The sequence below is a fragment of the Rhinoraja longicauda genome, chromosome 1, assembly GCF_053455715.1.
Source record: "Rhinoraja longicauda isolate Sanriku21f chromosome 1, sRhiLon1.1, whole genome shotgun sequence".
Taxonomy (NCBI): Eukaryota; Metazoa; Chordata; class Chondrichthyes; order Rajiformes; family Arhynchobatidae; genus Rhinoraja; species Rhinoraja longicauda.
In genome coordinates this window covers 8,905,773-9,049,951 of record NC_135953.1, presented here as the reverse complement: position 1 = coordinate 9,049,951, position 144,179 = coordinate 8,905,773, and the positions used below count along the sequence as shown (strand labels likewise).

At 43.9% G+C, this 144,179-nt stretch overlaps 1 protein-coding gene across 2 annotated transcripts; it reads left to right on the top strand.

Moving 5' to 3' along the window:
- Positions 1-27,460: 27,460 nt before the first annotated feature.
- Positions 27,461-141,870, top strand: dnaaf9 (dynein axonemal assembly factor 9). 2 transcript variants are annotated; one of them, XM_078406413.1, is made up of 38 exons: positions 27,461-27,949; positions 35,018-35,097; positions 43,458-43,577; positions 44,265-44,389; positions 50,448-50,544; positions 55,917-56,023; positions 57,404-57,481; positions 57,588-57,689; positions 58,081-58,197; positions 59,514-59,569; positions 60,720-60,867; positions 64,778-64,859; positions 64,944-64,980; positions 66,639-66,723; positions 78,079-78,155; positions 80,829-80,873; positions 82,340-82,385; positions 82,857-82,968; positions 89,956-90,026; positions 93,535-93,585; positions 94,682-94,769; positions 96,240-96,343; positions 97,028-97,174; positions 100,631-100,719; positions 104,177-104,278; positions 107,571-107,688; positions 114,950-115,038; positions 118,257-118,415; positions 119,463-119,588; positions 122,419-122,456; positions 123,448-123,583; positions 124,017-124,103; positions 124,372-124,478; positions 126,478-126,552; positions 128,358-128,560; positions 133,530-133,595; positions 135,084-135,177; positions 136,463-141,870. In XM_078406413.1, exons 1-38 carry the CDS (start codon positions 27,846-27,848, stop codon positions 136,567-136,569), a joined length of 3,675 nt encoding a protein of 1,224 aa, XP_078262539.1. In that variant the 5' UTR covers positions 27,461-27,845; the 3' UTR covers positions 136,570-141,870. The 2 variants fall into 2 exon arrangements, with proteins under 2 accessions (XP_078262539.1, XP_078262629.1); XM_078406503.1 differs by lacking the exon at positions 58,081-58,197.
- Positions 141,871-144,179: the final 2,309 nt, after the last annotated feature.

Here is a 144,179-nt window from a genome sequence, read left to right as displayed (position 1 = left end):
TTTGGTCTCGCCGATGTAGAGAAGTTGACATTTAGAGCAGCGGATACAATAGATGAGGTTGGAGGAGGTGCAGGTGAACGTCTGTCTCACCTGGAAAGACTGTTTGGGTCCTTGGATGGAGTTGAGGGGGGAGGTAAAGGGACAGGTGTTGCATCGCCTGCGGTTGCAGGGGAAAGTGCCCGGGGAGGTGGTGGTTTGGGTAAGAAGGGACGAGTGGACCAGGAAGTTACGGAGGGAACGGTCTCTGTGGAACGCCGCAAGGGGTGGAGATGGGAAGATATGGCCAGTAGTGGGATCCCGTTGGAGGTGACGGAAATGTTGGAAGATGATTTGTTGGATACGCTGGCTGATGGGGTGGAAGGTGAGGACGAGGGGGATTCTGTCCTTAAGAATGGGGGAGGGGGAGCAAGAGCGGAGCTGCGGGATATAGAGGAGGCTCTAGTAAGAGCCTCATCTATAATGGAAGAGGGGAAGCCCCGTTTCCTGAAGAATGAGGACATCTCTGATGCCCTAGGGTGAAACACCTCATCCCGGGCGCAGATGTGGCGTAGACGGAGGAATTGGGAGTAGGGGATAGACTTTTTGCAGGAGACAGAGTGGGAAGAAGTGTAGTCCAGATAGCTGTGCGAGTCAGTGGGTTTGTAGTAGATGTCAGTTACTAGTCTGTCTCCTGTGATGGAGATGGTGAGATCCAGAAACGGTAGGGAGACGTCGGAGATAGTCCAGGTATATTTAAGAGCAGGATAGAAATTGGTAGTGAAATGTATGAAGTCAGTGAGTTCTGCATGGGTACAAGAGGTAGCACCAATGCAGTCGTCGATGTAGCGGAGGTAGAGTTTGGGGATGGGGCCGGTGTACGTCTGGAACAGGGATTGTTCGACGTACCTGACAAAGAGGCAGGCGTAGCTAGGGCCCATGCGAGTGCCCATAGCTATTCCTCTGGTTTGGAGGAAGTGGGAGGAGTCAAAGGAGAAGTTGTTAAGGGTAAGAACCAGCTCTGCTAGGCGGAGGAGAGTTTTAGTAGATGGGGATTGGCTGGTTCTACGGTCGAGGAAGAAACGGAGGGCTTTGAGACCATCCTTGTGGGGGATGGAAGTGTAGAGTGACTGGACATGCATGGTAACGATGAGGGAGTGGGGGCCTGGAAAGCGGAGGTTATCAAGGAGACGGAGAGCATGTGAGGTGTCTTGGACGTAGGTAGGGAGGGATTTGACCAGGGGGGATAGGATGGAGTTGATGTTGATGGAAATAAGTTTGGTGGGACATGAACAGGCAGAAACAATGGGTCTGCCAGGACAGTTCTGTTTATGGATTTTAGGTAGAAGGTAAAATCGGGCCGTGCGGGGCTGGGGAACGATAAGGTTGGAGGCATTAGAGGGTAGAGTGCTGTGATACCTTCGATTTGTACCAGCATCTGCATTTGTACCTACATAACCTACACTCCTGTACGTCTTTGGAGTGTGGACTCACCTATCCATGTTTTCCAGCGATGCTGCCTGATCTGCCGAGTTACTCCAGAACTTTGTGTCTTTTGTTAGAAACCAGCATCTGCAGTTCTTTGTTTCTGCATTGAACCCCTTGGGTTACTGCATCATGTGTTCCTTGTCTACATCAATAAAATCGATTATCTGGTTCTTAGTTTAGAGATACAACGTGGAAACAGGCCCTTCGGCCCACCGAGTCCCCGCTGACCACAGATAACCCGTACACTAGTTCTATCCAACCCACAGAGGCCAAATAAGCTAACAACCTGCATTGGAATATGGGAAGAAATTGATGCACCCAGAGAAAACCCACATGGTCACAGGGAGAAGGTGCAAACTCCGTACAGACAGCATCCGAAGTCAGGATCAAACCCGGTTCTCTGGTGCTGTAAGGCAGCAACTCTACCGCTGCGCCGCTGTGCCATTCTTAAGGCAGTTCTTGCAAACTTGCTGCTTTCTGATTACCTTAAATTGGCTGCAGAGCTGTTTAGGAAACATATAACCAGAGAGGCAACTTTTTCACTCAGAGGGTGGTGGGTATATGGAATGAGCTGCCACAAGAGGTAGTTGAGGCAAGTACCGTAATAGCATGTAAAAGAATGTAAAAGATATGGATACTGGTACATGGATAGGAAAAGTGCAGAGGGATATGGGCCAAACATGGGCAAATGGGGCCAGCTTACATGGAGTATGGACTAGATGGACAGAAGAACATGTTTCCATGATGTATGACACTATTTTCTTAGGTTCAGGCAATCACAATAAAAATCAGCTCTGGGTATGAATTCGGAAGACTTTCTGCATTATTAATTATCTTGTAATCATTATTTGGAGAAACAGATGAACTAATTAACGTTCACACACACACACTTTTCCAAACTTTTGACCTGCTACCGTTTAGATTTAAATAAGTTTTATTTAATGTCCTTCATACTCCAAGTTAATTTTGAACACACGTTACAGTGAATTAGTAAACCCTCGTGTGGCATCCCTATTACTACTGCATTTGCAGGTACTATTGCAACATTTTAAAGAAATGTTTTAATGTCTAAATGGATAGGTTTAGAGGGATATGGGCCAAATGCACGTAGGTGAGACTAGCGTAGATGGAACATGTTGGCCGTTGTGGGCAGGTTGGGCCGAAGGGCCTGTTTCCACACTGTAACTACCTATCTTTGACTTTTATAATTGCAATCTATAATTGCTCACTGGGCTGTTCTAAATTTCTTTGTCCCCCCAATCATCAAGAGGTATTTGATAAAATCCACATCTGTCATTTTCAATTGACCCCAAGACCCCACAACCTTTATTGGGGGGGGGTAGAACGAGCTCTTGATTTCCAGCGCCCTTTTATTCTGAAGCATTCTTTCCTGACATCACTTCAGAATATCCTGGCTGCAATATTGAGGGCTGGCCCTCATCATCTTGGTTTCCAATAGTTAAACTCTCTGCACCACACCTGACCCTTTAATCATCTCAAACATAATAATCATCTCGGTGAGATAACCTCTTTATCCTCATTCCTCAACAGACTAAATTTAGCGTCTAAACATCAGGATTTTAACCTTTTTAGCCCAATTAGCAACATTAACTTTCATTGCTTTGTGATTTTTTTGGGAAAAATTAATCTGGAAGAGTTTGCCTCTGACAATAAGAAAGAGCAGACTAAATCCACATTAACTCTGGCTATTAATCAAGGGTGCCTTTTTAACCTGTTACCTTAATTGGTAAGGTAACAGGTTACTAATTGGCTATTGATTAATTTAACTGGGAATAACTGGAGATTTACCTCTATTCTGTATGCGTTTGTGCCTTTGATTCTTGTCAAATCCCTGGACGCAGCTCATATTAAAGAAAATGTTTAAAAAGATGCAAAGTTCTGGAGTAACTCAATGGATCGGGAACCCTTCTTAATTCTGATTGTGGTGGTGAGGGGTAGAAAGCTGGAATAGAGGAGGGGCAGGATAAAGCCTGGTAAGTGATAGGTGGGAGATTTTGACAAAGGCCTGAGATGAAAAGACAAAAGGTGTGAGATGAAGACAGAAGAGGTACAAATTGTGAATCCAGTGGAAGGAATATTGGGGGAAAGATGAGAAATGGGTGTGTCTAGGTGGGGCACACCCGACAGAAGATGTGTAAAAGGTTTGTAAGTTAGTTACGTCAATTTGGAGAATTCAACGTTAATTCCCTTAGGTTCGACTTGGTTCTGTGACGAACATAGCGTTGTTGTTCTGTTTTGGACGAGGGAGTTAGAATGAACCTTATGAACTCCTTCTCTATTGTATGATCTTGTGAACCAACAGGCGCCATGGTTTATACAATGCATTACCAAAGAGTGAAATAGTGCCTTTAACTGTAGCAGCCACTTTTGTTCATTTTCTGCGAGATAGGATTGGAATTTCCTGCAGTCTGACAGTCCTCCTGAAACAGTCTATCACTGTGACAGGAAGATTTATTTTTAGGCTGCAGAATAGCAGTGGGCGGAGCCTTGGATAATGTGGCTGTTTTTTCCTGCAGCATTCTGTAGGTTTATTTTTAGTATTCTGGCAATGGGTATCCAAGCCACGGAATGTTCTGCCATTCCTTCATGTAGCACCACTTGGACTCTGTCAGAGGCAACTTCAATTATTAGCTCCAGCTAATGTACCATTTAATCCAAATATATCACTCATTACTATTTGGCAACAATAGGAATTTTAATAGGAATCCAAGGGGTAACTTTTTTCACACAAAGGGTGGTGGGTGTATGGGACAAGCTGCCAAAGGAGGTAGTTGAGGCTGGGACTATCCCATCGTTTAAGAAACATGGATAGGTAAATGGATAGGACAGGTTTGGAGGGATATGGACCAAGCGCAGGCAAGTGAGACGAGTTTAGCTGGGACATTGTTGGCTGGTGTGGGCAAGTTGGGCTTGTTTCCATACTGTATCACTCTATGACTCTATAAACAACAACATCTGTACTTTGATATAGAAACAAGGAACTGCAGATGCTGGTTTACCAAGGAAAGACACAAAATGCTGGCGTAACTCGGCAGGTCAGGCAACATCCTTGGAGAACATGGATAGGTTGCATTTCAAGTCTGAATGACCCAGGATGAGCTTTTTGTTTAGTTTAAGATAGAGACAAAATGTTGGAGTAACTCAGCTGAACAGTTTAGTTTAGTTTAGTTTAGACTAGTGATACAGCAAAAACAGGCTCTTCGGCTCATCAAGACTGCGCCGACCAGCGATCCCCGTACACTAGCACTATCCTACACATTAGAGACAATTTACAATTTTTACTGAAGCCAAATAACCTACAAACCTGTACATCTTTGGAGTGTGGAAGGAAACCGAAGCACCCAGGGAAAACCCACATGGTTACGGGGAAAACGTACAAACTCTGTATAGACAGCACCCGTTGTCGGGATTGAACCCGGGTCTCCGGCTCTGTAAGGCAGCAAGTTTACCACCGTGCCGCCGAATCATGCAGCACCTCTGGAGAAAATGGAATGGTAACATTTTGGGTCGGTACCGTTCTTCAGACTTACCAAAGATGGACAGAAAATGCTGGAGTTTAGTTTATTTAGGATTTTTTAAAAATCTGCAATTGGTAATGGTTACTGCAGCTCCACAACTAAAATAACAGTGCTGATATCAATCTATTTGCCTTACTGTAAACACTAACACTGTGATTATATGATTTATTTGTCTGTTGAAATGAGCTAACCCAGCACTAACCTCCAACTATTTACTTTACTACATGAGCAGTGACGTAATACTGACATCAAAACATTTCCCTTAATGCTGGAGTTACTTTAAAAAGAGAATTGAAAATTACCTTAGATATGTAAAGGGGGTAAAAAGCCTCTATTTAAACTATGGGTCATAAGATTTTAATGGCTTTCTTTCATTTGAAATTTGAATGCAGTTATTGTTACAGCTCTGTTAACCTATTTGCTTACTTTAGAATGAACAAATTCAGGCCTTTTCTGGACAATAGAGGCATAAGTTCATAAATGATTGGACCATAATTAGCCCATTTGGCCCATCAAGTCTACTTCGCCATTCAATCATGGCTGATCTATCTGACCCTCCTAAGCCCATTCTCCTGCCTTCTCAATTTCCCTCCTGGGATAAATAAAGTTTGATCGTATCGTATCATATCTCCCATAACTCCCGACACCTGTATTAATCAAGAATCTATCTATCTCTGCCTTAAAAATATCCATTTACGACCTCCATAGCCTTCTGTGGACTAAAGAAATTCCTCCTCTTCAAGTGTAACGAAATGTGTAAAAGAATGTAAAACATTTAGAAAATGATTGAGGTAAAACAGTGTAGGATGTTTGGATCTGAGTTAAAGGAGAGGTTGAGCAGGCTGGGACTGTTCCTTGGAGTGCAGGAGGCTGCTGAGTGATCTTGTGGAGATGCGCAAAATCATGAGGGGGATGGAGGGGTGAGCGCACAGAGTATTTTACCCAGAATGGGGGCATCAGGAACCAGAGGATCTAGGTTTAAGGTGAGAGAGGAGGGATTTGATGGGAATTTAAGGGGTAACCTTTTCACACGGAGGATGGTGGATATATGGAACGAGTTGCCAGAGGAAGTAGTTGAACCAGGTACGATAATAACATTTAAAATACATTTGGGCAGCTGCATGAATTGAAAAGGTTTGAGTGATATGGGCCAAACCCAGGCTGGTGGAAATGTAGAAACACAGAAATGCCGATGTCAATTAATACACGAAAGGACACAAATGGTGGAGTAACTCAGCAGGTCAGGCAGCATCGCTGGAGAACATGGATAAGCGATGTTAGTGCTAAGAGAAGTCATTGTATGGAGTTCGAGCTAAAACTGATTGTGTTTGCGATTAAATGTGTAGGAAAGAACTGCAGATGCTGATTTACACCAAAGGTAGACGCAAAATGCTGCAGTAACTCAGAGGGTTAGGTAGCATCTGTGGAGAAAAAGAATGGTTGACCTTTTGGATCGGAACCCTTCTGACCCTTCACATGGATGCTGCCTTATCCGCTGAGTTACTCCAGCATTTTGTGTCTATTTACACTTGAGATTAGTTAAGTACAGAGCTGATTTCTTTTCTATAAATAATTAATGATTAATAGAATTTTACATTGTATGTAAATAGTTAATCAATAGAAAAATATTTGTAAATAGTTGATGTTGTTAAACTTTTTTCTAGGGAAAAAAATCTGTAGGCATTGAGTCCCTGATGAGAGATCATCACCGGACCCAAGTGCTGATCTATTGTGTATTCCTAATATTTTTTTTCTAAGACACATCAGCATCTACACGATTAGTTTTTATGTGCTTGTTAACATGTAGATAGCTTATTATTGTATACGGAGTTAGTCATTATCCTACAGCATAAGTGTGTATAAGTAGTTCAGATACGACTTTGGCTTTTAGCTTCATTGAGCACTTATCCTGATGTGAGAGCACGTACTTTGTGTTTTCATAGTAATTTTAGTGATGGATCCTGCGGTTTGGTCTCAAGCAACCTCCTTGCTTATCCATTCCGATTATTGATCACCTGGTGTGTAATCAAATGCCTCTCACTGTCAAATTATATTTACTCTTCATGGAAATCAGCTTCTTGCCTTGCTGCTCAGGCATCTCCCGAAGCACTCAATCAAATTGCCCAACATGAACCCCTGCACAATTTATGTTTAATTTCCAACCCACCACAAAGCCATTTTCAAGACGAGGGTAACGCTGCATTTGAGGTATTGTGTTCAGTTTTGGTCACCCGACTATAGGAAGGATGTCATTAAGCTGGAAAGAGTGCAGAAAATATTTACAAGGATGTGGCCAGAACTGAGGGCCTGTGCTGCAGGGGGAGGTTGGGCAACCTAGGACTTCATTCCTTGGAGCGCAGGAGTTTAAGGGGTGATCTTATAGAGGTGTATAAAATCATGAGGGGAATTGATAGAATGAATACACGGAGTCTTTTACTTAGGGTAGGGGAATCAAGTACCAGAGGACAAAGGTTTAGGGTGAGAGTGGAAAGATTTAATATGAACCTGAAGGGACAACTTTTTCACCCAGAGGGTGAAATTTTGGCCCACCAAGTCTACTCCACCATTCAATCATGGCTGATTTATCTTCCCCCTCTCAACTCCATTTTCCTGCCTTCATCCCATAACCCAACACCCTTGGGAAGGGATGGGAGAAGGGATGAAGGGGATGGGGGAGTGGGTGGGGGGGAGGGGGAAAGGGGGGAGAGAGGGGAGGAAGGGGCGAAGAGGATGGGGAGGAGGGGGTGCTGCACCAATGCAGGAGAGGTTTGGACCCAACGGGTCCACTTGGTCTAGTTACCTTTAATTTTTCAGACACGAATCAAGGAAACGATAAAATATCTCACCAACAAAACATTAAAGACCATTTTTGGTTGAAAAGCAATTGGAAATGTCCTCAATGTACTTAGTTGATTCTTAGGAATATAGTATTGAAAATGAATGCATTCGTGTTTGATCTGTCATTATTAGAGGCTCGGCTGAAGGAGGTGGTACTGGCTACTGTTCTGGTGCCTAAGGGACGCAAGAGCGGTAGTGGCATTAGGGGAACCACAAGCAGCTTTTACAAGGACAACATCAGTATAGAATAATTATGACGAGCAGGTAACTTTCAATACGTTGGAGCTTCTTACTTTATCAGCTATTGAGGGAGTGCAGCGTAGGTTCAGCAGGTTAATTCCTGGAGTGGCGGGAATGACATATGATGAAAGAATGGGTCGACTGGGCTTGTATTCACTGGAATTTAGAAGGATGAGAGGGGATCTTATAGAAATATATAAAACTCTTAAAGGATTAGACAGGCTAGATGCAGGAAAAATGTTCCCGATGCTGGGGGATTCCAGAACCAATGGTCACAGTTTAAGAATAAGAGGTAGGCCATTTAGGACTGAGACGAGGAAAATCTTCTTCACCCAGAGAGTTGTGAATCTATGGAATTCTTTGTCACAGAGGCCAATCCACTGGATGTTTTCAAGAGTTAAAGGAATCAACAGATATGGAGAAAAAGCAGGAACGGGGTTCTGATTTTAGATGATCAGCCATGATCATATTGAATAGCGATGCTGGCTTAAAGGACCGAATGGCCTGCTCCTGCACCTGTTTCTATGTTGGAGACCAAGAGCTCCATAGAGGTCTTAATGGCAATGATAGGGCTGGGTTTGCTGAGATGTTTGCTAATAAATCCTACAGCAAAATAAACAAGCATTTCTATTGTCAGCAAGTCGATTTGTTAGCACAAGAAATAGTTGAGGCATAATGCTTTCAGATGAAAAACACAAGAACAGACCAAAAAATATGTTGAAGGTTCAGATTAGGTAGGATGGAAGGAAACATAACTAATATTATGGTTCAATGGCATTTTATTATCACTTATACCCTAGTAGTGATGTTTAAAAATATACATTTCAGTGACCATACATTAGTCACAATCATACCAGTATTAGACTGCAAGATAAGAGAACAAACTGGAGTCAGTACATAAGAGTCACCACATTGTAGGCATCAGTCACCACATTTTAGGCACCATCTTGAGCCCTTCAGGTCTGAAATTTAAAAAAAAGTCTTAACTTAGCCATAAAGGCTTGTTAGTCCTGGCAGCGGCACTGGGTCAGAGTTGTGGGGATCGGCTAGGTCAGGCGATGTGCCTCTTCAGCCAGTCTATCATTCCATGCTGCTGCAGGAGACATCCGTTCGACGTTCTTGGTCACAGAGCGGCATCCGATCTAATGGAGCCCTGAAACACACCATCCTTTGTCTCCGATGGCCATTGCTCAGGTCCACTGCCCCAGAACCCCTCCTGCAGCCAGCCCAAAGCACATCTGAGGGTGCAAGAGGCAAGACCCCAGTCCATTCACTGGCATCAATCTTTCCTTCTGTCCGTCCGTCGCCATCTGGTAGGATTAATGACTGGCTGGGCTGAATTTAGATTTTTTAGAGATACAGCGCAGAAACAGGCCCTTTGGCCCACCGAGTCCACGCCGCCCAGCGATCCCCGCACATTAACACTATCCTACACACATTAAGGACAATTTTTTTACATTTTACCCAGTCAATTAACCTACATACCTGTATGTCTTTGGAGTGTGGGACAAAACCGAAGATCTCGGAGAAAACCCACGCAGGTCACGGGGAGAACGTACAAACTCTGTACAGACGGCGCCCGTAGTCAGGATCGAACCTGAGTCTCTGGCACTGCATTCGCTGTAAGGCAGCAACTCTAACGCTGCGCCACCGTGCCACTTTTACCTGTCCTAGCACTGTACATCAATGGAAATAGGCTTGTATTCACTGGAGTTTAGAAGGATGAGAGCGGATCTTATACAAACATAAAATTATAAAAGGACTGGACAAGCTAGATGCAGGAAAAATGTTCCCAATGTTGGGCGAGTCCAGAACCAGGGGCCACAGTCTTAGAATAAAGGGGAGGCCATTTAAAACTGAGGTGAGAAGAAACTTTTTCACCCAGAGAGTTGTGAATTTGTGGAATTCTCTGCCATAGAGAGCAGTGGAAGCCAAATCACTGGATGGATTTAAGAGAGAGTTAGATAGAGCTCTAGGGGCTAGTGGAATCAAGGGATATGGGGAGAAGGCAGGCACGGGGTATTGATTGGGGACGATCACAATGAATGGTGGTGCTGGCTCAATGGGCCGAATGGCCCCCTCCTGCACCGATTTTCTATGTTTCTATGAAATCCATGAAACATGCTCTTTAAAACACCATTGTGGAAACCCTCAGGTCCTGGAGAATGAATGACATTATTTTTTTAAATAATATTATTTTCTTACCTACAATAACTTCAGTATGAGCTAGGCCAGGAAATGCCAGGTGCATCTTCTTTTCCACTGTGAAAACTGAAACAAGATTATTATAAAGTTTGCCAATTCCATGTGAATTTTCTTTAAACATTTTAGCAGAGTGCTTTTAAAATGAGATAACTGACAGCTAGGATAGAATTGGAGTTATTCAATGTCAGATCAACTCATCTATGAGTCTGTTGGAATTTCATTCACTAAAGGGCTTTACTTCCCCTATTTGGGCTGGAGGTTTTCAGAATCAACCATTCATGTGATCTGGAAGACAGTGACAAATCGGTTGGATGTTAGAGTTACAGTTTAGTTTATTGTCACGTGTACCGAGGTACAATGAAAAGCTTTGTTGTGTGCTATCCAGTCAGCAGAAAGACAATACATGATTATAATCAGGCCATTTACATAGATACATGATGAGGGAATTACGTTTAGTGCAAGGTAAAGCCAGCAAAGTCCGATCAAGGAAAGTCCGAGGGTCACCAAAGAGGTAGATAGTAGTTCGTGGTAGGATGGTTCATTGCTTGATAACAGCTGGGAAGAAACTGTCCCTGAAATCTGGAGGTGTGCGTTTTCACACTTCTAAACCTTTTGCCTGATGGGAGAGGGGAGATAAGGGAGTGGCCTGGGTGCAACTCGTCCTGGATTATGCTGCTGGCCTTGCAGAGACAGTGCAAGGTATGAATGGAGTCAATAGAAGGGAGGTTGGTTTGTGTGATGGTCTGGACTGCGTTCACAATTCAATGCAATTTCTTGCAGTCTTGGATGAGGCTTTTCCCAAACCAATGGGATGGTATTGATATGAACTGGGATCAATGGGTTGGTTCTAACAGCCTTCAGTTCTATTCTTTAACCAATTAGAACAGGAAAACACATTAGTCATGAAAAGAACTTCTCTGGCTCTCTGGATTTTTTTCTGCCCATAAGCACAAGGCATGAAACTTTTGAATGAGTTTATCAGAATCACAGATTTAATGCTGCATTCCTGTTCAAACAATGAGAGTACAGCTACCTTGCGTTTTACATGTTTTTAAAAAAGAGGTACATTTTGGTAATAAGAATAAAGGCGTAGATTATTTTCTAAATGGAGAGAGAATCTAGGAATCAGAGGTGCAAAGGGAGTTGGGAGTGCTGGTGCATGACTCCCAAAAAGTTAATTTGCAAGTCGAATCGGTAGTATGGAAGGCAAATTCAATGCTAGCATTTATCTCAAGGGGACTGGAATACAAAACCAGAGATGTAATGCTGAGGCTCTATAAGGCGCTGGTCAGGCCACATTTTGAGTACTGTGAGCAAATTTGGGCCCTATTTCTGAGGAAGGATATGGTGGCTCTGGAGAGGGTTCAGAGGACGTTTACAATAATTATTCCAGGAATGAATGGGTTATCATGAAGAGCACTGGGCCTCTACTCGCTGGAGTTTAGAAGGTTGAGAGGGAGGCCTCATTGAAACTTTCAGAATAATGAAAGGCATAGATATTCAGGCTATGACCTCTAGTCCTGAACTCTCCCACTAGTGGAAACATCCTCTCAACATCCACTCTATCCAAGCCTTTCACTATTCTATGGTCCCCCATTATTCTTCTAAACTGCAGTGAATATAGGCCCAGTGCTGCAAAACGTTCATCAAAGCTTAACCTACTCATTCTTGGGATCACTCTTGTAAATATCCTCTGGACCCTCTCCAGAGCCAGCACATCTGTCCTTAGATATAGTGCCCAAAATTGCTCATAATATTCCAAATGCGGCCTTACCAGTGCCTCAACATTACATCCCTGATTTGTATACGAGCCCTCTTGAAATAAATGCTAGCATTGAGTTTGCTTTCTTTACTACCGATTCGACCCGCAGATGAATTATTTGGGAATCCTGCACCAGCACTCCCAAGTCCCTTTCGCACCTAAGATTTCTGGATTCTCTCCCCATTTAGAAAATAGTCTATGCCCTTATTCCTACTACCAAAATGCATGACTTTGCTGCACTATATTCCATCTGCCACTTCTCCGCCCACTCTCCCAACATGTCCAAGTCCTTCTGCAGAGTCCCTGCTTTCTCTACACCACCTGCCCCTCCACCTATTTTCATATCATCCGCAAACTTGGCCACAAAGCCCTCAATCCCCTCGTCCAAATCATTAATATCCAACGTGTAGAGTAGCGGCTCCATCACCGACCCTTGCGGAACGCCTCTAGTCACTGGCAGCCCACCAGAAAAGCCCCCTTTATTGTCACTCTTTGTCTTCTGCCATCCAGCCAACCTGCTATCCATGCTCGTATCTGCTCTTTGCTACCGTGGGCTCTCATCTTCCTTAACAGCCTAACATGTGGCACCTCGTCAAAGGCTTTCTGAAAATCTAAGAAGACAGCATCCACTGACTTTCCTTTGCCTGTCCTGCTATTTACTTCCTCAAAGAATTCCAACAAATTTGTCAAGCAAGACCTCCCCTGTACTCCTATAACTTGTGAAGTTTGGAAACATGCCCTTCGGCCCACTGAGCCGACCAACAATCACCCGTATAGTGCGCACTAGGGACAATTTACAGAAACCAATTAACCTACAAAGCTGCATGTCTTTGGGATGTGGCAGGAAACCGGAACACCCGGAGAAAATCCACAGTTACAGAGAGAACATGCAAACTCTGTACAGACAGCACCTGTTATCAGGATCGAACCCAGGCGTCTGGCGCTGTAAGACAGCAGCTCTATCGCTGTGTCACTGTGCTGCCCCGCCATTTGAACTGGGATTAATTGATCAGCCTCCAGTTCTTTTCTTTAACCATTTAGACCAGGAAAATCCATTGATCTTGAATACACCTTTCACGGCTCTCAGGATTTTCTCTGCATACAAGCACAAAGCATGAAACATCTGAATAAGTTTATCAGAGTCACAGATTTAATGCTTCATTCCCGTTCAAATAGTGAGAGTCCAGCCACCTCGCCTTTTACATGCTTGATTTATGAGCTTTTGGAATAATGCGCTTGTTTAATCAAAATCAAAATGTTTGAAATAACAGCCAAATTTACACGGTAGCAAAGTCGTGTGCAATGCCTGGCAAGGCAACAGTGATGTTATGCAGCGAGCAGCTGCTTAAATTAGATATTAAATAAACAATTATTTAAGATGTCTTTTCCTGTTTCTAAAAGCAAACTGCATTTTAACAATGCATAGATAAGACTATGTGAAAATTCTCTTGCATGATTGCATTAATGAGTTTTACATGATCATTGTCAATAATGCAGCACCTGGAAATGAATAGCGTTGGAGCAGTGTTATGGAGTCAAAAGTCAAGAGTGTTTCTTTGTCATGTGCCCTGGAACAATGAGATCCTTACTAGCTGTAGCTTTACAGTACATCAGAGATGTTGGCCCACATCAGCCACAGATTTTAAATTAACCCTTTATTAATCAGATTTTTATTCTCCCCTATCCATTCCCACACGGACCATGTCCTGAGCCTCTTCCATTGCCTGAGTGAGGCTACATGCAAACTGGAGAAACAGCATCCCTGAAGAGGGTCTCAACCCAAAACTTCACCTGGTCCTTTTCCCCAGAAATGCTGCCTGATCTGCTGAGTTACTGCAGCATTTTGTGTCTATCGTTTGCGTAAGCCAGCATCTGCAATTCCTTCCTACCCCCTCCGCCTATATTCCCTCCTCTGGTTTTACAATTCTCTCCCCTTCTATCCTCATAACACAATTTTTGCCTTTTCATCTCTGGCCTTCATTCAACCATCTGCCTATCAACCACACCCTCCTTTATCCACCAATCACTCGCCAGGCTTTGTCCAATTCCCTTCTCTCTCCCAGCTTTCTCATACAGCCACCACAAATATTCTGAAGGGCTCCAACTTATGTCACCTGTCCATGTTCTCCAGAGATGTTGCCTGATCTGCTGAGTTACTCCAGCACTTTGTGACATTTTTGTAAACCTGCACCTTCAGTTCCTTGTGTCTATTTGCTGAGGTTTGTGTAAAGCATCGTTCAAGAGCCTGATGGTTGTGGGGAAGAAGCTGTTCTTAAACCTGGTCACCAATGCACTAGTGCAATTTACAGTGGCTAATTAACACACAAACCTGCAGATCTTTGTGATCTTGGAAGAGACCAGACCTCCCGGAGAAAACCCATGCAGACACAGGGAACATATGCAATCATTGTATCGCCCTTAGAGATAATAAATCAAATCAAACAAGTTCCTGTTTGATTGGATGTATTGTCCACTAAGCCTGCAGATGCAGCAGGCAGTGAAGAAAGCTGATGGCATGTTGGTCTTCATTGCAAGAGGATTTGACTTTAGGAGCAAAGAGGTCCTGCTGCATTTGTATAGGGCCCTGGTGAGACCACACCTGGAGTATTGTGTGAAATTTTGGTCTCCTAATATGAGGAAGGATATTATTGGTATTGAGGGCGTGCAGCATAGGTTCACCAGGTTAATTCCCCAGATGGCGGGACTGACATATGATGAAAGAATGGGTCGACTGGGCTTGTATTCACTGGAATTTACAAGGATGGGAGGGGATCTTATAGAAACATATAAAATTCTTAAAGGCTAGATGCTGGAAAAATATTCCCAATGTTGGGGGAGTCCAGAACCAGGGGTCACAGTTTAAGAATAAGGAGTAGGCCATTTAGGACTGAGATGAGGAAAAATGTCTTCACCTAGAGAGTTGTGAATCTGTGGAATTCGCTGCCACAGAAGGCAGAGGAGGCCAATTCACTGGATGTTTTCAAGAGAGAGTTAGATTTAGCTCTTAGGGCTAAAGGAATCAAGGGATACTGAGCAGGAACGGGGGTACTGATTTTAAATGATCAGCCGTAATCATATTGAATGGCGGTGCTGGCTCGGAGGGCCGAAAAGCCTACTCCTGTACCTATTATGTTTTCAGGGAGTGGTAAACAGTTATAATTACTGTAAGAAGATAAAGTAAAAGTAAAACAAAATCACTGATGCTAGAAACTCTCAACAGCGCAGGCAGCAACTGTGGAGAGCAAAATATTTAACATTTCGGGTCCTTCCCCTTCACAAGAATAAAAAACATTATTTGGTCCCAACAATCACATTCCTAGATAGTAATTTTAAAATGCCTGTATCCGCAAACTATTTACGAGTACAACAAAATGTTTGCTTGATTTATTTTCTATATTACAAAATCACTACACATTTAGTGCTTGAAGCCTGAAGTTGTGCCAAACAGTGATTGATGCCAACTAGCACTTCCGTGAAAGAGAATGGAAAGTTCAGGTTTAAGTTAATGGATAATTAATGAGTGATTTTGTTTATACACAACTCAGTTTGTATCACAGGCAGAAATGAAAATGCAAAGAAACAATGGACTGCAGAAGCTGGTTTACAAAGAAAGGCAAAATGTTGGAGTAACTGGCAGCATCCCTGGAGAACATGGACAGCTGATGTTTCCGGTTGGGACCCTTCAGATATGTCAATATAGGAGGTCTAACAAGCACTTCTGCATATGACACAAGAGTTGTTTTGATAGCAAGAAAGGTTTTCGAAAGCTAAGTTTGCATGCTAAGGCACATTCCTTGTATGTGTACATACTTGACCAATAAACTTATTCAATTCAATTTTTATCAGATCTAAAGTTGGGCAGAGCAGATGGAATTTTATCCTGACAATTAGGAGGTTATGCATTTTGGGAAGTAAAATAGGGGTAGAACAAATTCAGTATGAAGGGCCGAATGGCCTCCTCCTGCACCTATTTTCTATGTAAGTACGGATGTCAGGGATTATGTGGAGAAGGCAGGAGAATGGGGTTAGGAGGGAGAGATAGATCAGCCATGACTGAATGGCGGAGTAGACTTGATGGGCCAAATGGCCTAATTCTGCTTCCATCACTTACGACCTTAAACATATCCATTGACGAGGCTTCCACAGCAGTCTGTGCCAATTAATTCCACAGATTCACCACCCTCTGACCAAAGAAATTCCTCCTCATCTCTTTTCCTAAAGGTACGTCCTTTAGGACGGCACGGTGGCGCAGCGGTAGAGTTGCTGCCTTGTAGCGAATGCAGCGCCGGAGACTCAGGTTCGATCCTGACTATGGGCACCGTCTGTCCGGAGTTTGTACGTTCTCCCCATGACCTGCGTGGATTTTCTCCGAGATCTTCGGTTTCCTCCCACACTCCAAAGACGGACAGGTATGTAGGTTAATTGACTGGGTAAATGTAAAAATTGTCCCTAGTGTGTAGGATAGTGCTAATGTGCGGGGAATGCTGGGCGGTGCGGACTCGGTGGGCCGAAGGGCCTGTTTCCGCGCTGCATCTCTAGATTCTCTCCCACTGGTGGAAACGTCCTCTCCACATCCACTCCACCCAGGCCAATAAACCTAAAACTACAATTATTAAGAGATTGGACAGGCTAGATGCGGGAAACATGTTCCCGATGTTAGGGGAGTCCAGAACCAGGGGCCACAGTTTAAGAATAAGGGGTAGGCCATTTAGATAATAGACAATAGACAATAGGTGCAGGAGTAGGCCATTCGGCCCTTCGAGCCAGCACCGCCATTCAATGTGATCATGGCTGATCATTCTCAATCAGTACCCCATTCCTGCTTTCTCCCCATACCCCCTGACTCCGCTATCTTTAAGAGCTCTATCTAGCTCTCTCTTGAATGTATTCAGAGAATTGGCCTCCACTGCCCTCTGAGGCAGAGAATTCCACAGATTCACAACTCTCTGACTGAAAAAGTTTTTCCTCATCTCTGTTCTAAATGGCCTACCCCTTATTCTTAAACTGTGGCCCCTGGTTCTGGACTCCCCCAACATTGAGAACATGTTTCCTGCCTCTAATGTGTCCAACCCCTTAATCTATCTATCTATCTATCTATCTATCTATCTATCTATCTATCTATCTATCTATCTATCTATATACTACTAAAACTCAGATCTTGTAGGTTTGTATATATATTCCACTGATGTCGGCTGAATACGCGCCACGATTTTTGTACCGCCTTAATCAGCATGCGGTTCGCTGCTGCAAAATGATATTTTTATTTAATTCGGACGCATATTTTGTAAGTTACAGAGGTCTAAAGGCGCTGCCCCCCCTCATTTATCGAAGTTTTGACAGAAGGGGGGCGCTGCGGTCCGGCAGTGCTCAGTACGCATGCGCGGAATCTCCACACTCAGTACTCAACACGCATGCGCGGAATATCCTCGCACGCACAAAAACAATGGACGCCGTTAGCGGAGCAAGCCCGCCATCACCGGCACACCTCTCCTCTCTCCCCTTGCTTCTCTCCTCTCTCCAAAAACCGGGAGAACATCTCCCCGCAAACCACCCCCCCCTCCCAACTCACTCTCTCCCCCCTCAACAAATACCGCAACATCTGTCATCACAAAACGGGTAAGAGTAGGGCTGGGGGAGGAGAGAATGGGGGGAGTGGGGACGGGCCCAAAGGGCCCGCTTCCAACGGGCACACTTGTTCTAGTATACTACTAAAACTCAGATGTTGTGTATATATATATATATTCCACTGATGTCGGCTGAATACGGCAATTCCGGCAAAACGGTGAACCGTAGCGCCACGATTTTTGTACCGCCTTAATCAGCATGCGGTTCGCTGCTGGAAAATGATATTTTTATTTAATTCGGACGCATATTTTTTAAGTTACAGAGGTTTAAAAGTGCTGCCCCCCCTGATTTATCGAAGTTTTGACAGAAGGGGGGCGCTGCGGTGCGGATTGTGATGTCACAATGCCCCTGTGAGATGGACTCGAGCTGACCCCCCTTCCCCCCCACCCCAGCGGTATTCAGCGTGTGACGTCACAATGCCCCTGTGCTACATTGTTGCGAAGAGCTGTCAAGTCAAGTCCATTTTATTTGTACAGCACATTTAAAAACAACCCACGTTGACCAAAGTGCTGTACATCTGATTAGGTACTAAGGAAAAAAATGAAACATACAGTAGCACGCAAACAGTTCACAGCGCCTCCTCAATGAGCCTCAAACGCTAGGGAGTAGAAATAGGTTTTGAGCATGGACTTAAAGGAGTCGATGGAGGGGGCAGTTCTGATGGGGAGAGGGATGCTCTTTCCACCCTCCCCCTCTCTCCCTCCCCCCTTTCCCCCCTCCCCCCCTTTCCGCCCTCCCCTTCCCCCCCTCCCTCCCCTCCTCCCTCCTCCCTCCCTCCCCCCCCCTCCTCCCGGTTACAATGGAATCCCTACGAGGACGGGCCCAACGGGGAAAGAGGGGTACTGGGAAAAGGGGAGAGCCCCCTCCCTTCCCCCTCCCCCCTACCCCCCCTCCCCTCTCCCCCTCCCTCCCCCTCCCTCCCCCTACCCCCTCACTCCCCCCTTCCCCCCTCCCCTCCCCCCCTCCCTCCCCCCTCCTCCCTCCCTCCCCCTTCCCTCCCTCCCCTCCTCCCGGTTACAATGGAAACCCTACGAGGACGGGCCCAACGGGGAAAGAGGGGTACTGGGTAAAGGGGAGGTCCCCCTCCTCCCCCTTCCCCTCCCCCTCCCTCCCCCTACCCCCCTCCCTCCCTCCCCTCTCCCTCCCCCTACCCCCTCCCCTCCCCCCTCCTTCCCCATCTCCCTCCACACCTCCCTCCTCCCTCCACACCTCCCTCCTCCCTCCCTCACCCTTCCCTCCCTCCCGTCCTCCCGGTTACAATGAAACCCTACGAGGACAGGCCCAACGGGGAAAGAGGGGAACTGGGAAAAGGGGAGGTCCCCCTCCTTCCCCCCTTCCCCCCTCCTCCCAAACAGTTCACAGTACCTCCTCAATTAGCCTCAAAAGCTAGGGAGTAGAAATAGGTTTTGAGCCTGGACTTAAAGGAGTCGATGGAGGAGGCAGTCCTGATGGGGAGAGGGATGCTCTTTCAACCCTCCCCCTCTCTCCCTCCCCCCCCTCCCCCCTTTCCGCCCTCCCCTTCCCCCCCTCCCTCCCCTCCTCCCTCCCTCCCCTCCTCCCGGTTACAATGGAAACCCTACAAGGACGGGCACAACGGGGAAAGAGGGGTACTGGGAAAAGGGGAGGTCCTCCTCCCTCCCCCCCTTCCCTCTCCCCTTCCCCCCTCCCCTCCCACCCCTTCCCCCTCCCCTCCCCCCCCTCCATCCCCCTCCCCCTTCCCTCCCCGCCTCCCAGTTACAATGGAAACCTTACGGGGACGGGCCCAACGGGGAAAGAGGGGTACTGGGAAAAGGGGAGGTCCCCCTCCCTCCCCCTATCCCCCTCCCTCCCCTCCCTCCCCCCCTTCCCTCTCCCCTTCCCCCCTCCCCCTTCCCCTCCCTCCCTCCCCCCTCCCTCCCCCCTACCCCCTCCCCCCTCCCTCCCCCCTCCCATCCCACAACGGGTAAAGAGGGGTACTGGGAAAACAGGTGGTCCCCCTCCCCCTCCCTCCCCGCCTCCCGGTTACAATGGAAACCCTACGAGGACGGGCCCAACGGGCCCACTTGGTCTAGTATACTATTAAAACTCAGATCTTGTTTATATATTTTTTTTGGGTTTGACCTGAATATTTGATATGTTCGCGCGTAACAGCGATTGCGGCAAAACGGTGAACCGTAGCGCGACGGTTTTCGCACCGACTTAATCGCCAACCTCCCAAACGACCGGCCGTGATATTTTCCATTTGATTTAGTCGCATGTTTTTTAAGTTACAGAGTTTTTAAAGCGCTGCCCCCCCCCCCCCTTTTCAGGGGGGCGCTGCGGTGCGGATTTAGTCTTCAGCTTGTGATGTCACAATGCCCCTGTGAGATGAGCTCGAGCTGACCCCCCTCCCCCCCCCTTCAGCGTGTGATGTCACAATGGACAAGCAGCTGCTATTGGGTGTCTACTCTTTACAAATTTACATTTTTTTATGAGAAGCACTTGGTCAAGTCAAGTCAATTATATTTGTATAGCACATTTAAAAACAACCCACGTTGACCAAAGTGCTGTACATCTGAATAGGTACTAAGGAAAAAAATGAGACATACAGTGGCACGCAAACAGTTCACAGCACCTCCTCAATGAGCCTCAAACGCTAGGGAGTAGAAATAGATTTTGAGCCTGGACTTAAAGGAGTGGATGGAGGGGGCAGTTCTGATGGGGAGAGGGATGCTGTTCCACAGTCTAGGAGCTGCAACCGCAAAAGCTCGGTCACCCCTGAGCTCGGTCCCCCATCCACGAAGGGGGACTGGGGAGGGGGACAACAGGGGTCGTTGCGGAGGGGGCTTGGTGGTGGGGGAAAGAGGGGTACTGGGAAAAGGGGAGGTCCCCCTTCCCCCCTCAACCCCTTCATCCCCCCTCCTTCCCACCTCCATCCCCACTCCCTCCCCCCCTCCTCCCCAACTCCCTCCCTCACCCCTCCCCCCTAACTCCCCCCCTCCCTCCATCCCTCCCTCCCCCCTCCCTCCACCCTTCCATCCCTATCCCCCTCCCCCCCTCCTTCCACCCTCCCTCCCCCCTCCCGGTTACAATGGAAATCCTACGGGGACGGGCCCAACGGGGAAAGAGGGGTACTGGGAAAAGGGGAGGTCCCCCTCCCTCCCTCCCCCCCACCCCTCTCCCTCCCCCCTCCCTCCCCTCCCCCTCCCCTCCTCCCTCCACACCTCCCTCCCTCCCTCCCTCCCCCTTCCCATCCTCCCGGTTACAATGGAAACCCTACGAGGACGGGCCCAACGGGGAAAGTGGGGTACTGGGAAAAGGTGAGGTCCCCCTCCCTCCCCTCCCCTCCTCCCTCCCTCCCCCTTCTCCCGGTTACAATGGAAACCCTACGAGGACGGGCCCAACGGAGAGAGGGGTACTGGGAAAAGGGGAGGTCCCCTTCCCTCCCCCCTTCTCCCCTCCCTCCCCTCTCCCTCCCCTTCCCCCCTCCCTCCCCCCTCCCTCCCCTCCTCCCGGTTACAATGGAAACCCTCCGAGGACGGGCCCAACGGGGAAAGAGGGGTACTGGGAAAAGGGGAGGTCCCCCTCCCTCCCTCCCTCCCCCCTCCACACCTCTCCCTCCCTCCCTCCCCGCCTCCCGGTTACAATGGAAACCCTACGAGGACGGGCCCAACGGGGAAAGAGGGGTACTGGGAAAAGGGGAGGTCCCCCCTCCCTCCCCCCTTCCCTCCTCCCCTCTCCCTCCCCCCTCCCTTCCTCCCTCCCTCCCCTTCCCTCCCCCCCACCCCCCTCCCGGTTACAATGGAAACCCTACGAGGACGGGCCCAACGGGCACACTTGTGCAAGTAATCTTATACGTTTCGATAAGATCCCCTCTCATCCTTCTAAATTCCAGTGTATACAAGCCTAGTCGCTCCAGTCTTTCAACATATGACAGTCCCACCATTCTGGGAATTAACCTAGTAAACCTACGCTGCAAGCCCTCAATAGCAAGAATATCCTTCCTCAAATTTGGAGACCAAAACTGCACACAGTACTCCAGGTGCGGTCTCACTAGGGCCCTGTACAACTGCAGAAGGACCTCTTTGCTCCTATACTCAACTCCTCTTGTTATGAAGGCCAACATTCCATTGGCTTTCTTCACTGCCTGCTGTACCTGCATGCTTCCTTTCAGTGACTGATGCACTAGGACACCCAGATCACATTGTACGTCCCCTTTTCCTAACTTGACACCATTCAAATAATAATCTGCCTTCCTATTCCTACCGCCAAAGTGGATAACCTCACACTTATCCACATTAAACTGCATCTGCCATGCATCCGCCCACTCACCCAACCTGTCCAAGTCACCCTGCAACCTCATAGTATCTTCCTCACAGTTCACACTGCCACCTAGCTTTGTATCATCGGCAAATTTGCTTATGGTACTTTTAATCCCTTCATCCAAGTCATTGATGTATATTGTAAATAGCTGCGGTCCCAACACCGAGCCTTGTGGTACCCCACTAGTCACTGCCTGCCATTCTGAAAGGGACCCATTTATCCCCACTCTTTGCTTTCTGTCTGTCAACCAACTTTCTATCCATGTCAGTACCCTACCTCCAATACCATGTGCTCTAATTTTGCCCACCAATCTCCTATGTGGGACCTTGTCGAGATGAGGAAAAACTTTTAGGACTGAAATGAGGAAAAACTTTTTCACCCAGAGTTGGGAATTTGTGGAATTCTCTGCCACAAAAGGCAGTGGAGGCCAATTCACTGGATGCATTCAAAAGAGATTTAGATAGATCTCTTAAAGTTAGCGGAATCAAGGGATATGGAAAAAAGGCAAAAAACAGGTTACTGATTGCGGATGATCAGCCATGATCACAGTGAATGGTGGTGCTGGCTCGAAGAGCCGAATGGCCTGCTCCTGCACCTATTGTCTATGTTTCTATGTATGTATCTAACAAATACAAATTCTCGACCCGAAAAAACACGCATTCCTTCATTCCTTCTCTCCAGACGCTGCCTGTCCCGCTGAGTTTCCAAATACACAGGACAAGATGTTAGAAATCCAAAGTGCCAAATGTCAACTTGCTTCCGGTGGTGATGGGAGGCTTATGCACTCACCTATGCTCCTCCGATGTTGAGAAAGGCTAGGCAGACACGTCATTGGGGTTATCAAGTAGGCACCTACTTTCATCGATGTTTCGCTGATTGGACCTACGACGTCTCCAGTAGGCTCAGCAGTGCATTCTGGCGTCCCAGAACCACCCCCCTCTGCATCTGCCTAGCCGGCTTATTTGGGAGACCAGATGGGGTCTTTCCTCTTCAGCCAGAGCCACTGGCTACTCCGCTCTGCCACCCCAATGTTTCCTTGATAGCCTGGCGTAGGGCTTGTCCGCTGATCCCCAGGTCCTTCATCAGTCTTACGGTAGATGTTGCCACAAATCCTCGACATCCAACTTCTACCGGGCAGATCTTTGCTCTCCAGCCCCGCTATTCTGCCTCCGCTGCAAGCTCTGTATATCGCAGATTCTTTCTTTCGAAGGCTTCCTGCACAGCATCCTCCCAAGGGACTGTGAGCTCCACAAAATTCACCATGCGCTGAGAGTTCGACCAGAGGACAAGATCAGGCCTCAAGTTGGTGATGGCTATCTCTGATGGAACTGTAAGCCGTTGGTCCACATCCACCAGCATCTGCCAATCCCGGGCTGCCTCCAGCTGTCCAAACCTTGTCCTTGGTGGAATTTTCCATTGCTTTTGTTCCCCCTCCCGAACAAAGGCAATTGGCATAACTGGGTTGGTTGTTCTGGGCGGCAGGGCATTGTTGGTTGTTCTCCTGCTTTCCAGAGTCGCTGCCAGGCATTTGAGCACTTGATTATGTCTCCAGGTGTACCGTCCTTGGGAGAGGCTTTCTATCGCGGCTTTTTTGTGTCTAATCTTCTGGAAGATTTATTGAAAATGATAATGTAACTGATGCAGCTGTTTCGCTTGATGCTGCATGTGAAGACATTTCAAAAGATATTGAAAAATGTGATCTCCCAGACTGTTGGACACAAGAAATGTACTTAAACAAAAAGAAAGGATATCCCTGGCTAATTGTTCAAAACAGAAAACTAGGATGTAGTGTGTGCAGCAAGTGTCATCTTGGACTTGAACGAACACAAGGAATTCATTTGCCTCGTGAGTGGTGCAGTGTTAATGTAGTAGGAGTGAGTGATAACAAAGCAAAACAGTTAATGAGTTTAAGAAAAAAGATTTTTAAGCACAAAAATAGTGAAGCTCATATCAGATGCCAAAAAATCAATGAAACAGCTGGAATTTTTTTTCGAAAATGTAGTGTATATGTCACTGAAAAAGGACGAAGCAAAAACAGGTCGAGTTTTTAGAACTGTATATAATATTGTACACAAAGGTAGGCTCTACATAGATATGTCTTGATATTAAACTGCAAGAAAGAAACGGCATCGACTTAGGATACTCCCGTAAGTCATGTGCAGATGTTTCTCACCACATAGGGAACAAGATGCGAAAGACAGTGGTGGAAAATATAATTTCAAAACAATGTCTATTATGATTGATGAATCTACTACAATTAATGGGAAAACTGTTCTAGTAGTCTGCTTGAGAGCAGCAGTTGGTGAATCTTCCCAACTTATATCGTTCTATTTTGACTTAGAACATATGAAACATGGTGCAAATGCAAAATCTATATATGATGGGCTTCTAAGTTGCTTACAAAGAGGTGGTTTTTCAATGCAGTACCTAAAAGAAAATGTGATATCACTTGTGTATTAGTAATGTTAGGACGAAATGCAGGGATTGCAAAACTATTTCTTGATGATTTCCCTAATGCAAATGTTTGGCACTGTGCCAGTCACAAGCTTGAACTCAGTGTAGGGGATGCTATAAATGAAGTTGCAGGTTTGAATCATTTTCAGATATTTTGTGATAAATTGTATTCCTTATATCATAGGTCTCCTAAGAATCAGGATGAGTTAACTGCATGTGCTGAGGCTCTTCACTGCCAACTGTTGAAAATTGGTCGTGTTTTCAGTGTGAGATGGGTTGCTTCGTCTTACCGAACTGTAAAGGCAATGTATAAAGCTATTTGGGAGCATTTTGGAAAAGCACGCTGTGATGCTTCAAGATCTAGTGCAGAGAGAGCAAAGTACGAAGGGCTGAAAAAAGTATTAGAGTCATCAGCTTTCGTAAATAATTTGGGCGTGTTGATGGACAGTTTGCTAGAGTTGTCTGAACTGTCACTTGAACTGCAGAACCGAAATTGTACACTTAGTAAAGCACATGAGGAAATTAAACGAGCTATCAAGGTTCTTGAATGTCAAATAGAGAAGCCAGGAAAATTTTATACTCAAGTAGAGAAAGCAACAAGCCAGATGATATTTAATGGAATAAATTTGAGAGCTGGTAAAGTACCTACTATACACAGACAACAGTTTTTGAGGAGTTTGGTCTTTTAAATGAAATCCAGGCTGCTTGAATCTACAACAGCTTCCAATGATAAATGTAAAAAGTTAATTAATAAGTCAATATATTTAGATATTAACAATATTCCAGAAGATTCGCTTTTTACCTTTGGGGATAATGATGTAGAAGAAATGGCAGAACAATTTGGCTTAAATGGTTGGCTTTGTGTCAGAGCCTTCAGAGAATTCAAGGAATCTAAAGGGAAGATAGTTTTTGCAGATTTTCAGCAGCTAGTAACGGCTGTAAATACAATTCCGGTATCAACAGCAGAATGTGAAAGAAGCTACAGTGGCATGAATTTCTGCATGTCACCACAACGTACAAGACTTCAAACTGATTATCTCTCAACTCTTCTATTTATTAGTGTAAGAAGATAACTGGAGATGCTGGTACAAATCGAAGGTATTTATTCACAAAATGCTGGAATCTCAGGAGAGAAGGAATGGGTGACGTTTCGGGTCAAGACCCTTCTTCAGACCCTTCTTCTATTTATTAAGTTGGTGGGACCTCCTCTGTCAAAATTCAACCCCGAAGAATATGTGAGGACATGGCTTCTTAGTGGCAGAAGGCATGCAGAAAGAAAGAGGTGACAGAAAAAAATGGAGATTATATACCATTATGGAACATTTTGTAATGTAAACAGAGTGAGAGATGCCAGAAAGCAGCTATGACATATAATACACAATAAACTATATTATAAATACACAATAAACAATAAACAAGTTATGCATTCTTGTACTCTTACATGGGTATGACCGCACATAACCCCCCCCCCCACCCTCCTTCCCAACCTCAGTCAAGTCAAGTCAAGTTTATTTGTCACATACACATACACATACACAATGTTCAGTGAAATGAAAGTGGCAATGCGTGCGGATTGTGCAATTTTTTTTACAATTACAGCCTGATGGCCTGTGGGAAGAAACTCTGTCTCATCCTTTCCGTTTTCACAGCGTGACAGCGGAGGCGTTTGCCTGACCGTAGCAGATGGAACAGTCTGTTGCTGGGGTGGTTACATAGAAAACATAGACATAGAAAATAGGTGCAGGAGTAGGCCATTCGGCCCTTCGAGCCTGCACCGCCATTCAAAATGATCATGGCTGATCATCCAACTCAGTATCCCGTACCTGCCTTCTCTCTATATCCCCCTGATCCCTTTAGCCACAAGGGCCACATCTAACTCCCTCTTAAATTTAGCCAATGAACAGGCCTCAACTACCTTCTATGGCAGAGAATTCCACAGATTCACCACTCTCTTGTGTGAAAAAAAACGTTCTCATCTCGATCCTAAAAGACTTCCCCCTTATCCTTAAACTGTGACCCCTTGTTCTGGACTTCCCCAACATCGGGAACAATCTTCCCGCATCTAGCCTGTCCAACCCCTTAAGAATTTTGTAAGTTTCTATAAGATCCCCCCTCAATCTTCTAAATTCCAGCGAGTACAAGCCGAGTCTATCCAGTCTTTCTTCATATGAATGTCCTGCCATCCCAGGAATCACTCTGGTGAACCTTCTCTGTACTCCCTCTATGGCAAGAATGTCTTTCCTCAGATTAGGAGACCAAAACTGTACGCAATACTCCACGTGTGGTCTCACCAATGCCCTGTACAACTGCAGCAGAACTTCCCTGCTCCTGTACTCAAATCCCCTCGCTATGAATGCCAACATACCATTCGCTTTCTTCACTGCCTGCTGCACCTGCATGCCTACTTTCAATGACTGGTGCACCACGACACCCAGGTCTCGTTGCATCTCCCCCTCTCCTAATAGGCCACCATTCAGATAATAGTCTGCTTTCCTGTTCTTGCCACCAAAGTGGATAACCTCACATTTATCCACATTATACTGCATCTGTCATGCATTTGCCCGCTCACCTAACCTATCCAAGTCACCTTGCAGCCTCCTAGCATCCTCCTCACAGCTAACACTGCCCCCCAGCTTTGTGTCATCCGCACCTTAGAGTACCCCTAGTTCCTCACGGACCTTAGAGTACCCCAAAACCCATTTCCATCACTGACATGGATCATCTCGCCAAACTTGCCCACGTAAAAATCTAAATAACCTTTTTTGCAACCAGTACCCACGCCATCTGCGAAACCTGCTGTACACGAGATGGTCCAGCTGTTGGCAGTTGTGCAGCAGAAAGAGAATCTGCACTGCAGTCCCTTCCTGACACAATTAAATAAATGTCTCCCGCCCGCCCCACTGCTCAGCGCCGCCCGCTCAGCGCCGCCAACCACAAGATCAACTTTGCAGACACACGCAGCGACGGCGGGAAAGTACCACGGCCGCGGGGACGGAGGGGTGGCGGGAACACGGTGCGCCACCGCACCAACCTCAAACGCAGAGCGGAGAGCGAGGCAGATCATGGCAACGGCAAGCAAGCTCCGTTGCGGTGTCCATTTTCGGGGCTGGGAGAGGGGAGGGCACACGTAACCCGAGGTTCAGACAGAGGGGGGAGGCGTTGACAGCAGTTCCCCCACCCCTCGCCCCTTTTCTCCTCGGCTCTCCGAGCCCAGTTGGCTCCGTGTCCCCGCCCGCCCGCTATACGTGAGGAGGAGGAGGATGGCGCCGCGCTGAGGGGAGGCTCGCTCACTGACTGACTGACTTACACTCCTCCTCCCTTCACAGACGCCGCACAAAGAAAACACCCCACCCGCATTCCGTGAAGAGAAAAGCAGCGGTTTTTCCTCAGCAAGATACACTTACACGGTGGAAGAGAGGGAGGGGGAGGAAGGGAGGATGCTGTCGATGCTGCAGGAAGCCTCGGCCGGGAGGGAGCGCCGGTCGGCGGGCGCCTGGCGGAGCAGCAGCGCGAGGTTCCAGTCCTTCAGCGCGAGCCTGAGGTGCGCCGGGGGGGGGGAGGGGACGGCAGTTGGTGGGGGGGGGCGGTTGGTGGGGGAGCGAGCGCGGTTCAAATATTCAAAGGATGGGGGCGGGTGTATCGCGCGGGGGTTCGTGGTCGGAGGGGGAGGGGATGGCAGCGGCATGAGCCGAGGTGCGCGGGGGAGGGGGGAGAGCTCGGTTCAAATGTTCAAAGGATGGGGGCGGGTGTATCGCGTGCGGGTGCGGCGGTTGGTGCTGGGGGGGAGGTAACGCGGTTCAAATGTTCAAAGGAGGGGGGCGGGTGTATCGCTTGGGGGTCGGTGGGGAGGGGAAGGGTCGGTTGGGAGGGGTCGGTGGGGAGGGGAGGGGGCGGTTAGGGGGATGCGCGGTTCCAATGTCATAGGAGGGGGGCGGGGCGCGATGGGTGTTGAGGTAATGGAGAGGCGGGTTGGGGGTAACGGGGAGGGGGGTTGGGGGTTGAGGTAACGGGGTTGGGGGTTGAGGTAATGGGGAGGGGGGTTGGGGGTAACGGGGAGGGGGGTTGGGGGTTGAGGTAATGGGGAGGGGGGTTGGGGGTAACGGGGAGAGGGTTGGGGGTAATGGGGGGGGTTGAGGTAACGTGGAGGGGGGTTGAGGTAACGGGGAGGGAGTTGAGGTAATGAGGGGGGTTGGGGTAACGGGGAGGGGGTTAAGGTAATGAGGGGGGTTCAGGTAACGGGGAGGGGGTTGAGGTAATGAGGGGGGTTGGGGTAATGAGGGGGGTTGGGGTAACGGGGAGGGGGTTGAGGTAATGAGGGGTTTGGGGTAACGGCGAGGGGGTTGAGGTAATGAGGGGGTTGGGGTAATGGGGAGGGCGGTTGGGGGTTGAGGTAACGGGGTTGGGGGTTGAGGTAATGGGGAGGGGGGTTGGGGGTAACGGGGAGGGGGTTGGGGGTAATGGGGGGGTTGAGGTAACGTGGAGGGGGTTGAGGTAACGTGGAGGGGGGTTGAGGTAACGGGGAGGGGGTTGGGGTAATGAGGGGGGTTGGGGTAACGGGGAGGGGGGTTAAGGTAACAGAGAGGGGGGTTGGGGTAACGGGGAGGGAGTTGGGGGTAATGGGGAGGGGGAGATGGAATGGCTGGATCGGGTGGGGAGCGATAGAGTTGCCAGATACGGTGGGGGGAGATGGAGCGGCTAGATTGGGAGGGGAGACATGGAGCGGCCGGATTGGGTGGGGGGAGATAGACAATAGGTGCAGGAGGAGGCCATTTGGCCCTTCGAGCCAGCACCGCCATTCAATGTGATCATGGCTGATCATTCTCAATCAGTACCCCGTTCCTGCCTTCTCCCCATACCCCCTGACTCCGCTATCCTTAAGAGCTCGCTCTTGAATGCATTCAGAGAATTGGCCTCTGCCTTCTGAGACAGAGAATTCCACAGATTTACAACTCTCTGACTGAAAAAGTTTTTTCTCATCTCAGTTCTAAATGGCCTACCCCATATTCTTAAAACTGTGGCCCCTTCTTCTGGACTCCCCCAACATTGGGAACATGTTTCCTGCCTCTAACGTGTCCAACCCCTTAATAATCTTGTACGTTTCGATAAGATCTCCTCTCATCCTTCTAAATTCCAATGTATACAAGCCTAGTCGCTCCAGTCTTTCAACATATGATAGTCCCGCCATTCCGGGAATTAACCTAGTAAACCTACGCTGCACGCCCTCAATAGCAAGAATATCCGTCCTCAAATTTGTAGACCAAAACTGCACACAGTACTCCAGGTGCGGTCTCACTAGGGCCCTGTACAACTGCAGAAGGACCTCTTTGCTCCTATAGTCAACTCCTCTTGTTATGAAGGCCAACTTTCTTCACTGCCTGCTGTACCTGCGTGCTTCCTTTCAGTGACTGATGCACTAGGACACCCAGATTTCGTTGTACGTCCCCTGTTCCTAACTTCAATTATCCATTCAGATAATACTCTGCCTTCCTATTCTTACCACCAAAGTGGATAACGCCACACTTATCCACATTAAACTGCATCTGCCATGCATCCGCCCACTCACACAACCTGTCCAAGTCACCCTGCAACCTCAGAGCATCTTCCTCACAATTCACACTACCACCCAGCTTTGTATCATCTGCAAATTTGCTAATGGTACTTTTAATCCCTTCATCCAAGTCATTAATGTATATTGTAAATAGCTGCGGTCCCAGCACCGAGCCTTGCGGTACCCCACTAGTTACTGCCTGCCATTCTGAAAGGGACCCATTTATCCCCACTCTTTGCTTTCTGTCTGTCAACCAATTTTCTATCCATGTCAGTACCCTACCTCCAATACCATGTGCTCTAATTTTGCCCACTAATCTCCTTGTCAAAGGCTTTCTGAAAGTCAAGGTACACCACATCCACCGGCTCTCCCCTGTCAATTTTCCTAGTTACATCCTCAAAGAATTCCAGAAGATTAATCAAGCGTGATTTCCCCTTCGTAAATCTATGCTGACTCGGAACAATCCTGTTACTACTAACCAAATGCTCCGCAATTTCGTCTTTTATAATTGACTCCAGCATCATCCCCACCACTGATGTCAGACTAACTGGTCTATAATTTCCTGTTTTCTCTCTCCCTCCATTCTTAAAAAGTGGGACAACATTAGCTACCCTGCAATCCACAGGAACTGAACATGGAGTGGCTAGATTGGGTGGGGGGAGATGGAGCGGCTGGATTCGGTGGGGGTAGTTGGAGCGGCTGGATTGGGTGGGAGGGGAGATGGAGAGGCTGGATGGGGGGGGGGGGATTGCAGCGACTGTTCCTCTTCTGATCGCTCACCCGCCGCCGTGGTGAGGTCGCTGCCTCATTTTATTCATCGTACCGGAAGAAATCAGATATAAATAATTCATGATTATATTTCCATTCCTCTTCGAATTCGTCCGTTGACGGTCCACTCACCGAGCCTTTGTCCTCGGCATCACTTTCTTCTCCATGATCAGTGTTGACAGTTCAATTGTTGCAACCCATGTTTAGAAACATAGAAAATAGGTGCAGGAGTGGACCATTCAGCCCTTCGAACCAGCACCACTATTCAATATGATCATAATAATGCATTTTTGATCATGGCTGATCATCCAAAATCAGTACCCTGCTCCTGCGTTCTCCCCATATCCCTTGATTCCATTAGCCCTATGAGCTATAACTAACTCTCTTGAATACATCCAGTAAATTGGCCGCCACTGCCTTCTGTGGCAGAGAATTCTACAGATTCACAACTCCTCATCTCAGTCCTAAATGGTCTACCCAATATTCTTAAACTGACCCCTGCTTCTGGATTCCCCCAACATCGGTAATGTTTTTCCTGCATCTAGTCTGTCCAATCCTTTAAGAATTTTATATGTTTCTATAAGATCCCCTCTCATCCTTCTAAATTCCAGTGAATACAAGCCCAGTCGTCCCATCCAGTTCTGCCATCCCGGGAATTAACCTGGTGAACCTAAGCTGCACTCCCTCAAGAGCAATAATGTCCTTCCTCAAATTAAGAGACCAGAATTGCACACAATACTCCAGGTTCCGTCTCACCAGGGCCCTGTAGAACTACAGTAGGACCCCCTTGTCCTCAACTCAAATCCTCTCGCAATGAAGGCCAACATGCCATTAGCTTTCTTCACTCGTACTTACCTTCAGTGACATGTGCAAGCACACCCAGGTCTCGTTACACCACTCCTTTTCCTAATCTGACACCATTCAGATAAGGTGAAGATAACCAGTCTGAAGGAAGGTCTCGACCTGAAACGACACCCATTCCTTCTCTCCAGAGATGCTGCCTGACCCGCTGAGTTACTCCAGCATTTTGTGTCTACCATTCAGATAATAATCTGCCTTCCTGTTCTTGCCACCAAAGTGGATTACCTCACATTCATCCTCATTATACTGTATCTGTCATGCATCTGCCCACTCACCCAATCTATCCAAGTCACCCTGCAGCCTCATAGCATCCTCATTGCAGCTCACACTGTCACCCAGCTTTGTGTCATCCGCAAACTTGGAGATGAACACATTTAATTCCCTTGTCTAAATCGTTAATATATACTAGACCAAGTGGACCTATTGGGCCCAAACCTCTCCTGCATTGGTGCAGCACCCTCTCCTCCCCCCCCCTCTTCTTCCCCCCCCATTCCCCTTCCCCCTCCCTCCCTTGCCCTTCCCCTCCATGCCCCTCAACCCCCCTTATCCTCCACCCCCTCCCTCCCTCCCTAGCAGATAGATTTAAACTTTAAAATGCGAATAACTTTTAAAATATAACACCGATTTCAATGAAACTTCTTCCATTAGCACCAAAAGGGACGATGGTGAGTAAGATGGGCCTAAAATTGTCACACTATCGGGTACCGTTTTGGCTGTAGTTCAGGAACAAACAAACAAGTTTTAGTATATAGATTGTAAATAACTGGGGTACCAGTACCGAGCTTTGCTGCACCCCACTAGTCACTGCCTGCCATTCTGAATGGCCTGTCTGAAAAACCATTTACCGCTCCTCTGCTTTTCACCATGAAGCCAATTCTGTATCCAATTAGATAGCTCTCCTTGGATCCCATGCAGTCCTCTACAGATGTGCAGTAGAAGGTGCTTTGCGGAATGCATCACACCCTGGTTGGGGAACAGCTGCATCCAAATTGAATAAATTGAAGACAGTTGTGGACGTAGTCCAGAACCATCAAAAAACACCAACCTCCCTTTCAGTGATTCAATCTACACTTCAAGGCCACCAGCATAATCAAGGACGAATCTCACCCTGGTCACTTCCTCTTTTCCCCTCTCCCATCAGGCAAGAAGTACACAAGTTCAAAAACGGATACCTCCAGATTCAGGGACAGTTTCTTCACATCGGTCCTCTCATCCGCTAGATTAGAGTAGGGTCCTGACCCCCCATCTACCTCATTGGAGTCCTTAGAACTGTATTTAATCGGACTGTATATCTTCCCGTTATCCTTTATCTGTGCACTGTGTTCTATTAGATTGTAGTGCAGTTTTTTCTTAGACTTGATAGCACGCAAACAAAATCTTTTCACTGTGCCTTGGTACAGTAACAATAAATGAAACTAAAAAATCTAACCTTCCAAAGCAGGCTAACATGCAAAACCTCATCAAAGGCCTTGCTAAAGTCCATATAGCTTAACAACATCTATGACCCTGCCCTCATCAACCTTTTTGGTTACTTCTTCAAACATCTCAATCCAAGCTGTGCTGATATAACCAAGTCTTTCTAAATGCACATATAGGTGATTTTGCTATAATACAATAGTTTTATTTCTAAAAAAATCCTTGTAATGTAAACATTTGTGTTATTAAAAACAATTGTGTCAATGAGAAAAGAGCCAGAACCTAGAGAGTTCCAGACTTGCAATAACAAATATAATTTTCCCTGTGGGATTTTCAAAACAAAAAGTATTTTTGCTAACTATAATTTTTGTTACTGCAAGCTAAAAACACTAAAGGTTGTATGTTGCACATGTGTCAATGAAGGATCGCTTGTCAATTTCTATGGTCACCTTGTATCAGCTGTGTTCTTCGGAGACAGTGATGTCTGACTACTTACTGTGTGCAGGCTACATGGAATCTTTTTTTCTAAAGACAGCTTATTTTCTGCTTGTCAATTTCCAACTTAACTTTTAAGTGGTTCTCTATTTCTAAAAACTATTTTTAAAAACAAATTATAAAAACAGAAGAGAAATATTCATTGAGGACATTGTTCATCTCCTGAGGCTCCACACTTTGTCCACATTTGTCTTTGAGGGTGCCCTTTACGCTTTTCCCTTAATATACATATGAATCTATTTGATTCTCCTTAATCTCTGCCTAAGCCATCTCATGCACCCTTTTTGCTCCCCATATTTCCTTCTTAAATATCATCCTGTATCACCTGCATGCATCCAGGATTCCTTATTTCTGCCAACTTTGCTCCTCACTCTAACCATCTCTTACATACAGACTTTGAACACTTGCTATCTCACTTGTAAAAGCCACTCACTTGTCGGATGTTCCTTTGCCTGTACATAACCTCCCCCAATCAACTTTTGCAAGCTCCTATCTAATGCCATCAAAAATTGGCCATGTCCCAGTTTAGAACTTTAACATGTGGACTGATTCTGCTTTATTCCATAAAGATGTCAATAGAACTATGGTCACGGGTCCCAAAACATTCCCCACTGACACCTTAGTCACCTGCCCTACCCTACTTCCCAAGAGTAGGTCTTGGGTTAAGCTTAACCCTTTCCTTTAGTAGGGTCTTCAATATATTGCCTGAGGAAACTGTCCTGGACACGCTCAACAAATTACCAAGGAAAGATACAAAGTGCTGAAGTAATACAATGGGTCAGGGAGCATTCCTAGAAAATATAATCCTTTTCTGTTCCTCGGACAGCTATTTGACCTGAAATTTTAGCGCTTTCAATACAGATGGTGTGTGATTGGCAGTGCTTTCAGCTTTTTCCATTTTTATTGTGGATTTCTAGCATTTGCACATTTTTTTTTTCATTGTTAACGATGTGTTTCCTTAGCCAATTTTCTATCTGCATAGTTGCAGATGCTTTTATTCCACTGTTTAATCATTTGGGAGTCCATGTGTACCATCTCAAGTGCCATTCCTTCATTGAACTTCTTTGCTTACCTTGTTGAGTTGGATATATAATCCATGCAAGTCAAAACATACTAGAAAATAATTGTTTTGTTTGCACATGTTTATGTTGCCATGGTGGAAGTTGAAGCATCTATCTTTCATTTCCATTTCAGGATGTCATTTAATATTTAACTTTTCATAATCTCACAATGGCCACATTGAATTAACTCATTGTATGTTATCATATAGTTGAATTATTCAGAGGATAGAATCTGTGATTCAATTTCACGTAATACTGCACTATTAGTTTGGTTTAGAGGTGCAGATGGGAAACTGGCCATTTGGCCCACTGAGTCCATGCTGGCCATCATTCATCTGCCCTGCCTTCATTGATCACTTCGTCACCTCCTAAAAAAAATTGATTTTGTTTTCTTCTGATTTTTGCAGCATAGGTCTACATTTTAATGGGCAGTTATTTCAGATATGCATTTTTGTTTTAGTTGCAGCCGTCTTCGGCGAGTGCAAGCCCTCCTGAATTACAGCAACAAGCAGAAATCTGATGGAATTCTCTGCATTCTGGGTATGATTCAGCCTTTTTGTTTGTGAGCTTCCACTACAAATTGCTTAATTATTTATTGCTACAACGTACAATGTTTTTGTTGCTACAATGTTCACTTTGTTTGGTAGATAATACAAGACGTTCAAGTGAAAAAAAGATACAAAGTGCTGGAATAAGTCAGCGAGTCAGGTCATGTCTGCAGAACATGGATAAGTTATGTTTTGGATTGGGACCCTTCTTCAGACTGATAGTAGTGGGAAAGAGGGGTCAGGGTGGGACAAAGCCAGGCAAGTGATAAGTGGAATAAGAAAATAACTGCAGATGCTGGTACAAATCGATTTATTCACAAAATGCTGGAGTAACTCAGCAGGTCAGGTAGCATCTCGGGAGAGAAGGAATGGGTTCACAAAATGCTGGAGTAACTCAGCAGGTCAGGCAGCATCTCGGGAGAGAAGGAATGGGTAGAAGAAAGAAGGAATGAGAAGGAAGGACCCATTCTTTCTCTCCCGAGATGCTGCCTGACCTGCTGAGTTACTCCAGCATTTTGTGAATAAAGTGATAAGTGGATACAGGTGAGGTGGAGTAATTGATTGGCAGAGAGTTGGACAAGGGGTAAAGATAAAACGACAAAAAGTGTGAGATAAGGAGTTAAGTAGAGAAGAGGCTCGGAATGTGAAGCTAGAGGAAGGAGGGGAACAGGTGGAAGGGGAAAGGGAGCAATGGGTACATGTCCAGGGAAGAGAGGGGAGAAAAGGGGATGGGTGATTGTAGGTTAGTTAGCTAAAATTGAAGAATTCAGCGTTCATACCAATAGGCTGTAAGCTACCTAAATGGAACATGAGATGCTGTTCCTCCGGTTTGCACGTGGCCTCACTCTGAATGGAGGAGGCCCAGGACAGATAGGTTAGTATGGGCATGGGAAGGGACCAGGAGTAAATGCCCATACTAAATGGTTAGCAACCAGGAGATTTATCCAACCATCTGCAAATTAATAACCCCCCTCACCTATTACTAGGGAGAAGGTGCTTGGGAAGCTGAAAGGGCTGAAGGTGGATAAGTCACTGGGACCGGATGGACTGCACCCTAGGGTTCTAAAAGATGTGGCTGTAGAGATCATGGAGGCATTGATGGTGATATTTAATGAATCACTAGAGTCAGGAGTAAGTCAAGAGTGGCAATAAAGGGTGTTTATTCAGGTTGGCTGCTGGTGAGTAGTGGAGTTCCGCAATGGTCGGTGTTACGGCCACTAATCTTCACGTTGTAGATTAATGATTTGGACAAGTGGATTGAAGGCTTTGTGGCAAAGTTTGCAGATTATACAAAAATAGGTGGAGTGGCAGATAGTGTGGAGAAAGCAGGGACTGCAGAATGACTTGGACAGGTTGGGAGAGTGGGCAGAGAAGTGGCAGATGGAATACAGTGTAGCAAATTGTGGGGTTATGCATTGTGGTAGTAGGAATAAAGGCATAGACTATTTTCTAAATGGGGTGAGAATCCAGAAATCGGAGTTGTAAAGGGACCTGGGAGTGCTGGTGCTGATTCCCAAAAAGTTAATTTGCAAGTCGAATCAGTAGTAAAGAAAATAAACTCAATGCTCGCGGGCTTGTATTCAAAAACAGGGATGTAATGTTGAGGCTCTATAAGTTCACATTTGGAATATAGTGAGTAAATTTTGGGACCCATATCTGAGGAATGATGTGCTGGCTCCTGACAGGGTCCAGAGGAGGTTTACAAGAATGATCCCAGGAATGAATAGGTCAACCTACGATGAGCATTTGTTGGCACTGGGCCTGTACTCACTGGAGTTTAGAAGAATGAGAGGGGACCTAATTGAAACAGAATAGTGAAAGGCTTGGATAGAATGGATGTGGAGAGGTTTTTTTCCACTAGTGAGAGAGTCAAGGACTAGAGGCCTTAGCCTCAGAATTAAAGGACGTTCTTTTAGGAATGAGATGTGGAGAAATTTCTTTAGTTGGAGGATGGTGAATCTGTGGCATTCGTTGCCACAGAAGGCTGTGGAGGCGGTCAATAGATATTTTTAAGGCAGAGATAGATGGATTCTTGATTAGTAGAGGTGTCAGAGGTTATGGGGAGAAGGCAGGAGAATGGGGTCAGGAGATAGATCAGCCATGATTGAATGGCAGAGTAGACTTGGTGGGCCGAATGGCCTAATTCTACTGTCCCTTATGACCTGTATCCAACTATCATTTACCTGACAGTGTCCCACCCCCACCTCTCTTCCAGCAAATTCCTCCCTTCTACAATCAATCTGAAGAAAGGTTCTTGACATGAAACGTAGCACGTCCATGTTCTCCAGAGCTGCTGCTCAACCTGCTGAGTTACTCCAGGTAGACACAAAATGCTGGAGTAAGTCAGCGGGGACAGGCAGCATCTCTGGAGAGAAGGAATGGGTGACATTTCGGGTCAAGACCCTTCTTCAGACAAGTCAGGGGAAGGGAAACGAGATATATATAGAGTGATGTAGAGAGATATAGAACAAATGAATGAAAGATATGCAAAAAAGTAACGATGATAAAGGAAACAGACCATTGTTAGCTGTTTGTAAGATGAGAACGGGAACCCGGTGCGTTTTGGGTGTGGGAGGGATGGAGAGAGAGAGGGGGAGTGCAGGGGTTACTTTAAGTTAGAGAAATCAATATTCATATCACTCGCTACTCCCTCTCCTATCTACTCCAGATCTTTGTTTATTTTTTGTAAACCAGCATTTGCGTTCCTTGTATTTTCAAGTCAGGTCGAGTTTATTTTCATATGCACACTAGTACAGGTACAGTGAAGATCTTGCTTGCAACAAGGCAGCATTGCAGGCACATAGACTCAGACAATACAAAATAAATTAAACTTAAATTATAAATAAATTCTTCAAGACAGATGAATATAAAAAGACGGCACAATTAGAAAACAAGTTTGCTGTCTTGCAAGAGTTTGTCCTTCATGTTCAGTTGCTTAGAAACATAGACAATAGGTGCAGGAGTAGGCCATTCGGCCCTTTGAGCCAGCACCGCCATTCCAATGTGATCATGGCTGAGCATCCACAATCAGTACCCTGTTCCTGCCTTCTCCCCACACCCCGTGATTCCGTTAGCCCTAAGAGCTCTATCTAACTCTCTTTGCAATGCATCCAGTGAATCGGCCTCCACTGCCTTCTGAGGCAGAGAATTCCACAAATTCACAACTCTCTTTTTCCTCATCTCAGTTCTAAATGGCCTACGCCTTATTCTTAAACTGTGGGCGCTGGTTCTGGACTCCCCCAACATCGGGAACATGCTTCGTGCATCTAGCATGTCCAATCCCTTAATAATTTTATATGTTTCTATAAGATCCCCTCTCATCCTTCTAAATTCCAGTGAATACAAGCGCAGTTGCTCCATTCTTTCATCATATGACAGTCCCGCCATTCTGGGTATTAACCTTGTGAACTTACACTGCACTCACTCAATAGCAAGAATGTCCTTCCTCAAATTAGGAGAACAAAACTGCATACAATACAGGTGTTTTCTTCACAAAATGCTGGAGTAACTCAGCAGGTCAGGCAGCATCTCGGGAGAGAAGGAATGGGTGACCCGAAACGTCACCCATTCCTTCTCTCCCGAGATGCTGCCTGACCTGCTGAGTTACTCCAGCATTTTGTGAAGAAATCGATTTGTACCAGCATCTGCAGTTATTTTCTTATATTATCTTACAATACAGGTGTGGTCTCACCAGGGCCCAGTACAACTGCAGGACGTCTTTGCTCCCATAATCAACTCCACTTGTTATGAAGGCCATCATGCCATTAGGTTTCTTCACAGCCTGTTGTACCTGCATGCTTACTTTCAGTAACTGATGTACAAGGTCACCCAGGTCTCGTTGTACTTCCCCTTTTCCTAACCTGACTGCATTCAGATAATAATCTGCCTTTCCGCTCTTGCTGAAGTAGGATTATGGTGTCGCAGGTGGGGCAGAGTCTCACAAAGATGCTTTTGATGTTGCGAAGGGTTGTGCCTGTGATGGGCTGGGCTGCAGCGCACCATACTCTGCAAACTCTTGCATTCCTATGCTCTTGCATTCCTATGCATTAGAATTGCCACACTAGTCGATGATGTAACCAGTCAGTGTACTATCTACAGTGTGTCTATGTACTGGGACCAAGATAGGTTATCCAACACGTTAGCTCCCAGGAATTTGAAGCTACTAACTCAGTCCACCGCCAACCCATTAATTGGGCTGGCATGTGTTCTCCCAACTTCCCCTTTCTGAAGTCAACGACTGCAGTGTGGTTTTGTTGTCATTGCACAAGAAATTGTTGTTGTGGCATCACTCAACCAGGTGATCTATTTATGTCTTATACATTGACTCATCACCACCTGTGATTTGGCCAACCGAAGGCTTTGGGCGCAACAGAGATATAGCAAAATGCTTCAAAAAATTAGGGACTTGAGTTACGTTGGTAGTTTGTGTTATTCTTGCTATACAAGTCATGAATTTGTATGACAGATGGAGAGAAACAATAGACAATAGGTGCAGGAGTAGGCCATTCGGCCCTTTGAGCCAGCACCGCCATTCAATGTGATCATGGCTGATCGTTCACAATCAGTACCCCGTTCCTGCCTTCTCCCCATACCCCCTGACTCTGCTATCTTTAAGAGCTCTATCTAACTCTCTCTTGAAAGCATCCAGAGAATTGGCCTCCACTGCCTTCTGAGGCAGAGAATTCCACAGATTTACAACTCTGAGTGAAAATGTTTTTCCTCATCTCTGTTCTAAATGGCCTACCCCTAATTCTTAAACTGTGGCCCCTGGTTCTGGACTCCCCCAACATTGGGAACATGTTTCCTGCCTCTAACATGTCCAACCCCTTAATAATCTTATATGTTTCAATAAGATCCCCTCTCATCCTTCTAAATTTCAGCATATACAAGCCTAGTCACTCCAGTCTTTCAACATACGACATTCCGGGAATTAACCTAGCGAACCTACGCTGCACGCCCTCAATAGCAAGAATGTCCTTCCTCAAATTTGGAGACCAAAACTGCACACAGTACTCCAGGTGCGGTCTCACTAGGGCCCTGTACAACTGCAGAAGGACCTCTTTCCCCATGGCAAGAGTATCTAAAATAGAAAGCTAAGGGGTAAGGCGATTGGAGTGAATCTGAGGAAGAATTTCCACCAAGTGTGCTGGAATCCGGCATGCATTGTGTAAGTGGTCAAGGCAGGTACTATCACAATATTTAATTATTGAGATGAGCACTTCAATCGCAAAGGCAATTTACAGTGGTAAGAAAGTCTTGGGCCGCATGGGAGCACTGTCCCTCACCGTCACATAGAAACATAGAAAATAGGTGCAGGAGTAGGCCATTCGGCCCTTCGAGCCTGCACCGCCATTCAATATGATCATGGCTGATCATCCAACTCAGTATCCCGTACCTGCCTTCTCTCCATACCTCCTGATCCCTTTAGCCACTAGGGCCACATCTAACTCCCTCTTAAATATATCCAATGAACTGGCCTCAACTACCTTCTGTGGCAGAGAATTCCACAGACTCACCACTCTGTGTGTGAAGAAATGTTTTCTCATCTCGTCTCAGCACATGTGCGATGACACTGGCTATCTCAAACTTGTCATATAGTCACACAGTGTGGAAACAGGCCCTTTGGCCCAGCATCTTAGTTCTGGTCTTTGAAGGAGGAGGCATGGCAATCTCAGGCTTCTTCCTGCAGTTCACCCTTGCCTCACGAGGAGATGCTGACAGTACAGATTTTTTCCTGGCAGCTGACCTTTGGACTTGAAGAGGCAATGCTGACAGTCTCTAGATTATCCTGGCAGCTCAGTCTTTGCCTCTGTGTGTGTGTTTGAGCGGGCATAGTCCCTCATTGTCAGTGGGAAGAAGAGGTTCTGGCATCTCAAGCTTGCCTTGGCCACTCAATCTTAGCAGAGGTGCTGGGTGTATAGAGCTTCTTTCCTCGCAGCACAGTCTTGACTACACAGTGGCACTGGCGGTCTCAGGTTTGTCCTAGTGGCTCAGTCTTCCTACAACAGGGAAACACAGCTCGCAAGGAGGTGCTCTCTCTCTCATCTGTCCCTCTCACGGATTTCTCCCATGGATAACAACTAAAGTATTGTTCATTGCTCATGGTCTATGTCCAACTAGTTGACCTAGCAAAGGGAAACCAGAATGAGCAGCTTCAAATACATGTTTCTTCTGATTTGTTTATTTTTTATATTTAATGTTTGCTCCTTGCAAACTCCTGTGTGGTTTTTAAATGTTTGAAGATAAATTAGGAGTGGCGAGGTGGCGCAGTGGTAGTGTTGCTGTCTTAAAGCGTTAGAGACCCGGGTTCCATCCTGACTACGGGTGCTATCCGAACAGAATTTGTATGTTCTCCCCCACACTCCAAAGACGTACAGGTTTGTAGGTAAATTGGCCTCAGTAGAAATTGTAAATTGTCCCTAGCGTGTAGGATGGTGCTAGTATACGGGGATCGCTGGTCGGCACAGACTCGGTGGGCCAAAGGGCTTTTCTCAGCACTGTATCTCTTAACTAAACTAAAAATCAAAACTAATTGTGAGAGTGTATTTCATACTTGGTGATTGTTAACTCTGTGGTACGTCCTTATAAGAACAATACATGATTAATTTCACTCCTCACTCCATTGTATTTATATAATTTTCCCCTCTGGGAGGTAGAGTCAGGGCTGGATTAAGATAGTGCGGGGCCCGTAGCATATGTTATAAAGGGGCCTTAAATACGGGACAAGGTCACGTCACTGCCCCGCGCCCCACGTGACCTCACCCAGCCAGTGGCCATGTGCTCCCGCTCCACCAATGACGGCTGCCCGGGCCGGGAGGCGGGTTGCAACCTCTGTTCGGCGAACACACGAGGGCCAATTTTACAAATCCACCAAGCCAATTAACCTACAAACCTGTACATCTTTGGCGTGTGGGAGGAAACCGAAGATCTCAGAAAAAAAACCATGGTGTCACGGGGAGAACGTACAAACTCCGTACAGACAGCACCCATGGTTGGGATGGAACCCGGGTCTCCGGTGCTGCAAGCACTGTAAGGCAGTAACTCTACCACTGCACCACCGTGGGGAGAATGACGGAGGATTGCGAGAAGAGGGCTGGAGGAGTGGGAGCTGAGGGTGCCAGAGAAGTAGAGACAGGGAGGGCTGGAGAAATGTGGAAAAGGTAGGGTCGGAGGAGTGAATAGAGGTGGGACTGGAGGTATAGGAGTGAGAGGGACGGAGTACGGGTAGGGAGTGCTGGAGCAGTGGATGCCGAGCGGCATGCAAGGTGTGGGTAGAGGAGGTGGTAGAAGAGTGGAGGAGGAGATAGGGCCCGGGAAGTGAGGAGAGAAGGCCGGGGGATTGGTGAGAAAGAGGGCCCGAGCTTTTGGGATGGGTGATAGTAGGATTTTGGGAGTATGGGCCAGAAGAGTAGAGAAAGAGAGAGAGAGAGATATGGACGGGTAGGAACTGAGGAAAGGCTGAACGTGTGAGGGAAAGTACCTATAGAAATGGAAAGTAAAGGCCGGGGGGGGTGGGGGGGAAGGGGCATGGTGGGAGGTGTGGGGGAAAGAGATTTGGACAAGGCCAATATTCGACAAGAGAGGTCCGGTGGAGTGAGGTGTTTGGGTGAGGCCAGAATCTGTGTGGAGTAAGAGGGCCAGAGAATGAGCGGTTGGGCAGTGACGCACCGGCTGCCCATTGGTCCGCGCAGTCCCGCCAACACATTCAAACCGCAGTGGTTGGGTAGCGGCGTGCGATTCACAGCGCCCCTCAGTGGGATGCCGATTCCAAGCATTTAGCTTGCAAGCATTTATTGCTTGCAAGCTAAATGTTTGGAATCGGTATCCCACTTTAGTTTAGTAGCAAATGCTACTTTTGCTACTATGTTAATCCGGCACTGGGTAGAGTGTTCTCTTCCTTCATTTTCCTTTTGGTAAAGCATTCTGTGTCGAAAGGAACATCCCAGCCAAGTTATTGGCCTGAGTTTCTAAAATTAGTTGCTGCCTGACACTCTGGGTGTCTCATGATTTTCTTTGTTTTTATCAACGTCCTCATTCTGGCAAGTATTTGAGCATACTCCAGGCTGTTTCTTTGGAGTTGTAATGCTCTAAAAATGTTCTTATTTTTCCCTTCCAAAAGTATCACTTTGTACTTTATTACCTTAAATTTTGCGTGACCATTTAAACAACTCAGTCTTTCTGAACTGTTATATTCTCCTCACTCCTAAGTACATTTCCAACTTTTGTCTGCTGCTAATTTTGAAATTCATTTCTACATTCCCTAACGTATTCCAATTGCAATTATTAAAGTTTAACTGTTTTGAAGCATATTGACAAATTTTCATTGGAGTAACTTGTTATTTTCTTTTGCAGGTATCGATAGCCGATATAACGAGGGCTGTAGAGAATTGGCAAATTATCTGCTCTTTGATCTGTATAATCTGACAAACATTGATTCTGATGTTACTGATTTGCCTGAAGAGGTGCTTGATGGTAAATGTATAATCCTTATCTTAACTTGCACATACACAGAAGACAATTTTTTCCAATAGGATGCTTATTTCGGCAAGAGAGTGGGAGTTGTGAAGGCTTGGGTTGGTATCATTGAAGGGGAATATTATTTTCTGATTTCACTACCCTCCCATCTTCAGCCATAAGTTAGCATTGCTGCTTGAACCATTAGAGATATAATGATACAAAAAAACCTTGGCCATCAGAATTTTAAAAAAAGTCTGAATACAATAGTGGTTCAAAACAAATATACGTTTTCTCTCAAAATATGTGTTCTCACGATGTCCAATTTCAATTAATGCTGTGGTCAAATTTATGTCCTTTCATTATAGTAACTGCATGGTCCCATCTGGCATTTTCCCCATGCTGAATCTATATTTCTGTCAGATGATATTAGCTGCTGCGATGTTGTTTGCATGCAATGAACTTTGTTATGCCATGTATTTTATATTGCAAAAAGACTATATTTCAGGATATTTTGGACTATAAAATGTATAACGTTTTCTGTATTGCTATACAAAGAAGATCCCTCAATTCTGTATCGTTGATATTACGGTGTAATTATATAATTAATAACTTTGTCAATTAGCAAATCTTGGATTCTTTTGTAGAATCACATGAAATACAAATTGTTAAAAATACGATAATTAATTTCCCTTTCTGTTTCAGATGTAATCATACTGATAAAGTCTGAGAGTGTTCATCTGTATTGCAACCCGATAAATTATAATTATCTTCTGCCTTATGTGGCATACTGGAAAAATCTGCATTTGCACTGTTTGACAGTAAAAGAAGTAAGTAACAATGATACAGTATCAGAAAATAATGCCAAGTTCACAATATCACAGCAGTCTTATTGAGAGATTAACCTTTTAGTGATACGGCAATTGCGCAGTTGGGGTCCGTTGATATTGAGGGAGGATGGAGTGGGTGAGTGGGGGTGGGTGGGGGGAGGAGTGAAGGTGGGAAGGGGGGAGGAGGGGGGTGCTAGACGAATGCAGGAGAGGTTTGGGGGGGTTGAAGAGGGATGGAGTGCGTGAGGGAGGGGGGGATAAGGGGGGTTGAGGGATGGAGTGGGTGAGGGGGGTGGAGTGGGGGAGGGGGACGAAGGTGGATTCAGGGGGGATGGAGTGGGACGAGGGGGATGGAGTGGGTGAATGGAGGGGGAGTGGGGGAGGAGAGGGTGCTGCACCAATGCAGGAGAGGTTTGGACCCAATGGGTCCACTTGGTCTGGTTGATAATAAAATCATACGATATTATTACTGCCTGCTTGCACATTGATTGAGACACTTTCTTTGCTGTTGTCCATAAATATTTTGCGAGACATGGTGTACCCTGCTCCTCAGTTTTGCCTTTCCTTTTGCTGATTATTGAAATGATGTTAAGCATTCTTATAAGTGAATGGATGCAACAAAAACTGAGTCATGTCCAAGTGAATTAATTAAGAGAATTTATTAATCTTAGTCTGGAGAAGGGTCCCGACCCGAAACGTCATCTATCTATTTTCTCCAGAGATGCTGCCTGATCGTCTGAGTTATTCAAGCATTTTGTGTCTATGGTATAGACCAGCAGCTGCAGTTCATTTTTATTACAAAGGGAATTTATCAAGTTGTTTAAAAAGGAAAAGAGATGAGCTGATTAATTAAAGGCTTGTTTAAGTTTCGTAGTGGGCTGATTATCAGATTCAATTTTAAGGGACCGGATGAACCTAGTATATATAATGTATAATAAGTATATATAATATAATGTATATTTACGATATACATTAATGACTTAGATGAAGGGATTAAAAGTACCATTAGCAAATTTGCAGATGATACTAAGCTGGGGGGTAGTGTGAATTGTGAGGAAGATGCAATAAGGCTGCAGGGTGACTTGGATAGGTTGTGTGAGTGGGCGGATACATGGCAGATGCAGTTTAATGTAGATAAGTGTGAGGTTATTCACTTTGGAAGTAAGAATAGAAAGGCAGATTATTATCTGAATGGTGTCAAGTTAGGAAGAGGGGATGTTCAACGAGATCTGGGTGTCCTAGTGCATCAGTCACTGAAAGGAAGCATGCAGGTACAACAGGCAGTGAAGAAAGCCAATGGAATGTTGGCCTTCATAACAAGAGGAGTTGAGTATAGGAGCAAAGAGGTCTTTATACAGTTGTACCGGGCCCTGGTGAGACCGCACCTGGAGTACTGTGTGCAGTTTTTGTCTCCAAATTTGAGGAAGGATATTCTTGCTATTGAGGGCGTGCAGCGTAGGTTCACTAGGTTAATTCCCGGAATGGCGGGACTGTCGTATGTTGAAAGGCTGGAGCAATTAGGCTTGTATACACTGGAATTTAGAAGGATGAGGGGGGATCTTATTGAAACATATAAGATAATTAGGGGATTGGACACATTAGAGGCAGGAAACATGTTCCCAATGTTGGGGGAGTCCAGAACAAGGGGCCACAGTTTAAGAATAAGGGGTAGGCCATTTAGAACGGAGATGAGGAAGAACCTTTTCAGTCAGAGAGTGGTGAAGGTGTGGAATTCTCTGCCTCAGAAGGCAGTGGAGGCCAGTTCGTTGGATGCTTTCAAGAGAGAGCTGGATAGAGCTCTTAAGGATAGCGGAGTGATGGGGTATGGGGAGAAGGCAGGAACGGGGTACTGATTGAGAGTGATCAGCCATGATCGCATTGAATGGCGGTGCTGGCTTGAAGGGCTGAATGGCCTACTCCTGCACCTATTGTCTATTGTCTATAGAAGTACAGGTTAATCTGGTACTGTCAGCATGGATTTATTAATGTTAGGTCCAGCTTGACTAACATGATTCAATTTTTTGAGATGAGAGGGTTGCACTTGATGAAATCTTGTTGCATGTAAGCACGGTGCACTCGGTTTGCTGAGGATTTGTAAATATAAATGAACATAACAATCTTCAGCAAATGTCCCCACTTCTAATCTTACAATGGAAGGAAACTCATTGAAGAAGCACTAAAAGATGGTTAAGCCCACATTCTTGCCCTGAATAACGTTTGCAGTAATGTCCTGAGATGATTAGCCTTTAACAACGACACCTATCTTTCCTTGTGCAGTAGAAACGGAACTGCAGATGTCGGCTTACCAAGGAAAGATACAAAATGCTGGTGACGTCTCCTATCCATTTTGTTCTGGGGTGCTGCCTGGCCCACTGTGTTACTCCAGCATTTTGTATCTTTCCAGATGCAGCACAAGACTCCAGCCATTGCATTATTTTCCCTTTGATGGTCATTGTTTTCAATTTTACCAGGACACCTTGATGCTGCACACACTCAAATGCTGCCTTGATTCTGCCGCCAACAGTCTGTCCTTTCTTCTGTTTTTGTTATTTTAAGTATGTGTTGAAAGTATGTTTTAGTGTTCCTTGGTTTGTTTTATGTGGGAGGAGGGGGGAGTTGGGGGAAACTTTTCGTCAATCTCTTACCTCGACGGAGATGCGATTCTGTATCGTATCTCTGTTCCCACTGCGGCCTAACATCGAGGAGTTAGCGGCCTTTCCTGGAGACCTGCCCGGCACTTCATGCCGTGAGCACGGCGCGGACATTAACATCACGGAGCTGCGATCCCTTTGCCGGGCATCGACTGTGGAGAGCTCCAACCGCGGGGCCTGTGGACCGTAACATCGCAAAGCCCTCTTCTGGTAAGAAGAGGCCGACTCAGGAGCTCCATGCTTCCACCCCCCCGACGCGAGGGCTTCGGACCGTCGGCTGCGGGGGCTTTGATCGCCCTGACTGCGGATGGTTTAACTGCCCCGATCGTGGGAGAACAAAGAGGAAGATGATTGAACTTTATTATCTTCCATCACAGTGAGGAATATGGAATCCGCTGTGGTGGATGTTTATGTTAAATTTTATTTTATGTGGCTGTGTGTCTTGTTGCTTTTCACTTAGTATGGCTGTAAGGTAACTCAAATTTCACTGTGCCTTAATTGGTACATGTGACAATAAATTGATCTTGATGTCTATCGCTGTCTCTCTTATATTGCCTCCAGAATCCAGCACGTCAGTCCATTTTAGATCCTGGTTGTGATAAAGAGCAGTGAGACAGCAGCTTTATTAACTGCTCCACACTCATTTATTGCATGTTTAACATAGATGATTTACAAAATGATCACCTAATCTGTGTTTGGCTTCTCCGAGTATGTGCCCTTTAGAATTCATTTAACCAGGGTTGATCCCCTATTTTAAAAGCGGGGAATGAGTTGAGTCACGAGGCTATAGATTGTGTTGGTGTACGTTTCCGCTGCTTCTACTGGTTTATAAGGCCTTGTGGATCCCCAGTTTTTGGGCTGCCAGATCTATTCTGAAACTATCCCATTGAACCTATTTGCAGAAGAGGAAGTTCTGTGAGGAAGATGCTGTGAGGTTGCAGGGTGACTTGGACAGGTTGTGTGAGTGGGCGGATGCATGGCAGATGCAGTTTAATGTAGGTATGTGTGAGGTTATCCATTTTGGTGGTAAGAATAGGAAGGCAGATTATTATCTGAATGGTGTCAAGTTAGGAAAAGGGGACGTACAACGTGATCTGGGTGTCTTAGTGCATCAGTCACTGAAAGGAAGCATGCAGGTACAGCAGGCGGTGAAGAAAGCCAATGGAATGTTGGCCTTCATAACAAGAGGAGTTGAGTATAGGAGCAAAGAGGTCCTTCTGCAGTTGTACAGGGCCCTAGTGAGACCGCACATGGAGTACTGTGCAGTTTTGGTCTCCAAATTTGAGGAAGGATATTCTTGCTATTGAGGGCGTGCAGCGTAGGTTTACTAGATTAATTCCTGGAATGGCGGGACTGTCATATGTTGAAAGACTGGAACGACTAGGTTTGTATACACTGGAATTTAGAAGGATGAAAGGGGATCTTATCGAAACGTATAAAATTATTAAGGGGTTGGACACGTTAGAGGCAGGAAACATGTTCCCAATGTTGGGGGAGTCCAGAACCAGGGGCCACAGTTTAAGAATAAGGGGTAGGCCATTTAGAACAGAGATGAGGAAAAACTTTTTTAGTCAGAGAGTTGTGAATCTGTGGAATTCTCTGCCTCAGAGGGCAGTGGAGGCCAATTCTCTGAATACATTCAAGAGAGAGGTAGATAGAGCTCTTAAGGATAGCGGAGTCAAGGGGTATGGGGAGAAGGCAGGAACGGGGTACTGATTGAGAATGATCAGCCATGATCACATTGAATGGCGGTGCTGGCTCGAAGGGCCGAATGGCCTTCTCCTGCACCTATTTTCTATTGTCTATAACATGATGGTTTTGAAAAAAGGATTGTGCAGTGGTCAGTTCCACCAATTCATGTGAACACATGCATCTGGACAGGTATATTGCTAAAGTTGACGTCAAGTAGGTTTGCATGTCGTATTGCTTCACTCACCATGTTACAGACCCAATCTGGCAGCTCTAACTTTCAGGATTTTGGCCAGTTCAGTCACTGGTGGTCCTACCAAGTCACTTTGGTGTTGGATGTTGAAGTCTCCCATCCAGAGGGCATGCTCTGCCCTTGCTACTTTTAGTGTTTCCTGTGTATTGTTTAGCATTGGAGAACACTGATACATCTGCTGGGTGATAACAATAGGTGGTAATCAAAAGCAGATGGCCTTGCATATGTTTGATGTGATACCATGGGATTTCTTGGGGTCCAAGGCCTACTATGTTCTGCTGCATAGCATGTGATGACATTTTCATGTGTCTGTCCTACGGAATGGAGAAAACAAACCCAGGATTGTGATGGAGTAGTCGAATACATTGTAAGGTATAATTTTTCGCATTTGGTAGAGAATGGGCTAATTAGTGAGAGTCAGCATGGCTTTGTCCACGGCAGGTCATGCCTTATAAACTTGATTGAGTTTTTTTGAGGTGCGGCACGGTGGCACAGCGGTAGAGTTGCACTGCCAGGGACCCAGGTTCGATCCTGACCCATGGGTGCTGTCTGTACGGAGTGTGTGCGTTCCCTCCGTGACCCTGTGGGTTTTCTCTGGGTTCTCCGGTTTCCCCTCATGCCCTCAAGTTTGTAGGTTAATTGGCTTGTAAATAATTGTAAATTGTCCCTAGTGTGTGCAGGATAGTGTTAGTGTGCGGGGATCGCTTGTCGGCATGGACTTAGGGGTCTGAAGAGCCTGTTTCCGCGCTGTATCTCTAAAACTAAAATTTGACCGGTAATTCATGAGAATGGGGCAGTGGATATTGTCTATATAGATTTTAGTAAGGCATTTGATAAAGTCCTTTACGCTAGGCTGATGCAGAAGATTAAAATGCATGAGATGCACTGTGTCTTGGTATTTGGATTCAGAATGGCTTACTCGGAGAATACAGAGGGTGCTGGTAGTTCTAGGAGCAGAATTAGGCCAGTCGGCCCATTAAGTCTTCTCCGCCATTCAATCATGGCTGATCTATTTCCTGCCTTCTCCCCATAACCCCTGACAGCCTTTCTTATCAGTTTAGTTCAGGTAGATAGATTCTTAAATTGGTGAGTGCTTTTGAGGTGTAATTTTTTAAATGGATATATTGCATCACCGAATTTGTATATGGTAAGAAGAGGAAATTCTAATCTGCAAAGTTCACAAAGTTGAATGTCTTCTGAAATTTTCTTTCTGTTATTAAACTTCATCATACAAATCATATTGTGTATGTTCCATAATTTAGTATTGCAATAAATAATGAAGCTATTTAATTTACTGTGAGAAATATAACACAATGCTTTGGTTGGGAAAATTACCATTGAATACATTTTGTTGTCACATAATAGTATTCTCTTGCCTCTAGTTTTCAGACAACAAATTATATTCTGTCATTATACAATGAAAATGTTACACAATAACTTACAAAGTTTAAATTTATTTTCTTAGTATGAAGATGAAGAGCTGGCAGAAGAGTTTAAAATTACCAGCTTTGTCAATATGGTGCAAGACTGTTGCCGAATTCAAGTTCCATACAGTTTCCAGGGTAAAGGCAAAATTGTTTCCCAACATTATAAATTTAATGTGTAAAGGATAAGCAAATCCCAACAGCATTTTCTTCTAATTTATTTGGTTTTCTCTTTAAGGATTATTTGTTTTTCTTGTATAATGTGAAATGCTTTCCACATAAATAATTAGGCTGTGCTAAAAAAAACTTCTTCTGGATTGTAATGAACATCTAACCTCTCTGATTCTGATGAAATTTGTTTTTGTGTCTCCTTCAAAATCATAGATGCAATCTGGCAACTATCTTATTATCTATGTGTAAAGTTTAAATTGAAAGAGAATTAATAGTGTTTTGAAGGAAAATATTTTTGTGCAGCATGTGTTTGGAAATTGGAATGCACTGTCTACAGATATGATGGAGTCATGTTTCCTTGTGGCCTCAAAGAGGGAATTGGATAAACGTATGATGGATAAAAATTTGCAAAGGGACACAGAAGGAACCGGCAGGTGTAACCTTAAATTGCTTTAAAAGAGGGATAGTGTGACACACTGGGCTAAATTGCATCTTATGTTGTAAGTATTCAATGATTTGATACCACCATTTAAAGATTAACTACATCAAAGCACACCCCCAGCAGGTCCTCCCCGATTTACAAACGCACTGTAGTGGGTCTGGACGCAGTAGAAATCAGGCAAGACGCCAGGTAAGTATTAACAGTAATTTTAATGTAGCATCAGAACATCCACTCTCTCCAGTCTCCAGCACGAGTTCTCTCTAGCCCCTTCAGGCAAACCTCGTAGCACTAGTCCCCTCCACAGCCCTGTCCAACCCATGCCGAGGGGGATGACCCACGGAGTGGCCTAATCCCCGGGCACCGCCACAGGACCCCCTCCCAAGAACTGGAGGCATGAAACGGACAGGGGGACGTATGAGACGACCAGCCCGTGTGCGCACCACGGCGGTTGCAGGAACCGGAACCACACTGCCAGGCGAAGAAAGCCGCGGGGACGCTGGGGGTAGGGGCCGGGACGCACGACGACCACGAGGGCGAGGCCGTGCCAGTAGAACCGGCAGGCTAATGTCCACGTGCGCCGGCTTCAGCCGCGAAATAGAGACCGTCTCAGGACGACCCCCCATGTCCAAAACGAAGGTGGCAGAGCCACGCTCGAGCACCTTGAATGGTCCTTCATATGGACGCTGAAGGGGCGTCCGGTGTGCATCCCGGCGCAGGAAAACAAACGGACAGTCCTGCAGAGCAGAAGGGACATGCGACTGAACCGAACCGTGGCGAGACGTCGGCACCGGTGCCAGCTTGCCCACCGTCTCCCGAAGGCATTGCAGGGCGGCTGATGGTTGTTCTGCCTGACCCTGGGCGGATCGAATAAACTCACCGGGCACTGTCAGCAGGGCCCCGTACACCAATTCAGCCGAGTCGGTGGCCAAGTCCTCTTTGGGCGCACAGCGGACGCCCAGTAAAACCCACGGCAACGCATCGACCCAGACCGGGTCAACGAGCCGGGCCTTCAGGGCAGCCTTGAACTGGCGATGGAAGCGATCCACCTGGCCGTTCGCCTGTGGATAGTACGCCGTGGTGCGGTGCAGGTTAACCCCCAGTAGGTGAGCCATGGCCGATCACAGTTCGGAGGTGAATTGCGGCCCCCGGTCGGACGTAATGTCGAGCGGCACTCCAAATCTGGCAATCCAGTGTGCCGCACGGGCACAAGTAGAGGCAGAAGTGTCTGGCAGTGGAACTGCTTCCGGCCACCACGTGAAACGGTCGACCACAGTCAGGAGGTGGGTGAAGCCCCGAGACGGCGGCAGCTGCCACACGATGTCCACGTGGATGTGGTCAAACCGCTGTCGAGGGACGATGAACTCCTGGAGCGGCGCTCGCACATGCCGCTGTACCTTTGCAGTTTGGCACGGGATGCAGGTGCGCGCCCAATGCCCAACCTGTTTACGCAACCCGTGCCACACGAAACGGGAAGCCACGAGGGTCGTCGTCGCCCGAATGGAAGGGTGGGCCAGCCCGTGGAGCACCTCGAACACTCTGCGCCGCCAGGCAACGGGAACGATGGGGCGCGGCTGCCCGGTGGATAGATCGCACAGCAGCGTTGCGCTCCCAGTGCCACAGGGAACGTCCTCCAACCGAAGGCCCGAAATGGCGGTACGATAGACGGACATCTCATTGTCTGTCAACTGGGCCATTGCCAGGGCTGAGTAGTCGATGCCATCGGCCGCTTGCAGGACAGCGTGGACCGCAGGTCGAGACACGGCGTCAGCCACTCTGTTGTCCTTGCCCCCGATGAAACGGATGGAGGTAGTGTACTCCGAGACGAAAGCTAACTGCCGCTGCTGGCGAGCTGACCACGGGTCGGACACTTTGGCGAACGCAAAGGTGAGGGGCTTGTGGTCAGTGTACGCGGTGAAGGTTCGCCCTCAAGGAAGTGGCGGACTGCAAGGTAACGGACGAGGAGCTCGCGGTCAAAGTCACTGTAGTTCCGTTGTGCGCCGCTGAGGTGCCTGCTGAAGAAAGCGAAAGACTTCCAACACCCATCAATCCGCTGTTCGAGCACCGCCCCACATCCGAAGCGTCGACCGTCAGGCTGGTTGGTGCATCCGCCTGTGGGTGCACGAGCATCGTGGCCGTAGCCAGGGCTTCCTTGGCGTGTTGGAAGACCGCCACCGCATCGTCAGTCCATTCGACCCCTTTGTGCTTGCCAGCCATAGGTGGAATAGCGGGCGCATGATCCGGGCCGCAGACGACACAAATTGGTGGTAAAAGGCCACCATCCCAACGAACTCTTGGAGGCCCCTCACAGTGGTCGGGCGTGGAAACTGGCGCACTGCGTCCACCTTGTCCGGAAGCGGCAGTGCCCCGTGCGGGGTCACGTGATGGCCCAGGAAATTGATGGACATCACCCCGAAACGCATTTGGCTTTGTTGATGGCCAGCCCATGATCGCTAAGGCGCTGGCATAGCTGGCAGAGATGGGTAGCATGCTCCTGTCTTGAGCGGCTTGCCACCAAAATGTCATTGAGGTAAACGTAACAAAGTGCAGGCCATGGCACACGCAGTCCATAAGCCGCTGAAAGGCTTGCGCAGCGTTCTTAAGTCCGAACGGCATACGGAGGAATTCGAACAGGCCAAATGGCGTCACGATGGACGTCTTGGGGACGTCGTCTGGGTGGACGGGAATTTGATTGTAGCCACGCATCAGATCGACCTTGGAAAACACCGTGGCCCCAGCCAGGTGAGCATTAAAGTCCTGAATGTGGGGGACCGGGTACCGGTCAGCAATGGTAGCACCGTTAAGCCGACGGTAGTCACCGCAAGGGCGCCAGCCACCGTCTGCCTTGGGGACCATATGGAGCGGGGACGCCCACGGGGTGTCCGTGCCCAGCAATGGCTGGGACACATCCGCAATGACGAATGGCCATGAGAAGTGGCCCTCACCGAAGTTGAGGGAGAGTGTGCACACCCCGTATGAGCGGATTGGTGTCCCCTTTGCTGCGGCGAGGAGGGGGCCACATTTACCACTGCGGATGTCATCATTCGAAGGGGGAAGAACGCTCACCTCAGCCCCTGTGTCCACAAGAAAACGAGCCCCGATGCGGCGATCCCACGCAAACACGCGATGAATCTGGCCGGCCGCCGAAGCAATCACTGACGGCCGGCCCCTGCGTTTTCCGGGAACGAGCAGGGCTGCCGGCATTGATGGGCTGAAGGGCCCAGCGCCGGTGAAAGTAGCGCCGGTGAAAGTAGCACCAGCCCCCTCTGCTGGCGTCTGTGGAAACGGGCGACAGTGCGGGCTGATCCGACCACCAGCGACCTCCGGTGGCGTGTGGAGGAACTGACGGCAGGCTGCGCAGGAAAGACGTGCTGCCGGCCGGGTGTACCGTTGCAGCCGGGTCCCGCCGCGAAGGACGTCAAGGAGCGGTGGAAACGCGGGCGATCGAGGCACCGACCTGCGGATCGTCGTCGGTCATCAGAGGAACGTCCAGCGCGTCGAGGGCCAGCTGACGGGCCATCCAGAGTTCATCGGCGCGCTCGCCCACCGCCTGCATGTCGTTGAACAGGTCGTTGATGAGCTGCTGGCGGAGATCGGACGGCAGCTGCCTCAGGTAAGAATGGTTAAATAAAAAGCAGGGCTCGCGGTCGCCCATCAGCGCCAGCTTATCGCCCAGCAGTACCAACGGGCGGCGGTCACCCAGACCGGTCATCCGTAGGATCTGGGTCAACCGCTCGGCCTCGCTGAGGTCGAATTTCCGGAGGAGAAAGGCCTTGAGGCCCTCATACTTATTACCCGCCGGGGGTGGGGGGGGGGGCGCGGAGGAAAGGTCGGACCCGTCGCACGGTGGCCTGGTCTAGGGCACAGATAACGTAAAAGTACTTGGTGGCGTCGGCTGTCACTCCCCGCAGTGCAAACTGCGCCTCGGCCTGGTCAAACCAGAAATCAGGGTCGTCGGTCCAAAGGGGAGGCAGCTTCAACGCCACGGCGTGAAGAGCGGCGCGGTCGGCAGGGTCCACGGGGCAGGGTCCAGAGGCGGCTGTCCGGCAGGGTCCAGAGGCGGCTGACCGGCAGGGCCGGGTAGTGCGAGTAGAGGAGCGTTCAGGTACATCGCGACTTGCGAGGAAATGTCTAGGGTCACCAGTGTAGTGGGTCTGGACACAGTAGAAATCAGGCAAGACGCCAGGTAAGTATTAACAGTAATTTTAATGTAGCATCAGAATATCCACTCTCTCCAGTCTCCAGCACGAGTTCTCTCTAGCCCCTTCAGGCAAACCCCGTAGCACTAATCCCCTCCCCAGCCCTGTCCAACCCGTGCCGAGGGGGAAGACCCAGGGAGTGGCCTAATCCCCGGGCACCGCCACAGCACCACTTATCTACAGCTTGTAGATACAAATGAGGGTTTAGGAGACCGCTGGTATGGATTTGCCGGCTACTAGGGGGCTGCAGGTATCTGCTGCTGTGTGGAAACTCAGTTTGTGGCCACCTTTTTTACTTGAGAACTGTTTGAGTTATAAACAGTTCACAGGAATGGAACCCTGCCATAACCTGGGAAGGAACTGTATATAGAAATTATGGTTGTTTTCTTGGTCAGTCAAATGGGTGTGTCTTATTCGAGGACGATTATATGAATGTTCAACAGAGGGAAGTGTAAACCTGGAATGGTCTCTCATCCACTCAAAATTTGTTCAATAATACAGAATTGCATGTAGTAAATTTACCAAAGCATAAATTCATTATTCATCCTATGGGTTGGTAAATTAATTTTTTCTTTTAACTTCTGTGGTGCGATTGATAAATTAACTACATCTCATTTTTAAGAGCTTATTATTTGTTTATGTTTTTTAATTCTTTGATCACCTCGTTGTGCTTATCAATGTGTGACCATTGCTGTTTATAGGCCATGTTCGGACGTTTGACATGTTCATTGTTGAAAAGTGGCCCATTGTACAAGCATTTGCCCTGGAAGGAATTGGAGGAGGGGAGTTTTTTACAATGAAACATGAGGTATTTAATTTAAATTTATGTGAATGCTGAACAGAATTTTGGCAATATCATGACAATACGGTTCACAATAACAGATCATATGAGAATTTCCCCAAAAGACCTTATGTCAAAATAATCGAGTATAAGATGTAAATAATATGGACTAAAAAAAGTTAATTATTCAAAAAATCCAAGAGATTGTTTATTTATTCCATTACTGGGAACTTGGAGTAGAGATTGTTGATAGATTGTTTCTAAACATTAGAAATATCAGGTAATTCACTACTTTGTTAAATTTGGAAATTCGGTAACTTGGAAAGGTCAAATTACGAATGGAGCCCCTGCTTTGTCTTCCCCACTGCACACTGCCTTTTCACTCCCTCTGATATTTTTTGTTCTCTTTGTTTTTTGTCTGTGAAACTTCAGTTTCTTTCCTGTATCATTTAAAGCATTTTATGCAATCCCTGAAACAATACAAGGAAACGTTCATTTAGGTGCCCCAAATTGGCAGTCGCCTTTCAACCGGCTTGAAATTCATTGTCAGAGGGCATTGGAGTTGAAAAAAGTGGTTAGATACTGTGATTGGTGGGATGTGACAAATAGTTGGAAATAATTCTAATTTTAATATACATCAGGGACTAGGTAATGCCATAATACTCATCTGGTCATAATTTTTCAGTAGTTGCTGAATATCAATGATATTGCAGTATATGTTAATCTCAAAACAATTTTTTTTTAAATTGTCTTGTTTTCTAGTAACAATTAATCCACGGTAAAGAATAAATAGTCTTTATGTTTGCTTTCTTGCATTAATTTTTATGCAGATGTATAAATATTGAACTGCAGATAATAAAACAATGTTTAATAGTAATAATCATACATATTGTACTGAAGATAGACACAAAAAGCTGGAGTACCTCAGCAGAACAGGCAGCATCTCTGGAGAGAAGGAATGGGTAACATTTCGGGTCGAGACCCTTCTTCAGACTGAAAGTCAGGGGGAGAGACTGAAGAAGGGTCTCTGCCCAAAACGTCACCCATTCCTTCTCTCCAGAGATGCTGCCTGTCCCGCCCACTGAGTTACTCCAGCTTTTGTTTCTATCTTCGGTTTAAACCAGCATCTGCAGTTCCTTCTTATACATACTGTACTTATGTGTAGTATGATTTGGCTGGATAGCACGCAAACAAAGCTGTTCACTGTATCTCGGTGCATATGACAATAATAAACCGCACCAAATCAAACATGTACCCTCGTATAATATTAATTATCCTTTCTGATCAACTACGTTATTGCAACTAAACTTCTTTACATGTATCAATGAAAAGCATTCACTATTTCACTCAGTGAAATATAATTCACAATTTAGTATCATGTTGCCATTTTCTTTTTTTCCGTTGCAGATGTTTGATGCTAGCGAGGAACTTTGGCAAGTGTATAGTAGCTTGGATCCAGTTTCTCTGGAAGTCTTGATCACTGAGGTAAGGTTGTATTTTCTAACCACGTGGAAAAGGATGCATTGCAATAATACTAGCTTTGTTTAGTTCTGTTTGCTCTGAATTTGATTTTGTCTTCATTTGGTTTCAGGATTTGGTGGCATTTAAGAAACAATGGGACAGCTTCTTTTCCAATTTTGACATTGAGAATTCTTCCACTTTACTGGAACTTTCAGAAGCACAATCTGGAGAGGTGGGAAATAAATCTTAATTTTAAAGTAGTAGTCATTGTATTTCTCTTTAGTTAGATATATTTTAGTCACTAGTGAGTAAAAAATTACATTAGCAAGAATCATGCCTGCACGAACAAAATCCTAAATTAATTTGTAACTTCAACTTGGACATCTAGATTTCATTTTCTGTGGGCTGTCTGGTTATGTATTCTTGCTTTGCCTGAAAGTAAGAATGCTTAATCTGGTTTGGAGCTGCAAGAAACTTGGCTTCATTAACATCTTGGTAAAATTAAATATTCAGACTTGGTATCCTACATGTCACGTTACAGGTTTGTTAACATGGTTTTACTTCTGCTCTGTTTTTATTAAACTCTCTCTTCCCATAAATCCCCTACCTTGCCCCTTTCACAGCCACTTGCCTCCAGATATACCACATATAGCTGGAAGAGCAGACAAATGGGCTGCAAGCTTCTTCAAGGCTTTCAACACCAATGCTCTTTCATGGATCAACTAGCAGGAGGCATGATGGTAAGGGGTATGGAATTCTCTTTATAACCCTGCATTGGAATACTGCAATGCTTTTTGCAGATAGCCCCCCCCTTCCCCCCCCCCTTCCATGGCTTAGTATGAAATCAGCGGGATTTTATGACAACTGTTTTAGCTAAGCGTCACACAAGCATTATCATGGTTGGATGAAATCTGGGATTTACATATTTTTAAGGCCATTTAAAATAAATAAATGATGTAAACCATTGTTTGTTTTTTCAAAAATGTATATTCATTTTATTTGAGAATCATTTTTAAATTGTTTGTTTGACGTGTGTCCTTTACGGTTATGGCAATATTTCTCTGCCTTTTTGTAACATACTTTTGCACAATCCACCTGGTAAGAAATCAATTTTCAGTTTGCTATTCAAAGTACTTGCTGTTCATGCATGCTTATTTGCAGTATGTTATATATGAAAACACCCAGACATGCTGCTTGTTGCTGCTTGTATCTCAGTGGGGGGTGCAACTGACATCTTGCTCTACCTTTGCCTTCAAAATGGAAGAATTCAGTTTTGCTATGGTGAAGTATAGAATAGACTTTTACAAGGCCCTCTACCCTTTATTCCAACCTGATATGGGGTGGCACAGCAGTACGGTTGCTGCCTTACAGCTCCAGAGACCCAGGTTTGATCCTAAATGCGGGTGCTGTCTGTATGGAGTTCTCCCTGTGAACGCGTGGGTGTTTTCCAGGTGCTCCTGTTTCCTCCCACATTCCAAAGATGTGCAAGTTTGTAGGTTACTTGGCTTCTGTAAATTGTCCCTAGTGCAGGATAGAACAAGTGTATTGGTGATCGTTGTTCGGCGTGGATTCAATGGACCAAAGGGCCTGTTTTCATGCTGTATCTCTAAACTAAATTAAACTAAACTGATATGAAAGGTAAGTAGAGTTCATGTCAATCACCATTATTGTTTTAATCCAATTACAAGTGTTTTAAGTGCATTTTCTTTTTTTAAATTCTTCTATAAAATATTTCAGTTTTTTTAATGCCTCGGATGATGAGAGACATTCAGGAAGCGCTGATAAAAAAAATTGTTTGCCAATGTTTTCTGCAGAGGACCCCTGCTTGGCTTCTGAGTGGGTTTTCAATATATGTTGCTATGGGCATGATCACCACACTCATGGACTGTTACGCTTCATTAAACTGGTGCAGTAGTAAGAGCTACATAAAACCTGCAGGAAAATCACATTGATTGTGCAGAAGTGAGACGAAGAGGGGTCAGAAAAAGCACAACCAGCCCTGAGAACATATTAAGCATAATAAGATATGTTCTGAGATGTTTATTTTCTTTTTCAGCCTTTTAGAACTTACTTCAGCCATGGGTTGATAACGAGTCAAATTGCAGATAAAAGGTATTTGTTCAATAATCTTCATTTTACTGATATTTCATGTTATCTGATCATTTAAATCTAGTTTTAAAACCAATTGATTATGATTCTTAGTCAAGTCAAGTTCAATTATTTTCGGGGACATATGCCATGGATTGTTGAGTTGACAATCCTGGTCTTTCAACCATGTCTCTGTGATAGTCACAATATCATATTCTTATTTGCTGATCCGCACTCTTAAGTTCATGTGCTTTATTAGTTTAACTCCTTGCATTAAAATAGATGCATTGTGGTCTTACATTGCTCCTACATGTGTGCTGCCTACTGTACCGACTTAACCCTTCCTAACAGCGCCAGCACACTTCACTGCAAGAATGTTGAACCTGTTCCAGTTCAATTCCAACTTACTCAATTTGTACAGATCCCTCCTTCCTCAGAAACAGTCCCAGTCATCCAGAAATTGATAATCCAAGGTAATTAATAACCATTGTTGATAAAATACTAGAATTTTACTGCCCATTGTCACTGAACCAGAGTGTTGTATGATTTACTGGCATTCAAAGAACACCAGCAGCTGAAGATTTTTTATTTGAAAAGTATGATGTTTATAAGTGTCGCATGGAATTGTGCAGATAACAATCTACGTGCAGATTCTGTCTTTTTAATGCAATTTGAAATTTGAAAATGCTGCATACTGACTCAACACTGCCAGTAATCCAGCTCTTGCCATAATAACATTTCAAAGTAATTCATCACAAATTTATGTATCAATACAATATAGTTTTTTGTTCAGTTTGTAAATGGACTAGTCTACTAATAGAGAAATTGCTTAATGGAGCAGTCAAAAGATCTTTATTGAGGCATGTGTGGTGTGTTGTGGATATTATTTCCCATTAGTATATGCATGTTCACAAATTCAAATGTAATTGATTTATGAATGAGATGTAGTTTGAGGACATCATTCTTGAACATTAGCAAATTCTGGATATTTTAATGTGTTGTATAACTCATTTCTTTAATTGTAACTTTTTAGTTAGTCGATAAATTTGAAATTCTGTCAAACTGTAAGCCACTGAATATTATTTATCTATGTCAAAAATATATTTTGCACATTGCTTGATGAAATTAGACTATAAATATTGAAGTTGGATTTTCATCCTGTTATGTTTTTCAGTTCTTTATTCAGCACTCATCGCCAGCCTTTTGTTCTTTTTGGTTGTCACTCGACAAAAGAAAACTTAAACTCATACAGCTTCGCTTTTCCATCTGAGGGTCACCTTGTTAAAAATACAAACAACAGGGGAGGCACTGCCAAGCATATGGTATTGTACCTTATTTCTCTTTTGTCATTTTTTTAGTATGGCTAATTGCTCAATAGCATATTTGGGGGGTTTTCTTCCATTTCTCTGAGATATGCAACATTTATTTCACATGTAAGTAAGGGAATAATATCAGCTGGGGAGTGGTTGTTCAGTCACTATACCATCCCCCGCCAGGAAGGCCTTAAAGCCCTCAGTTTCTTCCTCGACCGCAGAACCAGCCAATTCCCCTCTACCAACATTCTTCTCCGCCTAGCAGAGCTGGTCCTTACTCTTAACAACTTCTCCTTCAATTCCTCCCACTTCCTCCAGATCCAAGGCATAGGTATGAGCCAGCTATGTCTGCCTTTTTGTAGGGTACGTTGAGCAATCCCTGTTCCAGACAAACACTGGGCCTATCCCCGAATATCTCCACTGCATATATACACTACCAAGGCACATTCCTTGTATATGCACAAACTTGGCCAATAAACGTATTCATTCATTCATTCATTCATTCATTGACGACTGCATCGGGACTACCTCCTGCACCCATGCAGAACTCAGACTTTATTAACTTCACTATTAAATTTCATCCTGCACTCAAATTCATTTGGACCATCTCTGACATTTCCCTCCCGTTTCTTGATCTCACCGTCTCCATCACAGGAGATAGACTATCGACTGACATCTATTATAAGCCTACTGACTCCCACAGCTATCTAGACTATACTTCTTCCCACCCTAGCTCCTGCAGAGACTATCCCCATCTCCCAATTCCTCCTTCTACTCTGCATCTGCACCCAAGATGAGGTGTTCCATACCAGGACATCTGTGATGTCCTCATTCTTTAGGGAACGGAAGTTCCCCTCTTCTATCATAGATGAGGCTCTCACTAGGGAGACCATTCCCTCCGCAACTCCCTGGTTAACTCATCCCTTCCCTCCCAAACCACCCCCTCCCCGGATACTTTCCCCTGCAACCGCAGGAGATGCAACACCTGTCCCTATACCTCCTCCCTTGACTTCATCCAAGGACCCCAACATTCTTTTCAGGTGAGGCAGAGGTTCACTTGCACCTCCTCGAACCTCATCTACTGTTTCCGCTGCGCTTGCTCGCGAACACTGCCGCTCAGTTCGCCTAAACCTACCTGATCTCCCGAATCTGCTGTTCCAGGTGTGGACTCTATATCGGCGAGACCAAGCGCAGGCTCGGCAATCATTTTGCTGAACATCTCCGCTCAGTCCGCCTAAACCTACCTGATATCCCACTTACTCAAAACTTTAACTCCCCACTTCCATTCCCACACTGACCTTTCTGTCCCGGGCCTCCTCCATTGTCAGAGTGAGGCCCAGTGCAAATTGGAGGAACAGCACCTCATATTTCGCTTGGGCAGCTTACACCCCAGCGGTATGATTATTTACTTCTCTAACTTCAAGTAACCCTTGCTTTCTCTCTCTCTCCATCCCTCCCCCTTCCCAGTTCTCCGACCAGTCTGACTGTCCCTCTGATTACATTGTATCTTTGTTTGCTTTGTTGTCACCTTCTCCAAGCTAACAATGGTCTATTCCACATTTTCCTTGATTCTCATTTCCTTTGGTCTTGTACACTTCCCTATCTCTGTAACTCCCTCTTCCATGATGCTCAGTCTGAAGAAGGGTCTCAACCTGAAACATCACCCATTCCTTCTATCCAGAGATACTGCCTGTCCTGCTGAGTTACTCCAGCATTTTGTGTATCTTCAGTATTAGCTGGGGATTTATCATTTTGTTTATCATACTAAACCATTTAAAATTTGTTGAGATAATCCAAGGAAAAATGAAAGACTTGTATTTCATGGCCTATCTTTATAAACAATTAAAACCTGCATTCTAGAGTTTTGAAGTAGGTGGTTGTTGCGAGAGTAGGTACGCTAATTATCATGTTGAAAACTTGCACCCATTTTAGAATAGTTCCCACAGCTTGGACGGTAATCACTATTTAGAGGGAGATAGAAAACTGGAAACTCAAGACAATATAGCTTGACAGCAGATGATGGGAAATGCTGAAATATATTATTGAGGAAGATGTAAGAGAATTTATGGAAAACAGTAATAGGTTTGGATGGAGTCATCGTGGATTTCTGAACAGGAAATTATTTTACATTTTTCAGAGATTGTAATTAATAGTTCAGAGGAAGCAGTTGATGTGGTATGATTGGACTTTTAGGAGGTCTTGGATAAGGTGTCATTCTAGAGATTCCTGAATTTTCGAAAGAAGTTACAATTTAAAAAAATTGTTTAGTTAAACTGAGAGGACATTTTCATTTTTGCCCCAAATTCCACCTGGAGCGGTGATTAAAGAATTTTGGTCAGGTCCATTTGAACAACTTATACTTTGCTTCCTCTAATAAAACAATGGAGCTTTGGGAAGTATAATTGGCAATAGACAGGAATTTGGAAAGGGTTGAGAAATGATCAGAGATGTCCAGAGAGTGGTTTTGGACACCATACTGATGATTGTGAAGAGATTTGTGTTGGAGTTCAGTGAGGAGGAATGGAAAAAAAAGGTGTGGGAGGTTATCTACTTCTATTGGCATCAGTTTTAATTGGTGACCTGTCATGTTAAAATCATGGCACGTGTTCTGAAATCCCCTGTACACTATTCCCATTCAATGCATGACCTCAATGACCTTTGGGATAATATCTGTTTGACTCAATTTAAACTTGAACAACCTCTTCTAACCGAACACAATCTAACGAGCGGTACCTGGCCAATTTCTCACAGGGTTGTGTCCATAACTAGCAATTTTTCCCAGCACTGATACTGTTACATGGTTTGTCACCATTTGAACAAAGATGCTTACTTTCATCTAATCCTTTGGTATTATTGATAAAGCAGGTAAACTTTAGAAGTTTATAATTGATGCATAGTCAATTGCTTACCTTTTGATCTTAATCCTCTTGGATTGAAGCTTTGAAGATGAAAACAAATGCTTTTGCCAGACTTCAGGACTAAAGAAAAAATGCCAGAAACAGTCAACAGCTTAGGCAGTATGGAAAATAGAGCAAATGTTTCAGGTCAGAGACACTGTCACAACGAGGAACAAAAGAAAACTAAGTTAGTTTGTTGCAGAGAAGATGGCAGAGGGAGAGATAAATATTACAAAGGGGATATCTGTGACAGGGTGAGGTCAGGGATGACACGAGGATAAGTAGTAGTGGACAAAATAATGGTGACAGAAAAAGGGTGGTGGGTGCCTGGAGCGCATGGCCAGGGGTGATGGTGGAGGCAAATATGATAATGGCATTTTAAAGGTTTATAGATTGTCACATGGATACGCACAGACTGGATCACATGCAGGCAAAGGAAATCAGTTTTACTTGGCAGCCAGTGTAATTATGGAACACTTAACTAACCCCTGGTCATTCTCTCCACTCCCCTCTTTCTTTGGGAAGAAGATATAAAGGTTTGAAAGTTTAATGGAGACGTGCCGGCAAGTATTTTACACAGAAGATTGTGGGTGTCTGCAACATGTTGCCAAGGGTGGTGATGGAGGCAGAAACAATAGTGGTGTTTAAGTGGCATTTACAGAGGCACTTGGATATTCAGGGAATATAAGGATATATAGGACAACCAATTGTGTACAGGAAACTCTCACAAATGAAAACATTACAATGGTTATTTTGTGTAAATGAAGGGTATATAAATGCCAGGGCACCATTTGTAGAGCTATCCCATTTGATAGATTGTGGAGCTCCCCCTCATAAAATGGTAGCTGGATTATGAGCATGGAGTGAGATGCAAAATGGAGGTAAGTTGGTCATTGTTGCAGTAGAAGGCTTTTGCAAATTGGCTGCCATGTTCTTTTGCCTGGAAATATATAAAGATACATTTCTTAATTATGATTTCAAACTTGCAGAGTTAGATGAAACATCTTTCTTTTACCATGTAGGTTGTGCAATGTTCATCTCCCAGAGGACCTTTGGCATGCTCAAGGACATACTTCTTTGGAAACACTCATGTACCTTACACGTGTAAGTTAATACTTAAATAAACAATTACCTTTCCATTATAAAGATGATCAGAATTGAAATTAATGTACACTATTTTTATTTCAGCCAAAGACAACAATCAACAGATAAATGATGAATTTTTGTAAGTTTGACTCCATAACTTTATGCCACTTTCAAAAGTATATACATGAATAATGATTTCACAAATGTTTGAAAAGAAAGTGGACCAGGAATGGATAATTAACCTGTTTGAGCCTGCTCCATTATTATCTATGCCTAATTTTCTACCAGGCTCAATTCTAATTTACTCATAGTTCTGTAGATCTTATAATATCCATTAAACTCTTGGTCTGTCTTGACTAGACTTAATTAGTGAAAATCCATAGTGCAAATGCACTGGTTCAGAGAATCCCTAGGATTAATGAACCACTTGGACACATTTTTCTTAATCACACTTCCCCAACAAATTGCCCCTAGTGTGTAATGAGTGGATGAGAAAGTGAGCTAACCTAGAACTGGTTTGAACGGGTAATTGATGGTCAACGAGGACTCGGTGGGCCGAAGGGCCTGTTTCCAAGCTGAATCTCCAAACTAAACTAGCCGCTTGTAACTGGTCACCTTTATTCTGATTCTGAGCTCACTTCATTTTTTAGATTTAGATTTAGAGATACAGCGTGGAAACAGGCCCTTCGGCCCACCGGGTCCGTTCCGCCCAGCGATCCCCGCACATTAACACTATCCTACACACACTAGGGACAATTTTTACATTTGCCCATCCAATTAACCTACATACCTGTACGTCTTTGGAGTGTGGGAGGAAACCGAAGATCTCGGAGAAAACCCACGCAGGTCACGGAGAGAACGTACAAACTCCGTACCGACGGCGCCCGTAGTCAGGATCGAACCTGTAAGGCAGCAACTCTACCGCTGCGCCACCTTCATTCAATATTAGTTGTAACATTAGTTTTAATACACTTGCAGAAAATCTCAAGAATAGGAAGCTTTGATCCTGGAGGTTTATTTATGTCTTGTGTCTTGGAGTAAATATCTGCCAGCTTTATTGTTTGTTTTTTGTGTGGAAAAAATTGAATACCCCAGTTAATCTAGATATCTACTGCAGAAATGAATTGCAGTCAAATACGAAAATGGTCCAATTCATATTTTCCCTGATATTCTACTTGTTTTTATTGTCTTCTACTTTTTTTGAAGTTCTTGAGGAAGATGATTCTGTAAATTCCAGATATTAGTCAATTTCCCTCTGAACTCGATGAAGAAAGTTACAGAATTCACTCCTACACATCAAGTGGATGTGCTTTTTTCCTCCCAAAATTCTCAATTCATTCTCAGTCTTGCCATGGATTCTTCAGTAAACTTTCACAAACTTTCATTGCATTTTTTTGCGAGTGCTGATAGGTATGACAGAGAAATGCAACTTGTTACTAAATTTGCATTATTTTGAAACTAAAATGGGTATTGCCAGCTCGTTTTTCTCTTAATTACTGGTTTGTTATGTTATTGCTCTATATATAACCATATAGTAACCCCGGACAAAATTTTAAAAATCCCATATCCCCTTTTTTGCTTCTGGTCAATAAATATTGAAATTCCACCTGGGCTCACAGTACAAATGTGTATTTTTTATTTTCATTGCCAGGTGGTCTTTTAAATTTTTTTATTACTTAATAAACACAAAATGTTACAAAGTCACAGAGGCTTTGTGTCTGTGAAATGTGATAGACATTGTCCATTGACTAGAGGATGAATCAGCAATTAAGTCTCTCAACGATCTTTATTTCTTAGGGTGCTGCCACAGATTTATATTGCTGTGGTAGAAGCAGTGTTGGCTAGCATCCGATGCTACGTAGAAACTCCCAGCATAAAAATTGTAAGTCTTTTCTGTAAGATTCTATTTTAATTGTTAAATCAAAGATTTGTGGTTATTTAGGTGTTGCAGTCTGCAGTGACCTTGGCTGCTCATTCGAAATACCAAGAATCTCTGAATTTGGTTACATTCCTCTTTTGGGATAAAATATATTATATACTCAACAACTTTTCATACAAAACATTCTGCTGGACTTCACACATTTTCAGCCACAAAAATACAGAATTACTGCCCAACGGAGATTGCATTCATCCCTACTCCTTTTGAATGAGAACATCCCTGCTTAAAGCTGTGTAAAATACTGCAGAAATTAATGAAATGAGTGATTGAACTTGCACGAAGTACCAAGATCTTCAAAGAAGAAGTTGGGGCTAATTAGGTATAAATGTAAATAAACTAAAGATATATTTTCATACTTTGTTGAATTACACTAGAAATAAAATTCACTGTTTCAGCCTACTTTTGCCAAATTCAAGTTTATGTTTTTGAAATATTTATGGAATTGCTTAATATTCAGAAATTTTTGCTGGTTTTGCGAGAATTATGGATGCATAAATATTGGAAAAACAATCATTTACCGTATTAAAAAGACAAATACTATCAGCATACATAGTTTCCATGTCACTGATATCACTTCCTCTGGCAACTAAATCTGAGATGAACTTTGCTCCACATACATGTCATAACGAATGCATCCATTTATTTTGGTGTTCAACTTCACCTCTGCTTCAAATTTATTCTAATGTACTTTTGTTGAAATTCCCTTGTTCTAATCTCCATAAGCTTGATATGGTCAAAATCTCTGCCCTTGTCTCAGACTTTCACTAGTGTGTTTGCTGAGTTTTTTGCTAGCTCCTTCTTTTGGATTTTATAGTTATCACCTGTTTTTGCAATCCTGTCATGGTTATGCCCATACGATCTCGACTGATCTAACCACCCAAGGTAAATGCAATGCTCTAGTTCATTGCTCGTTATCTACTGTTGCTGATTCTGGCTTCGGTTGCTGAAGCTCTTCTAAGGTCTGGAATTCTCCCTTTAATTCTCCATTGCCTCTTTAAACTTGCTTCTGCTCCATACCTCTATATGTGGTTGAATGTCATGTTTTTGTTGAGTAATATTCCATTGAAACTCAGGGAAATATTACCTTGGTAAACACAATAGATACTGAAAGTTTTTGGTAGTAAATATTATATAGAACAACTACAACTTGCACAGCATTTCAGTATTAGAAAACAGACAAGGCTCTTTATAGGATATCATCGATAAAAATGTTACATTACATCATGTGTGGAAACTTTAGACAAGAATGTTAGATTGTAATGTAGGCAAGATTAGGGAAGAAATTCCAAAATGTAATACTTAGGAAACTGATAAATTGGTGGAGAATCTTGAACAAGAATGTGGGGAATCTTGAACACAGGTATAAGTGTTTTAAATTTGTGGTGTTGCAAAGCAGGAGTCTTCTGTGTTGGTCATTGAGTGCAAATAAAATGGATGAATGGGTGTTTGGATATGAGAATAATGTAACTGAGCTTTGGATGAATTTGTACCGATGGCAGTGTAATTAGATCAATTTGGGAAGGGGATAGTAGCTTGAGTCCAATTGCCAAACAAAAGAGTATTGAAATAGTTAAATCTGGAGAAAACAAATATGAGGTGCCGTGGCAAGTGAGCAATAAAACAAAGGAAGAAATTGGCATTTTTGATAATGGTGCAGGAACGGAGTCAGCAATTCCTGTGAGCAATCATTTAGGATGTCCAGTTTGCAAACAGTATAATGTACCCTCAAAGTGTCGAGGATGGGGGAGAGAATTGTTTTATGGGTGTAGAATCTGTGGCCCTTACGGAGTTCACCTGCTTCTCTATAAATTCTGCTGTGTTTTGTTTTAACTTTAATTGAGTTTATTTATTAGCTCAATCTCACTAAACCTCATTTTTAACACCTCATTTGAAAGTGGTGCCGTCAATAATATATGATATGCTTAAAAGTACACTTGAGTTGTCAGGCTAAATTATCTCCTCAAACCTTGAGATTGATGTATGATCACCTGCCTGAGACCAGTGAGCGGAGGAGATCTGAAGAGTAAAAGCTGAACCAATGTTTATACAATCTTATTTTTTTGTTTCTTTTCATTCTGGAACTGTCAGTAGCTTTTTGAATGTTAAATGTATGAAGCTTTCGCAATTGATGAACTGGCCAATAACTGAACATGATCAACATTGGTCTCCGCTGTTTCATTGTGCTGAATGGAAAATAACTTTAGATGAACAAATAAATTCAGCGACACTCAGATTTTCCAGAACAATTAACATGACTCCATGGTCATTGTTTTGAGGGACTTTAAGAAGGCCAACGTCAGTCGTGAGCTCCCAAAGTACAGACTTCATGTTACCTGCCCCACCAGAGGGGAGAGAACACTTGATCACTGTTACACTTCAATCAAGGACGCATATCGTTCTATTCCTCGGGCGGCTCTGGGTCTCTCCGATCATTGTTTGGTTCACCTTATTCCGACTTACAGGCAGAAACTAAAATCTGCTAAACCTGTGGTCAGAACAACGAAAAGGTGGACAAGCGAGGGCATTGAAAAACTACATTCCTGCTTTGACTGCACTGATTGGAATGTGTTCAGGGAAGCAACCACAAACCTCGATGAGCACACAGACACTGTGACATCCTATGTCAGCTTTTGCGAGGACAGTTGCATTCCCACGAAGTCCCGGATCTGGTTCAACAACAACGAGCCCTGATTCACAGCAGAACTCGGACAGCTTCGCCAGTCAAAAGATGAGGCCTACAGGAGCGGGGATACAGACCTCTACAGGCAAGCCAAGTACAAGCTGAGAAGAGGAATCAGAGCTGCCAAGGAAAGGTACTCTGAGAAGCTGAGGAGCACGTTCTCAGCTAATGACGCTTCTTCAGTTTGGAAGGGCTTGCAAGAAATCACCAGGTACAAGAGGAAAACCCCACGCTCCTTGGACAATCATCAGCTGACCAACGTCCTGAACGAGTTTTACTGCAGGTTTGGGAAACAGAAACATAACCCTGGGACCCCCCCACCCCCAATCACCACTTCACACGTACTCAAAGACTGACTCCAGTTTGCAAAGACTGCATCTGTCCCCACCACTCCTCCCCAAGCAGCAATTCACACTGCTGCTTGGGGAGGAGTGGGTGGGGACAGATCCAGTCTTTGCAAACTGGAGTCAGTCTTTGAGTACGTGTGAAGTGGTGATTGGGGGTGGGGGGAGGGGGGTCCTTTGTGACCCATTCCTTCTCTCCCGAGATGCTACCTGACCTGCTGAGTTGCCATTCAGCCCTTCGAGCCAGCACCGCCATTCAATGCGATCATGGCTGATCACTCTCAATCAGTACCCCGTTCCTGCCTTCTCCCCATACCCCCTCACTCCGCTATCCTTAAGAGCTCTATCCAGCTCTCTCTTGAAAGCATCCAACGAACTGGCCTCCACTGCCTTCTGAGGCAGAGAATTCCACACCTTCACCACTCTCTGACTGAAAAAGTTCTTCCTCATCTCCGTTCTAAATGGCCTACCCCTTATTCTTAAACTGTGGCCCCTTGTTCTGGACTCCCCCAACATTGGGAACATGTTTCCTGCCTCTAATGTGTCCAATCCCCTAATTATCTTATATGTTTCAATAAGATCCCCCCTCATCCTTCTAAATTCCAGTGTATACAAGCATAATTGCTCCAGCCTTTCAACATACGACAGTCCCGCCATTCCGGGAATTAACCTAGTGAACCTACGCTGCACGCCCTCAATAGCAAGAATATCCTTCCTCTAATTTGGAGACCAAAACTGCATACAGTACTCCAGGTGCGGTCTCACCAGGGCCCGGGACAACTGTAGAAGGACCTCTTTGCTCCTATACTCAACTCCTCTTGTTACGAAGGCCAACATTCCATTGGCTTTCTTCACTGCCTGCTGTACCTGCATGCTTCCTTTCAGTGACTGATGCACTAGGACACCCAGATCTCGTTTAACATCCCCTCTTCCTAACTTGACACCATTCAGATAATAATCTGCCTTTCTATCAGATAATCAGATAATAATCTGCCTGGAGGGCTCTGTGTGTACGTGAACAACACCTGGTGTACAAACACAGTGACTGTAGACAGTCACTGCTCCCCGGACCTGGAGTATGTGACTGTTAAATGCAGGCCCATTTATCTCCCTAGAGAGTTTACTGTTGTCATGATAACTGCTGTGTACATACCACCGGATGCTAATGCTAACTCGGCTATCGGATATTTGTATGGTAGCACTAGCAGTCAACAGAGCATATATCCTGACGGTGTTCACATCATAGCAGGGGACTTTAACCACGCGGACTTGAAGAAAATGCTCCCCAAATTCTATCAGCATGTTAAATGTGCTACAAGAGGAGCTAACACACTGGACAAGGTCTACTCCAACATCAAGCTGGGCTACAGGGCTAGACAACTACCACACCTGGGTCAGTCGGACCATATGTCCCTGTTTTTAATTCCTGCATATGCCCCCCTCAGGAAAACCGCTCCTACCATCACAAAGACCATCACAACTTGGCCTGATGGTGCATCTCAGCAGCTGCAGGACTGCTTCGACAGGACCAACTGGGATGTGTTTGAACACCGGGACCTGGAGGTGTTCACAGACAGTGTACTATGTTACATTAAAAACTGCATGGACACTGTCACAGTGGACAAACGCATCCGGGTCTACCCCAACCAGAAGCCCTGGATGACCCGGGAGGTCCAGCGGCTGTTAAAAGAGAGGAACACTGCTTTTAGGTCTGGCGATAGGGCTTTATACAGCATGGCCCGAGCTAACCTGAAGAGAGGCATCAGAGAGGCCAAATTAGACTACAGGAGGAAGATAGAGGACCACCTGGACAGTAACAACAGCAGGCAGGTGTGGCAGGGGATCCAGTATCTAACCAACTATAAGACCAACCTTGGAGCTGCTGAAGGTGACGCCTCGTTGGCAGAGGAGCTGAACCTCTTCTTTGCTCGCTTTGAAGTGGAGCCACCCGAGACAGCCATATCACACCACATGGTCCACAGCAGCCTAACCCTCAAGATAGAGGAGCATGAGGTGAGGCGCACGCTGCGGGCCATCAATCCAAGGAAGGCTACTGGACCCGACGGCGTCTCTGGACGCGTGCTGAAGGACTGCGCTGACCAGCTGGCTGGAGTCTGTACGAGGATTTTCAACCAGTCTCTGGCCCAGTCCACTGTTCCATCCTGTCTGAAGTCCGCAATCATAGTCCCCTTGCCCAAAAAACCCCACATTTCCAGCCTCAACGACTACCGGCCAGTCGCACTCACACCAGTGGTGATGAAGTGTTTTGAAAAACTGGTCCGGGGTCATATCACATCACTCCTGCCCCGAAGCTTTGACACCCACCAGTTTGCGTACAGAGCGAATAGATCCACAGAGGACGCTATAGCCACAGCCCTCCATGCTGCACTGTTCCACCTGGAGCAGCCGGGGAGCTACGTGCGGATGCTCTTTGTGGACTACAGCTCTGCCTTTAATACCATCCTTCCCCATAAACTGGTGGACAAACTGGGGGACTTGGGACTTCCACACTCCACCTGCATGTGGATAAATAGCTTCCTGTCAGCTCGCAGCCAGAGAGTCAGAGTGGGCCATCACACATCCACAGGGCTGCGTGCTGAGCCCCCTGCTCTACACCATCTATACACATGACTGCACCCCCGCCCACCACAGCAACACCATTGTCAAATTTGCGGATGACACTACGGTGGTGGGACTCATCACCGGGGGGGACGAGTACGCCTACCGGGATGAGGTGGAGCAGCTGACAGTGTGGTGTGGAGAAAATAACCTGCTCCTCAACACCTTAAAGACAAAGGAAATAATAATAGACTTCAGAAAGAATAAAACGGACATGGTACCATTAACTATCAGAGGGGACTGTGTGGAGAGGGTGGCGGATTTCCGCTTCCTGGGAATCCATATTGAGGAGGACCTGACGTGGAGCGTGAACACCTCTGCGCTGCTGAAAAAGGTCCAGCAGAGACTGCACTTCCTGAGGGTGCTCAGGAAGAATAACATCACTCAGAGACTGCTGTTGTCCTTTTATCGGTGCTACATTGAGAGCATCCTAACATACTGTGTATGCGTATGGTACACCAGCTGCACAGCGGCTCAGAGGAAAGCGCTCCAGAGGGCCATTGACAACGCCCAGAGGATTGTCGGCTGCCCTCTACTTACCTTGGAGGACTTACACAGTTCCCGCTGCATCAAAAAATCCCAGAGTATTATAAAGGACATTTCCCACCCCGGACACTCCCTGTTTGAACTGTTACCGTCAGGCAGACGGTACAGATCTACAAGGACAAGGACAAACAGACTTAAAAATAGTTTTTACCCCACTGCTATAAAGGCACTAAATGTAGCCGCCAAGGAACGCAGGGGCGATACATAATAAGAGACTGTGAAATCGACAGAAGGATGTAGGGTTGGGTGTTTATGCGTGCTATTTTCATGATATTTATTTTAGTTGTTTATCTTTTTTAAAATATTTTACCTTGTATGTATCGTTAGCTTTTAGAAATGTTTGAATGGTGCACTGACTGGCTGACATTTTACAATTTCGTTGTACATGGCTCATGTTACAATGACAATAAAGGAACTATTCTATTCTATTCTATTCTTACTTCCAAAGTGAATAACCTCACACTTATCTACATTAAACTGCATCTGCCATGTATCCGCCCACTCACACAACCTGTCCAAGTCACCCTGCAGCCTTATTGCATCTTCCTCACAATTCACACTACCCCCAGCTTAGTATCATCTGCAAATTTGCTAATGGTACTTTTAATCCCTTCATCTAAGTCATTAATGTATATCGTAAATAGCTGGGGTCCCAGCACCGAACCTTGCGGTACCCCACTGGTCACTGCCTGCCATTCTGAAAGGGACCCATTTATCCCCACTCTTTGCTTTCTGTCTGTCAACCAATTTTCTATCCATGTCAGTACCCTACCCCCAATACCATGTGCTCTAATTTTGCCCACTAATCTCCTATGTGGGACCTTGTCGAAGGCTTTCTGAAAGTCGAGGTACACCACATCCACTGTCAATTTTCCTAGTTACATCCTCAAAAAATTCCAGTAGATTTGTCAAGCATGATTTCCCCTTCGTAAATCCATGCTGACTCGGAATGATCCCGTTACTGCTATCCAAATGCTCAGCAATTTCATCTTGTATAATTGACTCCAGCATCTTCCCCACCACTGATGTCAGACTAACTGGTCTATAATGACCCGTTTTCTCTCTCCCTCCTTTCTTAAAAAGTGGGATAACATTTGCTATCCTCCAATCCACAGGAACTGATCCTGAATCTATAGAACATTGAAAAATGATCTCCAATGCTTCCACTATTTCTAGAGCCACCTTAAGTACCCTGGGATGCAAACCATCAGGCCCTGGGGATTTATCAGCCTTCAGTCCCATCAGTCTACCCAAAACCATTTCCTGCCTAATGTGGATTTCCTTCAGTTCCTCCATCACCCTAGGTTCTCCGGCCCCTAGAACATTTGGGAGATTGTGTGTATCTTCCTCAGTAAAGACAGATCCAAAGTAACGGTTTAACTCGTCTGCCATTTCTTTGTTCCCCATAATAAATTCCCCTGCTTCTGTCGTCAAGGGACCCACATTTGCCTTGACTATTTTTTTCCTCTTCACGTACCTAAAAAAACTTTTGCTATCCTCCTTTATATTATTGGCTAGTTTACCCTCGTTCCTCATCTTTTCTCCCCGTATTGCCTTTTTAGTTAAATTTTGTTGCTCTTTAAAAGAGTCCCAATCCTCTGTCTTCCCACTCTTCTTTGCTATGTTATACTTCCTCTCCTTAATTTTTATGCTGTCCTTGACTTCCCTTGTCAGCCACAGGTGTCTCTTACTCCCCTTAGAGTCTTTCCGCCTCTTTGGGATAAATTGATCCTGCAACCTCTGCATTATTCCCAGGAATACCTGCCATTGCTGTTCTACCGTCTTCCCTGCTAGGGCCTCCTTCCAGTCAATTTTGGCCAGCTCCTGCCTCATGCCTCTGTAATCCCCTTTGCTATACTGTAATACTGACACTTCCGATTTTCCCTTCTGCCTTTCCATTTGCAGAGTAAAACTTATCATGTTGTGATCACTGCCTCTTAATGGCTCTTTTACCTCTAGTCCCCTTATCAGATCAGGATCATTACACAACACTAAATCCAGAATTGCCTTCTCCCTGGTAGGCTCCAGTACAAGCTGTTCTAAGAATCCATCTCAAAGGCACTCTACAAACTCTCTTTCCTGGGGTCCATTTCCAACCTGATTTTCCCAGTCTACCTGCATGTTGAAATCTCCCATAACCACCGTAGCATTACATTTGTGACACGCCAATTTTATTTCCTGATTCAACTTGCACCCTATGTCGAGGCTACTGTTTGGGGGCCTATAGATAACTCCCATTAGGGTCTTTTTACCCTTACAATTCCTAATTTCTATTCATACTGATTCAACATCTCCTGATTCTATGTCACCCCTTGCAAGGGAATGAATATAATTCCTTACCAGCAGAGCAACCCCACCCCCTCTGCCCACCTGTCTGTCTTTCCTATACGTTGTGTACCCCTGAATATTCAGTTCCCAGCCCTGGTCCTCTTGTAGCCATGTCTCAGTGATCCCTACAACATCATACTTGCCCATGACTAACTGAGCCTCAAGCTCATCCACTTTATTTTTTATACTACGCGCATTTAAGTACAACACTTTAACTTCTGTATTTACCTCCCCTCTCACATCGGTCACAAATGGCCCTGCCCTTAATCTCTTTTCCCCTCTAGAACTTCTGTTCCCATTCTTCCGAGAGTCTTCTGCAATATCTCCTGTATTCCCTTTAACCTCATCTTCATATTCACAATTTGTTAACCCCTCCCCCCCACTACTTAGTTTAAAGCCACAGGTGTCGCACTAGCAAACCTGCCTGCCAGAATGTTTGTCCCCCTGCTGTTAAGATGTAACCCGTCCCTTTTGTACAAGTCACCCCTAGCCCAGAAGAGATCCAGCGGTCCAGAAATCTAAATCCCTGCTCTCTGCACCAGCCCCTCAGCCATAAATTCATACCCTCTATATCTCTGTTCCTGGCCTCACCAGCACGAGGTACCGGTAGCAGTCCAGAGATAACCACCTTCGACGTCCTACTTCTCAGTCTTTTTCCTAACTCTCTAAACTCCCGCTGTAGCACCTCCTTCCTCTTCCGCCCGACGTCATTCGTGCCCACGTGCACAGATTTGTACCAGCATCTGCAGTTATTTTCTTACACTTACTCAGAGGCTGGCTGGAGTTTGCAAAAACTGGCCCTCCCCCCTCCCTCGCCCCTCTGCAATCACCAATTTGCACATCCTCACAGTTTAACAATAGAAATTGTGGAGGTGGAGAGGCTATTCAGAAAACAGAAAAGCCGGAAATCTCTAGGACCGGACAATGTTTCCTCCTCCACCCTCAAGCTCAGTGCCGAACAACTGGCACCGATCTACACAGACATTTTCAACCAGTCCCTGCAAACCTGCACTGTCCCTGCCTGCTTCAAGGTCTCCACTATTGTCCCTGTACCCAAAAAGACAAGGATCACTCACTGGTCTTAATGACTACAGGCCTGTCGCACTTACCTCTGTAGTCATGAAGACCGTTGAAAGACGTGCTGGCCCAGCTGAAAAACATCACAAACCCCCTGCTGGAACCCCTGCAGTTTGCATACAGGGCCAATAGATCGGTGGACGACGCAGTCAATCTAGGCCTGCACTTCATCCTCCAGAACCTAGACCACAAGGGGACCTATGCCAGGATTCTGTTTGTGGACTTTAGCTCTGCTTTTAACACCATTGTGCTAGAGCTACTACACTACAAACTCACCCAGCTGACTGTGCCTGAACCCCTCTGTCAGTAGATCATCAACTTCCTGACGGACAGGAAGCAGCATGTGAGGCTGGGAAAGCTCATCTCGGACCCACAGACCCTCAACATAGGAGCTCCGCAAGGCTGCGTAATCTCCCCTCTCCTTTACTGTCTCTACACCATCGACTGCACCTCCACAGATTCCTCTGTCAAGCTCCTCAAGTTTGCGGATGACACTATCCTGATTGGACTGATCCAGGATGGGGAGGAATCTGCCTACAGATCGGAAGTGACACAGCTGGCGTCCTGGTGCCATCGCAACAACCTGGAGCTCAATGCTCTCAAGACAGTGGAACTAATTGTAGACTTTCAAAGAGATCCTCCTCTCCCCACTCACCATCAACAACACCACAGTCACATCTGTGGAGTCATTTAAGTTCCTTGGAACCATCATCTCCAGGGATCTTAAATGGGAGGCCACCATGGGCGGCAACTGAGGAAACACAATCTGCCACAGGCAATGATGGTCCAATTCTATACTGCTATCATTGAGTCCGTCCTCGCCTTCTCCATCATGGTCTGGTTTGGCTCAGCCACCAAGCACGACATCCGGAGGCTGCAACGGATCGTTCGATCAGCTGAGAAGGTTGTTGGCTGCAACCTTCCCCACATTGACGAACTGTACACTGCAAGGGCCAGGAAGCGAGCGGGCAAGATCATCTCTGATCCCTCTCACCCTGGCCACAAACTCTTTGAAGCACTTCCCTCTGGAAGGTGACTCCGGACTGTCAAAGCAGCCACAGCCAGACATAAAAACAGCTTTTTTCCATGAGTAGTTGTTCTATTCAATAACCAAAGTCTGTAGTCTCTTTTTTGCTCTGGTTTATTTTTACCCACATGTTTAGACCATAATGTTGTATCCTTATTGTTTTGATGTGGTTATGCTTTTTTCTTAATTGTTAACTGTTTGTGTTGTCATTTGTGAGCGGAGCACCAAGGCCAATAAACGTATTCATTCATAAATGAAAGGAAAAATAAAGAAATCTATATCTAAGGGGGGAATAGTTTAATATCTAGAAAGGATATGTACCACAAGTAATTATCATCATGGACTTCAAAAGGTCATCATTAGAGGACATGGAATTCAAAAACTACCTTTTCACACACAAAATTGTGAAAATGTGGACTTCCTGTCATATGCCATGGTTGAATGAACAGTAAAGGTTGGTAAGCATATGAGAGGCAAGAAAGTTGAGTTATGTTTTAGATTTAGATGAGGAAAGACAGGAGAAGGTTCCAGGGAATGCTCAGATTGACTGGTTCAACTGAAAGGCCTATTCCGTGCTATCTTATAAAGTAAAACGTCCTGTGTTCAAGATTGTATGTTGGTCTATATATAGCACTTTTTTGTGCATTTGAGTCACTAATGGATGCATTCTACTTTAGGTCAAAGAAATTGCTGAAGATGTTTTTCTTTCAACATTGGATTGCTATGGTCTTGGTCATTACAAAGCTATCCTAAGGTATGAAACAATCTTTAATTTGAAGCTCTAACTTTGTTCTTTAACTTTGTAAATAGGAATGACAGTAAGATTACAGAGTGCCCTCCACAAGCAGGATTTGACAGGAGATACAGTTAGAATTTATGTTTTTTAATTCTTCATGGAGCCATAGAATGTGCAGAAAATGACTGTCAGATGATTGAATACATGTTAATACTAACTTTGCAGCTGAAACTATCATCATTCATTCCGTGTATTTTCCAAAAATTATATACATTTTTAGAAGATGAGTAATTCATGATAAATAATGTAATCAGATGAGCATAAAAGAATCTGGACAGGAAGCAAGGTAGTCACACAAAGTTTTGACAGACACAATTTGTCAAATGGTAAGAGAGGAAGACCTTTATGAATCTGTACATTCCTTCATGTAGAAATTTGTAAAGATTTGTTCGTTTTAACTGATGATTTTAACTGACGCCAGCTGTGTCACTTCTCGTCTGTAGGCAGATTCCTCCCCATCCTGGATCAGTCCAATCAGGGTTGTGTCATCCGCAAACCTGAGGAGCTTGACAGAGGTGTGTGTGGAGGTGCAGTCGTTGGTGTAGAGAGAGTAACGGAGAGGGGAGAGTATGCAGCCTTGCGGTGCTCCTATGCTGAGGGTGCGCGGGTCCGAGATGTGCTTTCCCAGCCTCACATGCTGCTTCCTGTCTCTCAGGAAGTTGATGATCCACTGACAGGGGTTTAGGCACAGTCAACTGGGAGAGTTTGTAGTGTAGTAGCTCTGGCACAATCGTGCAGAGCTAAAGTCCACAAACAGAATCCAGGCATAGGTCCCCTTGCGGTCTAGGTGCTGGAGGATGAAGTGCAGGCCTAGGTTGACTGCGTCGTCCACCGATCTATTGGCCCTGTATGCAAACTGCAGATGGTCCAGCAGGGGGTTTGTGATGTTTTTCAGCTGGGCAGCACAAGTCTTTCAAAGGTCTTCATGACTACAGAGGTAAGTGTGACAGGCCTGTAGTCATTAAGACCAGTGAGTGATCCTTGTCTTTTTGGGTACAGGGAGAATAGTGGAGACCTTGAAGTAGGCAGGGACAGTGCAGGTTTGCAGGGACTGGTTAAAAATGTCTGTGTAGATCGGTGCCAGTTGTTCGGCACAGAGCTTGAGGGTGGAGGGGAACCATTGTCAGGTCCTGGAGATTTCTGGCTTTTCTGTTTCCTAAATAGCCTCTCCACCTCCTCAATTTCTATTGTTGGAGATGGAGAAATGGTCAGACTGATGTTTAGCAGTGGACGAGGACCCAGTCTGGAGCCAGGCTGTGAGTATGTGCAAATTGGTGATTGCGGCGGGGGGGGGGGGGGGGGGGGGGGGGAGTGGCCAGCCTTTGCAAACTGGAGTCAGTCTGTGAGTAGGTGTGAATTGCTGCTTGGGGAGGAGTGGGTGGGGAAGGGTCCAGTCTTTGCAAACTGGAGTCAGTCTGTGAGTACGTGTGAAGTGATGATTGAGGGGGGGGGAGGGGATCCCAGGATTATGTTTCTGTTTCTCGAACCTGCAGTAAAAACTCGTTCAGGTCGTTGGTCAGCTGACGATTGTCCAAGGAGCGTGGGGTTTTCCTCTTGCAGCTGGTGATTTCTAGCAAGCCCTTCCAAACTGACGAAGTATTATTAGCTGAGAACTTGCTTCTCAGAGTACCTTTCTTTGCAGCTCTGATTCCTCTTCTCAGCTTGTACTTGGCCTGCCTGTAGAGGTCTGTATCCCCGTTCCTGTAGGCCTCATCTTTTGACTTGCGTAGCTGTCTGAGTTCTGCTGTGAACCAGGGCTTGTTGGTGGTGAACCAGATCCGGGTCTTCGTGGGAAGCCAGAGAACTGGTGGTTATAGGGAGAATGTGTAAATTGCACACAGTGGGCATCCAATCCCACGATTGAATCCAGGTCATTGGATTCACAAGGCGGCAGCATTTCTTACTGTGCCACTTTTAAAACTAAATTTGCTAAACTTTCCACATCCTCGGGATCTTCTGAATGTTCTTTTAATTCCATACATTTTTCAGATACTAAAGTTTGAATAATGGCCACTTACTTATTGTCATTTACTACAGCCTCCTAAACTCCAAAGACGTACAGGTATGTAGGTTAATTGGCTGGGTAAATGTAAAAATTGTCCCTAGTGGGTGTAGGATAGTGTTAATGTACGGGGATCGCTGGGCGGCACGGACTTGGAGGGCCGAAAAGGCCTGTTTCCGGCTGTATATATATGATATGATATGATAAACCTTCTTTGATGTTGGTTGTAAATTGGAAAGTAGCCCAACAGTTGGAAAAGCATGGAAAGAGCTGATGTAACATTTTAAGGTCCTTTGTGATGTTTATTTTGCCAGCATTTTGAGCAGTTTGTATGTGGTTGCTACCTGACCTGAGAATTTGTCGAGCACTTGATTTTAACTGCAGTATTTATGATTTCTGCAAAGCTCCTTATCAGTCTTCGCTTTGTCAATGACAACATAAAATTTTTACCATCCTCTGGTGCAAGTGATTATGTGGGCAATTTATATTCTTGTATAACAACTGTGTAAGAAATTGGATTTTGCAAGAATGAGCCTTTTCAGAATTTTTTTGTGCCATCAGTGCTATTTTACTGTTAAAATTGAGCCATTTCAGTAAAACATTTTTGGTAACTGTTATTTTTCCAACAGCTCAAAATTGTGCTTTCTGATTGAAGCTGTGAATAGCCAGGGAACGTAAGTGTTTTGGGGCTTTGCTTTTTTTCAAAAACCCTTTGATAACTTTATTGATATTGATTTATTATTGTCACGTGCATAGGAGGGGGAGTTAAAGAGGTGGAGGTTTACTAGTGCTTTACTAATCAGGGAAAATATCACAGTGGTACTCAGAGAGGATATTCTGGAGGGTACATCTAATGAGACATTATGGGTTGAGCTCAAAAATAAGAAGGGAACAATTATTCTAATGGGATTATATTATAGGCCGTGCAATAACCAGCAGGAGAAAGAGGATCAGATGTAGCAGATTCCGGAAGGATCCAAGAGCCACAGAATTGTTGTAATGGGTGACTTTAACGTCCCCATTATTGATTTTGACTTACTCAGTGCAAGAGGATAAGACAGGGCAGAATTTGTGAGGTGAATCCAAGAAGGTTTGCTTAAACAGTATGTGGATAGTCCGACTCAATGACCATAGTGGACCTTTTATTGGAAAACTTGGCCAGATGTCTTGTGTTACGGTGGAAGGGTATTTTGGAGATAATGATGACAAGTTTTTTAATTGTTTTGAATAGGGACAGATCTGGATATTGGGGCAAGGCAGATTACAATGTCAGGAAAGTTTCCTCTGGCAATATGTAGAGGGCCCCACACGGGAGAGGGCAATGCTTCAACTTGTCTTGGGAAACTATGAGGGGCAAGTGGATGAAGTGTTCATGGATGAGCCTTTTTGGACCAGCGGCCACTGTTCTATTAGATTTAAGATTGTTATGGATAAAGACAGGGCGAGCTCACATATTAGAATTCTAAATTGAGGCAAGGCGAACTATGGTGTAAGACAGGATCTCTCTCACATTGATGGAGCAGGTAGTTTGAAGCAATAAGAATGTTAGGAAAGTGGGATGTTTTAAAAAATGTGCTGACAAGAGTCCAGGTCATGCATGTTCCTGTTAGAGTGAAGGGCAAGGCAGATGAGCATAAGGAAGCTTAAATGCCAAGGGAAATTGAAGCTCTACCAGGATGTTGCCAGGACTAAAGGGTCTGAGCTATAGGGAGAGGTTGAGTAGGCTGGGACTCTATTCCTTGGAGCGCAGTAGGATGAGGGGTGATCTTATAGAGGTGTATAAGATCATGAGAGGGAAAAATCGGATAGATGCACAGAGACTTGCCCAGAGTAAGTTAATCGAGGACCAGAGGACATAGGTTTAAGGTGAAGGGGAAACGATTTAATAGGAATCTGAGGGGTAACTTTTTCACACAAAGGGTGGTGGGTGTATGGAACAAGCTGCCAGAGGAGGTAGTTGAGGAAGGGACTATCCCAACATTTAAGAAACAGTTAGACATGGATGGGACAGGTTTGGAGGGATATGGACCAAATGCGGGCAGGTGGGGCTAGTGTAGCTGGGACATGTTGGGCTGAAGGGCCTGTTTCCACACTGTATCCTCTATGACTCTGACAAGTTTTCCATGTCATTTCTTTCTAGAATCGTCTCATTGGAGAGCCATTCAAGCAAATTCCTCATTAAAACCGTAAGTTTTTAACATGAAATAGAACATTTTCCTTTTGTTTTCCTGACATTTCTCAAGAAGAGTTGTTTGTATGTTTTAAAATTTCCACGGTAAGGGTCCATCGTGTGCATGCTGACCAACGCTTACACTAGTTCTATCCTACGCACAATAGACAATTTACAGAACCACTTAACCTAATTTATAAATAAACAATATTTCTAGATTTCTCTTCATTTGTCTGCTCTTCTGCACTCAAGCATCAATCGTAATGAATTAATGTCCTTCAATATCTCCTTTCAAGGGTTCCCTCCCCATGCTAATGTCGATGTAAATTATGTGGTACATAGAGTTACAGTAGTTTGCTGTGGTTTCTACGTATATCAATATATAGCCTATAAAAGCTTCAAGCTCTGTCAATTTATTTATTGAAATGTGGTCCACTGTAATCTTGGTTTTAGATTGCTTAACTGAGTGCTTTCCATTGTGTTGCAGGCCTCAATGACTGTTTATGACATTCCAGATTTAACAGGAGGAAAAGGGACTCTAGGATCCATAGTTTTCTCTGAATCATTCCTAGAATCTAAAATATTTTTGAAAGAAAAAGGTAAGCAACAACAATTCAGAAGACTTAATGTCTTATCCTACATTATGAAACATCGGCAGTGGTGGTGTAGCGAAGTTGAATCTCATCATAGCTGTGGAATTTAAATTCAATTAATAATCTGGATTTTTTAAAAAAAAATAAAATTATGATGATCACAAAGCAACCAGCTTGTTTTTCAACACATTGTTCCACTAATATCCGTCAGCGGAGGAGATTTGCTGTCCTGATGTGACTCTGCACCCAGCAGTGATTTTCCATAAAAAGGCTTTCGGAAATGACTTGGGCTACTCTGTTTAAGAGTCTTTGAGATGGGCAGTAAATGCTGGCCTGTCTAGGTGCCCAGTTTCTGACAGATGAATCTTCAAAACCACGTATTACTTTTGGAAGGATCTGTGATGGTAGATTGTGGTTAATTAATTTTAGTTACCCTTTAACAAGCACATGAACAGGATTTCTGACTGTTTATATTGAGAAATAGGGCATTTTCTGATTTTCCATCTGTTAGTAAAATTGAGAGCACAGGAAGTTTGAGAATCCATCACTTGGGTTCATTTGGACCAATGAAGGATCCCAGATCTGAAAAGTTGACTATTTTTCTATCCACAGACCAATTGAGTTTTTATTTCATATTTCCAGTACCTGCAATTTTTTTAAACCTTCAGAGCAAAGAGAATATTGGACACCAAGAGGAGATGGATGATATAGATTGGTGTTGACCAGGAGATGGTGCTGAAGGCTTGATAGCAAATATTTCTGGTGGAGGTGAAAATAGAATCATACAGCACGGAAACAGGCCCTTTGCCTAAATTGTCCAGGCTGACCAAGATGCTCCATCTACACCAGTCCCATCTGCCCGCGTTTGACCCATATCCCTCTAAATCGCTTCATCTTCCTGTCCAAATGTCTTGTTATTATATGTTGCTATAATACCTGCCTCAAATACCTCCTCTAGCAGCTTGTTCCATATACCCACCACCCTTATGTGAAAACTTTGTCCCTCAAGTTTCTATTAAATCTTTCCTTCCTCACCTTAAACCTATGTCCTCTGGTTCTTGATTCCCCTAGTCTGGGTAAAAGACACTGAGCATCCTATTCCCCTCATGATCATAAACACCTTTCTCAGATCACCCCTCATCCTTCTGTGTTCCAAGGAATAATGTCCCAGCCTCCTCAAACTCCCCTTATAGCTCAGCCCCTCAAGTTCTGGCAATATCCTCGTAAATCTTCTCATCTCTTTCCAGTTTAATGACAGGATGACCAAAACACAATACTCCAAACGTGGCCTCATCAACATGCATAACTATAACATAACATCCTAAATTCTATACTCAACACCCTGACTGATGAAGGCCAATGTACCAAAAGCTTTCTTGACCACCCTATCTACTTGTGATGCCACTTTCAGGGAACTACGTACCTGTACTCCTAGATCCCTCTGCTCTATAATAATCCCCAGGGCACTACCAATCACTGTAAGGGTCCTGTCCTGGTTTGACTCAAAATGCAAGATCTTGCACTTACCTTCATTAAACTCCATTAACCATTCCTCAGCCCTCTAGCCCAGCTGATCAAAATCCTGTTGTAATTTTTGAACACCATCATCACTATTCGCAACACAACCCACTAATGATAATAGAATGAAGACATGGCAAAGTTAAATCCCCATGGAACTATACATTTGCTGCAAATCTGAAATAAAGGAGAATGCTGGAAAAGGCCATAAGAAATTATGGGCAAATAATTATATAATATTGCCACAGAAGGCTGTGGAGGCCAAGTCAATGAATATTTTTAAAGCAGAGATAGATAGAATCTTGATTAATATGGGTGTCAGGGGTTATGGGGAGAAGGCAGGAGAATGAGGTTAGGAGGGAGAGATAGATCAGCCATGATTGAATAACAGAGTAGACTTGATGGGCCGAATGGCCTAATTCTGCTCCTATCACTTATAACCTTATGACCTAATATTGAAAAAGCATAAAGTGACATTTAAAAATTATTGAGAAAAAAATGTGTCTTACATAATGATTGCATATTTTAAGGAGAGAATGAGAGGGACGTGGATGGTGCATTTATTGTATGCACTATTTTAGGAAAGTGTTTGCTCAATCCCATTGGATCCAATAGAACCTGGAATTAAAACCATATTTGGCCCAGTGGCCAGAAACAGTGTTTATGTCATTGGGTATTATTGATAAGCAAGTCATTTTTTTCATAGTTTTGCAGAGCTCAATACTAGGTTCCTTGCTTTTTGTGGTGTTTATTAATGGTTTGGTCTATTAGAGGAGCCACAATTAAAAGGTTTAAAGATTATAAAATAAGTGATAGTAAAATAAGTGATGATGAAGTTAAGTCCCTAAAACCTGCCATTTGAATTATTTTTTATAAGTGATAGCCATTTGGCCCATCAAGTCTACTCCATCATTCAAATCTGACTGATCTATCTTTCCCTCTTAACCGCATTCTCCTGCCTTCTCCCCATAACCCCTGATACCCATACTAATCAATGACACCCGTACTAACCTTTTGAATATCCTGTCAGCAGTCTACATCCCACCCCATTTTGATGCTAAACTTGCACTAGACCTCCTGGAGTAAGGAGTCACCACCCCATATTCAACTGCATCCTCCATTTGCTGGACCTCTAGACCAACATCAATGAGGATAAGTGACAACACATCCTCCACGAAAATGTTCAACACTGGTGCCCTGCAGGGATGGGTAGTCAGCCGCTCACTTTACTCTCTGCACACTCATGACAATGCTTCCAAATTCTGCTCCAATTTACAAGTTTGCAAATGACAACACCACGGTGGGCCGGATCTCGGACAATGACAGGATGAACCTCAGGAAGGCGATAGAGAGCCTCATAACATGGTGTCAAGACAACAACCTCTCCCTCAAAATTTGCAACATCATCAGGAAATGAGGTGGTGTACATGTTCAGTCAGCATCAAAAATACAAAAGTGGAGATGGTCAAGACGTTCAAGTTCCCTGGCGTAAATATCACCAATTTATCCTGGAGCAACCACATTGCAGGCCAAGAAAACACACCAATACCTCTACTTCCTCAGAAGACTAAGAAAGTCTAGCATGAATCCAAAATTGTTACCAATATCTACGAAAGTGGATACCGTAGAAAATGCCTGTAAGATGCATCGACTGTAGTTTGGCAATTACTGTACCCAAGACTGCAAGAAATTATAGAGTTGTGGATATAGCCCAGACTATCACACAAACGAGCTACACCCCCCCATCAACTCTGTCTGTACTTAGTGCTGTCTGAAAAGCAGCCAACATAATTAAGAACCATTTTTCACCCTGGATATTTCCCTCCTTTCCCCATCAAGCCAAAGATTTAAAAAAAAATTAAAGCACATACCAACAGCTTTTTCCCAGCTGTTATCAGATTACTGAACGGTCCTCCTATAAGTTAGGGCTACACACCTCATTGCACTTAACTCTCTCACTGTAACACTATAACGCTGTAAGACTATATTCTGCATCTGGTATTTTTGTCTGTTGCACTTGTGTAATGGCTTGATTTTACTCATGTATAGTATGGTTTATTTTTAATCTTTCTAATGGTCACTACATTTCTGGGTTTCATGTTATCTGTAAAATTTGAAATATTTTCATGATACCAAAGTCCCAGTTATGAATTTGTGGTCAAGAAGGCAAATGGTTCTTACCTTTATTGATTAATGCAATGTCCATTCTGCTATTCTATGCTTTCTAGTTAGAAGCCATTTATGCACAGGTAGTTCTGCTAAAACATGTGAATTCTGCTTCTGCTTCCATAAAGTGAATTGAATATAACGTGATGTGTATTATGTGAGCCGCATTGGTTACAATGCAATTTTGAACCACTTAAAGGTTACTTTGGAAATTGACAAGCAGAAAAATATCATTTTTGGGGGGAAAAACTGTCTGGGGAAAATACTCTTTCCATGTAACCTCCCTCTAGTAAACAAATACCATTGTCTCTTCAGAACAAAGACTGTTAGTTTCACTGCAGGTGGTCATTGAAATTAATAAGCAGTCACTTCTATTGATCCTTGTGCAATAATGCTCTGTTAAACAATGTATGGTATGACTCAATATTTTTAGCTCGCAGTAACAAAAATACAATACAATACAATATATCTTTATTGTCATTGTACAGGGGTACAACGAGATTGGGAATGCACCTTCCATACGATGCAATAAATTAATTAGCTAATCAATATAATTTAGACAACCCAGAGAACCAAAATTAGAAACAGTTTTAAAACAGAATAAAGTGTAAATAAGTCTGTGCCGGGTTACTGTGTGACGTGACCATCCGACTCAGCAGGACCGCTTCAGAGCAGCTATGGCCCTGGGGATGAAGCTGTTCCTGCGTCTGGAGGTGCGTAGAAGGCCTTGTATCGTCTGCCCGATGGTAGAAGTTCGAACAAACTGTTGCAGGGGTGTGAGGAGTCTTTATGAATGCTGGTGGCTTTCCTGAGGCATCGTGTCTTGTAGATGCCCTCCAAGGCTGGTAGCTGGGTTCCGATAATCTTCTGAGCTCTATAGACTACCCGCTGAAGAGCTCTGCTCTCTGCCTCCGTGCAGCTGAGGTACCACACAGGGATGCCATGCGTTACGATGCTCTCTATGATGCAGCGGTAGAAGGTCGTCAGCAGCTGTTGGGGCAGACCAGACTTTTTCAGTGTTCTCAGCGCAACAGTGTTAGTGGACCATGTGAGGTCCTCCGAAATGTGAGTGCCCAGAAACCTGAAGCTGGATACTCTCTCCACACTGTCCCCGTTGATAAAGATCGGAGCGTATTCCCCATTATGTGACCTTCGGAAGTTGATGATCAGCCGCTTGGTCTTGGAGGTGTTTAGGGACAGGTTGTTATCTGAGCACCAGTCTGCCAGGTTCTGTACCTCCGCACTGTAGTGTGTTTCATCACCGTTGGTGATCAGCCCGATCACCGTTGTGTCGTCTGCAAACTTGACTGGTGTTGGTGTCGAATGCAGGAACACAGTCGTGTGAATAGGGAGTAGAGCATGGGGCTCAAAACACAGCCCTGTGGTGTTGCAGTACTCAAGGAGATAGTGGAGGACAGGTGCGGACCCATTCTCACTGCCTGCAGTCGCTTCATCAAAAAATCCAGGATCCAGTCGCATTACGACGAGCTGAGGCCTAGCTGGTGGAGTTTGGTGATGAGCTTGGTGGGGATGACCGTGTTGAAGGCAGAGCTATAGTCTATGAATAGCATCCTCACGTACGTGCCCTGTCTCTCCAGGTGAGTCAGGACAGAGTGAAGAGCCAGAGAGATGGCGTCCTCTGTGGATCTGTTTGCCCTGTATGCAAATTGATGTGGGTCCAGTAAGTCAGGGATGCTGGATTTGATGTGTGAGAGGAACAGCCTTTCAAAGCACTTCATGATTATAGGAGTTAGGACAACCGGATGGTAGTCGTTCAGTTTGGTGATTTTTGTTTTTTTCGGCACCGGCACTATGGTAGCCGACTTCAGGCACTTGGGAACCGTAGCCAGAGATAGTGACAGGTTAAAGATCCTGGTGAATACCTCAGCCAGCTGTTCAGCGCAGTTCCTAAGTACCCTTCCTTGAACACCATCCGGGCCTGCAGCCTTGCTTGGGTTGACTCTTCGCAGAGCGCGCTGTACTTCTTGTGTGCTCAATGTTAAGACCTGTCCCTCCGCCTTGGCTGGGCTTCTTCCCCTCATGGTGGTGTTGCCAGTTTCGAAGCGGGCAAAGAAGGTGTTTAGCTCGTTGGTTAGTGTGATATTGTTGTGGGGGCAGGCAGGGCTGCTCTTGTAGCCAGTGATGTCCCTGCCACATGCTTCTGGTGTCCGTGGTGTTGAAGTGGTCTTCCACCCTTTGCCTGTGGGTGTCTTTGGCCCTTTTTATACCTTTGTTCAGGTTTGATCTGGCAACACTGTATGCTGAAGTGTCACCAGATTTAAAGGCATTGTTGCGTGCCCTCAACAGATTATGTACCTCCTTGTTCATCCATGGTTTCCGGTTTGGGAACATCTTTGTTTCCTTGTCCACCGTGACATTCTCCACACAGCAGTTGATGTAGGAGAGCACAGTGGATGTGTATTCCTCCAAGTCTACCTCTGAACCACAGGTCGCCTGTTGTGCAAACAGGTCTCAGTCGGTGCGATCAAAGCAGTCCTGGAGTTGTAGGGTGGCATCCTCGGGCCATATTTTGACCGTCTTAATTGTTGGTTTGGTCTTGCGGATGAGGGGTTTGTATGCGGGCAGTAGAAGCAGTGAGAGGTGATCGGAGTGTCCCAGAGGTGGGCACGGGAGAGCTCTGTAGGCGTCCTTTACGTTGGTGTACACTTTATCCAGCGTGTTTGAGCCCCTGGTAGGGCACTGCACATGCTGGTGGAATTTGCGGTGCGCGGCTCGTAGGTCAACCTGATTAAAGTCCCCTGCAACAATGAAGGCACCGTTGGGGTGGGCTTCCTGCTGCTTGCTGATGACTGAGTGCAGCTGTGCTGGCGCTAGGTTAGCCTGTGGGGGAATGTATGCGGCCATGATAGTGACCACAGTAAACTCCCGAGGCAGATAGAACGGCCTGCATTTAAGCAGCAGGTACTCCAAGTCTGGGGAACAGTAGCTCTCTATTGCAGTGTGGTTGGTGCACCAGTCATTGTTGATGTAGATACAGAGCCCCCCCGGTCCTTTGTTAGCTCCACAGCCAAATAAAAAGACCTTTAGTTTGCAAAATCCTGCAGGGGGAAAAACAAGCTGTGTAATTGCGCCTGAAACTCTAGCTCCTCACCCCCTTCCCCCATTGACACATGTTGTTTCAACAATGTGATTTTCTATAATGTGAAGTTTCTTAGGAATGCAACCATGCATTATTGTGGAAGTACTGTATCCAAACTGTCATTGTTCCTATAATTCTACATGCTGTGCCTTTGCTGATGAAGAGATTTGATAAAATAATGAACTGTTGTTCCACTTTGTTCCCTGTAGATGGTGCTATGTCTACAGACAGCAACTACATGATTCTGTCAGCAATTGTGCCTCGATATGTTTCTTGGATGGTAAGTGTACACCAATAATTTCCAATTTTTCTTTGATAAAAACCTCATGTCCATACTTGTTAAACCTCCAGAAATGTATGGAGTGAAATGAAAGCTTGTGACCAATAGTATACATAGGGACCATCGCTGGAACTTTTGTTATGTACTTTAATAATCCGGATGTGAATGTAAAACAACCTCATTATGGCCCTTTATCTGCAATTCTCTAGCTGTAACACGTTATTTTCCTTTTCTGTTTATTTTTTCTTTGCATTATGTTTTGTATTCATCATATAGAAGGTAGACACAAAATATTGAAGTAACTCAGCAGGACAGACAGCATCTCTGGAGAGAAGGAATGGTTAACGATTCGGATCTAGACCCTTCAGAATGATGTCAGGGGATTGGACGGTACAGAGATAAAATGTAGTCGGTGACAGTGAGACTGGTAGGAGAACTGGGAAGGGAAGGGATGGAGAGAGGGAAAACAAGGGTTACTTGAAGTTAGAGAAGTCAATGTTCATACCGCTGGGGTGTAAGCTACCCAAGCGAAATATGAGTATATACCCAAGGGATTTGAGTATAGGAGCAGGGAGGTTCTGCTGCAGTTGTACAGGGCATTGGTGAGACCACACCTGGAGTATTGTGTACAGTTTTGGTCTCCTAATCTGAGGAAAGACATTCTTGCCATAGAGGAAGTACAGAGAAGGTTCACCAGATTGATTCCTGGGATGGCAGGACTTTCATATGAAGAAAGACTGGATAGACTCGGCTTATACTCGCTGGAATTTAGAAGATTGAGGGGGGATCTTATAGAAACTTACAAAATTCTTAAGGGGTTGGACAGGCTAGATGTAGGAAGATTGTTCCCAATGTTGGGAAAGTCCAGAACAAGGGGTCACAGTTTAAGGATAAGGGGGAAGTCTTTTAGGACCGAGACGAGACGTTTTTTTCACACAGAGTGGTGAATCTGTGGAATTCTCTGCCACAGAAGGTAGTTGAGGCCAGTTCATTGTCTATATTTAAGAGGGAGTTAGATGTGGTCCTTGTGGCTAAAGGGATCAGGGGGTATGGAGAGAAGGCAGGTACGGGATACTGAGTTGGATGATCAGCCATGATCATATTGAATGGCGGTGCAGGCTCGAAGGGCCGAATGGCCTACTCTTGCACCTATTTTCTGTGTTTCTATGAGGTGCTGTTCCTCCAATTTCCGCTGGGCCTCACTCTAACAATGGAAGAGGCCCAGGACAGAAAGGTCAGTATGGGAGGGGGAGTTAAAGTGTTGAGCAACCAGGAGGCCAGGTAGGTTTATGCGGACCGAGCAGAAGTGTTTAGCGAAACGATCGCCGAGCCTGCGCTTGGTCTTGGCGATATACAGGAGTCCACACCTGGAACAGCGGATACAGTGGATGAGGTTGGAGGAGGTGTAAGTGAACCTCTGCCTCACCTGTAAAAGACTGTCGGGATCCTTGGACAGAGTCGAGGGGGGTGGTAAAGGGACAGGTTTTGTATCTCCTGTGGTTGCTGGGGAAAGTACCTGGGGAGGGGGTGGTTTGGGTGGGAAGGGACGAGTTGACCAGGGAGTTGCGGAGGGAACGGGCTAGGTGAAAAGCAGAAAGGGGTGATTGGAAGATGTGGCTAGTAGTGGGATCCTGTTGGAGGTGGCGAAAATGTCAGAGGATTATGTGCTGTATGTGACGAAGAGGGGGAAGGTGAGGACAAGGGGGTCTTTGTTCCGAATGGAGGGGGGGGGGCAAGAGCGGAGCTGCATGATATCGAGGAGACCCTAGTGAGGGCCTCATCTATAATGGAAGAGAGGAACCCGCGTTCCCTAAAGAATAAGGACATACATACAGAGCTTTATTGTCATTCGATACCGAGATACCGAACATTTCCAGCAGTCACAGAACACAAAAAAAAGAACACAAGACACACGACTCCAACACAAACATCCATCACAGTGACTCCAAACACCCCCTCACTGTGATGGAAGGCAACAAAACTTCTTCACTCTTCCCCCATGCCCATGGACAGACAGCTCGACCCCTACCGAGGCGACCGACCCGCACAGCCCCCGCAAGGGGATGGAAGTCCCCGCGGCCGAGCTGCACCGAGCGCTGAAACGTCCCGTGGCCGTACCTGGCGATTGAAGGCCCCACGGCCGAGCCGCACCGGGCGATGGAAGGCCCCGCGGCCGAGCCGCACCGGGCGCCGTTAAGTCCTGCCGCCGAGCCGTACCGGGCGATGTTAAGTCCCGCGGCCGAGCCGCGCTGGGTGCTGTTAAGTCCCGCGGCCGAGCCGTACCGGACGATGTTAAGTCCCGTGGCCGAGCCGCACCGGCGATGTTAAGTCCCGCGGCCGAGCCGCACCGGCGATGTTAAGTCCCGCGGCCGAGGCCGCACCGGCGATGTTAAGTCCCGCGGCCGAGCCGTGCCGGGCGATGGAAGGCCCCGCGGCCGAGCCGCGCCCCGAGGAAGAGACCTAAAAAAAGAAAAGCTTCCACCACCCCCCACCCCACCCCACAGCCCCCACACATACACAGCCAAAAACAAAAACCACCCCAACACCAACACACAAACAAAAAGGGAAAAAAGACAAACAGACTGCCAGCGAGCCGCAGCCGTTAGGCGCCGCCACACGTGACCGCCGATGACATGGCATGGAGCACCTCATCCTGGGCACAGATGTGGCGTAGACGGAGAAATTGGGAGTAGGGGATGGATTTCGCAGGAAGCAGGGTGGGAAGAAGTGTAGTCTAGATAGCTTTGGGAGTTAGTGGGTTTGTAATAGATGTCATAGAAAATAGGTGCAGGAGGAGGCCATTTAGCCCTTCGAGCCAGCACCGCCATTCATTGTGATCATGGCTGATCATCCACAATCAGTAACCTGTTCCTGCCTTCTTCCCATATCCCTTGATTCCACTAGCCCCTAGAGCTCAATCTAACTATGTCAGTCGATAGTCTGTCTCCTGTGATGGAGACATTGAGATCTAGAAACGGTAGGGGGATGTCGGAGATGGTCCAAGTGAATTTGAGTGAAGGATGGAAATTAGCCGTGAAATTGATGAAGTCAGTGAGTTCTGCATGGGTGCAGAAGGTCACACCGATGCAATCCTATTCTCCATTGGTGCAGGAGATAGCACCTATGCAGTCATCTCATTATATAGTTTGATTGTACTCATGAATGGTTTGATTTGACGTAAAATTGTTCACATTTTACATTAATAAATCAATATCAATACCAAAGCAGGGAACCAGAATATATCTCATAGACTGCAGAATATCTGCTGCTGGTCTCTTCTAGCTGGTTTCTGTAAGAACTCTCATTCATTAGTCCCTTTTAAATTTGATGCTTCGGGGCAATGTGGGTGGTGGGTGAAATGGAATTGACTTAGTGTTGTTGGGGACTATTCACCAAGTTTACAGATATTGTCAATGTCAGCTGGGGTACTTTGATAAAATATAATTTCTGAAAATATATGAGATTGATGTTGGGGTATTTCATAACTAAAATTGTCTTTCTTTATCAGGTTGAGGATGCTGAGGTGAAACTTTCAGAGGAGGTGCAACAAATACTGAAGGTACATCTTTTGGATTTGTTTTCGTGTGCTTAATTATAAACAAATCCCTTTTATAAAAATAAAAGGTTTGGTTTGCTGCAGTGACAGATATTGCAGATTTTAATTGTGAACAGTACCAGGAATAATGGAGGTGCAGGCTAATGAAGTGAAATGTGAGGACCAGGGGAACTCTATTTTTGTTCCATCTGGGGGAGGGAAGTGAGGGCAGAACTAAGGGACCCAGAGAATATACAGGTGAGGGATCCATCAATGACCGTAGGGGGGAACTACAGGAGATGTAATACGTTCCCTATACCTAGGGCAGTAACGTGGCACGCAGTGGCAGAGACCAGGGTTCGGAAGACCGTTTAACAGTCTGAAGAGAAATGTGACAAAAGATAACATTTTATTTTATCAAGTGAAAGAGAAAATGTACTAGTTGATGATGATACTTTATTATCACTTGTACCTAGCAGGTGCAATGAAATTCTTTGTTTATGCATACAAAGTACCCAAAAGAGTTGCCACAAAGGAGCCGACAAAGTTACATAAAGTACTTGTCCCTTCTTCGTTCCCCCCGCACCATGTCCCCCATAGTTCTCGGCATCCCCCCCACGCCCAATCCCCCTTTGTTCTTGGCAACGCGGTCCATCCACGACGATCTGTCCTCGGCCCAACTCCGTTTGAGGTTCCAACTCGACCTCACCCTCTGACCGACCTGGTCCGCGGGGGCTCCAACTCATTCTCGGCCCAACTCGACCTCGGGGCTCCGGCCCGACCGCTGAGGTTTTGACCACCTTGCTCCGCACTGGCTTCTCCATAGGCCGCGGCGCCCTGTGGGGCGGGCCCTCCTCTGTCATCTGACCGCGGCGGACGAGTTGGCCCCACTGCTCGTCGGCAGTGAGTGAGTCATTTGCAAAATGTAGACTTTCAAGCCAATTAACCAGATAAGGTTGTTACAATTTTTCATCACAAAATTAATTGAAAACCTGCCACATAATATTTTGTTTGCATGCTGCATAAATTCAAATAGGATATTAGAAAGATTGTTGTCACAGATTTGATACCTGGTACATTGGTATAATTTTGAAGCTATTGAACTTTTGATTATTTTCAGATGAAAGAACATTTTCTTGGCACCTTGCTTATAGGTGGAGCCTCTGCATATCTTTATTCTGGCAGTTCAGTTGCCAGGCCAGAAGAAGGTAACATAATTGACTTGTCTAAAAAAACTACAGATGCTGGAAATCTGAAAGAAAACAGAAAGTGCTGTTTGCCCAGCAGGTCAGGCACATTGTTGTTTATTTCACTTTTGCCTGACCTGCTGGGTATAACTTATCTGTTCGATGAATTTTCATGTGGTAAATCATGCCATAGCAAGAATCAAAGTGAAACATATAAATTACTGATTACTGAATAGTGTTTAGTTTAGTTTGATGACACTAGGGTCAGGGATGGAGACATAAAGGAAGGTCAATTAGTTTTAGTTCATGGTAGCTTTTGGAAGAGAATAAAAGAAGAAAATTATAAAACTTTACATTACCGCTAAAAGTTCTTAAATGGGATCGATAGTCAAAATATTTTTCCCATGGTGGAGGTCTCAAAAACAAGAGGTTTAAGGTGAAATATAGGAGTTTTAAAGGGGATTAGAGGGGTAAGGTGTGCAGGGAAATGAGGGGAGATGACAATATAAATAATGGAATTGCTTCCCTTTGCTCAAAATGGATACAATGGGCTGAATGATCTTATTCGGCACAAAGACTGCCTAGATGAAAACTTATCTGCATGGCAATGATAATTAACAGATAATCCTGTTGCCTCCAGTCTTGACTCTTTTAATATTCAGCTGTCCATTCTTCTTCGTGCCATTAACATCAGTTTTTAAAAGATTTTGCTGTCCTCATCCTAACTCACCAGTGATTCCCCTGTTGGCCTTGTGCATGATGATGTACATTGGCTTCATTTTCAGCTGTGCCCTATTCCCATTGTTGCCTCACCCTTCTTACATCTTTTCCGTTCCTCCTATTTTACATCTTTGTGGATGCTCGATTTTACTCTCCCTACCATTGAAGTGTGTGCATTTGGGTGCTAAACCCTTAAGTTCTATATTTCTGACCCAAAGCTTCTTTACTCTTTCCTCTTCGTTCCCCTCCAAGACAGACAGCACCAGGAATAGACCCTTCAGCCCACAATGTCCATGCCAAACATGATGCATCCGCCTGCAAATGATCCATATCTCTCCATTCCCTGCAAATCCATCCAAATTATCTTAAATGCCTCAATGACCAACCCTGGCAACCATGCTAGGCACCTACCACCCTCTATGTAAAATAAAACCTGCCCTGCACACTTCCTTTAAAATTTGTCCCTCTCTCCTTAAAGCTATGTCTGCCCCCGATCTTCTCCAACCGAGGAAAAAGGTTCTGACTGTTTACCCTACTGATGCCTCATAATCAGGTCTCCCCTCAAACCCTTTGAACTTGTCTTTGAACACCTATTACAAATATTTCACTTGGTGGTTTGATGTAAAATGTCCGATAACACGTGGACAAATAATGGAATGTCTAGGGCGTCAGGAATAAATGTGAATCTAATTTCTGAAAACTAATTAGAAGAGAAAAGAAGTCATGGAACTGCAAGTACCTTTCAACGATTTATGTTTTGCTTCATTTCAGGCAAACTCCTCATCTTTTCTGAAGGCATCTTATTTATTCATCCTCGCTCTGGAAGCATGACAATTTCAAAGAATCATATGACTGCACTAAAGTATTATGATGGGGTAAGTGGCATCATTAGCCTTTGTTTGCCCCCGGAAAAAGCATAGGTTGAGCATTGATGGCAAGCTATTAGCACAGTCGGGCCCCAGTAGCTGAGTCGGTTTACAAGAATGATTCCAAGGAGACTACAGTTGTATTCCTTGGGATTTGTATGCCAAAGGAGTTAATTGATTTTACTGATATTGAGGGAACTGATAGGGTGGAGAGAGAGAGAAATCAATTTTCACATTGAGTGATGTCAAGGACTGATGGTTGCAGTCTATAAGTTGGAGTCAGGCCTTTCAGGGGTGATGCTGAGAAACTGTTGAATTCCTATTTTTTTCTGTGAAGTAATGATTGGTAGTTATTCTTTGATTTGGTTATGAATAAGAGTTGAATGCCAGGTAATGCAGATTAATGGTGACAATTTTTAACTTGAACAATCACAGTTGTTATATCAATTTTCAATAAATTGTACGTAATATATTTAATAGAAGGATTAGAAAAATGTTACTACATGTCCCGTGTAGTTTGCTGTTTGATTTTCTTTTAATTAAAAAAATATTTGAATACATTTATTCAGAGTGATATGTATTTTGTTCTTTATTACATTATTTATTTAATAAACTCTGTGAAATGCAAATCAAAGTTCTGCCTTAGAGCAGTCCATTCTAACTGAGCTTAATTTGAACTTTTTTGTGCCTCAGAATTCTCCAGGTGTCGTCGGAGTCCTTATCATTGAATATAAGAAATCATTGCTTCCCCATCTGCCAATCCATTTGCACTCAACATCAAACTGCCTGATGTTTGCACTTATGCCAGGCTTGAGGCTTTATAAATCATTTTACTCCCAGGTAAGAACATGCTCTTATGCTATGATTATTTTTTTCAATTAAAAAGTTGTATAATTTTCAGTTATTACTTGGTGGTGATTTTTTATTGTCACATATACCGGAGATGGAATGAAAAACTTTGATTTGCTGCTGTCAAGGTAAAACATACCATACATCTGCTCATGCAAAAGAGAAAATTAAAATAGAGTACAAGATATAATGTTACAGCTACAGGGAATGTACAGATTTTTTTAAAAGCCCAAGGGCTGTATTGAATTAATGAATGGATGAATGAATTAAAACTTTATTGTCACATGTTCCAAGTCACAGTGAAATTCTTTGCTTGCATACTTTGCCAAGCAATGCAATAGTGGCCCATGAAGGGCGCTTACAAGTTACAAATCCCCCCCCACGCCAGTTCCCCCTTTGTTATTCCCCCACTCCTTCGCAGCGGTCCGCCCACATCGGGTTGTCCATTGTTCCTCCCCCTCCCTCATGTTGGTCCCCCCATGCCAGGTCCCCATTCGCCATTGTTCTTCACAGCCGTTGCTCCAGGCCAGGTCCCCATTCTCCATTGTTCTCCCCTCCCCCCACCCCCTCACAGCGGTCCCACCTCGCCGGGTCCCGGCTGCTCTTCCTCCTTAACAGCGGTGCCGCCACACCGGGTTCTTCTTCGTTCCTTCCCTCGGCAGCAATGACTTTACTTCACATGTCCATCTCGTCCGTCGGTCGGCGCCATTATCGGCCACCGCACTGACCTCCGCAACGTTGCCGGGTCCTCTCCCGAGGACTCCCTGGTGCCGACCCGGGCCACAGGCTCCGTCGGCTGCTCTGCTGGCCCGGGCTTCGACGACACGTGGTCTGACCCACGAGGCGAGGCTCCTCCGACCCACCAGGCGAGGCTTCTCTGACCCGCGAGGCTCCGGCCCAGACTTCGCAGCCATCCGGGAAGCATCGAGACCGTGGCGCCTCGATAAAGGCCTCTGGCCATGTTCCTAGTCCGCGGCCCGGTGAAAACCTGCCACGCGAGAAGCCTTCATTCTGCTAGTTAAAAAGATTAGGAATTCATCGTTAATGGATTAGAGGTCCGTTCAAGATTCTGATAACAGTGCGGATGAGGCTGCTCTTAAATCTGGCACGTAAAGATAGCAAGCAAAGAGATAAGGTATATCTATTTGGAGCAGCAGGTGTTGATCAGGGTTAGTCAGCATGGATTTGTACATGGGAGATTGTGCCTTACAAATTTGATTGAGATTTTTTAAGTAACCAACAAGATTGTCATGGGCATTGTCTTCAGCATGGCCTTTGACAAGGTTCTTCTGCATGGTAGCCTGCTCTGGAAGGTTAGATTGCATGGGATCTCGGGAGAGCTAGCTAACTGAATTCATGGAACGAGGCAGAGGTTCTGGTGGAAGGTTGTTTTTCGGACTGGCCTGTGATGAGTGGTGCACCGCAAGGATTGTTGCTGGGCCCAATGCTGTTTGTGGTTGATTTCAACGATTTGGATAAGAATGTAGAAGGTATGATTAGTAAGTTTGAGGATGACATTAAAGTAGGTGCGAAGATAGACTTCACTGTCTACGATGGCACCTACTTTAGTGTGGGAAGGAACTGCAGATGCTGGTTTAAACTGAAGATAGACACAAAAAGCTCGAGTAACTGAGCGGGACAGGCAGTATCTCTGACTGAAGAAGGGTCTCGACCTGAAACATCACCCATTCCTTCTCTCCAGAGATGCTGCCTGTCCCGCTGAGTTACTCCAGCTTTTTGTGTCTATCTTCAGTTTAAACCAGCATCTGCAGATCCTTCCTGCACTAAAGTTGGTGCCATCGCCGACAGTGAAGATGTTATCAAAAATTGCAGCAAGATCTTGATCGGCTCGTCAAGTGGGCTGAGAAATTGCAAATGGAGTTTAATGCAAATAAGTAAGAGATATTGCATTTCAGGGAGTCAAACCAGGGCAGGACCTTCAAAATGAATGGTATGGCCAGGGTGACTGTCCTACATCAGAGATCTAGGAGTACAGGTACATAGTTTCCTGAAAGTGATATCACAGGTAGATAGGGTGGTAAAGAAGGCTTTTGGTACATTTGGTACTCAGTCAGAGTATAGGATTTGGGATGTTACATTGCAGTTGTATAAAATGTTCGTGAGGCTACATTTGGAGTATGTATAGTCTTTTCTTTGACTGGATAGCATGCAAACAAAAGCTTTTCACTGTACGTCGGTACATGTGACAATCATCAACCTAAACTAAATGGGAAGGATGTTGGCAAGACTTGAGGATCTGAGATATAGGGAAAGGTTGAGCAGGCTCGGACTTTGCACCTTGGCGCTTAGGAGATTGAAGGGTGATCTTATAGAAGTATATAAAATCATGACACGAATAGAAAGGGTGAATGCACAGTGTCTTTTACTCACAGTAGGGGAATCAAGAACAGGAGGACACAGCTTTAAGGTGAGAGGGAAAGATTTAATGGAGGCAATTTTTTCATGCAAAGGGTGGTAGGTATATGGAAAACTGCTAGAGGAGTTAGTTGAGGCAGTTACGATAACAATATTTAAAAGACATTAGGACAGGTACATATGAGCCAAATGCAGGCAATTAGGACGTTTAGATGGGGCATCAGGCGCAAGGACGAGTTGAGCAATAGAATTCTAAAACAATTTTTTCACCGTACCTCAGTGCTTTCCCACACTGGCCATCATATCTCATCTACTCTTGTCCCACCTGCCTGTGTTTGGCCCATATCCCTCTAAACTTCTCCTATCCATGTGCCCCTCTAAATGTTTCTTAAAAGTTGCGATAATACCTGCTAAACGTTGTGATGAGTACCTGCATTCAGCCATTCAGTAAACCTAACTGAGCTATTCATGTGTAGTTCACCCAGTTTCACAGTCAGACATGTCTGTTCTTGTTTATGTATCTGTTGTTCTGCTGCAAGTAAAAATGTCATTATTCCGTTTCGGGACATATGACAATAAAAACACTCTTGACTTTCTCTTGCAATATATTGGAGGATAGTGGAGGGGGATTAGGGTGATCGAAGCCTGGAGAGAATGTTGGGAATGAATGATTAGGGTCTGGGGTGATAGTGTTGAAGTCAGATTGAAGCCATTGTTGGGGGGATAGACAGGTGAGAGTCACTAGTCTCGCTGGGGGGATATTTGAATTATGGGCCCAGAACAGCTGTCAAGTACATAATTTATTGGGAACCTATTTGTTTCTCAGAGCAAGTCAAAATCTTGATCAAAAGAGTCTATTTTAAATCACAGGTGAGACTACAAAGTCTATCCATCGGGATGTTTTTGACCCAAATTATGTCCACAACCAAGGCAGAAAATTGTTCATCTGAGCAGCTAACGATATCGAACCATGTGATTCTCATTGGCCTTATACACTGAAGGACATTAGGCTGACATCTCTACTTTTTCCATTACGTTAGGCTTAAAATTGGTCTTTATTCACATTTGCAGGTGATGCCTACATGGCAGAAGATGGGAAAATCTGGGATTGCACTAAAGATCTGTCAGAGGGACCAATTATCAGAGGAACAGAAACAATTGTAAGATTTGTCATATATATCAGAAATTAGAGTAAAACTAAATGTGTAATACAAACTAACATTTTTGCTTATATTTTCATTTGCATCTTTCATTATGTGATGAGGTTTTCTAAACTGTTTATAAATATTGTCCCGAACTTTTAATTTGTTTAACTAGAGGCACACATTAAATAAATCATCAGTCTGCATCGTACTGAACAAAATGTGTAGGAAAGAACTGCAGATGCTGGTTTAAATCTAAGGTAGACACAAAATGCTGGAGTAACTCAGCGGGACAGGCAGCGTCTCTGGAGAGAAGGAACGGGTGACGATTCGAGTCGAGACCCTTCTTCAGACTGATGTCAGGGGAGTGGGCGGTACTGAGATAAAATGTAGTCAGAGATGGTAAGACTGGTAGGAGATCTGGGAAGGGGGAGGGGAGGGAAGGAAAGCAAGGGCTACTTGTAGTTAGAGAAGTCAACACTGGGGTGTAAGCTACCCAAGCAAAATATGAGGCGCTGTTCATCCAATTTTCACTGGGCCTCACTGACAATGGAGGAGGTCCAGGACAGAAAGTTCAGCGTGGGAATGGGAGGGGGAGTTAAAATGTTGAGCAACCGGGATATCAGGTAGGTTTAGGCAGACTGAGCGGAGATGTTCAGCGAAATGATCGCCGAGCCTACGCTTGGTCTTGCCGATATACAGGAGTCCACACCTGGAACAGCGGATTCGGGAGATCAGGTAGGTTTAGGAAAACTGAGCGGAGGTGTTCGAGACCATACGCAGGTTCGGTGATCATTTTGCTGAGCACCATACTGAACAGTCATTTGGTTTAAAGGGAGCGATTGCTCAAAGCTTTGAATGTTTTTTTTATGCCAAACAGTTCACAAGTACCTGCACTGATGTACAGCACTTTGGTCAACGTGGGTTGTGTTTAAATGTGCTATACAAATAAAATTGACTTGACTTGACAAGTTGATGCACCTCATTACCTTCTCTGCTGTTGGACTCAGCACAATGTTTTAGGGGTGGAGCGTTTGGAGCATAATTCCTCATGTTGAGTTAAGAAATTAAAGACAATTAATATCTGGCCCCTCAACTTTACTTCAGCCATGGTTGGCGTTTGATCCATTAGTTTGAATCGGATCAATGGACTGGATTGAAAAGTTACGTGGTATTTAATAATTTTCCATTTACAGAGTCATAGAGTGAAACAGTGTGGAAATAGGCCCTTCGGCCCAACTCGCCCACACCGACCAACATGTCCCAGCTACACTAACTAGTTCCATCTGCCCGCGTTTGGCCCGTATCCCTCCAAACCTGTTCTATCAATGTACCTGTCTAACTGTTTCTTAAATGTTAAAACATATAAAATTATAAAAGGACTGGACAAGCTAGATGCAGAAAAAATGTTCCCAATGTTGGGGGAGTCCAGAACCAGGATTAAAAGGGAGGCCATTTTAAACTGAGATAAGAAAAAACTTTTTCACCCAGAGAGTTGTGAATTTGTGGAATTCTCTGCCACAGAATGCAGTAGAGGCTAATTCACTGGATGAATTTAAAAGAGAGTTAGATAGGCCTCTAGGGGCTCGCGGAATCAAGGGATATGGGGAAACATAGAAACATAGAAAATAGGTGCAGGAGTAGGCCATTCGGCCCTTCGAGCCTGCACCGCCATTCAATATGATCATGGCTGATCATCCAGCTCAATAACCTGTACCTGCCTTCTCTCCATACCCCCTGATCCCTTTAGCCACAAGGGCCACATCTAACTCCCTCTTAAATATAGCCAATGAACTGGCCTCAACTACCTTCTGTGGCAGAGAATTCCACAGACTCACCACTCTCTGTGTGAAGAAATGTTTTCTCATCTCAGTCCTAAAAGACTTCCCCCTTATCCTTAAGCTGTGACCCCTGGTTCTGGACTTCCCCAACATCGGGAACAATCTTCCCGCATCTAGCCTCTCCAACCCCTTAAGAATTTTATATGTTTCAATAAGATCCCCCCTCAGTCTTCTAAATTCCAGCGAGTATAAGCCTAGTCTATCCAGTCTTTCTTCATATGAAAGTCCTGCCATCCCAGGGATCAATCTGGTGAACCTTCTCTGTACTCCCTCTAAGGCTAGAATGTCTTTCCTCAGATTAGGAGACCAAAACTGTACACAATACTCCAGGTGCGGTCTCTCAAGGCCCTGTACAACTGCAGCAGAACCTCCCTGCTCCTATACTCAAATCCTCTTGCTATGAATGCTAACATACCATTCGCTTTCTTCACTGCCTGCTGCACCTGCACGCTTGCTTTCAATGACTGGTGCACCATGACACCCAGGTCATGTTGCATCTCCCCTTTTCCTAATTGGCCACCATTCAGGTAATACTCTGCTTTCCTGTTCTTGCCACCAAAGTGGATAACCTCACATTTATCCACATTATATTGCATCTGCCATGCATTTGCCCACTCTCCTAATCTATCCAAGTCACTCTGCAGCCTCCTAGCATCCTCCTCGCAGCTAACACTGCCACCCAGCTTCGTGTCATCCGCAAACTTAGAGATATTGCATTCAATTCCCTCGTCCAAATCATTAATATATATTGTAAATAACTGGGGTCCCAGCACTGAGCCTTGCGGTACCCCACTAGTCACTGCCTGCCATTCCGAAAAGGACCCGTTTATTCCTACTCTTTGCTTCCTGTCCGCCAACCAATTCTCTATCCACCTCAACACTGAACCCCCAATACCGTGTGCTTTAAGTTTGTACCCCAATCACCTATGTGGGACCTTGTCGAAGGCCTTCTGAAAGTCCAGATATAACACATCGACTGGTTCTCCCTTATCCACTCTACTAGTTACATCCTCTCAAAATTCTATAAGATTCGTCAGGCATGATTTGCCTTTCATAAATCCATGCTGACTTTGTCTGATGATTTCACCACTTTCCAAATGTGATGCTATCACATCTTTAATAACTGACTCGAGCATTTTCCCCACTGCCGATGTTAGGCTAACTGGTCTATAATTCCCCGTTTTCTCTCTCCCTCCCTTTTTAAAAAGTGGGGTTACATTAGCTACCCCCCAATCCTCAGGAACTACTCCAGAATCTAAAGAGTTTTGAAAAATTATCACTAATGCATCCACTATTTCTGAGGCTATTTCCTTAAGCACTCTGGGATGCAGCCTATCTGGCCCTGGGGATTTATCGGCCTTTAATCCATTTAATTTACCTAACACCACTTCCCGACTAACCTGGATTACCCTCAGTTCCTCCATCTCGTTAGATCCCTGGTCTCCTGCTATTTCCGGCAGATTGTTTATGTCTTTCCTAGTGAAGACAGAACCAAAGTACTTTAAATTTACTAATGTGATACATTAGCATTAAAGGTGCTATTATTTCTGAAGTCCTTATACTTCAATTGTAAATTGAAACTTTGTCAGAATGACCCTTGATTCATTAGGGTGTTGTTCTTTCTTCTCTTTCAGACATTGCGACTTAGAAAAGGTTTTTGAAGTCCAATCTCGAGCAAGAAATGAAGAAAGGAGCCGTCTAAAACAATTCAGTGCTGATATACCAGGACTTGATGTGTAAGTATACTATTGAGGTTTGCTAACAGTGATGTTTCTCTTTTCATCTTATCATTAACCTATTTTTTTCTACTTGTGTCTTAAACTTAATTTCTTTGATCAAAATCCCCAGCCCATGATATTTTTCTTGCAACCAAATTAATAATTTTTGTGTAGAGATAGCAAGTGAAACCTTGAAACAGGAGATAGAATCAACCTTTTATCGTTTCATAGAAAAATAGGTGCAGGAGTAGCCCATTCGGCCCTGTGAACCAGTTTGGTTTGGGGTGGGAAAGGATGAGTTAACCAGGGAATTGCAGAGGGAATGGTCTTTGTGGAAAGCGGAAATTTGGGAGGATGATCTGTTGTTCCGAAATTTTCTCCGAAATTTCCACCACCTCCCAAAGGAATCCCACCACTAATCACATTTTCCTATCTCCGCCGCCTTCCGCAGAGACCGTTCCCTCCGCAACTCCCTGGTTAACTTATCCCTTCCCACCCAAACCACCCCCTCCCCTGGTTCCTTAGCCTGCCACCGCAGAACATGCAACACCTGCCGCTACACCTCCTGCCTCGACTCTGTCCAGGGACCCCGACAGTCCTTTGAGGTTAGACAGAGGTTCGCTTGCACCTCCTCCAACCTCATCTACAGTATTTGTTTTTCAAGATGTGGACTCTTATACATCGACCAGACAAAATGCAGACTAGGCGATCGTTTCGCGGAACACCTTCGCTCAGCCCGCCTGAACCTACCTGATCTCCCGGTTGCTGGACACTTTAATTCTCCTTCCCATTCCTCCACAGACCTTTCTGTCCTAGGTCTCCTCCATTGTCAGAGTGAGGCTAAACACAAATTGGAGGAACAGTGGTATGAATATTGATTTCTCTCACTTCAGGTAGCCCCGGCATTCCCTCTCACTCTATCCCTCCCGCACCCAAGTCGCACTAGCTTCTCATTTTCACCCTGCAAACAGCTAACAATGGCCTGTTTCCTTTATCATTGTAACTTTTTTGCATATCTTTCATTCATTGTTCTTTATCTCTGCACATCACTGACGATATCTCTCGTTTCCCTTATTCTAACCAGTCTGAAGAAAGGTCTCAAACCGAAACGTCATCCATTCCTTCTCTCCAGGGATGCCTGTCCCGCTGAGTTACTCCATCTTTTTCTGTCTACCATTCAGATAATAATCTGCCTTCTTGCCACCAAAGTGGATAACCTCACATTTATCCACATTATACTGCATCTGCTATCGAAGTCACCCTGCAGCCTCATAGCCTTCTCCTCACAGCTCGCACTGCCACCCAGCTTTGTGTCATCCACAAACTTGGAGATGTCACATTTAATTCCCTCGTCTAAATCGTTAATATATATTGTAAATAACTGGGGTACCAGCACCGAGCCTTGCGGCACCTCACTAGTCACTGCCTGCCATTCTGAAAAGGACCAGTTAATTCCTACCCTTTGTTTCCTGTCTGCCAACCAGTTCTCTATCCATGTCAATACCCTGCCCCTAATACCATGTGCTCTAATTTTGCAAATCTACTTTTCAATTGAATCCAATTAATATTGATGATCTAACTTAATATTATATTCCTGCTGTCTTCCCATACTCTTAAAGCTCTGCACAACTAGAAATATATCTATCTCCTTTTATAATCCAATGCAAATATAGTAATTGTACACAAACGTTTGATATTTTTAAAGTTACTTCCATTTTTGAAGCTTAACTCACGTTTAACTTGGAACGTACGGAAAGCATATGTGAATTTATTTGCAATCTAATCCATAAAGATTTATGTTAATTATAGACAATGGACAATAGGTGCAGGAGTAGGCCATTCGGCCCTTCGAGCCAGCACCGCCATTTATTGTGATCCTAGCTGATCATTCACTGATCAATCAGTACCCCGTTCCTGCCCTCCCCACACCCCCTGACTCTGCTATCATTAAGAGCTCTATCTAACTCTCTCTTGAAAGCATCCAGAGAATTGGCCTCCACTGCCTTCTGAGGCAGAGAATTCCACAGATTTACAACTCTGAGTGAAAAGGTTTTTCCTCATCTCCGTTCTAAATAGTCTACCCCTTATTCTTAAACTGTGGCCCCTGGTTCTGGACTCCCCCAACATCGGGAACATGTTTCCTGCCTCTAGTATGTCCAATCCCTTAATAATCTTATATGTTTCAATAAGTTTCAATTAGTTTATTATTGTCACGTGTTCCGAGGTACAGTGAAAAGCTGTGTTTGGCATGCTATCCAAACAGATCAGGTATACTATACATGAATATAATCTAAACAAACTCAAGGATAAAAGTTAGACCAAAGGGGAAGAGAGAGAGTGCAGAATATAGTTCTCAGCATTGTTACGCATCAGTTCCATTGACAAAATCCAATGTCCACAGTACCCTAGTCCATGGAAAGACAGTTAAGAAGTCTAGTAACTATGGGGAAGAAGCTGCCCCCAAGTCTGATCCTGCACACTTTCATGCTTCTAAACCTGCTGCCGGAAGATAGCAGGAAGAAGGAGGAATGATTGAGTGGGACGCGTTGAGTATATTGGCTGCTTTTCAGAGGAGGCGTGAAGTGTAGATGGAGTCAATGGTAGAAAGTCTGATCTGAGTGATGGACTGGGTTACATCTACAACTGTGCAGTTTCCTGCAACCTTGGGCAGACATGTTCCCAAACCACACTGATGCGACCCAGCAGTATGTTTTCTATGGTGCATCTGCAGACGTTTGTAAGAATTATTGGAGACATGCCGAATTTTCTCAGTCTCCTCAGAAAGTAACGGCATTGATGTGCCTCCTTGGCTGTCGCATCAATGCAGTTGGTATGGCCAAACAAAGCTTTTCACTGTACCTGATACATGACAATAATAAACTGAATTAATATTATTTTTTAAGGATTAGATTCCGAAGAAATTCACATACTCTTTCTGTAAGTTCCGAGCTAAACATTAGTAAAGCTTCAAAAATGGAAGTAACTTTAAAAATCATTGACAGTGATGGGGGCATGTACTCCACCATGCTTCATGAAGTTGATAGCTAGTTCCTTCCTGACATTGAGGGAGAGGTTTTTTTCCTGATACCATATTCGTCAGTTCCTTATCTCCTGCCAGTTTTCCATCTCATCATTGTTCGTGATTCGGTCCACCACAATGATGTTATCTGCAAACGTAGATGGAGTTAGAGCTGAATTTGACCGTACTGTCGTGAATGTATAAGGAATAGCTAGATAATCTTGGTTCAATTTAAACAGACCCATTTGGCCCAACATTGGAAACTAGATGCGTCTTATCCCTTGTTTACAGGTTTGTACAACATTTTGCCGTGAGCAGCATGACCCACGAGCCAGTCAGAAGATCTGATTTACCCATATTATTACAGCAACCAAGTTCGTTCTCTTCAGAGAGTGATGATCAGAATAAGGTAATGAAGCACTCTTTTAGTCCTTCAGTACAAATAAAAATGTAACCTACTTTTTCATTATTATCAGGAAATTGTTTGTGGATTGTTAAAACATGAAACAAAGGCAATTGGACAGATGCATGAATCGGAGAGTTTTAGAGGGATATAGGCCGAATGCAGGCAGGTGGAACTAATGTAGATGGGGCATGGCCAAGTTGGGCCGAAGAACCTGTTTCCTTGCTCTATGATTGACTCTATGAATGCTTATGCTCACTTTGTGTTAGTACAGGAAAGGCACAGTGCTAACTTAAAGTATTGAAGTACATACTTTATTACATTATTTATTTCTATCCATCTACACATTTATATTAATATTTCACAGTAGATTGAAAGATACAAAAGTGAAAAAATTGCTGTTGCTGTGAAAATTCAGAATAAAAAGTAATATGTAACGTAAAGCATTTCGCTCCTGGTTCCAATTGACCTGCTGAACATTTCTAGCATTTCATTTTTTATGTTGAAAGATGTATTGAATGTTACTGTCAAGATATTATTAGAGTGCCAAGAAAATATGAGTATAATTATGCCTTGAAAATCAAAAGACCAGCAGATGTGCAAATAATCAGCACATGCAGCATGGTTCTGTGAAGAAAGATCGAGTTAACCTTTCAGGACAATGATCCTTCATCAGAACTCATCATCACAATAAAATGTTAACTCTTTTTTCACACAGTGATCTTTTAGATATATTTTGCAGTCACTACCTGTATCCTGTTTATATTATAAGAATTGTATATTTTTTGTATTTATGGCTGGGTTAAAATTACTTAATTTGTTCATGCAAGTGGTTATGCACTTCATGCTCCTCTGGCAGATATCTGTGAGAAACTAACAACTGACACACACAATTCTATGGATTCAGAATTTTTTTTTTATTATTATAAATACTCTTCTCTGATGCATTGGTACTGTTTTCTACAGCATAGAAACGGGCTGTTCGGCCCACCAAATTCAGGTAGAGTTTTTTGCCATTTTCCGCACTAATCCTTTTTACTAGCATTAGGATAACATTCTTCTGTGCCTTAATATGTAAATGTCTGTCAAAATGTCTCTTAAACATGGTAATTATCTCTAATGCAGATATAGCCCACACTTTGTAAAAAAAAAACCAACCCTCCTTTAAAACTCCTACCTGTCACCTTAACCAATGTCCTTTGTTTGATATCCTTGCCATGGAGAAAAACAATTTTGACTACCTATTTTATTTATGATTCTCATAATCTTATGTACTTCAATTGGTCCTTTCAGCCTTCTCCACCCCAGGAAAAAGAAGCCCAGCCTATCCAGTTACTCTCCATATCTAAAGTCTTTGATTCTAGCAACATCCTGGTGAATATCCTTTGAATTCTCTCCAGTGCACTCGTTTGGCGATCAGAAATTAACACAACGTTCCATGCAGCTAAACCAATACTTTGTACAGTTGCAATATAATGTTTCATCTTTCGTAAGCTATGCCCTGATCTGTGAAGGTTAGCATGCCGTATATCTTCTTCACCACCTTATTGACTTAAAAGCTATTGGCACGCTGGTCTGCATCAGTCAGGGAATTGAATGTACAAATTGGGACGTCACAATATGTTAGAGTGGTTTACATCTGGAAGGAATACAATGCCAGAGGAGGTGTTGGAGTGGAGATAATTTCTAAGTTTAAGAGGCATTTTGACAGACGCAAACAGCAATGCACAGAAAGATGCTCTCCTATGGTGAGTAAATAACTAATACAGAAAATGGCAAAAAAATTAAGCACGAACATGGAAGGCCTAAGCCTGTTTCTGCACTGTAGAGAAACAATATCAATGCATCAGAGAGGCAAGAGCATTTATAATCATAAATGTTTTTTATTCCACACAGTTATGTACAGGACACTGGTGAGTGGGCACTTGGATTATTGGGTTCAATTATGGATCCAATTAGCCAACTTGGCTTGCATCCCATGTGCCTTAACCTTCTGAAATAGCCTACCTATCTAGTTGAATGCCTTATGACAGGTATGACAGGTTATATCGACGACATTAACCATCCAGACTTCATCAACCTCTCTTGTTACCTCCTCAAAATACTTAGCGAGGAATGTTCACTATCCTGATCATTTTCTAAATGAACTCCTAGCTCTCGGAATTTTCTCTAACATTTCTAACCACTGATGACTGTAGTTACCTGGCTTATCCCTGCTTCCTTTCTTGAAGTATTGTTGGGTAAGGAGTTCCAGATCGTAGAATCAGCACATTGAAAGCATGCAGATATATTTCCAAATTAGGATTATGTACAAATTTGAGGAGTTGCCATAGAGTTGATGATGGGGATACAGATAAGGGAGATTTTATAGACAATAGGTGCAGGAGTAGGCCATTCGGCCCTTCGAGCCAGCACCGCCATTCAATGTGATCATGGCTGATCATTCAAAATCCGTACCCCGTTCCTGCCTTCTCCCCATACCCCCTGACTCCGCTATCATTAAGAGCTTTATCTAGCTCTCTCTTGAAAGCATCCAGAGAATTGGCTTCCACTGCCATCTGAGGCAGAGAATTCCACAGATTTACAACTCTGAGTGAAAAAGTTTTTCCTCATCTCCGTTCTAAATGGCCTACGCTTTATGCTTAAACTGTGGCCCCTGGTTCTGGACTACCCCCAACATTGGGAACACGTGTCCTGCCTCTAGCATGTCCAATCCCTTAATAATCTTATATGTTTCAATAAGATCCCCTCTCATCCTTCTAAATTCCACTGTATACAAGCCTAGTCGCTCCAGTCTCAACATGCGACAGTTCCGCCATTCCGGGAATTAACTTAGTGAACCTGCGCTGCACTCCCTCAATAGCAAGAATATCCTTCCTCAAATTTAGAGACCAAAACTGCACACAGTCCTCCAGGTGCGGACTCACTAGGGCCCTGTACAACTGCAGAAGGACCTGTTTGCTCCTGTATTCAACTCCTCTTGTCATAAAGGCTAACATGCCATTAGCTTTCTTCACTGCCTGCTGTACCTGCATGCTAACTTTAAGTGACTGATAAACAAGGACACCCAGATCTCTTTTTACTTCCCCATTTCCTAACTTGACACCATTCAGATAATAATCTGCCTTCCTGTTCTTACCACCTTGCAGTACCCCACTAGTCACTGCCTGCCATTCTGAAAGGGACCCGTTAATCCCTACTCTTTGTTTCCTCTCTACCAACCAATTTTCTATCCATGTCAGTACCCTACCCCCAATACCATGCGCTCTAATTTTGCCCACTAATCTATGTGGGACCTTATCAAAGGCTTTCTGAAAGTCCAGGTACACTACATCCACAGGCTCTCTCTTGTCCATTTTCCTAGTTACATCCTCAAAATAAATTCCAGAAGATTAGTCAAGCATGATTTCCCCTCCGTAAATCCATGCTGACTCGGAACGATCCTGTTACTGCTATCCATATGTTCCGTAATTTCTTTATTTACAATTGACACCAGCATCTTCCCCACCACTGATGTCAGGCTAACTGGTCTATAATTTTCCATTTTCTCTCTCCCTCCTTTCTCAAAAAGTGGGATAACATTAGCTACGAAAAGATGAGGTACGAGGGTAAACTAGCCAATAATATAAAGGAGGATAGCAAAAGTTTTTTTAGGTACGTGAAGAGAAAAAAAATTGTCAAGGCAAATGTGGGTCCCTTGAAGACAGAAACAGGGGAATTTATTATGGGGAACAAAGAAATGGCGGACGAGTTAAACCGTTACTTTGGATCTGTCTTCACTGAGGAAGATACACACAATCTCCCAAATGTTCTAGGGGCCGGAGAACCTAGGGTGATGGAGGAACTGAAGGAAATCCACATTAGGCAGGAAATGGTTTTGGGTAGACTGATGGGACTGAAGGCTGATAAATCCCCAGGGCCTGATGGTCTGCATCCCAGGGTACTTAAGGAGGTGGCTCTAGAAATAGTGGAAGCATTGGAGATCATTTTTCAATGTTCTATAGATTCAGGATCAGTTCCTGTGGATTGGAGGATAGCAAATGTTATCCCACTTTTTAAGAAAGGAGGGAGAGAGAAAACGGGTAATTATAGACCAGTTAGTCTGACATCAGTGGTGGGGAAGATGCTGGAGTCAATTATAAAAGACGAAATTGCTGAGCATTTGGATAGCAGTAACGGGATCATTCCGAGTCAGCATGGATTTACGAAGGGGAAATCATGCTTGACAAATCTACTGGAATTTTTTGAGGATGTAACTAGGAAAATTGACAGGGGAGAGTCAGTGGATGTGGTGTACCTCGACTTTCAGAAAGCCTTCGACAAGGTCCCACATAGGAGATTAGTGGGCAAAATTAGGGCACGTGGTATTGGGGGTAGGGTACTGACATGGATAGAAAATTGGTTGACAGACAGAAAGCAAAGAGTGGGGATAAATGGGTCCCTTTCGGAATGGGAGGCAGTGACCAGTGGGGTACCGCAAGGTTCGGTGCTGGGACCCCAGCTATTTACGATATACATTAATGACTTAGATGAAGGGATTAAAAGTACCATTAGCAAATTTGCAGATGATACTAAGCTGGGGGGTAGTGTGAATTGTGAGGAAGATGCAATAAGGCTTCAGGGTGACTTGGACTGGTTGTGTGAGTGGGCGGATACATGGCAGATGCAGTTTAATGTAGATAAGTGTGAGGTTATTCACTTTGGAAGTAAGAATAGAAAGGCAGATTATTATCTGAATGGTGTCAAGTTAGGAGGAGGGGGAGTTCAACGAGATCTGGGTGTCCTAGTGCATCAGTCAATGAAAGGAAGCATGCACGTACAGCAGGCAGTGAAGAAAGCCAATGGAATGTTGGCCTTCGTAACAAGAGGAGTTGAGTATAGGAGCAAAGAGGTCCTTCTACAGTTGTACCGGGCCCTGGTGAGACCGCACCTGGAGTACTGTGTGCAGTTTTGGTCTCCGAATTTGAGGAAGGATATTCTTGCTATGGAGGGCGTGCAGCGTAGGTTCACTAGGTTAATTCCCGGAATGGCGGGACTGTCGTATGTTGAAAGGCTGGAGCGATTGGGCTTGTATACACTGGAATTTAGAAGGATGAGGGGGGATCTTATTGAAACATATAAGATAATTAGGGGATTGGACACATTAGAGGCAGGAAACATGTTCCCAATGTTGGGGGAGTCCAGAACAAGGGGCCACAGTTTAAGAATAAGGGGTAGGCCATTTAGAACGGAGATGAGGAAGAACTTTTTCAGTCAGAGAGTGGTGAAGGTGTGGAATTCTCTGCCTCAGAAGGCAGTGGAGGCCAGTTCGTTGGATGCTTTCAAGAGAGAGCTGGATAGAGCTCTTAAGGATAGCGGAGTGAGGGGGTATGGGGAGAAGGCAGGAACGGGGTACTGATTGAGAGTGATCAGCCATGATCGCATTGAATGGCGGTGCTGGCTCGAAGGGCTGAATGGCCTACTCCTGCACCTATTGTCTATTGTCTATTGTCTACCCTCCAATCAACAGGAACTGATCCTGAATCTATAGAACATTGGAAAATGATCACCAATGCATCCACGATTTCTAGAGCCACTTCCTTAAGTACCCTGGGATGCAGTCCATCAGGCCCAGGGGATTTATCAGCCTTCAGTCCCACCAGTCTACCCAACACCATTTTCTGCCTAATGTGAATTTCCTTCAGTTCCTCCGTTACCGTAAGACCTCTGTCCACTAGTGCATCTGGGAGATTGTATCTTCCTTTGTGAAGACAGATCCAAAGTACCTGTTCAACTAGTTTGCCATTTCCTTGTTCCCCATAATAAATTCATCTGCTTCTGACTTCAAGGGACCCACATTTGTCTTAACTATTTTCTTCCTCTTCACATACCTTCACATAAAGAAGCTTTTACTATCCTCATTTATATTCTTGACTAGCTTACCTTCGTACCTCATCTTTTCTCCCCGTATTGCCTTTTTAGTTATCTTCTGTTGCTCTTCAAAAGAGTCCCAATCCTCTGGCTTCCTGCTCATCTTTGCTATGTTCTCTTTTATTTTTATACTGTCTTTGGTTTCCCTTGTCAGCCACGGTCATCTCTTACTCCCCTTAGAATCTTTCTTCCTCTTTGGAATGAACTGATCCTGCACCTTCTGTATTATTCCCAGAAATACCTGTCATTGTTGTTGCACTGTCTTCCCTGCTAAGGTATCTTTCCAATCAATTCTGGCCAGCTCCTCTCTCATGCCTCCATAGTCCCCCTTGCTCAACTGCAATACTGGCACTTCCGATTTTCCCTTCTCCCTCTCAAATTGTAGATTAAAACTGATCATATGATCACTACCTCCTAATGGCTCTTTTACTTCGAGTTCCCTAATCAAATCCGGTTCATTACACAACACTAAATCCAGAATTGCCTTCTCCCTGGTAGGCTCCAGTACAAGCTGCTCTAAGAATCCATCTGAGAGGCACTCCCTTTCTTGGGGTCCATTACCAAGCTGATTTTCCCAGTCTACCTGCATGTTGAAATCTCTCATAACCACTGCAGCATTACCTTTGCAACATGCCAATTTTAACTCTTGATTCAACTTGCACCCTATATCCAGGCTACTGTTTGGGGGCCTGTAGATAACTCCCATTAAGGTCTTTTTACCCGTACAATTCCTCAGTTCTGTCCATACTGATTCTACATCTCCTGATTCTATGTCACCCCTTGCAAGCGACTGAATATCATTCCTTACCAACAGAGCGACCCCACCCCCTCTGCCCACCTGTCTGTCTTTTCGATAGGTCATATACCCCTGAATATTCAGCTCCCAGCCCTGGTCCTCTTGCAGCCATGTCTCTGTAATTACCACATCATACTTGCCAATATCTAACGGAGCCTCAAGCTCATCCACTTTATTTTTTATACTTTGCGCATTCAAATACAACACTTTAACTTCGGTATTCACCTCCCCTCTCACACCGGTCACTATTTGTCGGAGTGGTCAAGGCAGCTAACTGCAGTTTGTTTTTTGGATGGTGCACCTTGCAGCCATAATGTGAAAATTGTTTTGAACATCTTGAGGTGTTGTTGGAACTGGGTTTACCTGAGTAATTGGAAGATTTCCATCACTTGGGCCTTTCTTTTGGTGGTAATTTGTGAATTCCCTAAAGGCAAATTTCCGTTATCTGAACTGCTGTATCTTGTTTCATTTACTCTAAACTGATATTTCATTTTCCCATTAAACAACGTTTGTTCACCCTGTTTCACTTAAATGGATTTATTTCTTCTGCATTTGTTGCAGATGGTGATCACAATTGTTGCGGGTCTACCTGGCAGTTACAAAGAAGAACTTTGTACCTACATTGTTAATTTGACTCAAGAGCATGGAAGGTCAGCAAATTAAAGGATTAGTTGCAATTTTTTAAAGTTTATGATTTAAACTACTTTTCGTAATCATTTTTAACAAAAATGCACAATGAGAAAGTTTCATGGTCATAAGTGTTGCTCTGCGGCAATAGTCATCAGAGTACACACAATTTTTACTTTCATTTCACGTATTACGCTGAAACTGGTGAATTAATATTTAATTACACAACACAAGGAATTACAGATATCACAAAATGCTGGAGGAACTCAGTGGGTCAGGCAGCATCTCTGGAGAGAAGGAATGGGTAACGTTTCGGGTCGAGACCCTTCTTCAGACTGATGTCGGGGCCGGGACAAAGAAAGGATGTAATTGGAGACAGGAGTCTCCAAGTCGGAGTTGTCCCGCCCCCCCCCTGACATCACCAATTTGGTGATGTTCTGTTCTATTTCATTCGTGTTGTAGTTGTGATCAGCCATGATCGCATTGATTGGCGGTGCTGGCTCGAAGGGCTGAATGGCCTACTCCTGCACCTATTGTCTATTGTCTTTCTGGTTATATTAACTGAGCAATGAATTGTGTTTCAAACTACATGGCATCAAAGTGAAATGTGTTATTATGTTATCAGATAAAATTTGTTTGAAGGATTTTTCAGTTAAAATGTATGTCTTCAACATGCAGGTAGACTGGGAAAATCAGGTTGGAAATGGACCCCAGGAAAGAGAGTTTGTAGAGTGCCTTTGAGATGGATTCTTAGAACAGCTTGTACTGGAGCCTACCAGGGAGAAGGCAATTCTGGATTTAGTGTTGTGTAATGATCCTGATCTGATAAGGGGACTAGAGGTAAAAGAGCCATTAGGAGGCAGTGATCACAACATGATAAGTTTTACTCTGCAAATGGAAAGGCAGAAGGGAAAATCGGAAGTGTCAGTATTACAGTATAGCAAAGGGGATTACAGAGGCATGAGGCAGGAGCTGGCCAAAATTGACTGGAAGGAGGCCCTAGCAGGGAAGACGGTAGAACAGCAATGGCAGGTATTCCTTGGAATAATGCAGAGGTTGCAGGATCAATTTATCCCAAAGAGGCGGAAAGACTCTAAGGGGAGTAAGAGACACCTGTGGCTGACAAGGACAGCATAAAAATTAAGGAGAGGAAGTATAACATAGCAAAGAAGAGTGGGAAGACAGAGGATTGGGACTCTTTTAAAGAGCAACAAAATTTAACTAAAAAGGCAATACGGGGAGAAAAGATGAGGTACGAGGGTAAACGAGCCAATAATATAAAGGAGGATAGCAAAAGTTTTTTTAGGTACGTGAAGAGGAAAAAAATAGTCAAGGCAAATGTGGGTCCCTTGACGACAGAAGCAGGGGAATTTATTATGGGGAACAAAGAAATGGCAGACGAGTTAAACCGTTACTTTGGATCTGTCTTTACTGAGGAAGATACACACAATCTCCCAAATGTTCTAGGGGCCGGAGAACCTAGGGTGATGGAGGAACTGAAGGAAATCCACATTAGGCAGGAAATGGTTTTGGGTAGACTGATGGGACTGAAGGCTGATAAATCCCCAGGGCCTGATGGTTTGCATCCCAGGGTACTTAAGGAGGTGGCTCTAGAAATAGTGGAAGCATTGGAGATCATTTTTCAATGTTCTATAGATTCAGGATCAGTTCCTGTGGATTGGAGGATAGCAAATGTTATCCCACTTTTTAAGAAAGGAGGGAGAGAGAAAACGGGTCATTATAGACCAGTTAGTCTGACATCAGTGGTGGGGAAGATGCTGGAGTCAATTATACAAGACGAAATTGCTGAGCATTTGGATAGCAGTAACGGGATCATTCCGAGTCAGCATGGATTTACGAAGGGGAAATCATGCTTGACAAATCTACTGGAATTTTTTGAGGATGTAACTAGGAAAATTGACAGTGGATGTGGTGTACCTCGACTTTCAGAAAGCCTTCGACAAGGTCCCACATAGGAGATTAGTGGGCAAAATTAGAGCACATGGTATTGGGGGTAGGGTACTGACATGGATAGAAAATTGGTTGACAGGAAAGAGTGGGGATAAATGGGTCCCTTTCGGAATGACAGGCAGTGACCAGTGGGGTACCGCAAGGTTTGGTGCTGGGACCCCAGCTATTTACGATATACATTAATGACTTAGACGAAGGGATTAAAAGTACCATTAGCAAATTTGCAGATGATACTAAGCTGGGGGGTAGTGTGAATTGTAAGGAAGATGCAATAAGGCTGCAGGGTGACTTGGACTGGTTGTGTGAGTGGGTGGATACATGGCAGATGCAGTTTAATGTAGATAAGTGTGAGGTTATTCACTTTGGAAGTAAGAATAGAAAGGCAGATTATTATCTGAATGGTGTCAAGTTAGGAGGAGGGGGAGTTCAACGAGATCTGGGTGTCCTAGTGCATCAGTCAATGAAAGGAAGCATGCAGGTACAGCAGGCAGTGAAGAAAGCCAATGGAATGTTGGCCTTCATAACAAGAGGAGTTGAGTATAGGAGCAAAGAGGTCCTTCTACAGTTGTACCGGGCCCTGGTGAGACCGCACCTGGAGTACTGTGTGCAGTTTTGGTCTCCAAATTTGAGGAAGGATATTCTTGCTATGGAGGGCGTGCAGCGTAGGTTCACTAGGTTAATTCCCGGAATGGCGGGACTGTCGTATGTTGAAAGGCTGGAGCGATTGGGCTTGTATACACTGGAATTTAGAAGGATGAGGGGGGATCTTATTGAAACATATAAGATAATTAGGGGATTGGACACATTAGAGGCAAGAAACATGCTCCCAATGTTGGGGGAGTCCAGAACAAGGGGCCACAGTTTAAGAATAAGGGGTAGGCCATTTAGAACGGAGATGAGGAAGAACTTTTTCAGTCAGAGAGTGGTGAAGGTGTGGAATTCTCTGCCTCAGAAGGCAGTGGAGGCCAGTTCGTTGGATGCTTTCAAGAGAGGGCTGGATAGAGCTCTTAAGGATAGCGGAGTGAGGGGGTATGGGGAGAAGGCAGGAACGGGGTACTGATTGAGAGTGATCAGCCATGATCGCATTGAATGGCGGTGCTGGCTCGAAGGGCTGAATGGCCTACTCCTGCACCTATTGTCTATTGTCTTCAGTAATTTTTTTAAGCAAATTAACTTTAACTTGAATGCCACATTAATCATCTGACATCTCTGAATTAGAACAATTAAATTTATTTCCCTCACAGCTAATTATTGTTTTTTATAATTATAGATGGTCAGTTTACCGGCAGATGCTAGATAACTGTGAGCCATTCAATTATGGTCAAATCCACCATTTTCTATCAAGTGTTCTCGAAGCACAGAGAAACAGAACAGTTCGCCAATCTGTATACTCACGAAGGAAAGTGAGATTACTGATCGTCACACCAGGGTGAGTAATTCATGGTAACGAGAATGCAAGCATGTTCCACTGTCAGCATGTTTTAGGGTGAGGTTGTAAGAGATTGCAGATGCTGCAAACTTGAGCAACGAACAAAGTGCTGGTGGAACTTAGCAGGGACAGGCAATATCTGAGAATGGAATGGACTGATGACATTTCAGGTCGAAACCCTTCAGAACGATGGAGTGAGAGGAGAAAGTTGAAAAAAAAGAGGTTGGGGAGGAGCAAAGCCCAGCATGTGATAGACGGATACATGTGAGATGCGGTCATTGGCAGATGGGTGTAGATAGTGACAAAGGCTCAAAGTGAAAAGGAGACTAAAGGATATTGGTTAAGGAAGAAAGAGGTGTGAAATGTTAATCTGTGGGGAGAGCCATGATTTGGAAAGGGAGAGGGGGATGGGAAAGAGGAGGGATGAAAAGGAAACGGGAGACTCGGAGATGAAAGGGGTGGGAGATGAGCAGAGGAAAGGAGCGGGTGACCAGGGTGAATGAACATTAAATTCTTCAATTTCAAGTGATATACACCTAACCCCAATTTATCTTCGTCTCCTGGTTATTACTCGTCCCCAACCTTGTGCACACACATTTCTCCCACCATCTGCTGAATTCTTCCAGCACTCTATTTTTGTTATGTTTTAGGGTGTGGTGTGGTGGGGCAATGTAGGAATTTGAATGTGGATTTTTCATGTTGTTGCTTGTCATTCTTTCTCTTATAACACCATGACATTTCATCTATATGTGCACGGAGATTTTCTGTCTTGAGATATTGTTAACTATTGGCGCGTCCATCATTTTTATGTAATAGTAGATCGTCGGTAATTGATAAACTAATGACCCCAAAGCAGAATTGTAGCTCACTCAATTACACACTCAACTGAGCCCATATGCAGTTTCTGGTTATTATTAGACAACTATAAGTAGCATAACAGGTAATATCCTGAATAAATGGCAACTGACTTCGCAAGATGGAGCATATGATGCAGCGATGTGCTGGAAAAACAGTTTTTAATTCTTGTGTGTACAATAAATCTTGCAGATATACAGATGTTATTGATGTTGTGCAAGCTATCCAGATGCATCCAGACCCTGAGGTTCAATCTGCATTTGTCATCGGTGCTGTCACCACCTGTATTGATCCACAGTGCTCAACTATGGAACACAGGTACCATTTAAACCGTTAAATGATTTCTAACTATTTCAAAGAGAACCTCTGGTATTTGTTGCCCTTCTCAGATTGTTGTAAAGGCCTCTCAACTCTACATCTCCATTTTGTAATATCATCAGTAATCCTCCACATCATCGTGTTTTCCATTCTGTTTCTCTTATTGATTACTCAGTATCCATAAATCTCCACATTTTCTGACGCGCCTCTTTTTGGTAAATTATAAGCTTTTTTAATCCAATGCTGTCCTTAGTCCAATAATTAGCGATAGAGATCTCTATGCTTATATATGTGTAGGAAAGAACTGCAGATGCTGGTTTAAATCGAAGGTCGACAGAAAATGCTGGAGTAACTCAGCGGGACAGGCAGCATCTCTGGAGAGAAGGAATGGGTGACGTTTCGGGTCGAGACCCTTCTTCAGACTAATGTCAGGGGAGTGGATGGGACAAAGATAGAATGCAGTCAGAGACCGTAAGACTGGTGGGAGAACAGGGAAGGGTGAGGGGATGGAGAAAGAGGGAAAGCAAGGTCTATTTGAAGTTAGAGCAGTCAATGTTCATACTGCTGGGGAGTAAGCTACCCAAGCGAAATGAGGTGCTGTTCCTCCAATTTGCGCTGGGTGTCACTCTGACAATGGAGGAGGCTCAGGACAGAAAGGTCAGATTGAGAATGAGAGGGGGAGTTAAAGTGCTAGGCAACCGGGAGATCAGGTAGGTTAAGGCAGACTGAGCAGAAGTGTTCAGCGAAAAGATCGCCAAGCCTGCGCTTGGTCTCACCGATATACAGGTGTTGATACCTGGAACAGGGGATACAGTAGATGAGGTTGGTGGAGGTGCAAGTGAACCTCTCCCTCACCTGGAAAAACTGTCGGGGTCCTTGGATGGAGTCGAGGTGGGAGGTACAGGTGTTGCATCTCCTACGGTTGCAGGGGAAAGTACCTGGGCAGTGGGTGGTTTGGGTGGGAAGGGACGAATTGACTAGGGAGTTGCGGAGGGAACAGTCCCTGCGGAAAGCAGAAAGGGGTGGAGACGGGAAGATGTGGCCAGTAGTGGCGAAAATGGTGAAGGATTATATGCTGTATGCGACGGCTGATGGGGTGGAAGGTGAGGACAAGGGGGACTCTGTCCTTGTTTGGTCAACGTGGGTTGTTTTTAAATGTGCTATACAAATAAAATTGACTTGACTTGACTTGACCAATGGGGGGAGGGGGAGGGGGAGCTAGAGCGGAGCTGCGGGATTATGCAGATATGCGGGATCTATACCTATATACTTTTGCAATCAATCAATTGTTAATTTATTAAGAATTAAGAAATAATGATTTAAATATTTGTCATATTTATCTTCAGTCATACCTTTCACTCCATATTGGTCATATTGTCCCTCTGACCAATTTAAATATATTTTTCTTTCAGGCCCCTGGTTTCCACTTTAAGCTGATCTTACACTCCTATGTGAGATGTTCCTGTGTGGGAGTTCTATGGGATCAGTGACCATAATTCTCTTAGATAGTTATGGGGAAAAAGTTTGAGTTGGTCCACAAGTTAAAGTCTTAAATTGGGATGACTAATTTTCTTGGCATTAGACAGGATCTTGGAACGGTTAAGAAACAAAGAACTGCAAATGCTGGAATACATAAAGTAAAGTAAAGACACCAACTGCTGGAGTAACTCTGCAGGTTAGGCAGCATGTCTGGCAAACATGAATAGGTAACGTTTCGGGTTGGGGCCCATCTTCAGACTGATTGGTTGGGGGGTGGGGGGGTGAGAAATCTAGAAAAGAGAAGGGTAGGCAAAGCCTGGCGGTTGATAGGTAGATACTGGTGATGTGGGGTTTTGATAGGCAGATAGTTGGACAAAAACCAGAGATGCAAAGACAAGATGTGAGGTAAGAATAGATGAAGTGTATATAGTGAAGCCAGAGGAAGGAATAAAGATGGAAGGGGAGAGGAGATAGATACAAAATGCTGGAATAACTAGGTGGGACAGGCAGCATCTCTGGTGAGAAGGAATGGGTGACATTTCGGATCGAGACCCTTCTAACATTTCTTGTTCTACAGTAAGAGTGATTGTGATAGCAGTAAATAGTTTAAGCTTGATCGAAGCAGCGTTCAATTCTGTGGATTGTATTGTTAAGAGGCAACTTCATGTGTTTTGGCAAATTTCCTGATTAAGTTTTGAGACAGTTCATTAGTAAGTCATATACGTAAACCGATCAGCCAAAACATGACCACTGACAGGCGAAGTTAATAACATTGATTATCTTGTTACAATGGTACCTGTCAAAGGGTGGGATATATTAGGCAGCAAGTGAACAATCAGTTCTTGAAGTTGATGTGTTGGATGCAGGAGAAATGGGCAGGAGTAAAGACCTGAGCGACTTTGACAAGAGCCAAATTGTTATGGCCAGACGACTGGGTCAGAGCGTCACTGAAACGGCAAGGCTTGTGGGGTGCTCCCAGTCAGCGGTGGTGAGTACCTACCGACAGTGGTCCAAGGAGGGACAAACCACAAACCGGCAATAGGGTGTTGGGCGCCCAAGGCTCATCGATGCGCGAGGGCAGCAAAAGCTATCCCATCTGGTCCAAACCGACAGATGGTCTACTGTGGCACAATTCACAGAAAATTTTAATGGTGGTCAAGGGAGGAATGTGTCACAATACACAGTGTATCGCACCCTGCTGCGTATGGGGCTGCACACGGAGGACCAACAGCATATTAGGCAGGTGGTCATAATGTTTTGGCTCATCAAGTCATAATGTTTTGGCTGATCGGTGCATTTTACTAATATTAATTGTTTTTATAGTATTTTAATAATATTTTTGTGTTTTCAGGTTACTTTTCCCAAAGCTTTTGGATCAATGCTCTCAAGGTATTTAGAATTAAAGTAAATAATATATTGTTGAAAATATTTTCCTTTTTGTTATCATGTTTTCCTGTGGCATGTTTTGCAGATGTAGCTGATAAGTTTTAGGATTGTGTCAAGATAATGCGAGTGTTTGTTGATTCTTAGCAGTCTAATTTACATTTTGTAATGGTGTATTTTGATAAACTTGGTAGCTTTGTGTTTTTTATATACTCAGAGAGCTGCTGCTTTTATAAACATTACATGAAGTCATCCCTGACTACATGGTTGAAACCAGATTTCACAGTGAACTGTTCTCGGCCATCTGAGTGACCATTCGTTAGTTAGGCTTTATAGTTGAATTTTGTTTTGTGCTTGATAGTGTCTGTCCATGTGTGTTTTTTGCAACAGAAGTTGCCCAATTTTGATCCGGTATTATAGTTCATTCTTGCCTTCACTAGTATACTTAAGAACTAATCAGAGAAACGTTTAAAATTACAAAACAGCCGAAGTTCACGCTGTCTTTGCGAGTTATTCCAGTTACATTGTGAGTTCCAATTCTTCACGTGGCTTGTAAATGTCGTGAGGTTATCATCTTTCCAGACAATGTTCTAGGCCCTAGGGCTGCTTTTATGAAGATATTGTCACCAAATAAACATGGTTTCCTCTGGATGGAATTGGAGGGATGAGGGAAAGCAAAGTATAACTGCCCCCCCTATTCTAAGTAGCCTGAAGAAGAGTCCCGGCCCGAAATGTCATCTATACATTCCCACCACAGATGCTGCCTGACCTGCTGAGTTCCTCCGACATGTTGTGTTTTGCTCAAAATGTTTTCATCTGCAGTTTCTTGAGTCTCTGAAATTTAATTATCTGATATTTAATTATCAGTGGTTCAAAGAAGTAGAAATTTGAGATATGGTGATTGAGACTTTTGAAACCGAAGGACAATATGGAAAGAATAAGACATTAATTTTTGTTTAAAGATTCGTACCAATTTCTTACAATTTTGTTTTTGCAGGAGTTGTCAGTAATGTTGTTTTCACAAGCTTGACCTCTGAGCAAAGACATCCAATTCTGGTACATCTGCAGAAGTTGATCCGTGTAGCAAACCCCAAGACGGCATTCATTCTAGCAGAAAAGGGAGCAGTGACAAGGTGCTGAATTCCAGATTAATATCTCTAATTCCTACATCATTTAAAATATACACCCAGTGAATTGTAATAAATATGATGAACTTCTATAAATCTACAAAGTTAACATCAAACAGAAAACTAGCTACCCATTTGTATTGGTAACTAATTTGGAATTATCTCTAATCTCTTTGGTTCATTTGAAGAGTATTATCAAAGTTATTTAATATAAAGGAGATCTGTAAAATTGAATCTGAAGGAAGGGCAAGAGAGTAAATGAAATATTCTAGTTTCTTAATACAAAGAACGGAAACAGGCATTGCTTGCATGTGGTTAGGATGCTTTACATCCTGTGAGAACTAAAAAAAAGTGCATGAATTTTTCATCTCACGTAATAAACCAATATTGCTACCTCCTTGTAAAATTCTCTTTTACCTTTTTTCCCTACAAAATTTAGGAATGCTGATATTGAAATGATTCTGTCAGGAAGCAGTTTCTCAGAACCTTTTATGTTGAAAACACGTTATTTGATGTTCCCTGGCTGGTAAGACATTCCAGTGCACAACATGATTTTTGTGCTGCTGTTGCAAAGACAATGGTGTAAACAAGTGATAAAGCAGTGGGGATTTTCACAAAAGAAATAAAATAACTTGGATGAGAAGACAAAATATTGTAGTAGCTTATAATGAAATATATTTTCATTATCTCTAATGTGTTTTGGATGCAATGTTAACATGGAGAAAGCTTTATCTCGCAAAGTTTCATTAACATTTTGGAAAGAAATGTATTCTTTAGCTTTGTGTTTCTCCTAGGTGGAATGGCAAATTCAGATCAGGGCCAATTTTCCCACAAATGACTCAGATCTGCATTCGGTTCAGCTGTTCACTTGATAAAGCCCGATTTGTGACAAAGTGTAAAGGTACATTTAATCTTTTGCAGTGAGGTGTAAATTGACTTTCTCTTATTTTACCAAGCTTCAACTGTATACATTAAGAAGTCTATAGATGGAACAAAATTAATAAAATGAAAATAAGGAACTTGGTGGATAGTTCAGTCAAACTATAAATGTATTTCCCATGAAGCAGTTCAAAGTTTTATCGGTATGAAGAAGAAGAATTTGCTTTCATGCCTGGAAGATATGTATACATATGACAATGCATTAATATGGCTAACATAACAGGAATTCTCAGAACGTTTGGTGACTTTATCCTTTATTATAGGCCTTCATAAATTTCTTACAATAGATGTTTTTGTTGCTGATCTGAAGAAGATGCAGGTTGTAAACTTCAAAAATATCTTCCTTTTGGCCGTTCCTTGATTTCCCATACAACTGATTCATAGGAAATAATGCCCTGCACCTGATTCATTTGCCATTGTAAGGCAAGAATCATTCTACATGAGCTACAACCACCTTGATTCAGGAGGGAGTCACATCAACTGATTTTTATCTGAGGTATCTCCTTAAATATTCTCTCCCTGTTCCCCAATTGTTAGTCTTTTATGAATAGATGGCTAACTCCAAAGCAAAGATAGAAAATACGGAAAAAAAACTCAGCAGTGTCGCACACCCAAAGGGTTGATTGTTTCCTTCACCATGGATGCTGCCGATTTGCTGCGTATTTTTTTGTTTCGGATTTCCAGTTTTGTTTGAAGTCCGTATTTGTCTTGTTCGTGAGATTTTGGAATCCAAGATAAACCTATTGAGATTCCTTAATGATTCTGCCCCTTCAGCTTCCTGTAGCTTGTTGTAAGATCTTGTGGATTTCTGATGCATTGGTTTGAGAAGCAATTTATCAGCTTTAGCTTTCGCTATTTTCATCAGCAGCAAAACATCTGCCGTCAGAAGTTTTCTGCGGTTAGCTAAGTAAGGATGAGGCAACCAATCATTGAGAGTTTTCAGCCGATCAAAAAGAGACGACATGCCTTGTAAAAGGCCGGTTCTTACTTAAATCTTGAAACTGCAACTGATTCTCCCCAGTTACAAACTCCTAGTTGGTCTCCTAATCTGAGGAATTGGTCTCCATTCAGATTGGTCTCCTAATCTGAGGAAAGACATTCTAGCCTTAGAGGGAGTACAGAGGAAGGTTCACCAGATTGATCCCTGGGATGGCAGGACTTTCATATGAAGAAAGACTGGATAGACTAGGCTTATACTCGCTGGAATTTAGAAGACTGAGGGGGGATCTTATTGAAACATATGAAATTCTTAAGGAGATGAGATGCGGGAAGATTGTTCCTGATGTTGGGGAAGTCCAGAACCAGGGGTCACAGCTTAAGGATAAGGGGGAAGTCTTTTAGGACCGAGATGAGAAAACATTTCTTCACACAGAGAGTGGTGAGTCTGTGGAATTCTCTGCCACAGAAGGTAGTTGAGGCCAGTTCATTGGCTATATTTAAGAGGGAGTTAGATGTGGCCCTTGTGGCTAAAGGGATCAGGGGGTATGGAGTGAAGGCAGGTACAGGTTACTGAGCTGGATGATCAGCCATGATCATATTGAATGGTGGTGCAGGCTCGAAGGGCCGAATGGCCTACACCTGCACCTATTTTCTATGTTTCTAGCTTACGGACATCCCACACATACATGTAAGCACAAAGGATACCGGCAGGATGGGTGGGGGTGCATTTGCCGACTGCTGTGTGTAGTAGGCATCTTCTGCCAATTCTAAATGGGACATTGAGTGAGTGAATGAGCCCGCTCAGAGACTGCTCACTCTCCCGTCACAGCTGTTTTTTGATCCTTTCCCATCTACTATCCATGTTCATTTCCGACTTACAAGCAGTTGGGGTTCTGAATAGTTCTCAGGATAAGAGCCCAGTCAAAACCAGGGAGACTGCCTGTCTGTAGAAACTTAAGACCAAAACATCATTTCAGTATTATTCCTTAGTAACCTTGATTTCTATTTTTCTGTCTCTCTAGCACTGAAAAATGCATTGAAATCAAGTCCATTCTTCGGAAATACTTATCATATTCGAGCTCAACTGAAATTTTCAGGTACTCAATTTCCTGAACTTTATTTCCATTGCTCACTTGTGTAAAATGTTAATTCTGCTAGGTAAGGTGGTCTAATTGCAGAGGCTACTTAAACACTTTTGTTCATAGGATCATACAGCATGGAAACAGGCCATTGAGCCCAACTCATGCATGCCAACCAGTGGACATCCTGCCTTTCTCTTAGTCCATGGCTCGATGATTCAGGTGCTCATCTCGACTCCTAAATGCTGTCAATGGCCCAGCTGCAATCAGTGCATACCAGGGAGTCACCACCCTCTGGCTAATGAAGGTTCCTCTTTTGTCCCCTCTAAATCTCTTCATTATTAGCCCAAACCTATGTCCTCTAATGTTATCATCCTCTGATATGATACCTCATCAGTACTGTTCATAATTTTATTTGGCTCATTCATGTTCTCTTTTAACTACCTTTGCTCCAGTGAGAACAGACCTAGCTTCTCCAGTATTTCTTGATGACTACTCACTGTCAACCCATTACTAAGCATTTGTTTTCCGTAAGACTAAAAGCATTGGGTATGGCAATTCAACAGAAATTTGCTTGTTGATACACCTTGCCAATGGATGAGTATGCAAATATGGTATCTTCAAAATGAAAATAAAATTGAATAAAAATTGATAATTAAGTGAAGCCCATTGTTGTGCAACATTTATTTCTCACCTAAAGATATTCACCTAAAGATATTCTTGTCTGCTTTTATTTATCAATGTATTTGAGGTTTGGTATGGTTGTTAAGGCCGTTAATTGATACCATTCTCAGTTCACCCAGTGAAGGTGGTCAGTGCATCACTTTTGGTAGAAGCACTCTATAATCCTGTCGGTGAGTAAGTTTCAAGATGTAGACCCAGCAACAGTGAAGAGACAGTGATATGTTTCTAAGTCAGGATTGCGTGTAAATTGAAGGGGCGCTTCTATGTGTTAGCATTCCAATGTACCAGCTAGTATAGTGGTCTTGGTTGAACGGGCAGCAGAAATCTTACGCGTAATTTTACGTATACCCCTAAGAGATTCAGCCAGTGATTCTGAAATTCCACATGTAACCTCTAGACTGAAGCTAAAGTAGTGTGTTTCAGTAGGAGAAAGTGCACATCAGTTTATTTAATACCCAAACTAGTGAACAGAGGCTTATACGTACATTTGGATTACAACACAGGAGAGATTTAGATTCAAATAATTATGTCTGAAAATATCCCAAATGATGTTGAAACTTTTGGATATCATAAAAACTCGTCTGATTTATTAATTTCCCTCTGGAAAGAACATTTGCATTCTTTACCAGCTCCGATCAATTGCAATTCCTGACCAACAGCATTGTCATTGAAATTTAACTTCTATCTAAAATGGTATGGTAAGCCCCTTAGCAATGGGAATTAGGAACGGACAGTAAATGCTTGCCTTGCCTGGTACACTCACATCCTGTGGAAAAAGAGCTCCATATTTAGGAATCCAAATACTTATTTGTTTAATATACAATAGCCTAGTTTGGAGATTACCAAATTATGGATTTCTGCAAATGTCAAATTCACCAGAAACAAGAATAGATTGATTACAGTTTTTCGTGTGGTCTTGATCACATCCTTATACCTTATTCCTGAGTTGCATTTGCAGATGCCTATGTTGCATCTGCCAGCAAGCAAAAAATATGAAAACTAAGTAACCTATTACTAAAAAAACTTTGCTGTCTGATTATGTTTCCTGACAGCCTCAAGAATATCATGTTCTCAATAGAGCATAATTTCAAATTGTATCTTGCAAATCTATGTCTTGTTGTTCACTTGATGTTTTTTAGATTCCGAGAAAAGATTTGAAATTTGCCATAACGTCCAGGCCAATATATTCACTGCACATCCCTTGGAAGATGGCCCTTCTCCACCTCCTCTGCAAGGCGATGGGAGGCTGAATAGGAAACCTCTGGACAGTTTTGTTGTGTTCATTGGCTGCATGCTGAAGGAGGAAACAATGAAGGACTGGCTGCGACAGTGTGCAAGACAGGTAGAGACTTGTAAATATAGACACGTGTAACAGATATCTTGCTAATTGAAAATTTATCATTAGTTTAGTTTAGAGAAACAGCCGGGAAACAGGCCCTTCGGCCCACTGGATCCGCTCTGACCAACGATCCCTGCACATTTATACTATCCTACACACACTAGGGACAATTTACACTTGTACCAAGCCAATTTACCTACATACCTGCATGTCTTTGGAGTGTGGGAGGGAACCAAAGATCTCGGAGAAAATCCACACGGTCACAAGGAGAGCGTACAAACTCCTTACAGTCCCCACCTGTAGTCGGGATCAAATCTGGGTCTCCGCCGTGTAAGAGCTGTAAGGCAGCAACTCTACCGCTGAGCCACCGTGCCGTCCATGTAGTAATAAAACTTATTTGTATATAGACATACCACAAACCTTTGTTTCTTGTATTCTCGTTTCTGGTCTTACATTCTTTGTCCGATGTTACAAGTGGAGCTGCTGAGATGCAAGAAAAATTTTAGACTTGATCTGACAATGATCTGAGCAGTAGCAGCAGCAGTAGCAAGCAGCAGCAGTAGCAGCAGTAGCAGCAGCAGTAGCAAGCAGCAGCAGTAGCAAGCAGCACCAAGCTGTGTTGCTTGGGAAGTAGTGTGTGGGGATTGTGTGGGGATAGTAAGGAGTAAGACCTGTGTGATCTCCCGGACTAGTTTCGATCGCCTAGCTTGGGGTCGGAGAGGAATTTCCCGGATTTTTTCCCAAATTGGCCTGGGTTTTTTATCCGGTTTTTCGCCTCTCCCAGGAGATCACTCAGTTCTTTTGGGTGGGCGGTTGGAGCGGTTGGAGTAGCGGCCGGGCGGTAGGTTTAGTAACCGAGCGCGGGGCTTTGTTTGGAGAGTATGACTGCCAGGGCAGTTTTTTGTTCTGGGTGTCAGATGTGGGGAATCTGGGAGTCTGATAGTCTTCCAGACATCCACATCTGCGCCAGGTGTGACGAGGTGGGGCTCCTAAGGGACCGTATTAGGAACCTGGTGCGGCAGATTGATGACCTCCGTCTGATCAGGGAGATTGAGGAGGTTATAAATAGGAGTTACAGGGAGGTGGTCACTCCTAGACCACGGGAGGTAGATAAGTGGGTCACTGTTAGGGGGGGCAAGGAACAGAGGCAGGGACTAGGGAGTACCCCGGTGGCTGTACCCCTTGGAAATAAGTACTCCTGTTTAAGTACTGTTGGGGGGGACAGCCTTCCTGGGGGCAACGACGGTGCCCGGGCCTCTGTCAAGGAGTCCGGCCCTGTTGCTCAGAAGGGTAGGGAAAGGAAGAGGAGAGCAGTAGTAATAGGGGACTCTATAGTGAGGGGGTTAGATAGGCGTTTTTGTGGACGCAGTCGGGAGACCCGGATGGTGGTTTGCCTCCCTGGTGCCGGTGTCCGGGATGTGTCTGAGCGTGTCCAGGATATCCTGAAAGGGGAGGGAGAGGAGCCAGAGGTCGTGGTACATATAGGTACCAACAATATAGGTAGGATAAGGGAAGAGGTCCTGAAAGGAGAATTCAGGGGGCTAGGAAGTGAGTTTAAAAAAAAGGACTTCCAAAGTAATAATCTCAGGCTTACTGCCTGTGCCACGCGATAGTGAGAATAGGAATGGAGTGAGGTGGAGGATAAATACGTGGCTGAGGAACTGGTGCAGGGAGCAGGGTTTCAAGTTTCTGGATCATTGGGACCTCTTCTGGGGGAAGTATGACCTGTACAAAAAGGACGGGTTGTATCTGAACCCGAGGGGAACCAATATCCTGGCGGGGAGATTTGCTAAAATAACTGCGGAGACTTTAAACTAGTACGGTTGGGGGGAGGGACTCAAACACAGATAGCTAATAGGCAGTGTGTGAGGCAGGAGGCAGAAAAGGGAAACACTCAGACCCAATATGTAGGAGAGAAAGAAGGGAAAAGAAATAAACTGAGAATAAGAAATGATGGGTCCCTTAAATGTGTATATTTTAATGCTAGGAGCATTGTAAGAAAGGTGGATGAGCTTAGAGCCTGGATTGACATCTGGAAGTATGATGTTGTGGCGATCAGTGAAACATGGTTGCAGGAGGGTTGCGATTGGCAATTAAATATTCCAGGATTTCATTGTTTCAGATGTGATAGAATCGGAGGGGCAAGAGGTGGGGGTGTTGCATTGCTTGTCAGGGAGGATATCACAGCAGTGCTTTGGCAGGACAGACTAGAAGGCTCGATTAAGGAGGCTGTTTGGGTGGAACTCAGAAATGAGAAAGGTTTAGCAACACTTATAGGGGTGTATTATAGACCGCCAAATAGGGAACGAGAATTGGAAGAGCAAATATGTAAGGAGATAGCAGATATTAGTAGTAAGCACAGAGTGGTGATTGTGGGTGATTTCAATTTTCCGTATATAGACTGGGAATCACATTCTGTTAAAGGGCTGGATGGTTTGGAGTTTGTAAAATGTGTGCAGGATAGTTTTTTGCAGCAATACGTAGAGGTGCCTACCAGAGAAGGGGCAGTGTTGGACCTCCTGTTAGGAAATGAGATGGGTCAGGTGACGGAGGTATGTGTTGAGGAGCACTTTGGGTCTAGTGATCATAATGCCATTAGTTTCAATATCATTATGGAGAAGGTCAAATCTGGACCAAGGGTTGAGATTTTGGATTGGAGAAAGGCTAATTTTGAGGAGATGAGAAAGGATTTAAAAGGAGTGAAATGGAAATTGTTGTTTTATGAAAAGGATATAATAGAGAAATGGAGGATATTTAAAGGTGAAATTTTGAGAGTACAGAGTCTTTATGTCCCTGTTCGGTGGAAAGGAAAGAATAATAATTTGAAAGAGCCGTGGTTTTCCAGGGAAATTGGACACTTGGTTCGGAAAAAGAGGGAGATATACAATAAATATAAGCGGCAGGGAGTAAATGAGGTTCTTGAGGAATATAAAGAATAAAAGGAATCTTAAAAAGGAAATTAGAAAAGCGAAAAAAAGATATGAGGCTGCTTTGGCAAGTAATGTAAAAGTAAACCCCAAGGGGTTCTACAGATATGTCAATAGCAAAAGGATAGTGAGGGATAAAATTGGTCCATTAGAGAGTCAGAGTGGACAGCTATGTGCTGAGCCGGAAGAAATGGGGGAGATATTAAACAATTTCTTTTCTTCGGTATTTACCGAGGAGAAGGATATTGAATTATGTGAGGTAAGCGAAACAAGTAGAGTAGTGATGGAAATTAGGAGGATTAAAGAAGAGGAGGTACGGACACTTTTGAAGAATATAAAAGTGGATAAGTCTCCAGGTCCTGATAGGATATTCCCTAGGACATTGAGGGAAGTTAGTGCAGAAATAGCAGGGGCTATGACGGAAATATTTCAAACGTCATTAGAAACAAGGATGGTGCCGGAAGATTGGCGCATTGCGCATGTTGTGCCTTTGTTTAAAAAAGGTTCTAAAAGTAAACCTAGCAATTATAGACCTATTAGTTTGACGTCTGTGGTGGGAAAATTAATGGAAAAGATACTTAGGGACAATATATATAATTATTTGGATAATCAAGGCCTGATTCGAAACAGTCAACATGGATTTGTGCCTGGAAGGTCATGTTTGACTATTCTTCTTGAATTTTTTGAAGAGGTTACCAGGGAAATTGATAAGGGCAAAGCTGTGGATGTTGTCTATATGGACTTCAGTAAGGCATTTGACAAGGTTCCACATGGAAGGTTGATTAAGAAGGTTAAATCGTTGGGTATTAATAGTGAGGTTGCAAGATGGATTCAACAATGGCTGAATGGGAGATACCAGAGGGTAACGGTTGACAATTGTATGTCAGGTTGGAGGCCAGTGTCTAGTGGAGTGCCCCAAGGATCTGTGTTGGGTCCACTGTTGTTTGTCATTTACATTAATGATCTGGATGATGGTGTGGCAAATTGGATTAGTAAATATGCAGATGATACTAAGATAGGTGGAGTAGTTGATAGTGAGGTAGATTTTCAAAGTCTACAGAGAGACTTGGGCCTTTTGGAAGGGTGGGCTGAAAGATGGCAGATGGAGTTTAATGCTGATAAGTGTGAGGTGCTGCATTTTGGTAGGACAAATCAAAATAGGACGTACAGGGTAAATGGTAGGGAATTGAGGAATGCAGTGGAACAGAGGGATCTGGGAATAACTGTGCATTGTTCCCTGAAGGTGGAATCTCATGTGGATAGGGTGGTGAAGAAGGCGTTTGGTATGCTTGCCTTTATAAATCAGAGCATCGAGTATAGAAGTTGGGATGTAATGTTGAAATTGTACAGGGCATTGGTGAGGCCGAATCTGGAGTATGGTGTGCAGTTCTGGTCGCCAAATTATAGGAAGGATGTCGACAAAATGGAGAGGGTACAGAGGAGATTTACTAGAATGTTGCCTGGGTTTCAGCACTTAGGCTACAGAGAGAGGTTGAACAGGTTGGGTCTTTATTCTTTGGAGCGTAGAAGGTTGAGGGGGGACTTGATAGAGGTTTTTAAAATTTTGAGAGGGACGGACAGAGTTGACGTGGGTAGGCTTTTCCCTTTGAGAGTGGGGAAGATTCCAACAAGGGGACATAGCTTCAGAATTGAGGGACAAAGGTTTAGGGGTAACATGAGGGGGAACTTCTTTACTCAGAGGGTTGTGGCTGTATGGAATGGGCTTCCGGAGGAAGTGGTGGAGGCTGGCTCGATTTTATTATTTAAGAGTAAATTGGATAGGTATATGGATAGGAGGGGATTGGAGGGTTATGGTCTGAGTGCAGGTAGATGAGACTAGGTCAGGGAGAATGGTCGGCGTGGACTGGTAGGGCCGGACAGGCCTGTTTCCATGCTGTAGTTGTTATATGTTATATATGTTATAAAGTATTATCGTATCGCATTAAGATGTGTTAGATGAAATGATGTCGACACCTACAATGCTATTCATATTATTTTTCTCATCAAAGTATGAATATTTTAATCATGTTATTTTTCCACTGTAGAAACTCATGAAGAAGCCCATCAAGACATTTGAAACCCTCACCAAGCAAGAAATTAAGAATATCCATGTAAGTACTGACTGTTTTCCATTTTATAGTGATGGAATCAGACTTATAAATAAGATTGAATGTATAGGTCTTAAGTGTTTGAAGACCAAACGTAGTCGACATTTTGATATACATTTCAATACATTCATTCTTAGTTGATCTATGTAGAGAGAGAGAGAGGGGAAAAATTGCTGAGCACATCGTTATCAAAGCTATTGTGTGCTGACTGGTTGTACTGCACTACAGTGATCAAGGAAGCATTCCCTCTCTTGAATTCTAGTAGCACAGCAGAAAGGGATGCAGTTTGTGCCGGTTGGGACTTTGTAAATGCTGTTTAATTTACGGGGTTCTCTTCAATTAGAGCAAAATGTTCCTTCTCGTGCCTTTCACAAATGGACTGCAGTGGTTCAAGAAGGCTTTCACTTCCACTTTCTCAAGCGCAATCATGGATGGGCAATAAATACCTATCCTGTCAAAATATTCTCTTGGTTTCACGAATATCCACACATGGATATTCTTGCTATTGAGGGCGTGCAGCGTAGGTTTACTAGGTTAATTCCCGGAATGGCGGGACTGTCATTTGTTGAAACACTGGAGCGACTAGGCTTGTATACACTGGAATTTAGAAGGATGAGAGGGGATCTTATCGAAACGTATAGGATTATTAAGGGGTTGGACACGTTAGAGGCAGGAAACATGTTCCCAATGTTGGGGGAGTCCAGAAAAAGGGGCCACAGTTTAAGAATAAGGGGTAGGCCATTTAGAACGGAGATGAGGAAAAACTTTTTCACTCAGAGAGTTGTGAATCTGTGGCATTCTCTGCCTCAGGAGGCAGTGGAGGCCAATTCTCTGAATGCATTCAAGAGAGAGCTAGATAGAGCTCTTCAGGATAGCGGAGTCAGGGGGTATGGGGAGAAGGCAGGAACGGGGTACTGATTGAGAATGATCAGCCATGATCACATTGAATGGCCTACTCCTGCACCTATTGTCTATTGTCAATGACAGCTACACACTGTAAATGAATAAAACAAAATGTAAATGATTGAAACATTGCTCTTTAATGCTATACCACTCAAATGCATCCAACCAACGCATATCCGCATGAAATTTTATCTGTTATTCAAATGCCCAGTTTATCATTGTTTCTACTTGCAAAGTTGACAATGATCGTTCTTACTAATTTTTTAATGGTAACGTGTATAACGTGGTAACTGATGATAAATTAGAAGTTTTCTCTACAGATTTTTAGAAAGCATTTGATGAAGTCACACAAGCTAGCTAGCAGAATTAAAGTCCACAGCATAAAGCTGACAGTGGCAGCGTGGATGAGAAATTGGTTCAAGGACAGAAGGCCAACAGTTGTGGTGCATTGTTGCTTTTCAGACTAGGGGACGATGGCCAACGGCGTTTCCTGGTAGATAATGCCGGGACTATTGCTTTTTTGATATTGTCTTGTGCTCAAGGATACAGAAAGCGCCTTCTTAAAATAATTGATCTTTAACTTTTCAGACAAAACGTCATTTAGATCTACCTCCACCTGGTTGGTTTTATAATGGGAACCAGTTTGTGAACTTCTTCGGTGAGAAGAGTGACTATCATCCATGTATCCTTTTGATGGGAATCATTTAATTTTTATGATCTGGGCTTGTGGTCTATAAATGGAATTTTAAAGTTTTTATTTATTAAGTTGTTGAAATCTATGTGGGAGTATCCTGACTCAGGAGCCTCTGGTGCAAGGTAAGGATTGTTCAAAGTTCTGTTTTTTGTTTATGGCTTGTGCTCTTCAGGGTGAACAAAGGAGGACCGGCATGGGGGAGGTGGAGGGAGGGGGGCGGAGCAAAGGAGGACCGGCATGGGGGAGGTGGAGGGAGGGGGGCGGAACAAAGGAGGACCGGCATGGGGGAGGTGGAGGGAGGGGGGCGGAACAAAGGAGGACCGGCATGGGGGAGGTGGAGGGAGGGGGGCGGAGCAAAGGAGGACCGGCATGGGGGAGGTGGAGGGAGGGGGGCGGAACAAAGGAGGACCTGGCGGGGGATACATTGCAACTTTGTCGGCGCCATTTATGTGGCGATAAAGTATTCATTCATTCAGTAATTTTCCCATTGCCCTACACGATAGAAATAAAATTCACCATTTGGTCTTAATTTGCCAATGAAAAGCTTTAGAAACCACTCTACTTCAGTTTGCCTTTATTTTTAATTTTGCAGTTGGCTTTGTTTCTCTTGAAAATATTTCCTTTTAACATTGAACAAAAATTTCTTTTATTTTTTATTATTAATTTTTTTGTCCTCTTTTTTTATTATTATTAATTTTTTTTTAAATTAAAAAAAATATATATATAATTTTTATGTTTATGTTTACTTATTTTCGTTGCATTTCTTAAGTTGTATAGCCTCTGAATGGTATTGTGGGTGGTGGGTGGGGGGGATATCTATCAGTACTAATGTGTTCATGCATTGAATTGTCAAAGCTGTATCAATAAAAAATCAGAAATAAACTTTGTTTAAATTTTTTGTTCTAACATGGCAATTAACCGTCTCTTAAAATAATGTAATTACTAATATTAGTGTATAGATTGGAGTAGTTGGATAGTTCTTTTCTGTACAATTTTGTTTTGAACATTTGTGGTAATGCTGTCCATCACCAGCGTGACAGATCTTACCAGGTATTTCAAGTGTTACCTTGCAAGATCCTGAGAAAACATGCCCTGCAATTATCTCATTGTAGAATGGATAAAATATGCATTTTATATTAAATTGCACCTAAAACTATGCTGATAAATTTAAGGAGCAAATACATTAATGGACAGTTAAGATTAATTGTTTTGCATTTTGTCTGTAAGATCACAAAGAGAATGGTTAATTTCCTTTATATATCTAAATAATCAGTGATGGACACATTCATAGAAGAATATCTGTTGGAGGTCAACAAAGACATTGAGAAACACAATGCAGAGGTTGAAAAACAAGAGAGTCAAGATCTCTTTGAGCCATAAATATCGATAAAGTGTGGTGTGATTTGAATGCAACAGGACAACAAATTATAGATTATGAACAAGTTGTCTAAAGCTGAATTAGAGCTGGTAAAATACCAAATCTTTTTCTTGTGCATTGATGCATCTTAAAATGTAACTTAAAAATGTTAAATGTACCTGAAAATCAAATGTACGGATGGAATTTTCCACTGCTGATTTAACTGTTGAGGATAAGCTGCAAAGGGAAGCATAATTGATGCAATTCCCAGTTCACACGTTGGGTCACATTTAACCCAACAAAATATAAAACTCGACACTTTATTAATTTTCAAGCTGCTTAAAGTGAACACAGTTTGCCACAGAAGAAATTTAAGTTACATTATTTGCTGTTCTTGAAAAAGTGCAGTACACATAACTTCATGCTGGAATATTGAACAGGTATCCCTGCTCAAATTCACTCAGAAGGAACACTAATTAAACAATACGATTGTTAAAATTAACACACATCTTTTAACCTTGTTTTTGGAAAAATAGTGGTAATTCCACCTAACCAATTGCTCGCAAGTTGTACTTTATATCGTTCTTCTAAATAGTTTCATTGCTCTGGAGCTCATGTTTTTTCCCCCAAGTTCTTTTTTCTGCAGTTAGAATTGTCAATGATCTACTTGGGCTTGTAATATGTGGAAGCTGAGTTTAGCACAGTTACTCCACATAATTTGGTATAGAAATCCTTTATCAGGGATTTAGTGCATTCGAGGGTTTACAGAGTTAAAAGTGGGAGTGTAGCTATGGTGTCCATAGCTCATGACCTTGACTAAAAATAAGCCATATTTCATATACGGTCATAAATGATAGAAGCATAATTAGGCCATTCGGCCCATCAAGTCTACTCCATCATTCAATCATGGCTGATCTGTCTCCTTCCTCACCCCATTCTGCCTTCTTCCCATAACCCTTGACACCCGTGCATCTACTAATGTCTTCAATTTTAACACTATATTTATGTACCTTTATGATATGCAGGAATAAGGAAAAATATTGAAATAGGTTGTAAAATCTAAAGTTCTAGATTTTTTTTTTTTTTAAGTACCATCTTGCACATATACTGCTTCAGTAATTTTACTAATATCTCACTCTACCCCAGCCCTCAAAAGTTGGGGCCTAATGCTGTTATTGGAAGAGTAAACAAGTGAGTTGGGAGAAAGTGCATTACCAGATTTTTTTTTATTGTTGGATAATAACTAGCTATTCCAATGAATAAAATTTAGGATAACTAAGCTATGTTTTTTTTGCACAGCTCAAAACTTTCCATAAACATTGAGATGTCTGCAAGTGTAGTATTTGAAAGATAATTTCCCATATATAACTTATTAGTTATTAGTTATGGAGCATTAAATGGTGGAGCAGAGGAAAGACCTTTATGAACCTTCATATAATGAGAAAAACCAAGTACAGCCAAGCAGTTGGATTGGTGGAATAACAACTCTTGCAGTCAATTGAAAACTGTGTTCCTGCCCTATTCTCCACAAACTATTTGAATAATATTGTGGAGAGTGGCCTTATCGACTTCAAATGAGAAGTGATGTATTCAGGTTAAATTGTTCACGTTTGTTCCACATTTACACAATTCCTTTTGAAAAATGTGAAGAAAAAAATGTTTTGGCAGCACTTTGTATTTTGTAGCTTGTGCAAGTCAGCTACACTGCTCTAGTTAGAATTTGGGTTCCAACAGTTTAAAGTTTACAAAATTCCGTGACTTGTTTCTAAAAGTAAGCCCTAGACTATTCTAGATGAAGCTTGTAAAACTGCTATGCATCGTGTCAGATATTGCACTTAAGTACTGATGGTACTCAGCAGGTGAATAATGTAACCACATTATGTAGCATACTTCTCTATCTGCATCAGTGGTTTCATTGATTTACCTGTCTCAGCTATACTAATTTAAGTTTTGATAAGCATGATACAAATAGACAGGCCATTGCCTTTGCTTTTGTATCTCAAATCAAACAGTTGTCATTTATTACTGAAAAAAATTGATATATGCGTGAAATTTTTAAAGCTTTGCCAGTTTGGTAAAGTAGTTATGGGTAGATCTTGAAATAATACAGAAAAGAATTGATGCATCATTTAGCCAACGCAGGAGTTCAAAAATTAAGCAGATGTAAACCGATCTATGTGAACTGCAAGATTCTCTTATTCTAAATACTTACCAAGCCGAGAATAAATATCTTGCATATTATCTATCCATTTAAGTACTTAAATGGAAAGCTAGTCTTCCTGAATTCAATGTACACCTGTCTCTGGGTGTTTTTGAGTTCTTGATTATGCATGTAAATCACCTTTATGCATGAAAGATGGTAGATTACGCAAACCTTAATTAAAAAGTAAATGAATTCAAGGGGAACGGCTATTAGTGTAGGATAATGCTGCCATTTACTTTAAATGTGCTCGATAAATATATCTCAAATGCATGAGAACTTGATTCCAACCTTTATTGATTTTCCTCAAGTTTGATCTTATTCAAGTAAAACAAATTGATGCTACAACTTGATTATTTTGTTAATTTGAGAAATGTTGCAAAAGTAAATTTTGCATGAAATACTTTGTGATGATTTAGATTGTGTTTAGGATGTGCGATTTTAAATTAGATATCTGTTCTAATTACTCTTGAAAGTTCAAACGTTAAATCGCTTTGAAACCATTCTTGCACCTGTTAAATTGTAACGCTGAGTACTTTGTGGAAAAGGCTGTGTTACTGTGAAGTAAAGCCTTCCACATTTCAACAAAAAAATCTATTTTGCGTCATTTATCTGGGGTTAACAACAAATTCTATCTATGATGGTAGCATGCTGATCACCAGTATGATCAATAAGTACAGTCAATACTTCAGGCGCTCTTTATGTTTTGCTGCATTGGTATGATAAAGAATGCTTTCTACTTGGGTTCTAGATATATATATATATCTTGGGACAATGAAGGTGAATAAAATAAATGGAGAAATAAGCTGACAGCATTTTTGATATGAGTAAATGGCAGTTTATCAGATCGAGTTAGATTTAAAAGTAAGCAACTGTAGGAATGTTTTGGAGTCTTCCCCGATAAGTAGACTTTACAGCTATGCTGTGTTGATATCCTGATGGGTTTGAGTGTTTGTTTACCACTATAACTGCAATTATTATTAATTTTGCTGGGACAGCAAAAAAAACAAGATTTTTTTTTGGAGTCCCAATGTAGTTGTGATGGATGACGTCAACAGTTTCTATTTGAGATAATATGATCTGTAAAGAAACAATACACACAAATATCTTCAAGCTTCAGAATGATTTCACGGTGAATCTATACAACGGCTCAGCATTAAGCTACTCTGACATTGGAAGGTTCACCGTGATTGGGATGGGATGTGTGTCGGTGTTAATTGGAGGGGTAAATTATCATGCAGGATAATCAAAGTCTGTTGAAAGGAAATCATCACCCTTTTGTAATAAATCAGTTGTACTGAATTTTGGGTTCATCAAAATAGTGAACGTGTGATCTGTCCGTGACGACGGTTGCAAGGAAGCTGCATGATTTTACAGAGTTATGGAAAGGTCGTCCATCATTAACGTATGAATAGTTAAGATGCTTACACTAAGATGGGGTCGTGTATCAGGCTACATTAAAAAGTTAGTTTAACATCAATGACTTCTGTGATTATGAAGGCATGAAGATGATCAGTGTTCGATGTAGTCAGTAGTTGTACTTCATGGCACATTAAAAAAATAGATTTACTGCGAAATTATTCACCATACTTAATTCTCAACTTATGGGAACAGTCAGATTTTGGCTGCTACTGACTTAGTTCATTTTCTGCAGTGTAACTCTGCATTAAATAAAAATTTAAAGAGCAGATTATTATGCAAGGCGTCAAACCTTACACTAACAGAAATGTAAAATACTTTATTGTAAGCTATATATTTTATGGCTTATGAATTGATTAATGGCAACAGAACCTTGGGTGTTAATCACTTATTGGTTTAAAAGAAAACCAGTACATGTACAATGTCAAATCATACATGCATTACAGGATACAGTAACCTATTCACAATTCAGCCTAGAATACAAGAAGCCCACATCACAAAACTATTGGCACGTCAAAATATCCGTAGATATATAGAAATCTCACGACATCTGAGGAATGTTATTTCTTGGATGTTTTCAGATTAAAATACATAATGTATTGGCAGAATGTTGGTGCAAGTTTAGTGGGTGATTTTACTAAGCACAATTTAAAAACAAAGAATTTCTAGTGTGCATATGTTTTGGGCTACTGTAGTTTCTATTAGGTTGTTTGTTGTTTCTGGCTTTTGACAGGGCTGGTTCTACAAGATATTTGAATTCAAAGACGGCTCTATTAAAGTAATTACTTGCAAAAGCAGTTTCTTGAATTGAGATGCTTTGGGTTTCTGGGCCTCCTGTTAATTTGACGTTTAAAGCTTACTATTAAAACCTGGTGTTGGTGAAAGGGATTTAATATCAAAGGAACTGAATATTAAAAAACTAAATCTGAATGCCAAGCAGGTGTTTTGATGTTAAACTATTCGCAGGCCTTAACAGTGTGCTTGCATTTCTATTGTCGAGAGTGTCTTCTACTGGTCACTGAAGTTATGGGACATGTATTTGCTGATGGGGACACTGCAGCTTAAATTAGCCTGTATTCTCTGGTCATTAACCTGAGGGTTAATTTAAGTTATTGTTTAATTGTTCCTATTTGGAATTCTAACAGTATTTGCACATAATTAATTCAATTGCAGAATTGGTATTCAGTTATAAAAGGGAATACTTTTTACTGTAATTTGCTACAACTTGTGATGTAATTTTAAATACATCGTTAGCAAAATAACTTACCTCATAATATAAATTGAAAGATACAATGAATTTTTAGACAATTTCTTGTTGAATTTTTCAAGCAAATTTCTTCATATAAATGAAGAGTCAATTCAGGAATTTATTCGTTTGTCTTGAAAATGTGCCAAATTTATCATTTTCATACTAACTTCAACCACTTTAGTTTCTTTTTGGATGGGGGAGTAATATCTTTAAATTAAAAAGATTGAATCGTATTTGCACAAACCTACTGTAACTTCAGTTAAACTGGTTTTGCGTGTGACTGAAGCTTTTTTGCATATCTCGTATTTATTACATTGCAAAATTATAATTAATCCAATAAAATGTATAGAATAATTATTAGTTTTTCCATTTATTTTTGTATTTGTTGATGCATTTTTACCTGTAGTTGTGTGACGTTTTTCAATTTTACACGTAATTTCCAGCAATTGTGTTCCAATTCAATGTTCAATAAAGTTTATATGTTTCATCAGATAAAATTGACTTCTTTTAATTATTTCTGTATTTTGAAGTACTATATATTTGCTTAAAAGATTTAGGGAAAATTTGAATCTGACTGGATGAGTTATTTCTGCGTGTAAATATGATGAGATCCCTATTTGTTAAGAAACAGGCCTTTGTCCCAGGAGTTCAGTTGTAGTTTAGTTTAGAGATACAGCATGGAATCAGGACCTTTGGCCCACTGAGTCCATGCCAACTATTGATCACCTGTACATGCTAGATCAATGTTATTCCACTTTCTCATCCACTCCTGACAAACAAAGGGAAATTTACAGAGGGCTAATTAACCTACAAACTCACACGTCTTTGGGACATGCAAGAAACCAGAGCACCTGGAGGGAACCCACGCAGTCACAGGGAGAACGTGCAAATTCCACACAGACCACCCCAGGTCAGGATCAAACCCGGGTCCATGGCCCTGTGAGGCAACAGCCCTACTGCTGGGCCACTGGCATAGTGTGTGTTCTGCATTCTAGAAAATCACCTTAATGCCATGACATAACCTCAGTTCTTTGAAACATAGATTATGGAGGTGTATTTGGAGGTTGGGTGGCTTTTGAATGCAACAAGGTGAAATTAAGGGGCTTGTGCATTCATGACACTGAATGGTCAGAATAAGTTTGAAATAAAATTGGGTATAGAAGTGCAATTTGTATATGAAGGTGAGAACAAGGACAGTTGCATTATAAAATGTTGCATATAAGTTGAAGAATTCAGGGAAGGGGCAGTGAAATTTAAATTGTTATTGAAAACATGCATCTATCAAATGCCTCGACTGGTTTAGAAACATAGAAAATAGGTGCAGGAGTAGGCCATTCGGCTCTTTGTGTCAGCACCACCATTCAATATGATCAAGGCTGATCATCCAAAATCAGTATTCTGTTCCTGCTTTTTCCCCATATCCCTTGATTCCATTAGCCCTAAAAGCTATGTCTAACATCCAGTGAATTGGCCTCCACTGCCTTCTGTGGCAGAGAATTCCACAGATTCACAACTCTGGGTGAAAATGTTTTTCCTTATCCCAGTCCTAAATGGCCTGCCCCTTATTCTTAAACTGTGACCCCTGATTCTGGAATTTCCCGACATCAGGAACATTTTTCCTGCATCTAGCCTGTCCGATCCCTTAAGAATTTTATATGTTTCTAGAAGATCCCCCCTCATCCTAAATTCTAGTGAATACAAGCCCAGTCGATCTGTATGAAATAAAAACAGAAAGTGCTCGAAACAACGAACAATTAATGTTCCCAGCATAATCTATATCAGCTTTTTCTTCCCTTCCAAGACTGGAAGTGCCTGTTTCCATGCTGCATGACTATAACTCCATGAATCTATTTGAGAGAATAATGTCAAGAAACCTCTTTGAAATGCTGCAGATTTCCTGATGGTGTCATAAATAATAATAATAATAATAATACATTTCATTTGTATAGCGCTTTTCTGGAAACTCAAAGACGCTTTACAGAGTAAGTAAAACATAAAAATAAATAAATAAACGAACAAAAAAGGAAGGAGAAGCGACGGTCAGTGGTTGTAGGCAGTGTTGAACAGGTGAGTCTTAAGTGATGTTTTGAATGTGGAGAGTGAGGAGGAGTCTCTGATGGTTTGAGGTAGTGAGTTCCAGAGGGTGGGAGCAGCGATGGAGAAAGCCCTGTCCCCACAGGATCTGAGTTTGGTCCGGATGGGGGGGGGACACAGGAGGTTAGCAGCAGCAGAGCGGAGGGTGCGGGTGGGAGTGTGTCTGTGGAGGAGGTCAATCAGGTAGGATGGGGCCAGGTTATGGAGGGCTTTGTAGGTCATGAGGAGGATTTTGTACTGGATTCTCTGGGGGATGGGGAGCCAGTGGAACTTGTAAAGGACGGGGGTGATGTGGTCACGGGTCGGGGAGTGGGTGAGTAGACGGGCAGCGGAGTTCTGGATGTATTGGAGTTTATTGGTGATTTTTGAGGGTGAACCATAGAGGAGGCTGTTACAGTAGTCATATACAATGTGGAAATAGGCCCAACAGGCTCAGTTCCCTTCCAAGACTGGAAGGGTGGCGCGGTGGCACAGCGGTAGAGTTTCTGCCTTACAGCACTTTCAGCGCCAGAGTCACGGGTTCGATCCCAACTACGGGTGCTGTCTACGGAGCTTGCACATTCTCCCCGTGACTGCATGGGTTTTCTCCGAGATCTTTGGTTTCCTCCCACACTCCAAAGATGTACAGGTTTGTTGATTAATTGGCTTTCTATGAATATAAATTGTCTCTA

Excerpts from the sequence above, each read along its gene's own strand:
- dnaaf9 (XM_078406413.1), top strand. The coding sequence starts at position 27,846 with ATGCTGTCGATGCTGCAGGAAGCCTCGGCCGGGAGGGAGCGCCGGTCG. Across the intron at positions 104,279-107,570 it reads GATATACCAGGACTTGATGT|GTTTGTACAACATTTTGCCG; the intron begins GTAAGTATACTA and ends CCTTGTTTACAG. Across the intron at positions 133,596-135,083 it reads AAGAAATTAAGAATATCCAT|ACAAAACGTCATTTAGATCT; the intron begins GTAAGTACTGAC and ends TTAACTTTTCAG.